We start from the raw sequence: 103,224 nt of genomic DNA, 5'->3' as shown, positions 1-103,224 counted from the left end.
AAAACCCACTGTTTGTGTTGCCTGAGGGGATTCTGTGGCCCTGTTATGCTGTGATGGGCATTTTGTTGGCTTGGCTGGGTTCACTGCAAACACTAAGCAATACCAAGCTGTTTTCAGTTTAAATGTCATGAATGATAAAATGTTTCTATACTAATGAATGTCTCCAATGACACTGTCCCCTTCCATAGGTCTTGAATGGGCCCTAATTGGTTTGGAACCTAAATCTAATCCTGGAATCCAGTGGGAGATTTACGCAGTAAAAATGACCTGATTTAAGTAAAAACACCCTAAAGGTCTCCAGCGGAAATCGTCTTTGCTCGTGTTGTGTAACTTGACAGTGGACAGTAAGCTGCTCTCTCGTATTTCGTCGGGAGGTATGGAACAACTCAAAGACACCAGTGTGGGAAACAAGAATAAGCAACAACAAATGTCACTCACCCGTCAGTGGTAGGCTTGGACCGAACCAGATGGAGGAAGTTTCACAGGAATGCCTTTAGTCCGGTTCTCGGTGACCCGGTCCGTTCACACTTGTTTTGATCGAGCGGACGGTGTTTCGGATATAAAAGGAGAGCAGGAGGGCGGCGACATTAAACAGACGCACAGGCTTTGAGATAGTACGCTTTAATATAATCCACACTTTTATTTTACTCAGAGGGATAAGCAGTGTGTTGTCTTTTTTATCGGTCGGGTGTTTGCAGAGTCTCACTGCTTTGCTTCACTGGAAGAAGAAACTTACATATGCGCCACATTGTTTATTAAAACAACTGCACCTTGGTGTTATATTTGATCAACAAAGTTCTCCCATACCAGAGAATAACCACCGTTATTAAAGACAACATGTTTGCATCCAATTTATATTCCAAGTAAGTTGGAAGGTTGTTGCACCTTTGTCTCTTTTTCGTCGTAATTCGGACCCAGGCAAGCAGACTGCTCCCATACAACACTGCTTCACAGCCTTCTGGTGTTGAACGTGCTTAAAATGGAGAAGGAACTCTCTCTGTAGTCGCCCTCTGTCCATTTCTAACTCCGTACTGGTTTAAATGAGCAATGGAAGACGAGGCTCACCTCATTCCGGGTCATATTGGACTTTATCGAGATGACCTGGGTGATCCTAACATTAGGAAACACCATAGCGATGACCAGCCGCAGCAGGCCATTGGTCACATCTTCCAGCAGATATGGCTATTAAAGATGAGAGTCTGGATGAAGCCCAGACCAGGTATTAACAGAGGTACAAAGGGTCTAAACAGGGGGAATTCAGGATACCTTAAGATGGCATAGTTTTCATCCCTCTCTCCCTCATTACACTCTATGAGGACTGCACGCAGGTCAGACCAGCACCCAGATTCTTCTACTACGAAGATAAGCTGTTGTAATAGATGCAATATGTAGTTTAACATTGTCTTGCTGAAATATACAAGGCCTTCCCTGAGAAAAGATATAGGCCCTCATTTATCAAGCCGTCGTAGAAAGCATTGTTGATATGAGCGGAGAACTCGTCGTACGCAGAGGCTCAAGTGAGATTTACAGAACATGCGTACCACACCAATCCCATCGTAAGACCGAGCGGCTGTTGATAAATCTGGCGGCTGAAATCCATCGTAATGATCCTAACCACGCCTTCTACAAAAGGCCGCACCTCTAGAATTTGCGACAGGATAGACGAAAGGCGGCAGAGAAACGCTGTCAGCTGTCAACAGCGTTGGCGATGTAAATCGCAGACCGGACGAGTTATGTATTTTCCCCTACTGTGATGGTCAATAAAATGTGATAAACTCCAGATTAAATGAAATCTAAAATTGAACGATGTTTTACTTTTTCTCCAATAAGATCAGGAAGAAGTGGTCCGATATACAGCTCTCTGACGCAGCATGTCACAAACGTTGGGGGGGGGGGGGGGCTCCGATCCAGGTTTGGATTTGAGTGCCTTGGAGGAGAGGGTGGCTGGCCTGATCGGAGCTACGTCTTTGCGTATGCGCAGTGTTAAAGCGCCTCTCCTGTACGGCTCATAAGCCACTCATCATTTACCCGAAAGAAATCCTGCTGGTCCCGGAACACTCTCTCTCGAGCCTGATGCGCGCGTTCAGGTCCTCTAACAAAGCCAGATCTGCCATCGTTTCGCCATTACCGCGCCGCTAGAATCACCTCTTAAATAGGCGGTTGAATAATGAGCCATCACTCTTCCAATTACGGAGTTGTACTTGTTTAATTTTTTTATTTATTTAATTTGCGTTTATGTTTATATTTATGTTGAAGTCAAAACATGGGCCTTCTTTGAAGTGATAAGTCTGTAATTTTAACCTAGGGATTTGTTGCGACTCATGAGGCACGCACTAGTGACGCTGCTGTTTATGTATGGTATTGCAGTCACTGCAAGTCAAAATGGAAAAGTGCGTACACGCCCTCAGACCTGTCGTGGCGATTTCATCTTTCCTGCGCTCACGATGGATTTGATAAATGCCAACCTTTGCGCAGAAAAGAACGTACACACGACCTACGCATGTTTTTCGTCTTACGCAAGTTTGATAAATGAGGGCCATTGTCTGGATGGGAACATATGTTGCTGTAAAACCTCTATATACCTTTCAGGTTTACATATCGATGGGCTCTAACACACTCCCATACCATCAGAGATGTAGACCTTTGAGCTGAGTTCTGATAACAAGCCTTTTGCCTCTGTATGATAATTTACAATATATTTTTACAAACAATTTTTACTATTTTCGAATAATCTGACCACAGGACAGTCTTCCACTTATCCTCAATCCATTTTAAAGCATGATAAAGGGAATTCGATATATATTTTTATCTTCAGTGTCCTGTGTGAGATCAAAGAAAAAACAGGTAAGATGTCCACGTGTCACTTACTTTTATATCAGTCAGTGAAGCAAAGGGTTGCAGCCTTACAAGGTTACACATTTGAACTCTTTCAGAGCCTTCATAATCTTTAGCCCCACAGTCTGCATGCATTATTTTGGCATTTTTGTATCTTAGAGCACTTTCATGACATTACGTCAACATGGGTAAGGAATTTAATGTTTTAAGAATCCTAATCATGTAATTTACTGGTTTTTTTTGTATGTTTATCGGTGACCCACATGATGGCACATCTGTGACAGAGACTGAGAGAGAGATTGGAGACACAAAAACAGATTGTATTGTTGTTTAAATTATTATTTTTTTTAAATTTTAATTTAATTTAATTTTATTATTATTTAATTAAATTTTTTTCTTTTATTTATTTGTTTATGAAATCATTTATTATTATCATTAGTTAGTAGTAGTATTTTTACTAGAATTGGTATTATTATTGTTGTTGTTAATATACAATCATTGTAAATATTTATAATTTTTTTGAGCTACTTGTATTAACCCTCTATGGCATGGTGTTGCCCTCAGGCAACGAACCACATAACTGGACCTCAAAGTGTCCCTTTAATTGTTTTGGAGGGAAAATATTTTTTAAATACCACCAGATATGCCTGTGTCCAATAATAAGCGACTTTGAAGTGCATGTGAGCTTGTCTCTGAGAGAGAGGGGGGGGGGGGGGCAGGCATTTTAGGAAGCAGAGCCACGACCTGCACTTTGCCACTTTTTAACATGTTTAAATTACCATTATCTTACAATAAAAAATATATTCATGTGTATGAACATGTAAAGGAGTATTTTTGATTATTTTAAAACTTATTTTAGCTTTATTTGTATTCTAAAACTGTTTTTTTGTTCGTTGCCTCAGGGCAACACTGTGCAGTTAGGCCACTTTTGTTCAGGCAATATCATTATACAGTGTGGATATGTTCTTAGTTGCAAAATAATGATCAGAATCATGTTTTTAACTTAATCATCCCTTGATAATTACAGGAGATGGATGCAAGAATGTTTTATGGGCAGAAGGAGAATGTTCTGGGAGTAAGCAGTGAGGACAGTGAGCTTGAGAGTGACAGTGATTGGTATACCATCACTGTGGTAATGGTATTGGTATACCATCACTGTGGTATTGGTATTGGTATACCATCACTGTGGTATTGGTATTACCATCAGTGTGGTAACCAGCCATTATGAGCAGAAGGGGAGATGTAAAGTCTCTAAATGCACCGATACACCAAAGTCAAGTGCCAGAAGTGTAATGTCCATCTCTGCTTCACATAAACAAGCAACCGCTTCTTGAGATTCCAAACAGAATGAGACTGCAATGACAACATCCCGACTTGCACTACCAACACCAGCACCCAACCACATATGCACAGGCTTTAATACACACATAAACATGCACACACCCATACACTCACATACACACTTATAGAGACATGCACACACACACAAAGAAAGAAAGAAATTACTATAGATAGAAGATAAATGGAAATACATTTTCCAGGTTAAAAGTATGAATTTCTGAATGTTTGTTCTTCTCACATATTTGTGACTTCAAAATGTCATGTAGCTCACACACACACACACACACACACACCACACACACACACACACACACACACACACACACACACACACACACACACACACACACACACACACACACACACACACACGCTCTCACTCTCTAACACTCTTATACACATACACACGCACACAATGTTGAAAATAAAGTTGTTTTCTAATGAATATATTGTTTTTTTTACTTGTATAACATTTCTCATAATCACACAAAAACCTTGGAGTTTTAGGACCCTTATAGCACAGGGTTGCCCTGAGGCAACAAACCCAAATCTGATTCGAGGGGGGGGGGGTCAGATTTTATAATGGATTAGTTATCAGGGACCTCCAAGCTCCCAAAAAATGGGGTAAAATATTTTTTTTCTAAAAAAATCTAAACTCATGCCATAGAGGGCTAATTTAAATTTCCCCCATTGGGGGATGAATAAATAATTTTTCTATTCTATTCTATTCTATTCTATTCTATTCTATTCTATTCTATTCTATTCTATGTTATTAATGCACTGTCTCCCTTTCTCCCTCTCTTGCTCTTGTGCTCGGTGTGTCGTACTCAAGTGCCCTCAGTTTGAGGTTGGATTTTTCTAAAACTGATCCTCTGCTGATTATTGGTGAGGCTCCCCTCCAAATGCTCAGATGGTGAAAAGGCTAGAAGCACCACTGCAGGAGGAGCGTTGTAACAACAGACTGAGAAATTCATGGGAGCAACAGGATCTTCTAATCTTGGTGATTAACAGCAGGATTATGTGCCAGTAGTTAAGATGATGCAATGTTGAATTAGTTCCAATTGTTTGTGGTCCACGTGATTGAACAGAAGCAGGATCTGTATACAGAAATGTTGGCCCTAAATGTTACATTAGATCCTTCCTTCCTTTTTTCACCTCTCCCCACCTTATTAACACACAGCAGTGATATTCTGTTTAAACTAAAGGGCCAAACTTTCTATTTTACTGAGTAAAAAATCGTCCGTCCTTCACTTTTGAGCTCTAAGCATCTTCAACACAAAGTAGAACGAGGTCACACTGAAAACCTTATTATTACCTAATTTCATTCACACTTGTAAACCAGAGGAGGGATTTAGAGGTTTCAAGACAACTAGAAGTCTTCCCTACTCACTTAACAGCCTGAATTTACAATATCAACAGTAAGGGGAAAAGAGAAAGGTGGTAAAGGAAGATGTAAAATATGTTAAGCTGTAAATAGTTTTCAGAAAGAAATGGGGAAAAATGCAAAGGTGAAGGAACCACCAGATGACTCTTTGACACTCATCTTTTCTTAGGTGGAGCCATCTTGGATTTATCTGCCTGCTCAGCTCATTGCTGTGGCTTAAAGGGGTCAACATAGGTTCTATGAATTTCAGTCGGTGTTTATTGACATTATGACCACTGGAACATGGATTAGAGTCATGGTGGCTACATTCATCCTTCATATACACTCTGCATGTGTGACACGTGCTTCAGTTTGTTAAGATGATAATTGTAATGATATAACCAAAAGGCTGGCAACTGAAGGTATCTACTGAGGTAAAATCTACAAATAGGGCCAAACCAGTACTACCATGCCACATTGATGGGGTATCTGGTGCTGACAATATAGCAGAGCAGTGGAGGCAGCACTATGCAGCTCTGTTTAACTGCATCAAAAGTGAACCCTATTGTGTAGGCAAGCTAAATGAGGAAGTGAATCCCTTCACACCCAATGAGGTTTTCCATGCTATAGAGCAACTAGCCGATAACAAATCTAGTGGCAATGATAATATCACAGCAGAACATCTTAAGTTAGCTAGCTCTAGAATTGCAGCATTGTTGTCTATTTGCCTCACTGGTCTGATGACACATGGGGTGCTACCTGACACTATGCTCACAGTTACATTAGTGCCTGTCATTAAGGACAAGGCAGGTAAAATAGGGAGTATGGATAACTACAGACCCATTGCTTTAGCCAGCATTCTTTCTAAGGTATTAGAGAAGATGCTGCTAGATAGACTGGGTGAGATAATTTATACCACTGAAAATCAATTTGGTTTTAAGCCTATGCACAGCACAGATCTATGTATATATGCCTTGAAAGAAACTGTTGAATCCTAGAGAAAGCATGGCTCTACAATAGTTCTGGGGTTTATTGATGCTTCTAAGGCGTTTGATAGAGTGAATCACCACAAGCTCTTCACTAAACTCATGCTTAGGGGTGTACCTGGAAGCATCATACGTATGTTGGTTTACTGGTATGCTAATCAACATATGCAGGTGAAAATGGGGAAACAGTCTATCTACTCATTTCTGTGTAAGCAATGGAGTTAGACAAGGGGGACTTCTATCTCCAGCCCTCTTCAACCTATACATGGACAACCTCCCCAAACAATTGGGGAGGTGTAAGACAGGATGTCTGATAGGGAACACTGTTTTAAACCATTTGATGTATGCAGACGACCTGGCTATTATGTCCCCCAGCACTGTTGGGTTTCAGCAGCTCCTGAATGTGTGCTCTGAGTATGGGGTTGAGTTTGATGTACAGTACGATGCAAAAAAGAGTGTTGTGTTGATATGTAAAGCCAAGGAGGATCATAAAGTGCTCTTCCCAACGTTTTACCTGTCAGGGCAATCACTATGTGTATCAAGCAGTACAAAATATCTTGGGCACATTATCACTGACAAGTTGGAAGATGATGCTGACATGTTTAGGCAGAGACGAATGCTGTATGTCCAAGCAAACATGTTAGTAAGAAAATTTCATTTCTGTTCTGATGATGTGAAAGTAAGCTTGTTTCATGCCTACTGTACTCCTATGTATGCAGCCCCATCATGGGTCAGCTACAAAAAAGAGACCCTGCGTAAACTCCAAGTAGCAAATAATGACTGCCTGAGGATATTGCTGAAAAAGCCTAGGAGTTGCAGTGCTAGTAAACTATTTTGTGACTCAGGACTAAGTACTTTACAGTACTCTAAGTACTCTTAAGGAACCTAATGTTTAAGTTCATGTGTCGTCTGGATAATGCAGCTCTGTCAGATATCAATCCTATATGTGGAAGCATTGGTATGGCTGCCTTTTAAGACTGTCATGACTGATAGTATGTTTGTACTTACATCATTGCTTGTCTTTTTTCCCCTCTTCTCTCTTCTTTTACTGCCTATTTTTTATGTATATGTTGTAGGTCCTCCTATTGGGCCTAGAGCCTGTAATAAAGTTTATAATATCTTGTCTTTTCTTTCTGACTTCCACCTCACACTACTAGTTTAGAACTAGACAGATTATCAGACATTTTGAATTAGGACCCTTGCAGGGTGTTCCCCACTTCTTGCCTGCTGACAGCTGGGATAGGCTCCAGTCCCCCACCGTCACCCTGAATTGGATTAAGCGGGTATAGAAAATGGATGGATGGAAAAATTCTATAAACAGGTAAAGGAAGAGGTTAGAATCATACCTGAGAAGAGAAATGTTAGTGGAGCAGTAGCAAAAACCTGGTTCTTTGCCACATGTAATATTTCCTTCATACTCACATTCATGTAGTTACAGCTTACGTACTGTGTGTATTTGCAGACCAACCGCTGATTTGCTGATTTTGACGAAGTACATCAAACTGATTCCCAACTTTTTTATCTGATACACTTTTCATCACTGTGTTTCAATGTTTATAGGCTGTCAGTCAGTCTTGTTATCGGTTATAAATGGGAGACAGTCCCTTGAACTACCTTGTGATTGTCACTTGATTTGCATAATTGCAAATCAGCGGCCTCTTGAATGAGCCCTCGAGTCTTTAGTCACTCTTTAAGGAGCGCTATTAAAAGCTGTGTGCGTGCAGAGTGTGTTGAGTATGTGTGTCTTGTTCGTGTGTTTTTCTTTTGGACTGCATACCAAGGAAAGATGGCCTCACTACCACGGCAACAGCCACAGTTTTTTTTAAACATGAACCTTCCTTGGGCTGGTTTCACATGACTCAGCTTTCTTTGCAGACTTGAGTTAAGTTCACTTTTCTGTCTCCAGCAAATACAGGCATGCAAAGAAAAGAAAAAAAAAAAGTTTAAGAAGTTTAAGAACTGCTGACTCTACCTGCACTGTTGAACTAAGTTTGTCCTGTATGTTTGATTGCAATAAAGAGTCATATGGCTTGGTCATAGAAGATAAAATTTTTTTGATATTTCTTGAGTTTACAACAGGTAATGGCTTTTTATGCCATTGTGCCTGGACTTTGGAACATTTTTGAAAAACTTGAATACAGTGTGAAAATACTTTCTGTGCGTGATGATGGATCTGGCGCCCTCTGTTGGTTACTTTGAGAACTTGAGTTACTGTATTCTCAAAAAGAAAAACGCCATCAGATCTCTCAGTTACAGCGATTGAACAAAACACACAAACTGTGCTGTAGTGCATTGTGAAAAAGCCAAATGTTCTTTTAGTGTGAGCGTAGGTCGTTTTTTGTCTTATTTTGTCTGGCAACCTGATGGACTGGCAACCTGTCCAGGGTGTACTGTCGCCCAATGACAGCTGGGATAGGTTCCAGCCCCTCCGCAACCCTGAGTTGGATTAAGCGGGTATATAAATCACTCATTTGTATTCATGTTTCACACATGCAACACTATGCTGAAAAAGCTTCTAATCTGCAGTAGTTACATGAAGCTTCTTGACTTTGAATGTTAGGGGGGTTGTGTGTAAATGCAGTGCACCCAGTTTTTTTTAGTTCTACGGAGCATAGCCAGCAGTTTGATTGAAAAGTGTGACATAAGCAGGATACACAGTGTTGTTCAGCTCCCTTTTTTCAACCAAATTAACAGATAAAACCAAAGCTGCTAGACTAAATCTTTCTTTCTTTTTTACAAAATGAGATATAATCTGATTACATGTAGGCATGACAGTCTCTGTACCTCTCCACAGTTCTCAATATACAAGGTTCTCATCAAGAGGATCCTTCAGACCCTGCTGCTCCAGACATGCTGTCAGCAGAGGGGGTTGCAGGTCCAGAGAAGGGGGAGCTTCAGCGGCAGCAGTTGGTGCGACAGCTGGAAGGTTGCCTGACCACAGAAATACAGAATTTGACGACTACAGAGACAAGCAGATACGACAGATTTACCACGCAGAGCTGGAGAAATATGAACAGGTGTGTTATTGAAGCAAAACACATATTTAACAATAGAGAGGTAAGAGACATTACATTCCCCTTTGCCTCTCATCTCATACAGGCATGCAGTGAATTTACCTGCCATGTGATGAACCTGCTGAGGGAGCAGTCACGTACACGACCCATCTCACCCAAAGAGATTGAGCGAATGGGGTCAATCATCCACCACAAGTTCAGCGCCATCCACATGCAGTAAAAGCAGAGCACATGCGAAGCTGTCATGATTCTACGTTCCAGGTTCCTTGATGCCAGGTTGGGTCTCTCATGTTTATTTCCCATTCTCCTCTCACTGATAATCTTCCAGTGAGTGTCTGTATAATTAAAACTTCTTAAAGAGGTTTAACTTGTGCAATTGTCCCTGTTCTGTCAGACGGAAATGCAGAAACTTCAGCAAACAGGCAACACAGAATTTGAATGAATATTTTTATTCTCATCTGGCAAACCCATATCCTAATGAGGAGACTAAAGAGGAGCTGGCCAACAAGTGCTTCATTACTGCTGCTCAGGTCAGAATGTCAATTGAGAAAAAAATGATTGCGAAACACAAAAGAAAAAAAAAAACCTGATCTATAACGTAAAAATAACTATATTTAGTGGCAGAGGTCAGCTTAATTTTTCCCCCTCTTTAATCCTCTCAGGTGGCCAACTGGTTTGGAAACAAAAGGATTCGGTACAATAAGAACATTGCAAAGTTCCAGGGAGAAGCAAATTTGTATGCCATCAAGACAGCTTCAGACGCAAGTGATTTCTCAGTTGTCAGCCAAGCCAGCTCCCCAGTTACACCAAACTCAGGTATCCAAAGGAATAGTATACAATACTGACAAATCTAATGGTCAAGTTGCAGACAGCAACTCTCTCCAGTACCATCAACTTCCTGTGGCCAGATCCTGTGACAGTAACACATAACCAGATGTATAAAAACAAGCCCAAAAGAAGTGAAGCAGCTGGGTTTAAAAATATAGAATCCCAAAACTATGTGGCATTACCCGGCACTAACTGAGAGGGACAGGCAATCACATGGAGCGGTCAGCGTTTTCCTTTTAAAGTAGCAACCCTGCAGTGTAAAAATACTTTGTTACCTGAAAGTAAAATATGCATGATGTGCATGTGAAAGTTACAGTTCTACACAAAACATGCTGGACACATTTTGGACACAAAGTCTTCAGAACAGAAGGTGTCACGTTCGGTTATGTCAGTGTAACAAAATGCATTGGCCAGAGGTCATTCCTGGGAACACCACTGTTCATTTGATATTTTACCGATTTCGATTGAAGGGCCTTCAATGCCAATTTTATTTGAACTGTTGATGATACAGTGATGAACTCCCCTGCAACCACAACTAACCACTCCCTCCATCGGCCTCAACAACCTTTCAACCAAACTCATGATGCTCTCAAATACAAAAACAAAACCTCAGATTCTTCCATCTATTGCTACTTTCCAAGATTTTGAGATCGCCTTTGTGTCGTAAAGCAAATACCTAAGTTGGCATTGTGTTTTTTTCTGCAGAATCAAGTCTTTCCTTTCAGGCCACGAAGAGATTTGTCGCTACCACTTTTCTGCTGGAATATGGAGACGTTATTTAAAAGCAAGCATATTTGCATAAATGTTATGCTTTAGATACAGTCTACCATGGAGCACAGAGGTTCATCACAAACCATAAAACTCTCACTCATCATGGTATGCTGTATGCTCAGGTTGGATGATCCGAAGGTCCCCTTGTAGACTTCAACAATTTTATAATTCTGTGTACAAAGCTATTGGTGGTCCTCTTCCACCTAGTCTCCCGAGCTACATTTTTCAAAACAGTGAAAAACATTGAAAGTTATTGTCTTCATTCTCAAGACTTCTAATCCCTTCTAGCCATCCCTAAAAGCCATTCTGAATTGTGAAAAAGGGGCTTTAAAGTGTAACCGCCTCCCTCTGCTTGGAATCAGTTCCAGAAACAACTGACACGGAGGGACATTGAGGAAATTCAAAGAAATTATTCACAGTTTGGAGGCATAAACATTTAGCTGCAAATGTAATGGTTGACTGTAATTGCCCTACTTTAACAGTTTGATAACTGTTGATGACCTCTTTTGCTATTCATAAGTCCTTTAGTGTTGATATTCATGTTTGTTGTTGTAGAATGAATTTGTTTGATGTAAATCATGTGTGTACTGTTGTGTGATAGATGCTGATAGAGCTGCTGACAGTCTTGACTTGGACAATCTAGCAAGAGAGATTTTGAATATCCAGAGTCTGATTTTCCTGGTTAAATAAAGTTTGAATAAAGTTTTCTGTCATATAGAAAAAACAGGCCTGCCTGGAAGACTGATATGATGGTTAACTTATCTCTGTCATCTCTTCCCTAACAGGAGGATATCCAGCTCCCTGTTACACACCTGATCAGAGGTTATGAGGAACCACCTGGAGGAAATATCCTACCTGCTTGTCTCCACGTGAGTCGCCACTTTTACACCTTGTTACTGTAGCGACAAACTCTGCAATTTAGTAGTCATGTTAAAGCAGCAGATAAGTCACGTGGAAAGCCTTTTTTACTGGGTTAAGAAGCTGTACACTGAATATACAACACTGTGAACCATCTGCAGAATAAAGGGAGAAATTCAGATCAAACCACCTATAAGACAGTAAACAGTAGACTTCCATCATAAGTTGCATTCGGACAGAGTAGTTCTAAGAACGGTCCACCTCAAATTTTGTTCTGATAACTGTCCTTTCCCAGCAGAATTGTTTCAGTCTGCATTCGCACATGAGTCGGGACCAGGTCGGGACTGATGCGACGCAACCGTCTGTGTCAGTGACGTGTTACGTTAGCCGTTTAGCGCCACATTCAACAACAAAACAAAACAAAACAAAACCCGGTAAAAGTAAGGAGAGAAGAAAAAACACCACAAAGAAGCTAATATGGAGAGCGGGGAGGCCATCGTGTTCATGCTCTGCATGATGGTGATATTAATCATGGACGATCACATCGGGCGTCTAAGAAGGCGATACTTCTTCGTTTCATGAAGGAAGGAAAGCAGAGCGCCGCAGACAAAGGAGACAACGTGTAAGTTTAACTTATTAAACACGCGCCGGTTGGGTTTGTGTCGTATGAGTAAACATTTCAGCCGTGACTATAGAACCCTGAAAAGACCCGACCTCGGAGAAGGAGCTGAAAGGGTTATAGGAACTGAGGGCCGTGGTCCCGAGTTCCTATATGTCCGAATGCAGGAAAAAACGGCCCCGTTCCTTAAAAGGTTATAGGAATTGCCAAAGGTTCCTACATGCGGCTATAGAGGCAATGTGTTCATAGTATACAGTTGAATAAATTAATGTAAGTGCATAGACAATCAGGTAATCACTTGTATTCCTTGGAGGTCTACATGTGATAAACTGAATAAAGTTTCCTTTTACATTTCAGAAATGATTGGGATTAATTCAATTATCAAAGCAAACGCAATACATTTGTATGCAGCAAACTCACATACAATGCTACATTCTCCCCCTATTGATAATATTCTGTCCCTCTCTGATTTTCTTTTCTTTACGTTGATGGAGGCTGGCAATACAGTGTGAATCCTATTCATCCTCACCCAGAACACGAGTCATCGTGGGCATCTGATGCTCTAGCATTCTCTCTTTTCGTTTTCTGACTGGTTTCCAGCTGAGTCACAAACAGGCTGTGCAGTACCTTAAAACACAGCGTTTTTCAAATGTTCCTTTATGTGTTTGCCTCTGAAAAGAGCTTAAAAAGAAGAAACTACAGAAGGGTTAAGAGCCTGTTTGTGTTTTGAACTATCACCCCAAATGTTGATTCATTATTTTATTTCAATATTAAAAAGATGCATGTTATGTTATGCATGGAAATTTGTATTTTTCTTTTTTCTTAAAGTTTTCTTTTTGGAAAAGTAATGTCACAATCCCCACATAACCAAAAAGAAATAAACACTTTTTTGTAAATCGCCGGACATGAACTGGATTGTTCTTTCAGTATTGATCATGTGTTTTTTTTCATCTGTGTCCTCTTGTGTTGAGTAATGTCACTGCATCCTCTTTACCTTCTTTTTCTGTCGGCCTCTTTATCTTATCACTTCTTTTTTTGTAGTTAATCTTTAGTGACGTATGTCAGCCAGTCGGACATCATAAACGGACGTATGTATGACTGTCTTATTCACATTAGAAGATTTTGACATTCACAGGTCAAAGATTTTTTACAAGTCTGGATTTGTTGGTTTTTAAGACACACTTGTCCACGCCTTTGTCTCCTCCAGGCTGGACTACTGCAACACACTCCTCATCGGGATCCCCAGCAAGAACCTCCAGCAGCTGCAGTATATTCAGAACTGTGCTGCCAGGATCCTGATGGGGGGGCGGAAGTACCACGACATCACACCCATCCTCAAATCCCTCCATTGGCTTCCTGTCCAGTACAGGATCGAATTCAAGATTTCCCGTCTGTCCCACCAGTGCCTCCATGGCACTGCCCCCCCCCCTACATCAAAGAACTCATCGCCCCCCATTCCTCCTCACGTCATCTCCGCTCTGGACAGGCCAATCTCCTCCAGCTCCAAAGGACAAGGCTCAGGTCTATGGGCGACCGGGCCTTCAGCTCAGCTGCACCCAGTCTGTGGAATGCTCTCCCCGACCATCTAAGGGCACCACAGACTGTGGATTCTTTTAAAAAAAGGCCTGAAAACTCACCTTTTTAGAAAAGCCTTTAGTTTGCCTGAATTATCTTAATAATATTTTACTGGGGTTTTTTTTTTTTTTTTTTTGCTAGTTTTAAAATGTAGCACTCTGAGGACATTAAATTGATGTAAAGTGCTTTATAAATAAAATACATTATTATTATTATTATTATTAGAAGTTTGGGATTATTGTCAGCTAGCTGGATCAAGACCAAGATGTTTGATCCTGAACATAAATCATTCTAATAAAACAAAAATGTGTCTTTGTAAATCTTCAGGAACAAAGTAATTGTTAAATGAGTAAGATTTTAGAGTAGAACATGCAGGTTGTAATAGCATTGGGCTCTGGGGGTTTTAAATTAGGTCATTTTAAACAACTAATTGTGAAATTCTTTTATCTTTTCTGAAAACAATGCAATCTAGGCTGCTTTTAGGCATAATGGTGGTTTTAGGTGGTTTTAAGATGGTTTTAAAAGCAAGCCTATGATTACTCTGTAGGGTGTTTTTTACTTCCCTTGTATAGAACCTGTGCGCCATAGAACCACTCCTGGGCCCTGCAAAGCTTTTGGTTTCTTTCGTAATTGCTATCACTGAGCACTAAAATAATGGAAATAATTTAACTCACAAGAGACTTTCAAATTACTCTGTATTCTATACATACTGCATATCTTATTTTATATCTATAACAGGATCAGAATTCAGCAAATTGGTTGAATGCTGCTTTTGGCTGATCTTTCTTTATTTCAAAATTGATTCAAATTGACTTAATTCAGGATAAAAAATGTTTTTTTTAATTGAATGAACCAAAATAAAGCAGGAATATTGTACCCTTGTAGTACAGTGATGCTTAATTTTGTTTGAACATTTGAAAATTTGGCTGGAGAGTGATCACTTTCTGGATCACAGAATATATCTGGGAAGACTAAAGAGATAAAATCTGTTTTTCTGTTGCCTGACACACTGACAGATCAGTCAAAAAACACAAACCAACTCAAAAGTCCTCAGATAACTTTTGGCACATAGAAATGAGACAATAATTAGCTAAAAAATCTAATAGTCTGTGCTTCATACGTGACGAGCTTCCAGGCTGTATTTGAATTGGGGAAAAGGACAGTCGAAGGGTTAAAGGTTGAAAATGATAAGAGACGGACAAAGACAGAGAGGTTGTACACAGTAGGGACAGTAGGGCTGTTCTGTGCTCATCATGGACTTATCTCCCGTGATTCTGATCCTGTGCTCTCTACTATGTTCAGGTAATGAATATGATTTAATTTAAACAACAAATAAGAGTTTGTTCTCATGCTGCTTGTTTCGTCCCTCTGAAAGCTTCTCAGTTAGTTTATAGTCTGTTATATATACATTGAAGGATGTCAAAGGGTCAGTTAAAACAAAATTGTTTTAGAAAAAGATTAAAGCTGACCTAGAATCTCAATCTGCACTCTGTATATATAATCTACTCTGTTTTTTTCTCCCTTTTTATGAGCACAACAAATGTTTTTCATTAAGTGATTAAGTTGAACCAGTCCACTAAAATAGAAAAAAGTGTCTTTAAGTCTTTCATTCTGATAAATCTCCTTTTTTAAACATTTTTTTCACACTTGTTTTTTGACCGTGTCACACTACAGATCCATGTGGGAGTTTGTTCTGGTTGTCTGCTGTGGGGTGGTGTTTGTTTACATTGTATCTTACCCAGAGCTATCTAAAAGTTCACAGATTGATTATACATGTGTGCATTCTTGCACTTGTGTTTGATGACTGTTTTTCTGTGCAGTGGCTGGTCAGGCTCCAGTGGTCTCGGTGGAGCCCCGGTCTGCTACCGTGCGCCAGGGAGAGTCTATCAGCTTTCGGTGCCAAGTGAAGAGCACAGTACAACCGGTCCAAGTTGAGTGGAGTAAACCCAATAACCAGGCATTACCAGGTCAGGACCAAGCACATTACCACAAAATCACCGTTCACATAAAATCACCTACAGTCATCATGTGAAAGGACAGCACAGCTTCTTTCAATGGGTTGTGCACATCAGGATATGACAAAAAAATCATCTGGTTCTTACCAGGTCTTAAAATGCAACCTCAGATGAACAACATGTTACACCTTCTCATTAATTATTCAACAGAAAACTAAATTAAACTAAATCAAATTAAAAACTAACTAAATTCAGAGTGTTTAAAAAAACAAGTACACTCAGTAATTTGATTTCTTGTAGAAGCACATATTGCTGCTATATAGTGAGGAAGAATATTTGCCCAATCTTCTTTACAATGTTGCTTCAACTCGTTCAGGCTGCCAGGCATTTGTTTAGATGTCTGGACTTTGACTGGACCATTGCAACACCTGGATTCTTTTCTTTTTCAGATGTTCTGCTGTAGATTTGCTGCTGTGTTTGGGGTCATTGTCCTGTTGCGTGAGTCAATTTGAGCGAAGTTTCAGTGGTCAGAAAGATGGCCTCATATTTGACTGTAGAAAACTTTGGTATACAGAGGAGTTCATGGTTGACTTCATGATTGCAAGGTGTCCGGGTCCTGTGGCTGTAAAACAAGCCTAAATCATTAATCTTCCACAACTGTGCTTGACAGTTGGTATGAGGTGTTTCATATACAGTACTGTCTTGGTTTTCTCCAAATGTGGCACTGTGCAAGATGACCAAATATCTCCACTTTGTCTAGTGGTTTGTTCTTACTTTTCAAACCCGAGCTGTGCTGCCATGACAGATTTAGAGATAAAAGACTTTCTCCTGCAAGCCTTCTGAACAAGCCATATTTATTTATTCATCTAAAAGTCTTTTTCATCGTGAACTTTAACAAGTAACATACAAACTGAGGCTGTAGAGTCTGAGAAGTAGCTTTAGATTTCTTACAGTTTCCTGAGCATTGCACGGTCTGGGGTAAACTTGTTCATTGTCTTGTATGTTTTGCACTTGTGAATCATCTTTCTCACTGTGAAAATATGGACTCCAAATAGTTTGGAAATGGAACCATTCTCAGATTGATGGGAAGCACCAATTGCTTCTACAAGGTCTTTGCTGATGTCTTTTTTTCCTAAGCATTGTGACAACACATACCTGACTTCTACTAGATTTGCTCCCGTTTGCTTATAAATCCACTGCAGCTGATTAGCAGCACGTAGCTGCTATTTACCATCTTAATTTCAATGGAAGCAGTAAGGGTGGACTTTCACACACCGCTTCTTCGTGTTGGTTTAGCTTTTGTTCATGACATCCATCCATCCATCTATTTTCTATACCCGCTGAATCCGTCGGTCAGGTCGCGGGGGGGCTGGAGCCTATCCCAGCAGTCATCGGGCGAGAGGCGGGGTACACCCTGGACAGGTCACCAGTCCATCACAGGGCCTGTTCATGACATGTGATATGTAATTTGTTGTTCATTTGAGATTGTATTAAACTATTTCTAACATCTGGTAAAGAACTGATGGTTTTCTTTAAATCCATAATGTTCTGATATATAAAAACCTTAGAATTGAAAGCAGGTATACTCCCTTTTTTTTCTTCTATACAACTGTTTATCTGTGAGGTCTAACTGAACTCTCTTGTTTTCATCTAGACAATGTAAAAATTGGTCCTGACGGGTCCGTGTTGACAATTGCTAATGCTCGACCTGGAAACCATGGCCAATACCGCTGTGTGGCTGTCAGCTCTGCCGGCCGCAGCTCTGCCAATGCTATGCTGAACGTCAAACGTGAGCTTTGTGTTCACCACTAACTTTTTCCTCACGTTGGTGTGTGCAGTGAACAAACTGTCAAATCTAGGCTACCTCAGAGAAAATATAATGCATAACCCATTTTATTGGGGTGTTATTTGTTGCCACCACAGGTAGTTATTGGAAAAAAGATGCTATAATCAATTGTATTTGACATACAGAGCACCAAAAAGCAAATAAACATGGTTAACATAGGGGTTGTGAGCTTAACTTAGAAAGTTCAAGATCACAAGAAAGCTCCAGAGCCAGGTGTGTTCCAGAGTAAGAAGAGGGTGAAATGATACCTTCCATTTGCCAAATATCCTGTAACCTGCTCCAAACTAATTGTTGGATGTTTAACACTTGTTTTTTGTGTTCTTTTATTCTAGGAACACATCCCCTATTGTTTTATGACTGATTTGATTGGTACCAACCAGTGTTTCAAAGCTTCCAGTGTAGTCAGTGGATATCCCATGAGGCAAAATACATTTTTGGGCCATGACAGCAAAATAAACGCAGATAAATTAAACAGGCTGAGGCTGTCTTCTCAAAAAAAGATACCAATGGGTAATTTCTTCATGCAAGCAACAACAACCTACAATTCCCTTAAAAAAACATGTTACTTCCAGTGGTCGTGAAAGCAACTGCATGTGTAGTGCAAAGAAAAATTAGGACATAATTGTGACGGTGGTAGTAGAAGGTTTTAGTTCTAACCCTGATGTTTGTTTTAATCCTAACCAAGTAGTTTGGAATACAAAAAAAAATGTTATTAGCCATACAAACAACTTATTAGTTGTTTTGATTGGAGGACTTGATGGACTGGACTCAATTGCATTCAAATTCTGCTCAAACTTGCTAGGTTGATACGAGTCAGACTATAAATGAAAGCATTACCATCTTTCTCTCAGATTCTCCTAAAGTACGCCTGACACCAGCAGGGCCCCTGCGGGCCAGGGTGGGTGACTCTTTGTCAGTGGAATGTCGCGCCACAGGCAGGCCACGCCCCACATTGGCCTGGAAACGCCAAGGCTCCACCTTCCAACTGGTTACCACAGAGACAAATGATGTCAAAACTATAAAGGTGAAACACTAACTCAAGCACAGGTTGTTCTTGAATCAATTTCCACATTGAGAAAAATGCCTAAAACATGATATTTGACTGTTTTCTCAGTGGAATGCCCTACGTCCAGAGGACTCAGGAGTGTATATTTGCCAGGCTGAGAACAATGAGGGTATTTCAGAAGTCAAAATTCAGGTCCATGTTGATGGCCCACCAGGAGCACCTGTGGCTTCGGTGAACACTGCAGAAATGACGGTGGTGGAAGGGCAAATAGTCACAATGGAGTGCCAGGCCAGTGGTAAGATGTCTGTGTGGTTGTGTTATGAGTATCTTTTATTTCTGCTCCCATTTCTCAAATTTCATTTCCTTTCAGGTTCCCCTCCTCCTGTCATCAGCTGGTCCAAGCTACGAGCACCATTGCCATGGAAACACACAATGGCTAATGGAGTTCTGACAATCACCAGCGTGGGGCGCCAAGACTCGGGGGAGTACATCTGTAATGCAACCAACATAAATGGCTACAGTGAGGCGTACACGCAGATAGAGGTTGAGTGTGAGTGGACACACATGTCAAACACCCACAGATTCTCTGTCTCTCCTCAAGTTGAGATTAATGGTGTTTTTTCTTCACGCAGCCCCTCCGTACGCCACCTGCCTGCCTGACCAGGTGAGGCTCCGGCCCGGAGACGCCCTGCTGGTGCAGTGCCTTGCCCACGGCTCTCATCCCATGCAGTTCACGTGGAGCCGGGTGGGCAGGGGCAACTTATCTGCTGGAGCAGAGACCACAAAAGATGGAAAGCTGCTGATAGCCCATGTTAAACTGAGCGACAGCGGAACATACAAATGTGTGGCCAGCAATCACATTGGTTCCAGTGAGGCATTGGCAAAAGTCATTATCAAAGGTGAGAGGCTGTTTAGGATTGGTTATTTAAAGTGCATTAAAGTGAATGTTCTATTTTGTGTTTCTTTCACTGTCTAATCTTGTTTCTTTTGTCTGTTTTATCTTTACAGCTTAAAACAACCTGGTCGGACAAAAATAGAAATCATGCAAGGAAAATCATATTTAATGAATTAATCTGTTTCGATGTATGCCATGCTGCTGCTCCTTGAACTCTTGGAATTATGGCGCACAGGTTAATTATGTACTTTTAAAGGGGAATTGATACTCTGGAACTCTGTCACTAACATCTAACATTAAACTTGTGGGAGTTTTTATTCTTTGCGTGAATTACATTAATTATTTATTATTTCCTTCTTTAATTTCCTTTGCTACACCGTAGTTCAATAGTAAAAACAAAAAAAAAATGTAGAGGAAAACAAACAAGAATCTAATCTTGAATAAAACTCTTTGAGATCATGACATCAACATGAAAAGCTCTAATCTTTGAAAACAGAATAAAAAAGATAGCGTGGTGTAACATGAAAATTTATGTCGTTCTCATGTTTTCCTGACCTGAGCTTAGCTGCCGACTACTGGTCATAAAAGGTGTATTTCATTATGTGCAAAATACAGCAGTTCTTTTCCATACGTTTTTTTCCATGACAGTTTCTAATGTGTGATGTTCTTTGCTCCCTTGAGACAAAGCACACATAACAGTCATCATCCATTTCTTTGGGGGATGGTGGGTGAAAGAGTAATGGGTCTAAATTGGATAAGCAGCAGGGAGCCAGGAACAATGTTGTTTTGTTCCCAAACTGCCTGTGTTACAGTGCATGGCCAGTTCATCCAAATAATGTCTAGTTTAAAGTCCGCTGTGACGTTTGTGGAGATGTAAGGACTTCATTGTTGTGAGCAGAAATTCCAAGATTAAGCACCACAAAATCAACATACTATCTAATCTCATTTTGTAATGTTGATTTTCATTTTTTTTAATGTTTAGATTTTTTTTTATAAACAACCAAACAAAAACAACAACAGAAACAACAATAGAAGCAAAACAAGTACATAAAGAGTAGTGGTGAAACGGGGAGCATCTGGACCTGTACCAGCAAGTTTTTAGGTACAGTTTCTACATGCAAGCCTTCCGGCTACTGAACTGCTGATTACCGAACACTTTGCTCACCCACCAGAAGTGCTCATCACACCCTTCTGCAACACAGACTGTTTTCACGAATTAAAAATTGTATTTATATTTGACTTCTACAGTATCATACTTCTATATGTTATCTTTTTTTTTTTTTTTAGTTTTAAGCGTAACATTTGCTTTTAGTATTTGTTCTGAATGTGTAATATTTGAGGGGGCTCAAAGTCCAAGAATATCATTATTAGTAATGACATTTCACTATTTCCTGCAAACGACAATAAAACTTGAAACAGCTCATAAACAGAAGAACCTCTTCTCATGCCCCCAGTGTCCCAGTACGAACATCTCAAGACAACATTGACAGAATGGAAATGGAATACAAAATGACCAAGAGCTAAATTAAACAAATGAAAGGGATAACAGGAGTTTAACTGATGTTAAACCAGAGCATCAATCCACAGTCATTTCTTTTACCACATGGTGGCAATATATTGCTTTGAGACACACATATATTTCCCCTCAGGCCAAATAAGCAATCTGAGCTGCCACACTCTTAACAAATGGAGGGACAGATGCAGAGCACAGTCAAGGTTTTTTTTCCAGACGACCACATGCCACCCTCATGTTTATAAATGGCGGAAACCTTTGGCTGATCACAGCGCCCCCAGTGCATGGGACCGTCACCATGCACTGAACAAAGTCCTGTTTGGCCAAACAAATGTGTTGCAACAAGTGTGCCCCAATAGTTGAGCTTTTACACAACATCTGAAGCAGCTCTGCCTATATTAGGTGCTATGTCCCCTATAAAGGTTTGTGGTCACAGCATAGGGTTGAACAGTGAGCTGCCATTTCCGAAGCTGCTGCCAGAACAAATCCTCTATCTGTATGTGTCTGTGGCCTCCCTCGCAAAGCCTCCATGGAGAACTTAGTTTTACCCTTTCCACTAGTCTTTACTCCATCTTTACAGGCACTTCAAAGCTAGTGAGGAAACATCTGCCCCCTGTCACCTCAATCCACCCCCTCACTTCTCAGACAGCTGAAGGAAAGAGGAAAATACAAGCGGGAGATCCACATTCATTGTTAAATTAGAATTATAAAAAGCCTTTGAGTTGGAACAGGGAAGATTAATGTATCAATGGAGAGGAAACACTAATTCATGAAATCTGATCCAGCTCTCTCTGTGTGTATCACTTTGTATACATATTAACTCGACATGGATTATGGTCTCTTACGGAGCCTCGTATAAACAGAAAGACTCCAGATGACGTCCCAGAAAAGGGATGTGCGCACACACTCACACAGACAGTTTGTCACAATTTCAGAAACATTACAATAATTTAGATAGCAGTAAGACTAGGCAGTAGCTCTATATTGGCACTGGATAACATGTTTATGTTAGGCTTAAGAGGTAAGGAGAAGGGAAAAACAAACACATAGCCTGTATCAGCACACAAGGGCAGTTAAATACTCCTTCCTCATCACTGAAACATTTAGTTTTTGATGAGGACCAGAGCAATGTCCCAGCAGTAATAACACAGTCAAACCTGATCATTCAGGAAGTAACCACTGAGGTGAGAGTTTCCCCAGGAAGCGATAAGTTGAAGGGGGGGCACCTACCAACTCTGTTGCTGTGGGTTTCCACCTGGTGAAGTCGGATAAGCTGTGGCGGGGCACTATATAGAAACAACAGTTTACTCAGGACATAGGAAGGGAGGCTGATGGGGGTGATATTGTTTCCAGTTCCTGTGCTGTGTTGGCTGCTGAACTGAGATGAATACCAGAATGCAAATTATCACAACTCTGTCTGATCTCACAATGTGTCAGTAAAACGTTCCAGTTCCTAACTTTTCAGTAATAATATGCCCCATTTGCTAATCTCTATAATCATTTCAAATACAGTACTTCTAAAAAGTCTTGATTTACCCCCTCATTCTTTATATTTTGCTTCCAAAAAGCGAGACTTTCTTGTCACCATTTAAAGTGGTCTTGAGCAATAGTTACGCAATAGTTTCAGAGAAATGTTTTTGTTTGTATGTCAAGCTACTTAACACTGACCTGGGATTTATTCAAGCATTAAAAAGCCACCTAACCTGAGAGATTAACCAGTTTTGTGCGTACAGACAACTTACGAAAGAACCACATTTTCCTGGCAATATCTGAAGGAAAGAGGGTGGTGCAAAACTTTCTCTGCACTGTAAGTGAACTGAAATACTGTCAGAAGAAGAGTCAGTGTTTGGTTACGAAAGGGCTGTTATTAGCCAGGGCTATGAAAAAAAGATAGTTGGCAGATGGCAACAAGAAGGGTCCAACCACCACCAACGCTGCAAGCTCTTAGCATGTAAAACATGGAGTGAGAGAAATGAACAAAAAGCACTTTACAACTTTTGACCAACGATTTAAAGCACACTGGAGATCAACAGCTAGCAAAAGGCCTCCTGCTGGTGTTGCAAAAAGTTTCAAAATATATCAAAACATTTTTCCTAATTTGGACTGACTTTACAAAGGAGAAGAACAATAACAAAACAATCTGAAGCTAACTTCATAGCTTCAAAAGGTGAAGTTATCTTTCTTTTTTCTGGCACATTAATGAGGACATACTAACTCCAAATACAGTCTGCCAGCTGTGCTAGTAACACACACACGTTGATTATGAAATCAAGAAATCTAGCACTCTGCCTCAAACAAGTCAGCCGGAAGCTTATCTGGATGTTAGCTTATTGATTTACCAAAGGTAAAACCCTCACCTAATATTAATATAGCAAGTTACATCACTGACAGGGGATTGCAAACGTAACAGCAACGATCCAAAAGGGGCACTACTGGAAGAAACCTACACCGAAGTGATTTAGAAAAGTAGCTATACTTGTGTTACAGATCAACTACAGGAGCTGAGGGGAAGAGGCTTTAGGTAATGGAACTCAACATCAGAGAAGAGCTAAGAGCATGTCAATGATACCATCTTTATTTTACACTATGCAGGCCATGACATGATTGGCTGATGGTCTCAGTGACTAACAGGAACCCTGATAACAATATTCTGATACAATCGGTTTTTACCAGTTTGTACCAAAGCTTGAGTGCGTGTTGTGAGCTTCAACACTCTGCTGCTTTAGCTTTTTCAATTTTTAGTAGCGGTGATCTAAGTGTTTTACTTCACACCTTTAATGACACTGATGCAAAACAAGCTTCAGCTTGTTATATAGCCTTCGCTATTTGGTAAGTGTGAATGTTTTGCTGTTTCCGGCACCAGCAAGACACACAGTCAGCAAGGTGACATAGCACTGAAAAAAAATCTATGCAAATTCCACCACAACAGGACCTTTAAGATGCTTGTAAACATGTTTGTCTCAGCAAAATCATGAGAATTTAGCTTCTTAAAACCAGGCCAAGACAACCAGAATCACTCCTGCATGTATACTCTCAACTAGATACAAATGAGCATTGGCGCTCTGTACATGCTCTAAAGTTGAATCTTCCATCCATCCATCCATTTTCTATACCCGCTTAATCCGTCGGTCGGGTCGCTGGAGCCTATCCCAGCAGTCATTGGGCGAGAGGCGGGGTACACCCTGGACAGGTCGCCAGTCCATCACAGGGCCACACAGAGACAAACGAGACAAACAACCACACACACACACGCTCACACTCACTCCTAAGGACAATTTTAGAGACACCAATTAACCTAACATGCATGTTTTTGGACAGTGGGAGGAAGCCGGAGTACCCCGGAGAGAACCCACACATACATGGGGAGAACATTAAAGTTGAATCTTTTATATATTTTTGTAAAAACAGTAAAGTGTAAATGTATATCAATACAGTTGGATTTCAAGTCAGTTGACTATGGGCAAGAGAAAATCAGCCCATTAAGATCACGTGTCAACTTGTGGTCTCTGTGGTCAGACAGTCATATCGATTTTTTTTGACTGCAGTGTCATCTGACAAAAGCACCATTCACCACCCAAATAACTTAAAGACAATGTCTGTGCAGATAATTCAGCTGTGTTTACAATGATCTCCCACAAAACAAACAAACACAAAATAAAAACAACCTTCATCCATCTGGGAGGAGATCCCGCAAATTCAGGGCATACTCAGAACATGCTGGCTGGAGGGATTATACATCCCTTCTGGCCTGGCAACACCCTGGGATCTCCCAGGATAAGCTGCAGAGTGCAGCTGGGATCAGGGATGTCTGGCTTTCCCTTCCGGACCTGTTGCCTTCACAACCTGACCTCAGATAAGCGGAAGATAATAAATGTATGGATGGACTGATGACGGGATGATCTCCCTTAGGGAAAGTCAGAAGAAGCAGAATGTCTTGAACATTTACACACACAGTCTACAGAATAGCAGCGAATCCCCCTTCTGCGCCTTTTTACTGGTACAAGGACAGTGGTCCAGTTAAATAATTAAGTCTCAAGCTGTAACTATAGCTCGTCTCAACTCGCTCGCATGGCAACGTGTTGGAGTGTTCAGTCCCTAGCTAATCAGGTTTTGAGAAGCTATATTTCATACTATTTTTGTCAGACTAACATGTTTACATGCATTTCAAAAGTATGTTTTTTTTTTTATTAATACAATAATTTGTAATGTTTGATGTAAAGCTACTTTGGATGTTAGGACTCCCTGGTAGAAGAGACTCTTAGTCTCAATGGGACAATCCTGGCTAAATAAAGGAAAATAAAAAAAATGTGTACCTGTCTGAGACCTGTTTCAGTAACAGTGGAGCAAATGGCAATAATGGTTTAACTAGGATTTGTAGGACCCTAAACAATTGTTCACCTGTTGTTGATAACAGTTACGTATGTTCTTGAATAAGAAAACTGAGATTCATTTGGAAGCTGTGCTTATTGTAATGACTGGGGGTGGAGTTAATATGAGCAAATGGAGGAAAGTCCCCAGTGCAGGCAGGACAGAGAAAAGGAAAGAAAAAGGAAAAAGCACACTTAACGTGATAATAAGCATGTCAAAGAAGAAGAATTTTAGTGTCTACCTCTTTTATCTAATCAATTTTGATCAAATAAAAAGAGTGAGCAGGGTCATTTCCTTTGCTCAGTCATCACAGATCTCCAGCTCACACAGGAACACATGTTTACATTAAATACAATGGTTACAGGTGACAGCTCATAATGGCCCTCCTCTTCTTCAGTATCACCCAGCAGTGGCTGATGTATTGTTGAAAGAGAAAAAAGTGAAGAACAGTTTCTGCTTTTTGCAAGGCACCATATGTACAAACCAGTGTCAGGATGTCCTGTGATCACGGTACTCACTTCTTCATTCCGAACTAACCACATTAAAGGCTATCTTCAGTGCTCACAGTGTACAGATGCTTTCATTACCTCTCAGTTTTTCCTGTGCTGCATGATATCCATACATCTAAAACTGATGCACGCTTAGCATTATTTAACGTTTGAGCTATCTTAGCCACAGCTGTGTGTATCTGTGTTTATATCTTGGTGGATGTGGTATCACCATGAAACCGCTTAAGTTGCACTTCTGGTAAAAATACAGGGTACAAAAGCAGAATTAAGAGGGAGTTGCGCAGACTGATCAACACAGTTTAGCACAACATGTCCACTGCATCACGGTCTTCTACTTGTTAAAGACATAAACAGGTCTATGTTGTTTATTTTGTGTACATTAAAAACTTAAACGACCACTTTTTGTGTTACATAGTACTTACAGAATGAAAAAGTATTGAAATAATGTTTTTGAAAACTAAAGTGTAAGTCAACGCCATAATGATCATTATTTTCTTTTCGGTTATTACAGTTATAAATCAGTAAACTAGTGGTTTTGCTGTTCCCTTCCCTATGATATATCGACACATTAAAAAAGGATTTATCATTTTCCCACAACAGGTCACTGACAGCATATAAACTGGATAAAATAAATTAAATATCAGAAGGGTCAGAGTCAAATAAGTAGCATCTTTGTATCCTCTAGTTTTATTAGGGAGTGTTTTGTTTTAATCAGGATATAGATAACAAACAGAAGGTAAATGGAAAAAACACGAGACAGGGTTTAAAATAAAGACAGAAAGGTGATAGTAGAAGTAAAGCGGACATGAGATGAAGAGAACTGAGTGTGGTAGCTGAGTGGGGGTTGACAGTTTCAGTCTCAGTTGCTCTCACAGGCTGGTGGAAAATAAAATAGCATGCTTGGGAGTGTATTTCAGGAAGTCAAAAGCAACTGCAGCAGTGGTATTACAATCCATTCACTCTGTCTCCATCTGGAAATTCTGGCTTTTAGGAGTGTGTGCGCCAGCAGATCTGGGCACTGACGTTTCAACAGCTGTTTGTATTATAGCTTTAGATTTTTCCACCATACTGCTGTGATGTAATAGAGAGGTAATTTCTTCATATACTGTGCCACAGCACTGAATCCTGCTTTAAACTTGGAGAAAAGCTTACAAAATAATAGATAAATAAAAAAAAAAGGATTGTTGAATTCTTCTTTCAAAGTACATGTACTTCTGAGGCATTGACAGATTAGGCGTGTTTCCTTGGAACTGCTTCCAAAATCTCATGACCCACGGGTTGGCCTTCAACTCTAACTTTCAACAACAATGATTTACAGTAGTGTCCATTCTTTGATTGTACCCAGACTATTGGTGTATCTTTCAAACTTCTTTAGGAAATAAGCCAGGTTTGCCTGTGAAAGCAAACATGTTCTGGAGCAGAGCTTCTAAATCTAACAACTGAGAATAAAAAAACAGCAAGCATCGGGTTTTATCAGTTATACAAGATCTGATGCTCTGGTGCTGACTTTACCTCATACTTCCCTTTTGGCTCACATAGGAAAACCATAAATGCTGGGTTTGCATAGTTGTCATGGAAACTTGTTTTACTGTGAGGCAAATATTTGATATGATCGTAGGCAATGCCCCTTTTGGACATGATTTAGCTATGAGCCCATGATATCTTTGAGAACTAAAAAGATAACATAAATACATCAGTCTATAGCCTCAGTGCTGCAAAACAATAAAGATATGAATCATTTTGCATGAATGCAACTGGTTTATATGTTTTGAAAATCAATGTTGGCCTTAATTATCGATATGTTAAAGGGATAATTCAGTTGTTCAATATTGCATCTTTAGCTCGATGTTCCGTTTAGAGCTAACAGGGCTCTACATATCTGTTCACAGGCTGAACTGAAATCCAATGTTCCTTTGTTTTAGTAAAGTGAGAACCTGAGCAGAGTGAGACTTTATTTAATGTGTTTAAACACTTTCACAAGCCTTACTATACACCACTTACCAATATTATATCTGAAAGGCTTCCTTTATATTCAAGTTAAAGTATATGTTTGGGCATTTCTGAGACTTTAGAAGAAAATGGGACAAGTACTGTTCTGTTTAGTTTCATTCAGCATGGTTACATGCACAGCTGAATCCAGCTACAGTTAGAGCTCGATGTGGACATGCACAGGAGTGGACGGGAGCTAAAGACCAAAGTGTGTCCGATGCTGTGACGGCCCACAGTGATTGATCCACAACCGCATTATCTGAGACGTTCGATATTACATGACTTTTGCAAATATGTTTACATGCGTTTTAAAAGTTCAGTTTTGCACAGGCAAAAACAATCATTAGTTTATTTCTATCCACCCAACCCTCTCAATCGCGTTCACGGTCGCGGAGGACTGAAGCCTATTTTAGCTGCCATTGGGTGAAAGGCAGGGTACACCCTGGACAAATTGCCAGGCCTCGTAGAGACAAATCACTCATTCCCAGAATCACCAATTGATCTAACAAGGAAGTTTTCGGACTGTGTAAAGAACTAGGAGTACCCATACATGCACAAGTTGAACATGCAAACTCCGCAGAAAAGCCTTGATTTGCACTGGGCATGTTCTTGCTACGAATCAACAATGTTATCTACCACACTGTGTGTAACACTTGCCTGTTGTGTTGTCAGCAATGTGGTATTTTTCAACTTTTTCATACATTAGATATAAAACATACTGGCTTGATCAGTCAGTCAACAGTAGGTTTTCAGAAGATAAGCTGTATCATCACACAAAACTTTATGACACAAGTCCTTCTAGAGTAAGAGTTTTAGTATCGCCACAAAAATTCATTCTCATTCATTTTTTAATCTTTTGAATTCTGTAGAAAATCATGACAGACGATAGTTTAGACTGTGCTGTTATTAGTTTAATAACAGATCACTGGATCATATGTCATATGTATTTGTCTGTCCCTTAATGTGCTTGCACACATGTAAAAGGGGCTTGAATTTGTTGCTGTTTCATAAACTTTAGAGATTTTGAAGTATTGTTATGTTTTGTTAAATGTTGTGTTTGAGTGTTTAATCTTGAGGAACGTGCATTTTAAGCCAATGTTCTGATTCCTGTTTCGTTGTGTTTGGTTAGGGCTGCATGGTGGTGCGATGGTTAGCACCGTCACCTCACAGCCAGAAGATTCTTTTTTCAAATCCATGCTGGGACCTTTCTGTGTAAAGTTTGTATGTTCTCCCTGTGTATGCGTGGGTTTTCACCAGGTACTCCACCTTCTTCCCACTGTCTAAAAACATGCATGTTAATTGACCCTGGGAGTGAGTGTGAGCGTGGTTGTTTGTGTCTATGTGGCCCTATGATGGACTGGCGATCTGTCCAGGGTATATCATGCCTCTCGCCCAGTGACAGCTGGGATAGGCTCCGGCCCCCATGTGACCCTGAATTGAATTAAGCAGGTACAGAAAATGGATGGATGTGGTTTTGTGAGATCTGTTCTGTTGTGCTCCTCTTTCATTGTAGCGTTAAAAGAAATTGTATTGTATCTTTCTTTTTGTGTTGGGTTAGGGTAACCCTGAATTATTGTTGTGTTAAATTAAATTATGATTTTTCTTTTGGTGTTCTTAGAAATACTACTGAGTTTCCTGTTTTGCTTTGGTCTGTTTTTTTAGGTCACACCACATTTCAGAGCAACATGTAGTGGTGCTGCGGGACGTTGTCGGCACATGAATACATTTAGGTTAGCTCAATGGTCAGCAGTTTTTTATTCACATTCATACTGTTCAATTTTGGGATGGCGGTGAGACAATTCCTGCTATTTTGATCAAATGACAGTTTGTCACACACTCTAACACAAATAACAACTAGAAAATACCCTGAAAGCCAACCACACATCTTCCTCAAAACTGTCTAAACTGCCACTTGAATGAATAACATTCTTCCTCTGACAGATCACATTTTTCCCACACTGCTTTTAGATGACTGATGGTCACAACGGACAGACGTCAACAAAATGCATGTGGGATTAACACACACTGGCAGACAACACAAGTGCATGCACACACACACAACACACATAAGCTTGTGCAGCTTTTATTTTGGGTCATAACTTCAACTTTCATTGTGCACAGCCTAGCTATAACATTAACGGAATATCAATAAGCCTCGCCCTTACCCTGACCCCAAAAATGACGTTCTGCCTCCTGTGGACCAGACATTGGCCCTTAAAAGGACTACTGTTCCCCACACAGTCAGGAGTTATACCAGACAAGGTCCCAGTAGAGTAAGAAAAACAAAAACACTCACACTGTCTAGATCTTTCCCTGTGGAATCATAGAAAGTCAGTCAAAGCGCATTTGCAGAAAACGTTTCAGGTGGTTTTCCCAACCTGACAACCATTTCAGCAAACAAATTGACCAGTTTGTGTCAATGCAGTCCACCTCCACACACATACACATGCAAACACATGCAATGTGTCTGCTTTCATTTAGCCTTTTGTTTACTGAAGATGCTGAAGACACATAAACTCGTCCTCTTCCTGCCTTCATGTGTGAATGATTTGTGTGTCTCCATGTGTCTGTTCATTTGTCTCAGTATGTCTGGCCCTCTGTCTGAGTTAATATGATGATAAACGATGTCAGAGAGTCAATATGTTGCTTTAGAGAGCCAAGTCACAGAGAGATGACGTGAGACCAAAGGAAAGGAAACAAGGTCACAATTCTCTCAGAGCTGAAAGTACACAAGCAGCTTGCTGTAGGTTGTGTGCCAACACAGCATGCAACAATAAAAAATAACTTCAAACCTACACCTGTCACACACTTAAGAATATTAATTTTGTGTTTTTGTACACAGTACAATAACCAGTTTGTTTCCATGCATGGAAGTATAAAATGGAATCTGCTGCTTATAACAATGTCATGATCTTGGCCAACTCCCCATGCTCACTTTCAGCTAATTATTATATTTTCCTACACATATTTCTAAAGATCTTTGTGCTTTTTCTTACACTTGTGCATCTTACAGCCGCCTTTCCTTCCTCTTTTATGAAATTAGAAGTTCCAGCAGATACCCATCAATAACCCACGTCAATCCTCTGCTGAGCAGAAGTATGGTTACCTGGCTTGAAATTCATCCACATTCTGAGTTGTACAATTAGCAATAATCCAAATGTACAGATTATGGAGTGTAATGGCTTCTTTTGAGCCTTTTAGAAAGCAAAAATGCAAAACCTACAGTTCAAGGAAGTGGTTAAACAGGCACAAAGCTGGTGGTCAGATCTCTAATCTGTTACAGAAATCAGCAAAAATAACATTGTTCCGCTTCAGTCTGATGTCAGTTTGGCCTTCAGTTTGTCTTGTCACTAACTGGTTACCAAATACCAGTATGTCTGGAAAAATTTCAGGTAATTCAAAGGAAAGAAAGTTGTGTTGTAGATGCCATTTTGGACCCAAAAAATGTAACTCTATTACAAAAATCCAATCATGCCACAGCTATCTATGCTAACCTCTTGTTACGTTACACCAGCACTGTTCCACTCCTCTTGATTTGCAAACTCAAAATGTTAAACTATGTTAAAACTTTAAAATAACGAAAAAAAAATTAAATGAACATTTAGCCATAAAAAGACAATTACCTGATCACAAAGTACATTTTGGCAAGAAATATTGTACTATGAAGAAGTGTAATCACTGGGCTAAACTTTATGGTTGGATTTACACATAAACCATAAAAAGTAAGTAAATATGTCTACGGAGCTCATGTCTTATCAGATGCAGTGCATTAAGGTGAAAGGCTGGGCCTTGTGTAAACTATTATGTAACACAAATGTGAGAACAAAGTAACTGTAATGTGTGAACAAGATGACAAAACATGCAGACAAACGTACAGAGTGTCATAGCAAACAAGCTGATTCAATACTTAGACCTTTACTATTAAATCCTGCTGTAATACATGCAGAATGTGGTATGGCATTGTCTTGCTGAAATAAACAAGGCTTACAGTATATGCTGCACCAAAAAATCTGCATTTATAACTTTGCACTGAAAGTGAAAAGTTTAAAATTTTTTGACTGACCATAAGTTTCAAGATCTGATACACTGTTTTTGCTCTGTTTTCTATTTCCGTGCCTCCATTTTATTGAGTCATTACTTAATAACTTTTATACCCTGCTGTTTTCTCTGGAACCACACTGCTGTGATCTTGAAGAGGTCATCCTGTACATCCGTCTCCAGTCTGTTTTCTTGCTGTCTGGGGGGTTGAGAAAATGCAGAGGGTTTTCCACTGAAGGTTTGAATGTTGCAGAGGGAAAGGAGGGAAAGGGGGAGGAGTTGCAAAAAGGGAGTACGGGGAGAATTGGAGCGGATATAGGATTACTTACTGGCAAAACTCAAGTAAAGCAGCAGCTGCTTGGACTGAGTGTTAGTCATCGCCCTCTCTTCAGTTACTCCCCCCCCCCCTTTTTTTTTTTTCGGTCTCCCATGAGAGTGTTGTGAATAGCTCCTGAAATAGAGGCCACTGGAGCATAGAGGGAAATGTGAAAGATGGCGTAGACAGAGCGGGGGTTTGTGTCTGTAAGCAACGTGATACGGTGCCAGTGTGAGAAACATGCTCACTATGAAAGATTTGTTGTGAAAGAAAAGAGCAAGAAAGAGCGGCTTGAGTGACAAAAGCCCACAAAGAATAGTGAAAGGGAGGAGAGACAGACACAGAGCAGAAAGGGGTGGAGAATCTTAGGGAGAGCAAGGCGTGCTCACAGTTAGAGTCTGAATCAGAGAGAGGAAGAAAGCTGGTGAAGGTTCACTGTTCTTTTTCCTGCCTTCTACCTAAATATCCTCTTCTAAAAGGTCACATCTTTTTTAAGGATCACTTTTTGTTATTCTTCTATAATATTCTGTGGATTTCTGTGGACTTTGGATTACAAATACACCAAAAAATTTGCTTTTCTTCAACCTTTGTGAGAGGATCTAATTTAAAAAAAAAATTCAAGTACAATTAATCAGTAGTTCTTATCTTTATGAATATATCTTCTCTGTGGGACTACTGTTGGCCATCAATATGCGGTGTGGGAATACACTGCTTATACTTGGTAAGTCTATCAATGAGAGCACAGTGTATGTGTTACTTAGTGGGTGTGTGAAGGCAAGAAAAAGAAAGAAAAGGAAGCAAAAAGTATGGGGAAATTTAGAAATGCTCCAGCACTTCAGTTGATGTACTTCTTCATTTTGTCGAACACATGAATATTCTTTTTAGAGGGAAACTGTGGAAGCAATTTCGAATTATAGTAATCATAGTGGAATATCAGACACTTTTTAAAATTCTTCAACACTGTGAATTACAATAATATGAATTTAAAAGTAGAAAGGGCAACTTTTAAAAGTGTTTACACCAACTCACACGTGTAACCCCACTATTGTTCATTCTGCCACACTACTGCCCAACAGCTGTGTTTTCTGTAGTAGTTATAGATGGTGGACTGATCTTAAAGAGTCAATGGAAACAAGTTTCCTGTGACGGGATTGCAAATATTTGTTTATGTTGCTTTGTGTCTGCTTGATGTGTGAATTGACAAATGCTTGCTGACCGTTTGGTAATGACAACTTCATGTCATGACATACAGCATATGTCCATGTTGCATTTACAGCATATCACACTGCATGCTGTAACGCAGTAATTAAACCACGGATGCAGGTTTACAGTATGACTTTAATGACTTGCGATATAGCTTGTGTTATTTTCTCCTTGTGTGTGTATGTGTGTCTGGTGACTCCTATTTCTGTGGAAACTACTCTGTGTTTGGGTTTATCTGCGGACAGATTTTGTCAACGCTCTAAAATCTTTCATAGGATTTCACTGTAACTCAGTCAGTGCTTCAAAGTAGGTATCTTTATCCGAGTAAATTTTGAACCACATGTCCCAATTTTCACATCTTCAGTGCTTTTGGATTCCTCAGATAAAGATGAGTTCAAAGTCCCAATGACTCAGTCTCAGTTATTGGATTTTTGGCTATATTGGATTTTCACAGGCACCACCAGCATCAGATGATCTTTACAATAAGCCTTACAAAAGTGGTCAGAATTGGCCGTCACAGCCAATTGAAACCAGCACCAAAACTGCCAAACAGGAAAAGAGATCTTATCTCAGCATTCTGCATATCTTATCAAACCGCAAGTATTACTTATTAGGATTATTCAGTGTTTTACCTCTAGATGAGACTGCGTGCGATAAGAAAACTTTTTTTCTTTTGTGATGGTTGTTGACAAGTTAGCGTAAGTGTTGTTGAAGAGGTTGTGTTCACATATTTCTGTGAAAGGTTAGTCTGGTCATACTGAGGGAGGGAGAGGGCATTAGGTGGAAGTCTACTATCTCTCAGTGTCCTTCTAGATTAGAAATGATACTGCAAAATGTTACAAATAGTTGAGAACTATTAAATAGTGTCACTTGAGTGTCTCTGATAAAACAAAATTACAGGCACAAATTATGTTATTTTCTCCCAATCACAAATATAAATTAAATTATATCTGTTAATTGTATAATTGCTAGATACCATTTTATGATTTATCAAACTAGTCTAGAGTGATTGTTCTTATGCCATAGCAAAACTGAAATGTGTGTTTTACACTGTAGTTGCACATAGATGACAGATATAAGGCAGCATGGAAAAGGTGAAAACACTGTGCCAAAGAAGATTCCTCCCTTCCACTGATAAAAACATATTGACAATTTTTTGACAATTATTCGAATAAAGTTAAATAGATCAATTGCAACAAGATTCAACTCAAACAAGACAAGAACACATGGATAGAAGAACAAAAAAAACCCTTCTCATCAAGATGCAATGAAAAAAAAAAATCAAATTTTTTGAAAATCTTTACGTATCAAATCTTCATATTTCTTGAATGAAGATAGTCTTTTCACACTGGAGTGATGGGAGTAGGTTGACTAGCGGCATGGTCTTCTACGTTTGACTAGAATTGATTAGAGTCTGACTAAATGGAAAATGCATGTCCATTGAGTGCCGTGTGGACATGAATAGCTTGAGAAAATGTGAAAGGGTTTTGCAAATCATGAGTTAAATGAACAATTTTACACTCTAAATATATATTGCTGACATCCTAATATCCAATTAGAACGTATTTTAACTGAGCATTAAGTTATAAGTACCAGAAGAATAAACTATAGACCATCTACTGAAGCGATGACAACAGCTGAGATGTCCCTCAGCATGTTGACTCTCTGACCTCTGAGCACTCAGTATTGAACGTTGCATTGATACCTGAATACTGGTGGGTACCCATGATAATTATAAAATTTGTGCTTTATTTTGATCTAAAACTGCCCACCTGGAAAGTTTCGAGCCTGCCTCGTTCACGTTTATGACGCTACATGTTGATAAAATCTGTCTGGATATCTTCAGACAGACACAACACCCACGAATGTAGTCAAAGTCAACTTTATGGTGAATGCTGCTTCAGCACCACAGTATGTAGAGATGACAAACACACACACACGCTGGCAAGATGAAAGCAGTCCCAGTCATATCAAAACTTTCTCATAAGAACAGAACTATTCTTTTGAGTATGACCTTTTCTAAGGTTAGTAGTCTCAAAAATTCCCTACATTTCTTAATGACTCTTTAACAAGCTGCTGAACTGCATGCATTAGTGGGCTTGATGTTTCTAGGCAAATGAAACAAGCTCCTGTGTTTGCACAAGGATAACAGTTCACTGAGAGAGAGGATTTATCTGGAATCAGCACTGACATAATGCAACAAGAAGAGAGACAGAGAGAAAATGCAACACACAGCTTACAAAGAAATGTGATGCAGAAGCGACACACAGCGAAGGCAGTGTATTCTCCTTTATGGTGAATGAAGCCTATGAACTGAGTGCAAAGTTACTCGCTGGATATATTCAGGCCTTGTTTCCATCCACAGATATTTCATCATATAATTAGACACAGTCACACTGTTTCTCACACTCACTGCCACTGTCAAACCCTGTCTGGTTTGCCTAAGGCGTTAATGTGGGACTCCAGCCTCATCACAAAAACAACAGAAGGCTCATTGTGATCGAAGTAAGAAAACACAGCGGACGGCTCTGGGAATGTTAAAGACCACGTGGACAGGGCGCTGTTTTCTACGATTTCACTAACTCCTTAGTCATAGGAATGTAACTGACAAGTTTCTGTTTTGATGCCAGGCTCATTTCTTGCATGCTGAGGGTGTCATGGCTGGAGCAGGGGGAAATGCGCAAAATCGTCACTATTTATTGTGTTCACAGGCTTAGCTGAGTGTGTAAACATGCCATCAATGACTTACAAGCAAGATTTGTACATGTCTGGACTGCAAGAGAAGGGCATAAATCAGAGTGGGTGACAAGTGAAATGGGTGTAAGTGGAAACTATCCAAGTCGGACAGAACCGCATAAGATTTTGAAAGACAATGTACCATTAAGGTTGGTGGTTATGTGGAAAAAATGCAGTAAAAACGCGTGAGCATGAAATGAGGATTTACTGTACATTTTGGCAGATTTTGCCCTCATTTGAAAATGTAGTTACAGCTTCAGAGTGTCAGAAAGCACCAAAATGATTTTGATAAAATGCTCACTCATAGTTTGAAAGATACTGATCAGTGTAGAGGTGTGTCTAAAAAGCCACTTGTCCTTAACCTGACCTATAAAAGCTGTCACATAAACAACTTGTTACATGCTGACTGAGTGAGTCTCCAAAGCATCATTTTTGAACATGCACTTTCAAGAGTTACATTAGTAACAGTTCTGTCGTGGTAACGTGGAAAATGTGGGTAAAGCTTCATGCAATTCAATGTATTTCATTGTTCATCTCAACAACTAAAGTGGACGTTTTCCTAACCATAACCAAGTACTTTCAATGCCTAACAAAAATGGTACACTAAAGTAGTAGAATAAAATCAGTAGAAAATAACGACTGCTATTTATTCATTTTCCATGCCTGTTCACGGTTGCAGGGGGGTTGAAGCTTATCCCAGCTTCCATCTAGTGAAAGGCAGGGAACATCCTGGATTAAAATTAAAAAAAAAAAGACAGGGAAAAACAGCAGCGGACTCAAACACAGGTCACATGGGTCTATCCCCCTTTTCCTCTCTAAACTCTTAATGTGGTTAGTTGTTCATAATCCATTATAATAGAATGATGTTTTCCTGTCACTGTTTACAACTGGAGCAGACAGTTCATCATTTCATGCCAGATGTTTACAGGAAAAATGAAGCTGTAGAATAGTTGAAAACTGACACAAGAAGCTTCTCAACCAAGCTGTGTTAGACAAGATGGGAAAGAGCATGGGTTGAAATGGGAGCAGTTGTATATACTAAAGTAAAATTGTAAACTGCTTGACATTTGGAATGCTCGTACACAAGTACTTAGAAGAACTAAAGAAAAAAAGATGAATGTAGTCATAGGCTCTTCCCATGAGTATGTACGTTTTTCTAGAAATCATCACCACTCAAATATTTCCCTTAAATCAGTAGTCAGTTGATAAGCTTAAAAGGATGAGATTAAGTCTCGGTTTGGGCACATTTTCAGTTACAAACTGTGAGTGGGTGTGAGTTAAAGTAGGTGTGAGCTGATATCTTCAAGGGTTCAGATAGACGCTTTTATACCTAGTGGTAAACTTTGTAAATACTTAAAGACTGTGAAGAAGAAAATAAATCACAATCCCATTCCTGACACACAGACTCAAGTTTGTGTTTTCAAAAATGAATAATTTTGAGTCCAGTATGTAACATTCAGGTTGATCTATCGGACAAAATTTAATTGAATATTTGGAGATATGTTTTCTTTGGTATGGAATCCAAGAAAGGCCATTCGGTTTGTTTATTTGAAGACTTAAAGTAATTCATTATTACAGACAGGACCAGTTTGAGCGACAGGTGAGTTGTCCAGTGGATGTACATAGTTTCCTTGGGTCCTTGCACAGATCCACACTTTGCATGAGAGTTAAAAAAAAAGGCAGCGTATGAACCAATGGCTGATATCACCGTGGCTGTGTTCATCTTTTATGCACAGTCTACTGTTTCCTTGCTAATCTTTAACTCCAGAGAACCAGCATTTTTATACAAGGATGTAGGGTCTCATTAAAAAGACCCAGGGTCTCCATATGAGGGCATATTTTTCTCTCAAAAACTACTTCGTCTTCAAAATCAAAGTCTTGGGTTTTTCTATTAATTTGGTTGTACACATCCCAAATAGCCATGGGAAATAAAAATGCATACAAAATGAAATATCAGATCTGAAGAGGATGTAGGAGAACTCTCATTTGGCATGCAAATATGAACAGGTCCATAAAACTAATACAGTCCAACACTACAATCCTGCACTCCTTTCTGAACATATGATGTATATACTGTTCAGCTCTAGAGGTTTTTAGGGATATTTTAGGTGTAACTTAATTAGTGCAACAAAACCACAAACTGCAGCTTCAAAATCATTGTGTCGTTGAAGAACATCCCTTAAAACATTTTCAAATACATATAATTTTGTTTTATAGGTACAATAAATAGGAGGATTGTGGCTTTACACTATATTAATTTAGAGTAATCGTTCCAGTTGTTTACAACCACTTTACTGAATTTCAAGAACAGGTTCTTTTTTTGTTAGATTTTTTTTATAATTGTGAGCTTTAAGTAAACCGATCTATCTCTCTTTCTCCACAGGTTTTGCAAGTGTGATGTGGAAATCTGTCTTCGGGTGTAGCGAAGGGCTTGAAAATAATGGTTCACACTGTATAGGTAAATCTTCAATGATCTATTGTTTTATGTATCCCTCAACAGCAAACCTACAAAAACCAGAAAGTGTAGCATCTACCTCAGTGTTTTATCGACTCTGGTCCTTGCGGGCCAGATGTTTTCTCTATTTCCCTGCTACAACACCCTTGATCCAAATGAAATGGCTTTCTGCTCAGGCCTGTTAATGACCCATTAGTTTGAGCCATGTCTGTTGAAGCAAGGGAACATCTAAAACATGCAGGGCAGTGGCCCCTGAGCACCAGGAAAACTGGAGCAGACACTCTGGTTTCTGTGCACCAATGCTCAAATCAAGAGTGTTGCCATCATGTAAAGTACTGATTAGTGGAGTTTATCTTATAATTTTTTGCATTTGAATCAAAACCAGTTACAGTGAATGAACAATTAAAAGCAATTTAAATATCCACAGAAATACTCAGAACAGTTCCCCAATGTGGATCTTAAGTCACACATTAAATATTGACTTGAATTGCATATTGATTCATTTTTTTCTTTAAACAACAGATGTGAATGAGTGTGAAAATCCCAGTGTCGTATGTGGGGACCACACAAAATGCTTCAACACATGGGGCAGCTTCACCTGTCAGTGCCTCCATGGGTACAGGCATACACAAGGGAAGCCTAATTTCACAGCGTTCGACAATGGACAGTGCAGTGGTAAGTGTTTGTGTTTGAGTGTGTGAATGTGCGAGGACATTGACAAAGACTCCAGAGTCCCTCCTAACTTTGCCTTTTACTTTTTGGTTTGTCAGATATCAATGAGTGCACAGATGATAAAGAAATATGTGGTCCTTTTGCGACATGCCAAAATATAATTGGGAGCTACAATTGTACTTGCAAGTTTGGGTACGTCAAGATTAACAGCAGCAATGCTGGACACTGTACAGGTGAGTGTTAATAAATTCATTTTTTAATACAATTTTTTCGTGTTTAAGTCTTTTTTTTCAGTTCAAGCTATGAGGTACTATTTCTGGGAAAGTTAATTGGCTTGGCTTTAGTTGGCTTTTGTCATTTTTTGTGATTGTGCAAAACTGAAATGCACTGAAAGACAAAGAGAAGCATACACAAACAGGTTGCAGTCAGGAAGTGAAAATAAAAGTTTACTTAAATATCTCCTCTTCACCTGATGAAGATCCGGTACCTTCTGCCACATACTGTCTGTACTCAGTTTTAACAGATTCTTCATATTCATAACCATAAACATTCATAACCTGGACAAACGTAGAGCCTAAGACGTACCCAGACATCACGTCATACGGTTTATTCAACCAAGATCTTTGTGATAAATGCTGAAACGTGGCGTAACAATAACACAAGCAGGGAATATTTATGAAAATATTCAAGCGCTGTAATCTCTGTCAAAGAGACGAAACACTCAAAAAAGCTGCTGGTATTCCAGACTACACCAAATAAGGCTTCAGGAAGAAAACCCCAGAGGGCTGTGCAATTTATTGCTAATTATTTTAGAGAAGGGAGGAAGAGAAAAAATTTAGTGATTATTAAAGAACTAGATTTACCCAGTGCATAATGGGGAAGAAAAGGAATACATTTGGTCAATATACAGAGAAAATTTACATTTTTAACATCAGAATAAATCATATAGATTGAGTTTACCTGATTAACTTTTCCTCAAATAAAATCTACCTGATCTGAGGGGATTTTCTTTATGTTTTACCACAATTACATCACTGCATACTCTGACTTCATCTCCAAAGTCATCTCCTTCCTCCAGCTTGTTCTAATTGCAGCTTTTAACTGTCTTTAAATGGAAAGACAACATCTCACAACATACTAGAAGCATTCAGAGCTGATTTTTTTTTTTTAGATCATTTTGCCACCATATAGGACTCACACATACTCAAACTACTGTGTAGCTCATGAAATAACAGACACACATTTACCAATATAAGTTTGACTGATAGCTTCTTGGATCATAGTTTTATCCACCTGCCTTATCAAAGTTGTTGGTCTTCAAGAATGTCAGTCATCAACTGTGCCTTTGCTCCTGTGTCCTTACACAGACATAGATGAATGCGAACACGAACACATCTGTGGACAGGAAGGCAATTGCATGAATACTAATGGGAGTTATTGGTGCAAGTGTCGAAAAGGATACACCAATTATGGCAATGAAAGGACCCTGTGTTCAGGTAAGTGTACACCTTTACTTATCATATAGAATGTGCGCTTCATTGCTTTTCTGTCTTTGCATCTTAACACCCCTGTTGCTTGCCCTTCTGAAAATGATAGACAGCCCTCCTCATTTGCATAATAAAGCAGAGAGACATACAGGAAAGAAAAAGAAAAATACTGAAATTAAACATGAAAAGAAACGGGATTAGACAAATAATTAGTGAGGAAATGTGAAGGGAATATGATAGAGAAATAAGATATCTATAAATGAAAGAGATTGACAATATTAGTGTTAGAAAATACATAAAATATGGAAAATAGATAAGTTTTGATAAATGAATAAATAAATAAAGGGGGAATGTGAAGAAAATATGGATAGAAACTTAGGGATAAAGAATGAATATATAGATAAATGAATGAGACCAATAGAATACATTGAAAATGAAGTGGCAAGGTAAATAATTGGGGGAATTCACAGAAAGATACATGAACATGTTAGTGATTATGATGATGATTATGATATACTATATATATATATATACTACTATATATAGTAGTATATATATATATGATTATGAATTGTAATACTTAATTGTTAGATCTATCTGAAATTAGTTTTGCATCACAGCAGCTGCGTTTGAAAAATCACAGACACAGACAGACAAAAAGTACAGTTGGAAATTAAAACAGAAATCTCGATCTATTTCAAATTCTAATATTGCGTAAATAAATATTTTTTTAGTCTTTGCTGTGTATGCTCTGCGCTACCTTTCCTCTAGTTTCTGTGCTGACTAATCTAATTCTAGGGACTTGTGGTGTCTCACATGATAATGCTCATAACCCTTTCTTCACAGCTTTGTTTCAATGACTCTCTCACCCTTCTTTGTTTCAAATGAATGTTGCAGTCGAGTGTGAGGATAATGTAAATATTTGGCTCTGTTTCATCTAGAGCTCAACTGTGAAAGATTCAGTGCTGACAGTAGGCCTGCACAGGTGAGTTTGAACCCAATATTGTCAGCATAATTCAAATACTGGAGCAGTCACAATTACAGACTGATTAATTAGCGCACATAGAGAATATAAAGGGTGGGGCTAATGTTAATCAAAATATTCAAGGTCCAATTTCCTGTAAGAACATTTCTGCTGGTTTTCTGAAATTCACTTCCCAGAGCAATGGCCCATTCAAGTCTAGTATGCATGAACTTTAGTCTATAGGAAGTAGCATAGTCTCCTTATTTTCTCTGTCTGTTTCCCAGTCACTCGGAGGTCTGGCAGACATATTGTCCATGATGAAAAACAGCTGCTTGGCTCTGTCCAACTCCAGCACTTCTGGTGAAGGAAAGGCTGAAGGAGAGGCTCTGTTAGAGGTCAGGAAAAGATACAAAGCACACACACTCTGACACCACATGCAAATAATCTGTCACCTCAACCAAAAGTTTCCACTATAAAGTATTGATTTATATATGTATATATTTTTATTTCTTCTGGTGAAAGGGGAATCTATGTGACAGATAATTCCCAAATACTAAAGTTAATAGGGAATTTTATGCTTGTCAGCTTGATTTTGGGGTAAAACACAGATTTTGGGTTATATTAGTCTGAGAACAGAGTATGTCTATATTTGATAAACATGCTAAATTTCAGATGAAACCATCTGTGGTCTTCAAAAGTTTATTATTGAGCAGGGAAATACATGTTAGCTGAATACATTTATTACTTTTTGAGTAGTAGATTTTCAAAGTTTCTCAAAAGAAATTAACTTGCATGTTTTAACATGATCCATTTTTGAGTATGTATCTGAGAAAAAAACAGATCCAATCTGTCAAAATAAGCAGAGTCCTCCAGATTACAAATTTTTGCCAATTTTTAAAAATCTAACCCTGGAATAAATGCTGGAACTGGATGAATATTACCCGTTGGTCTCTAGTACTTATGATTTCTTCATCACAGACGAATCCGTGCGTACAAAAACAAAAAACTAAAGCAAAAATGAAAACAACTGAAGAGAGATCATTTTAAATAATTGGTATTAAAGGGAAATATCATGCATAGAATTCACAGCCCTCCTCCTGTGTTCTGCATCTCAAATAGAAACTTCTCACAGCGACAGATTCGATTCTGTCCCCTGGACCTCTGGACAACAGTGAAGGTGTGAGCGGGCTGCTCAGTACTGTGGAGAACTCTATTTTACTGATTGGTCCTCAGCTCAAAGGCAACAGAACCAAGATAGAGTCCGCAGAGACAGGTAACAAGTTTGAATCTATAAGCTCAGCTCTGATTGCTACATCTGAAAAAGGTTACAAGCTTTTTCTTGCCTTCCTGATGATGGTGAACTTTTAAGGAACTAAGATTATTGCGCACGTTTGCTTAAAAAGATGCACAGATTGCTGTTCAAAGAGGAAAAACCCGACCAACTGGACCAATCTATTTGACAAATGAAAATGCTGGTCTCAGCACTGACTGGAAAACAGCAGCTGGGACGGGAACATACCCAGGTAAACTCTTCTTCTGTTTTGATAAGTAAGTAACACTTTACATTTGGCATATTCTTACTTCCAGTGTCTTTTACAGGTTTTGCTCTGGCTGCATTGTTGAGCTACAAGAATCTTGAGGGATCTGTGAACAGATCTTTTGAGGAGCTCAAAGAAGATGAAAACGATGACGTGTCCTTTCAGATCTTCTCCAAAGTTGTATCTGTTGTGGTTTCCAACCCATCCACTCAGAACCTGAGCCACAATGTCACCATCACCCTCAGACATCTACAGGTAGCCCCACCTGCGATAACTCAGGTCACATACTTTGAATAGTGTGCTTCTTATTTTGAGCATTAAAATCAAAAGACATCCAAATAAAACATGAAGATGACAACATAGCCCTCACAGACCTACAATACAAAGGAATCTCCTGGTTCTAATTGCAGCTTATAAGACTTTTTGCTGGGAAAGTTTTAAACTGTCCTTAAGATTACATAAAGCTCTAATGAAAGCATAAAGTCTGTTTTGGTTTTGATTTGTGTATTAGGAAATAAAGGAGTCCCCAGAGCTGAGCTACATCTGTGCATACTGGAAAGAGAAAGGAGCCTGGTCCACAGATGGTTGCCATCAGCAGCACTCTAATACCACACACACTGTGTGTACATGCAAGCATCTCAGCAGCTTTGCTGTGCTCATGGCCCTTTACCCCATGGAGGTAAGTAACATATGCACAAAGCTAAACAGAAACCTAATTAAAAGGTCCAGTTAACTGGGGCATTTAGTCTTAAAACATGACAGTTGAAGCTTCAGCAAAAATGTCTTTGTTCTATTTTGGCCCTGAGGAAGATCAAAGATCTGCTTCACATCACATCACTTACAGAGCTTTTGCAGACCTTTAAAGCTTTTAGGCTGATATTTTATGCTTCACAGCCTGTAATGATATGTCTGGAATGGTTCTCACTAACACTATTTACTTTTGAAGTAGAAAGCTATTTCTAAAAAAACTAATTCCCGTGATGAAAATATTTTATACTCTCTGCCAGTCAGCGATTTGTTGATGATCGTAGCATGTAACATTACAATCAATAGATATTTTCAAAACCCCTTGGTTTTTATGAGAGAAACGTCATTGGGACCTGACATGTCTTCTCTTACAGCCCGACTTTGGACTGCTGGTGGTGACCAAGATTGGACTGGTTATCTCCCTTCTTTGTCTAATACTGAGCATTCTGACATTTAAGTTCTGCCGCTCTATACAAGGGACCCGCAACACCATCCACCTGCACCTCTGCATCTGCCTCTTCCTGGCTGACTTAATCTTCCTGGTTGGAATTTCTCAAACCACACCTGAGGTATGTTAAGCAAAAACAAATTGTGACTCAAGTGGATCACTTGACTGATCTCTCATTAGAATGTGGCTTTATGAGTAAGACAGGTGAACCTGTGCTACTCATTGTGATGTTACATCCCCTAATTGCTAAGAATGCTACAGAAAAAAAGGGTGAACTTGTATGTAATTTTTAGACATTTGTTTTGTAACTGATGGCACATTCAGAGTAAAATAGCATATGAACTCACCACAAAGACCACGCTGACTTCTCATCTAGGATGTAAAGTGTATGCCTCGGCAAGGGGACATAATTTTGCAGTGCAGAAGATAAGCAGTCTATAAATATGGCAAATATGTGTACTTATAGGCATGTTGAAAGGGGAAACCGGAACTAAATAAGACAAAAATAGTATTAACTAAACAATGTTTGTATAAAGTCAGGTCATTGTTAGCTCAGACGTTAGTTTCCAGCACATTTCAAGCTTGAGTGGGCTTGTTTCAGTGTGTTTGTACAACAAAAAAAACCTCAATCTAAACTAACACATGAGATGTGCCATCAAACAGTTATGCTTTTATTAAGCTTTACACATAAAAAGCAACACATTTAACATCTCAGAAACAGACCAGCTGCAGCTCTTCAGTGGTGAAAAGTTTTTGTTATGTCTATTTTAGCTTTTTATTATTTATGCTTTTTTTTCCACTCAGGGAGGGCTGCAGTTTGCCTGGTTGTGATGTCACTCTGCTTACATATCTATTCATTGTAGTCAATTTTATGTTACAATCAAAATGGGCATGGAAACTTCAGTATTTCACTTAATTCTTTCACATGTTTTACACATTGAAACATCATGTTGTGGGTTCGCTCAAGAGCATACTATTTCTGTTATCTGTGGCCCTTAAAGTTTGCCTGCTGCTTTGATAGTTACAACTTGGAATTTGTACTGCTAGATGTCAATAGTTGTTACACATTTGATGTTTAACATGTTAATGTTAATACAAGATTTTCTACTCATAATACAAAGTCAGAGTCTTCTTCACATCAACATCAGAAGATTTCTGCAGGATTACAAGCGCGTTAGCAAATCCTAAAATCATGCTTGTGACAGGTTGTGGTCCAATAACCCCTCTGGGTTTCCTGAGCATCCTGAAACACAGCATCGTATTGTCTCTCAAAAACTACCTCCCATTCAAAGCTAAGCCAATGCTTATCAGGTTCTGCACATCTCAGATGGTCAGGAGGAGTAAAAAGAAAAAAAATCGTACACAATTCAAGCTTGTTTCTTCAGAGGTTAGGCAAAAAAACAAATCATAAAAGAAAAGTTAGTTCATACTTGGTGCGTTGTACGTTAGTTTGGCAAAAAGCCTGAAATTAACTGAAACTGTCAAAATCTCTGTGACCTAAAAACAGTGGTAAATGTTTAGGGAAGTTGGGCGTTCCTGTATGATGCCACTTACTGCAGTTCTGACATTGCAAAACAGGGTTTTGTTTTTTTCTTTAATTCAGTGAAGTAAAATCAGTTCCATTTTGACTTTCCATACAATTGAATGGATTCTCAAAACTTACAATTTCTGACAACAGTAACTGATTCCAAATATTATACCTTTACATGTAAAGGTATTCTTACTTTTAGTCAAGCAAAATGATCCGTCTGCTACTTCCACCAGTGGTTTATATTTGTACTATAGTGTTATGGAGATTAGAATAATCAATAAGATCTACTTTTGTGAGTAGCTCCAACTCAAAGTACTGCCTTCATCAGCTTGCTGAGGTGACAGAGCGCTCCTCCATCCTCCCTGAGCTCTTTAATCTCCACATTTACTTTGATATTACAGGGTGGCTGCAAGTTCGTGGCAGCGATGCTCCATTTCTTCTTCCTGGGCGTGTTCACCTGGATGCTGTTAGAAGGGGTGCAGCTGTACCGCATGGTTGTCCTGGTCTTCAATGCTACCATTCGGCCCCTCTACCTGTATGTCACCGGTTATGGAGCACCTCTTGTTATCGTCATTATTTCTGCCATCATCAGACCAAATGGATACGGCACTGACCGCCAGTAAGTGTGTGAAGAAAGGGAAAATTACATGAAAATGGCTTCTTTTTTTGTTGTGTGGAAGAGTGTAAAAAAAGTGTATCTTTGTGTAAGCGTGTCTACATTCTTATTGTGTCATAGTAATGATGTCAGTGGATTACACAAACATCAATCTCTGATGTAAACATTTAGTTGTAAACGTATGTTTCCTCCCTCCCAAACGTAGCTGCTGGCTGTCATCTGGCCTCATCTGGAGCTTCTTCGGCCCTGTGTGCGTCATTATCATCCTCAATGTCTTTTTCTTCATCATCACCGTCTGGAAACTGGCCCAGAAGTTCACCAGCCTCAACCCAGACCTTTCCAAGCTGCACAAAATTAAGTCAGTCAGCATGTTCATGAATGTGTGCATGTGTAATAATGTGGGCTTACTGTTGTAATCTGTTAAGTAACACCTTCTCCACTACGCAAACCAGTAAAAAAAAAAAAAAAGATTTATATTTAGTGCAACAGTTTGGTGATGGGGAAATGCTTTCATGGAAAGAATTCTCTGGAAAAATATGATGGGGATGTTTTTTCAAAACTGGCTCTGGTCTCTAATGAGCAACTATTGAAGGACGTTTCTCCCCAATTCTGTCCACTCATTTTTCTATTCAATGATCGACACTAGATAAATATGAACAGCTGCAAAATACATCTGAGTTAAAAAGTATCCATCCTGGGATGCACTGGCTCATCAATCAGCGAAATGTGGAAAGTAAACTTCTCATTCAAAAGGCAAAAAAGCGTGAAATTTCTTCAGTTGAAGAAAAACTCATTAAGCAGTAAACCGTACCCACAAGGTTTCTGTGGGTATAAAAGGCCTGCATTTTAGTAAGTTAAGTTAAGTTGTTGAATCTCTCAGAAACCGCTTCCTGATTCAGAGAAAGTGAATTCAAAAACCTCAAACAATTCTGCAAAAGGTTCAAGCAGTGCATGCGTTTAATGCTGGTGATGTTATAAAATAGCATGACCTCTTTATTCTAATCTTATATTTTTATTGTTTGCCTTTAGCTTGTTAGCTACCACTAGCTTATAGCAGAAGGTAAAGTCTATTCTTTGACTGTTGTGAGATTTTCTTCTTCTGCATGCAACCATCTGAGACCTCCATGTGTAATCTCATACAGTAATGCTTTTCCCCATGTCCCATCCGGCTTTTTCCCCTGCAGAGCTTTCACAGTGACTGCCATAGCCCAGATGTGTGTGCTGGGTCTGATGTGGGTGTTTGGAGCCTTCCTGTTTCAACAGGGCTTAACTCCAGTGGAATATATTTTCACGATTCTCAACAGCCTGCAGGGTGCTCTGGTCTTCATCATGCACTGCCTGCTGTCTAAACAGGTAGGACATGGTGGCAATGTGAAGCTTGGTGTGGACATTTGGCAAGTTTAACATTAATGCAAAACGTCAATTATTTCATTTAGAATATTTTCAAAAAGGAGAGAGAAAGTAATAACAAATAAGATAGGTTGCATAAGTATGATTGGTTCGGCGAAGCATAAAATCTGATTATTTGGCTGATGTTCTGCTGCCCTCTGCAGGTGAGAGAGGAGTACATTAATATCCTCTGCACACCACAGATGAAGAAACGCTCAGACTTCAGCAGCACCAATCCCTCCAGCAGTCAGTCACAAGTAAGTATAGATTTTCTGTCTTTGTTACAAGCACACATGTGGAAAGTAAGTGAATTTACTTATCCAAGCCCTTTGGTACACTTATTTAACATCGTAGTTAACGATACTTACATGATATATGTATGTACCAGATACAATAAGATCAGATAATATATTATAATCATTAGAAGTCAGTTAACCTGAAATTTCCCCCCAGTACTGTGGAGAAGGAAGCATCATTTTCCAAATTAAAATGAGACAAAGGAAACGTACTTCATGGCAAGTAAAAGAACATATATTAGAACATATATCAAAGGGTCATGAGCTGATCAATGGGAGAGGAAAGAGAAAAAAACTCCAAAGCCTTACACCTCCAACCTTCATATTTCCCTTTGAAAAATGGTAGAGTTTAGTTTTGGGGAACATCTCATGTGGAAATGGTGGGAAAGCCCAAAGTGGCCACACATTAAGAGAGAACTGACACCACAGCTTGGAGACTAAAACTGCAGTCTCATAAAAACTGAGCAAATGCCACTTGTCTACAAAGTTTTGAAATCTTTTTTTTTCGTGTTGTTAATCATTACTAATGTAAAACATTAAAAAAAATCCACTTTATTTGTCTGATTCATTGCTTCATTATTGCAACTGTGGTACCTCTCCTGATTTACTACCCAGCTCCTTCATTTAGAGCCACACCCTCAGTCTCTCCCACCATAAAGCCGAAAGCTGTTTTGCTTTATTTTTAACGGCTCTCCAGCTGAATATTGGTATTGGCCAGTGCTGCCAGGTTTAAAGCGCCATTAATTATTTCTTTCAGTCACAAACAACTTCATAAATGATAATGCTGCTATGGAAAAATTGAAAACTGACAGTGCACAGCCAGACGGAAATATCCACAAATCTATTGTAATCTAATTTATTCTCCAGCTGCAGAGAGCCATGCTGGTGATTAATGAGGAGACGTTGGAGTGATTGTGAGAACAAAACAGTGAATGGAGGAACAATAGGTAATTTTCAGTATTTGCACTTAGTTTTGCTCTAAAGTAAAAGTGACCACATCTTAACACAAGGATGTGCAGGAAGGTGCCACTTATTCAGATTTATCATCATGCCTCTGTGTGTGATATAGATTGCATGCCAGCATATGTGCTGAATATCAGACATTTTTGACACTTTGAGACTGTTTGCTTAGAAACATTTCACTGCCTAACCATATCCTACATTTTCATCTTGTTTATGGTTCAGCATACGTAATACGAATGAGCATACGAAAAACAAGCTGAAATAAAAAACAGCTTATGCATTAAGGACACATTCCAAATGAAAAGGTGTCTTTGTGCAGTGCAGTGAAGTCTTTAATTTCATTGTAAGCTGTAATGATGACAAGGCAGCAGAATATATTTTTTCCTATTGAACAGTCTGCCCTATAACAGCCACAAAATGAACACACCTCACCTCGCTGTTTTTGTACAGAAATCGTTCTCAGTGTGATAACAGTGTGATAATTGCTTTCAGTAATGTCAGACCAATATTAGATCTTCTGATCAGTTATAGCTGACCACTGTATGTAAACTTTCCAAATTAAGAGCTGTCGTTACTTTTGAAATGAGTCACAGTTTAACCACAGCTTCACGTTTCTTTAGTTCACTCTGGTACTTCAACAAATAGAAATCTAAAAATGTTTGATACATTGTGAAATCTGTTCAAAGCGTTTAATAGATTTAATAAGTCCACTTTAATACAAGTTTACAACAAGCACAGTAAATAATTGTATTGTGATGAAATTTGCATGGGGAAATGTGAAAATGACTGGTGGATCTTTTTGAGAAAGTGTCACGATAACCCTGCTAGGGACTATGTAGGTGTGGTGATTCAGGGCTTTTATTTACTGGTTTTGCTACTTTTGCTTAAATGATGAATATGTTTCTCATGATGTGGTTTGTCTCCCTTTAGGGTTCTCGGAGTGGGCAACACACAGGAGAATCCCAAATATGAAGAGTCCCATCTATTTCCCTCCCTCAAAGACAGACTATCAGACTTTTAAAAGCCTGTTTGGCCTGAAGGCTGGATTCTCTTCAAATGAAATTTAAGTAATTTATTTTGTCACCCACATGTTAGTTTAAACATGTTAGCTTCTCGTGTATCGGTAAATCTGTGATTTTTCAACTTGCTATTTTGCACCCAGACAACGGTGGCCAAATGAACCTCTTGGTTTTCTGCATAATTTATCAATGAGGAAAGAGCATAGATGGACTCATAAAAGGTGCATGTTGTTTTGTAGAAAATTTAAGCCAATGGTGTCATGACTTAAATTTGCATTCTATCTAATGGCCAACAGAGGGCGACTCCTGTTCTTGCAGAAAGTCATTTTGTATAGAAATCTATGGAAAAATTATTATTTTCTTCTCAACTGATTTGTAGCCTCAGTAACCATTTGTAAATGAGTTTAAAGTCTTAATTGCTAGCTTCAGTTGAATTAAGAATGATGCCCAATATAGATCAAATTCCTGAATAATGCATCAGACGGGGTATGCATTATATAGTGCAACAGTGTGACTCATTGGGAGTGTGTGGTTTCCAAGTCTCTCTGTTAGATCGCTGATTACTCTGTGCTTGAATATTTTGGAATGGGAAAGTTTTACCTCTAAAGCTAAAGAAAGTTAAACTTTCTTCTAACTTTGTGGTATTGAGAACCTGCAAGACGGCATCATTTGTCTTTGAATAGTAACACACGAGAGAGGTTGCAATAAAAAGAATGAAGTTATTCCATGTAGTTAAACCTTAGGCTTTTCTCATCTTCATTAAGTTAATGGGACCAAATTTTGTTTTTTCGTTATTTACAACTGAAAAACCATAAACCTAAATCCAGTACAGTTGTTTTTCTGCCAGTAAGGTGTATTACAGGTCATAAAGTTGAAAATGTATCTCAATATTTGGATGATTTTCAGGGAGTTTCTATAGAACTCCCTGTAATTCAAGATAAATAAAAAATTATCAAAATGATTTAGATAATTCAGGTTGCAAGAACAAGCCATGTGTTGGAAGTGTTTATTCAGGAGTTCTTTGAGTGAAAAGCTACATGATTAGCTCATCAGTTCTTCTACAACATATCACAATCATGATGTAAGCTGTATTCCCTTCAGATTGGTGATATATTTATTTCAAAGAGCAGACAATAGCTGTCTACATGCATATGAGCACGAGCAAATAGTTTGCACTGTGTTTTCTATTAATGTCAGATTTAAAAATAAGGGTGGGTATGCTTTTTGCTTATGGAAACGTTTGAAAATAGTATTTGTTTACATGTACTGTACTTTACAGCATGTTGTAATAGGTAAGAAACAAGTGAGTGATGATGAAAATTACCTATGAAGTGCCTCTGAGTTTCTTCAAGTTTCCACGTGGGCTCCTGCTGTTCCTTTGATTTCAAACAAAATGAGTGATTTTTTCTAATCACTTGTGGCTTACTTTAAAGGATCCGTCTATTCGTTATTTTCTGACTCATGTTTGTTTATTATTCCTGAAATCGTAAACCAAACAAACAAAATGGGGACAAAATGACTGTTTAAGCAATCACCAAAAGCAGACCCACCCTTCTGATAAGCCTGCAGCTTCCTGCTATCAAACTGTGTTTTTCGAATAAATATCTATTTTGGTACTGTGTTTTTAGCTACATCAGAGCTGTTTGCCTGTGCCTCTACACAGTGTTAGTTACTGTAAGGTAGGAGTTGCATTTCCTGAAATGAGCTTTTATCAGTAAGGGGATCTGTCCAAACCTGAGTTCCTGACCATCTGAGTTTTTTTTTATTGCACTTTTCCGTTGTAAAGATGATGATCAGCACATTCACTCACACAGTGTAATAATCAAAAACACTTGAGAGGCAGCCTCACCACCTGAGTGGTTTACCTTTTTTTTACATTTCTAGATTTACAGAAGTTGTTAAAACCTGTCAAACATGTGTTATGGGGTTGCCAAGCAGTTTTTATTTAGTATTATTATCATTATCATTTTTTTGTTTAGATTTAAATTCCAGATTAAGGCCAACCATAAGTTGGTTTTAACAGGTAAACTGTTCTTTGGTTCATAAATGGGACTGACGTTATTTTTTTATTTTACGATCATCAAAACCTCTTATTCATTTATTGCAAAATCTGTTTTATGTGAAAAAGCAAAATGCATTTTGCTGCTTTTTGTGAATGTAAGAATCCTTGTTGTTAGAATATACTATAGTTATATTTACTTATTTTTTTACTTTGTCTTGTTGTATACTATTTGGTACTGTTTTCTTCAAAGAATATTTGCCACAGATTTTATTAAAGCTTCTACTTCATCTGAAAAATTGTCTCTATGGATGCGTTTATTGAGATAAATGAATATATACATTCGAGATCTTTATGTGGAGAGGTATTTCTCATCTAACAGTCTGTATCCATCAGCTTAAGTTTATAAAAGGTCTCAACCACTAACTTTTTGCATTAGATATCAGTGATTAAAGACTCTTAAACGTTCTGTGGAACGCAGCTTAGATTGCATAACTTTTGAATAACACACACAAATAATTTTTTTTGTTGTTGGTTTTTTTCAACCCTGTCCTGCCCAGCATCACGGCAAGCAGAATTATGGTCTGAATCCTGTGCCAAAAACATTTGCTTTGCCAAGGGAAGCTTTATGGATATAAAACTGCACTTAATGCTTCATCCCTAAACATTTATTTATTTATTCTTGTTGAAATGATTAATTAATTCTCAACCTGACAGGGGAAACAAAGAAAAGAGAAAAGGTTAAGAGAAAGGAGACAAAGATACAAAGGAAGAAAACACCACCAACCAGCTGCTACATCTGTAGAGAATTGATTGAAAACTCTCCATGACCTCTGTCAGAAAAGCAGGGGAAGAACCATCAGGAGCACCTGCAGGAAGACAATATGAGAAAAACACAAACAGCAACAACAATACCAGCAGCAAGAGTAGAAAAACATAGCTGTAGATACTGATGATTTGAACCATAGGACGACAGAGCGACTGTAGAATAAGCATGTGCGTAAGTTGATGAGTGTGTGTGCACAAAAACTATTTGGCACAGGTCTTACATGAACTGTTTTTGAATAGTGGATGTATAGGACTACCACCGCATCTCCCCTCAGGAATCAGAAGCGGGCAATGAGGGCCCCAAGACCCAGGCAACCAGCAGCCCCACAGAGCACCGAACCCAGGCAGCCCACCGCAGTGACAACCACGCTCCCATCCAGGAGACAGCAAAGGGAGACCCTAGACAGAACCCCCCCGACCATGGAGCAGAAGTCCCTGGAACCAGGGCCGACAGCCTACTAGCCCCACCAAGCGCCGGGTACCCAAGCATGAGTCGAGTGTGGGACCCAGGGTCCCGCGAGTCAGAGAACCATCCAAACCCCCGGCAGTGGCCCCAACCAACACCAGAGAGGACCAGGCCACTCCAGACAACCAAGGAAAGTGGGCCAGTACCCACCCTGATGCTCCCGACAAATCACCATGGGAACCAAAGTGCGTCCACAGGTGGGTGTAGCAGCGAGCAGCTGGGAGGAGCAAAGGATATATTGTAATATGTGGTAAATGCTATGGCATTTACATGATGAGTAAATGATCAGTAAATGAGCTATGACATATCCATTACACAGAATTAAAATCTTAAAGTCTTTTAGAGTTGCCTCAGTTAACTCAAACCAGATTCTAGAAATGCTATAATGTATAATGAATTGAGTAAGCCTATACTTTCACTAAACTTCTTTTACTTGAAGATTAAGGAATAAATATATTTTATTTTCTTTTAATACAGTTTTGTAGTAGATCTGTTCTTTTACATTTAATTCCCTTTTGATTGTTTTTGTTTGTTGTCACCTGGAGGCTTCTTTGCCATCTAGTCATATGACAACAGTTAAAGTCAGCTGTTTTGCAAAGATTGCCAAACTTAATTCTGTGATTTTGTTTACAGGATCATTTACTACAGTTCCTGAGCAGTTTCATTGTTGAAGTTCGCTTCACTCTGTTTTTAAAATCCTGCTTGTATTTCAAGTAAACAGTGAAGATTATCTTCTCGTGAAGTAGGCGCCATTTCCTAGTATTTTTATATTTTAGGATATATTTCCATGATTATTCCTGGCCTGAATGGAGATATTTCAGTTTGATTATGGGGTATACTTTTTGCTAGTTTTACTTTACAACTCTTACTTCATTCCCCCATAAAATTTACAACTTACAAATCAGATGTTACATTTTGCCTCCGAGGGTAATGAATCACACTCACTATGCTGTGACGCAGGCGCTATAAGTTGTAACCTGCGCTGCTCTCTCTGGAAAGCTGCTTATCAGGCATTTAACCTCTGACAGCTGCTCTGTAAACATCTGCCCCGGTTTGCTTCTGCTGCTGCTGACACTGTGGCTTCACAGAGAGATCTTTAGGACTAACTGCTGCTCTTCCATGTTTCTTTTCTTAGTGGAGCATTACTAAAATTTGTCGACAGGTAAGCATTTGCTCTCTTTAAATCTGTTCATTCTGACCCCTTTTTGTACACGATGTCACTGTTTGCTCTTCCACAGATAATGAATCTGATGAGTTGTGTCATTTTGAGCCTCATTGTTTTGGGGGCTGTGTTGTTGCTCTCCCTTCCCTGGTTCTGCAAACTGTTGGTAGTGCTGGGGTTCTTCATGGCCTGGATGGGATCCTGGAAGAAAGTTCTTATTGTTCTGCACACCATCAAAAGAGACTTAATGTATGGAAGTTTGCATAACTATATGAGCATATTTCTCCAAATGTCTCCCATTTGAAATCTATATTAATCTTACATGTTACCTACTTAATTTCAACCATCCTTCATTCCTCCCCGACCACTTCTTTCTGTCTAATAGATTACTGGCTATTATTATGCGATTGAAGTTTTCCATGCATCGCAATCTGCGAAATAGGAGCACTATCCCTGCCTTGTTTGCCCAAACTGTGAAGATGCATCCAGATAAAGCTGCCTTGATCTATGAGGCCACAGGAGAGGTGAGAGAATTACAAATAAAAACCTCAATTAAGGCGCTGGTCCCTTCACTAAGCTAGACATTTTTAAAAAGAAGCTCACAGCATTTCTATATTTATTTCCCTCAGGTTTGGACTTTTAGGGAGCTGCAGGAGCGATGCCATGCTGTGGCACATTGGGCTCTGGCACAAGGCTGGACTGAGGGTGATGTTGTAGCTTTGTACATGGAAAACCAGCCTTTAGTGGTAGCTCTGTGGTTGGGACTGGCTATGATAGGTGTAGAGGCTGCATTCATCAATCACAATCTTCGACAAGAATCTCTGCTGCACTGCATCAGCATGTGTCGTGCTGAGGCGATGGTCTTTGGAACTGAAATGACTAAAGGTTTGAACGTATCCTGTGACTGTAAATATTCACTTACAATATAACAAGCTGATAAAATATTTAAAAATCTCATCAGTACAACCCAGTTAACAGAAAGATGTGTTGTCTTCCATGCTCATCTACTCATCTACAATGTTGATCAACCCCCAGCGGTATCAGAAGTGACTCGCTTTTTGCAGCCCGGCATGGTTTTGTTCAGTATTGGTGAGGTGGAGGAGGAAGAGGACGAGGAGGAGAAGCTCTGCAGCTCCAAGGTTCAGAGTTTGAATGGCCTTCTGACTCGTTCTCCCACACACCCACCACAGTACAAACTAAAGAAAGGATTCAATGGTAAAGTTCTGTATTGCTTGTCCATGAGATGGGGTATGCACGTATTCCCTTTTCATTCTTATGTTCCATTTTACAAAGATGCAACACCGATTGCAACATAATCTTCTTAACAAGTCTTTGCCTGACACAGAAATGTGCTTGGTGCCAGATTTTACCCTGTTTGCTGTTAATTTAACAGCACATGCACCAACACACACTAAACCCTGGGCTCATTTAAAGAAATGCTTTGAGAAGAAACTTCTTTTTGAAAAGATTAAGTGTATAACCTTATAAATGTTACTAAAAAAATCTGTTTGGTTCACATGGTACACTTGAGGATTAGTTACTTTAATTAATTTTGTTGCACATCTCTATTGGTTTTTACCTTCGTTATTACACTACATTCCTATGTTGATACTTTTCAAGTCTTTGCTTGCTCACCTGTCACAAAAAAGAAAAAAAGCATGTGAGGGAGTGATGAAGGAGTCTTGGTGCATACCAGACAAATGAAACACTGTCAAACACAAAACAGACAATGAAAGGCTGAAGAATTTCTAACATCCATCCAAAACTTTTCTTCTCTGTTTCAATGCAGACAGACTTTTCTACATTTACACCTCAGGTACAACAGGAATGCCAAAGGCAGCTATAATAATTCACAGCCGGTGAGTTCATCTGTGACCTGAACTGATGAGTCAGTTTATGAAAGAAAACAAATGCACAACAATGAAAAGCTATTTATAACTCCTTTTCCAACAGCTTCTCACAGCAGTTAAACAGTTAGTCATGATAAGTCATGATGATGTAGTTTGAGACAACAAATCATGCAACACTTTCATTTTCAATGGAGTATTTATAAATGTCTATATCTGTACTTTTACTTAAAGGCGGGGTAGGGGATCTTTTTCTGGAACATTTTTTTACATATTGCTTGAAATACTCTTCACACCCTCATTGCAACCAATTAATTAAAAGTTTTGACACAAATATTAAAAGTTTTAGTGGCCTCTAGAACGTACAATCTAGGAAAAACAGTATCCAATCATTGTGAACGGACCGTTCACAATGATTGGATTCTGATGCCGTCTATCAAACTGCAATCTGCTCCTCCCTCCCCCTCCCCCTCCCCCTCCTTCCCCCTGTGCGCGTACCCTGCTCCGTGAACGAAGCTTGGCAGGAAGCTAAACTAGAGCCAGCTTGGCTAGCACCTAGCATTATTAAACGTATAGTTAGCATAAACTAAATACTAAATACTAAATACGGCAACGATCGATGCTTGCTGTCAGAACAGCGCTCGTGCACCTTCGTGCTCGTGCGCGTTCATGTACTCTAGAGGCGTGCCTTCGGGGCGAAAGTGAAGAAAAGGGTTGGGACTTTTTACCTGTGTATTTTCAAAATGCAGCTTCGCTGGACTCAAAATCCTGGATCTCCTACCCTACCTTTAAGTCTAGTATTAAAACTTTTTTTCCCTGCTTTGTCAGTTTGACAGAGAGTGTCTCAACAATTCGTTCAACGTTGTGAACTGTTTGTGCCAGCTGGGTTGACTTTTAGACCCAACAGTGTTTGATTCACCATCTAGACTGTCAGTATGTACAAACTATCACTCAGTTAATTTATTCTCATTTGTCAGGTATTTCCGTATCGCTACCTCCATTTTTCATGCTTTTGGCGTGTGTCGTGATGACATTGTCTATACCTGCCTTCCCCTCTATCACTCTGCAGGTAGGTCTAACTCTGTTTGACATATACTCCATAATTAATTTATTGTATGATTATAACCCTTTTAGAGTATGGCTGATTCGCAATAACCCAGTATTATTGAGTCAGTAAAGTCTTTTGTTACTACTGGCTTGGACTCGACGGCTGTTATCACAGTCTTTTTTTTGGCATGCTGCATGTGTTGATGTGTATGGTTACAGGTGCCATCATGGGTGTGGGACAGTGTTTGCTCTTTGGTGTGACTGTTGTAATCAAGAGGAAGTTCTCAGCCAGACGCTTTTGGGACGACTGTGTTAAATACAAATGCACTGTGAGTTCACACTGCTTCAATAAGTGTGTATGCCGCAGGCAAGAAGTCCTTTTAATGTTCTTCTGTAGACAAGTCCCTCCAATTTTGTGTGTAATTGCCCATGTGTGTGTGCATATCCAGGTAATCCAGTACATAGGTGAGATCTGTCGTTATCTGTTGGCCCAGCCTATCGGTCCATCTGAGGCTCATCACCGGGTCCGAGTTGCCATCGGTAATGGCCTCCGTCCTTCTGTGTGGGAGGAGTTTGTCCAGAGATTCAGAATACAAAGAATTGGGGAATTTTATGGAGCAACTGAATGCAATTGCAGTCTAATCAACATAGATGGAAAAGTATGCTTTTATGCAACTTGTTTCAAATCTTAATAAGCCGAAGGATTGAAAAAAAAGTGACTTGTATCTTGTGTTTACACATCCAGGTGGGATCATGTGGCTTCATTAGCTGCATCGTGCCCAGCTTTTACCCCATCAGACTTGTCAGGGTAAAGCAGGATCACAAAGAGCTGCTCAGGGATTCACAAGGACTCTGTATACCCTGTCTGCCTGGTAACATCACACACACAGAGATGAAGCCATAACAGGATGAAAACATGTTGCAGATAATAACACAGGTCTGTCTCTGCAGGGGAGCCAGGAATGTTAGTGGGATACATCAATGACACTGATCCACTCAGGAGATTTGACGGTTATGCTGATCAGGACTCAACAAATCAGAAAATAGCTCACAATATATTCAAGATGGGAGACTCTGCTTATATCTCAGGCATGTTTTACTCTGTCTCTTTATAAATCGGAATTGTAATGATATGATGTCTGGGTTTTGATTTACAGCTTTGCTGTCTTTATACAAAGACATCCAGTATAGGACGGCTGGATTACAAATTGCCCTAACTTGTGCTGTTCAACATGTGTTTACCACTTTCTCTCAGTTCATGATCAGATATGCTTCCCTATGAGTTGCAAAAACAGCAAATGATGATTGTTATTAGAGACTTTAAAGCTATTTAAAGCTAAGAGAACTTGACCACTGCTCTATATCACAGAACAGTAACACACTGCACAGTTTGGATACAGGGGACATGAGTTGAATGAATGAATATTTCAGGCTCATAACTGCCATATTTACAAAACAGTTTGGACTGTTATGTCACTATTAGAAATTATAGGGAGTGGACATTTTTGGATGGCAAATTCAACACTGTATCATCATAAGACGATCTTTACAGAGCACAATTTAAGGTTCAAGACTAGCAGCTTGTTGCAGTTGCTCTGGTTATATTGTGTCATTCTTTCTATTTTTTGTTTTTTTTTCTGTATAAAAATGTGTTGACTATTTTTTTTGAATGCTGAATGCTTAACTGCCAGAGGGATTTCTTCTGGCACTTTTTGGTATCTATTATGATGCAATACTTTGCCAAATGATAGTCGTATGTGTGTGGGAGCAGCTGATTGAGGTGGAAGTAATGCGTGAAATAAGACCCCGAAAAGAGTAAGGTCAAAGAGGAGACACCAGAATGCAGAGCAGGAGCCACATATAGAGAAATGATGAGGATGTCTTTGCAATTTCTTTGCTTGGTCATCATGGGGAATGCAAGGTCACTTACAGAGAAAATGGATGAGCTTGGAGCACGGATAAATACACAAAAAGAATATTTGAAATGCAAAAGGGTTTGTTTTACCGAGACAAGGTTCCAGCAAGATAAAACAGAGTTCAATATCTCTCTACCCAGCTTTTAGACTATTTGGGCTACTGCAGACATGCCAGTAAGAGTAAAGAAGGTAGCTATTGCAGTGCTAACTAACAACAGATCAGGAGGAAGGAGTGTCTCTGCATCCCGAAGTATGACTTTTGAATTTGAGTTTACATCCATGTTGTCCACTGAGATAGTTCACCTACATTACCTGCTCAGTCGTTGTGAAGCTACAAAGACAAACACCCAAATGCAATCACATGGATCTCTGGAGATTTCAACTTCTCCTCTTTTACCGCTATTCTTCAACTTTTCAAGAGTCCGTCAAGTAACCAGTATTTATTTTTTAGGTACATTTTGTTATTTATTCAGCCAGTTATTTTTCCTCTGTAATTTAAACTGCAACAAAGTAATTTGTCTTAAGAAATTAAGAAAGTGTCACACAATTGAATTAATCTTATTACTGCAATCGCCTCAGGGATGATTGTAATTGATATTTTTTCCTTCTCTCTCATTAGGTGATGTGCTGGTGATGGATGAATATGGCTACATATATTTCAAGGACCGCATCGGTGACACATTTCGTTGGCGAGGAGAAAATGTTTCCACCACAGAAGTGGAGGGAGTCCTCAGTCGCCTGATGGGACACACTGATGTAGCTGTCTATGGGGTGTCAGTACCAGGTACAGAGGAGATGAGACAGTTAGGAAGAAATAAACATACAAATCCAAAGATTCAAGTCCAAAACAAAAAGCATTACTCTGTCATAAAGCATTAATTGTCTCAGCTGACTGTCTATCACTGTTTGCCGCTGTGTGTGTAGGTGTAGAAGGAAAGGCCGGTATGGCTGCAATAGCTTATGCAGGGGAGCATTTTGACCTTAATGCATTCTGGATCGCTGTACAGAAAGCTCTTCCTTCCTATGCACGGCCTGTCTTTCTGCGACTCCTGTCCTCTGTTGACACTACCGGTGAGACAACAATGCAAAGACAAAAACATGTTTCTAACAACTACAACAAAAAAGAAATAAGAAATGAGGATGCAAACTTTTTTTCTGCTTTTATTCTCAGGCACTTTCAAAATTTCAAAAATGCGTCTGCAGAGGGAAGGATACAAGCCACAAGACACAAGTGAAAAGATCTGTTTTCTGAACAGTCGTGCCGGGTGTTATGAGGCTGTTACTGATGAACTATATAACGCCATTAAAGAGGGCAAAGTGTCACTTTGAGACAAGAGGAGGCCTACGAGGTACAGCCCAATATACAAAAACATTGCGCAGTATCTAGGCTTGTAACCCTAATAGTAAAAGCATAACAGACTGAAGTGAAACATATAATGTAATCTGTGATGTTAGTATGCTGTATTGTCTGTGGTTGTGTGTTGTGTTGCACTTGTGTTGTTTTTTGTATTCTGATTCGTAATCAGATATTCGTATTGTGTATTCTGTATAAGCTACTGGATCCTTAAATTTCCCTCGGGAGTAATAAAGTATCTATCTATCTATCTATCTATCTATCTATCTATCTATCTATCTATCTATCTATCTATCTATCTATCTATCTATCTATCTATCTATCTATCTATCTATCTATCTATCTGTCTATCTATCTATCTATCTATCTATCTATCTATCTATCATGTCCTTTTTTTACAAGCTGACACACTTTTCTGAAATACTAATGTAACTCAAATGACATGCTTTTGTCAAAATAAAACAGAGAGTCATTACAACTCTTCCTTTTAAAACTATGACTTAGCAGCTGTTTTCCTTGGAACTTGCTTTCGGACGTGGAGTGAGCAACTCAACTCCACACATCAACCCTCTTCTCTGTTGAGTGTGTCTTGATTGAGATATGTCCTCTAATTTGAGCTTACATTCAAATATAAATTGGATATTAGCCTCTGAGAAAGCATTTGGTGCCTTGCCTTAAAACTTTTAGGATAACAAACAGCAAACCAAGCTCACACTTTCACTCAACATAGTCACTGAAACTTTTGACATTTTTTGTGATGCTAATATTTGCGAAATAAGCAATATATACAAAGTACAATTCAGACTATTTCCATGAATTTATCAAAAAACTAAGCTTATGTTAAGACCTGATGGTCCAAAACTGTCACAGGAATGTATTTTGTTAAAGTCATGTTAGAATTAATCAGGCGAAAAGTAACTGAACACATGAGTAAAATTATGAGGTACTGCTTTACTTGAGTATCTGCATTTTATGCCAGTTTATACATCTATTCCTCTTCATTCTAGAGGGAAAAAAGTTCTTTCCAGTCCTCCACACTTACATGACAACCACATTTACTAGTTACCTTTCAGATGAAAATATTACTCAAATTGTGAATTTGACAATACAAGACATTAAAGATCGTTGTAATGGTTTCTTACTTTATTAGCTACCGATGGCTTATAGAAAGTAGTCCTTTATATTACAATTTTTGTTTAGGGTTATTTCTAGTAATGACATTTGAATTGCTGTATTGGTAGTAATACTTAAGTAAAGGATCTGAATATTTCTTTTACTACTAAATTTCACCAAAAAGCTCTAACACAAACCTCATTGTATCGCTAGAGAAAATGATAAAGTAAATTATATTCATAATGTGGTGCACAGACAGACGGAGCAACATTGCTAACCCTGGAGCTGCACTCTGAGGCTAAAAAATAACAGAAATGCTTGTAAAGCTCTTGAAGTTTGAATATTTTATCATAATTCAATGTGTCTGCATATGTTAATTATTACTAAGAAAATAGGTCTGATTAGCAACATTTATCAAGCTTTATCTGTAGTTGTCATATCCATTGTTGATGTATTTAGCATCCTGTTTAGTGAAACATGATAGGTCACATTGAACTTGGGTTTCCTGGTCTGTTTTTTGACAGCAGCTGTGTTGTTCAATGTATTTTCCTTTTCACAAAATTTTGCTGTATTCTCCTTTCTCACAGAACTAATTGCTTTCGCTTTCTTGTCTTCAATCCAATGTTCAATGTCCGTTTCGCTGTTGCTGTTTGAGTCAGTAATAATATCTTTCTTTGTGGAAGATTGGGCTTTCATTTCCTGATCCTTGCCAAGGATAACCGTGTCGTCCAGAGAGACACAATCTGACCCCATGCTGATGTCCACTCTTTGTGCCAACACAGCAAGACTAGCCCCAACAGATATACTCTGAAAATATGGGTACACGATTTCTGCAAAGCAATGTCTGAAGGTAAAAAGAAGTGTATCAGTGTCAGCATTCATGAATTCTAGTATCCCTCCATCACAGTCCAGCTTCACAAAGACCCTGTTGAGCAGGTGTGAGCTGTCAAGGTTGAGGATCTGAGAGGGAGTTGTGAGAGCTCGGTACTCTCCATCTCGCAGGCTGATACACCAGAGTCCTGCCTCTGGACATACCTCAAACTCTCCCTTTCTGGACACTGACTGAGCAGCTACACCAAGTGTCCAGTTGTTATTGCCACCAACCTGATGTAAAGAACAAAGAAAATGATTCACCTTAAAATTTCAGAGACAATTTGTTCAGGAAAGCAGGGTGAATGACAGCAGACACTGATGGATTTCTTTAGACCATACCAATATCTCCATTTCATAATCTCAAATTAAAAAAAATGTTGGACCACTGAGTAAAATGTAAATAATCGAATAAAAACAGTGAAATTATTTGCAAATGTCATAAAAAAAATATTGTATTCAAAACAGAATATAGAATCATAAGTGGAAAGTTAAAAATGTTACTTAAAATTTGATGGCAGCCAAACATATCAAAAAGTTAAGAGTTGTGAACAAAAGGCTGAAAAAGTCAGCAGAAACATGTTGCAGCTAAATAGGTTAATTGGCAACAGGTCAGAATAAAAATGAACAACTTCAAGAGGCAGATTCTCTCAGAAGTAAAGACAGGCAAAGGTTCAGCAAACTGTAAAAAACAAAACAAGAAAAGCCTCTACAAATCTCAGGAATATGTTTCTCAGTGTAAAATTATACATTGAAAAACATAATCCAGAAATCATTGTCTGCAAACACAGTTAACTGTGTCATCCACAAATGCACATTAAAGCTCCATCATGCAAAGAAGAAGCCACATTTGCATAGACACCAGAAAGACCACCAAAGCTCTGTTTAAATAGATTAAGGCAATGTAGAAAACTGTTCTGTTGTCAAACAAATTAAAATTTTAAGTAAATCTAAATTTTAGGAAATCGTAGAGAGTGCGCCCCCTGGACTAAAGAGGAGAAAGACCATCTGGCTTCTTATCAGTGCTCAGTTCAAAAGCCTCCATCTTTGATGACATGGGGGTTCATCAATGCCTATCAAATTGGCAACCTGCAAATCTGGAAATGCTCCATCAATACTGACAAAAATACCTACAGGGTTTAGAGCAACATATGCTCTGCAGTCCAGACCTTTCACCAACTGAAAACACCTGGAGCATCATGAAATACAACAATGAAGACCCAGGACTGTATAGCAGCTACAATCTTATCAGAGAAGAATGGGACCACATTCCTCTCCCAAAGGTCGTGGTCTTCATAGTTTGAAGATGTCAAAGGGATAGTTTGCCTCTTTTTGACATGAAGCTGTATGACATCCCAAATTAACAATATCATTTATGAACATTGACTTACCCCCTGCTGCGTCCTGTGAGCCGAGTTCCAGCTGAGTTTTGGCGTATTTCTCTCTCCCTTCGTATCACTACGGGCTGTGTAAACTGTGCAGACCGAAGTGCAGACCGAGCACTCCCCTGCTTCCGAGCAGTAAACACCGTAATAGGCACAGCTGTTGGCAGGTAGCTGTACGCATTGATATGAAGGAAAAGAAAATAGCGCCAAGCGATTGTGTGGTCTGACTTTTTTTGGTGAACGATTTTGTGATGCAAATGTATTACTCTTTTGAACGCACATTGTTTTGAGAAGTGCTTTATTTTTCTAGCCCCAGCCAACTAGCCGGACTACTTTCGTCAACGCCAAAACGAGGCTGGAACTCGGCTCACAGGACGCAGCGGGGGGTAAGTCAAATTTAATAAATGATATTGCTAATATGGGATGTCATACAGCTTCATGTCAAAAGAGGCGAACTATCCCTTTAACAGACTGTTGTTAAAATAAGAGGGGGTGATACATACTGGTAGACATTTTTGATACGTGTTGCTTCCATCAAATTCAAGAGGTGCTACTATTTTTCATGAAATAAGTCTCATTTTCAACACTAAATATGTTTTCTAAGTCATCTGTTGTGAATGAAATTTGTAAATCATTTTTTATTTACCATTTAAACAGTGTCCAAAGTTTTTTGGAATTTAGGTTATAAGTTTGCACAGTCAAAGCCAGTATTTACTAAAATTTTGAGATAATAAATATTCATGGACACACGCTATGTAAATACCTCAATTTCCCAACAGTGTACTCCTGTGTTAAAGCCCTCTCTTGCCAAAACACAGGAATAAGGATGGAAACGTTCAGGGTTGGCTGGGAGAGGCACATCCTCACCCATTTCCTGCTCAGACCCCTGAGAGGGTCCAGGCATGATCCGCATACTGTTGAGCCCAGGAGACAGCCTCACAGACTGGCCGGTTGTTCTAGAGTCCAGGGTGACTGGAGCTGGAAGACAAAGAGGACCTCAGAGAAACTGAAGTGGGGAGCAGAGAAGACAATGCATTCACACATGTGGAGACACTAACTGAAGGGTGCGATGTGTTTAATCTTCTCCCACACAGCATACTGGAGGTTACCCAAGTGTGTTGCCACATCAATTAGAGGTCTGCAAAGCTTTTGAGGCACCATTTGACTAATCCATGCGCTGAAAGTTAGAAATATGAACAGACAAACACTCAGATACTTGTACTTTTTATTCATGTTGAGCTGTTGGAAATCAGTAAAGTCACATACCTGTTCATTGTGCCTTGGTAGTGCTGTGAATAAGAGTTTGAGTGGTTTAAGATAAATACCTAGTCCAATTCTTTGACTGTGTATCATTTGATTGATGTCACCTGTAAAAAGTCAGCTCCGTCTCCTCCTGCATCGAGCTCCCCTTCAATAAGTTGGATCTTCTGCTCCAGAGATTTTATCACCCGATTCATTCTGTCAATCCTTTCATCAGTTTTGCTCATCTTCTCTTCCTTTTCCTTCTTCAGTGCAAGCAGCCTGGCTGCTTCCTCCTGTCTCAAAAACGTGTGAAGTTTTGCAAATTCTTTCATCATGAGCTCCTCTGTCAGTTTGGCCTCAGCCTCAAAAAGAAAAAAGGAAAAAGAGTTCTAACTTGTGCAAAGATGTGAAGAAATGAAGAAGCTCATTATTGATTGAGTTTGGAAGATATACCTGGCTATACTTGGAAGAATGTTGACAGGTCTGTTGGACCTGCTTGAAGTGTTCCATCTTCATGTTCAGCCCACTCAGCAATGTTTTGAGCTCCTCCTAGTGTCCAATAGAAAATTACCTTAAAAATACACTGCAACTGTTACTTCAGTCAACGTCTTTGCAAATGTTTAAGATTAGAGAGTCATCCTGCACTAAACTGATATGTAACTAAATCCTAGGGTGTAGAAATGAGCACTACTTATGTGCACAATTACAAGATATTTGTAATTAATTTGTAAACTGCACTTATTTGACAATATGTTTAATCTATGAAGTGCTTGCCCAAAGATATACATCATTGTAAACCAAAAGTCAGGTCTTTCCCATACAGTGCTGCTTGAAAGTTTGTGTATTCTTTATAATTTTCTTTATTTCTGCATGAATATGACATAAAACTTTGTGATAATTTCACAAATGTCTTGAAAGTAAAGTCTTCCAGTTAATCTATGCGTGTAGGTAAAATATCCAAAATATCTGCCAAAGGTAAAGGTATCTAAACTTCTAGGATCAGTTTGAAGTTTGAATTAGAGTCAGGTGTTCTGATCACTCAGGTTTACAGAATTATAGAGAAGGATTTAAGACAGATTGGAGCGTATTCAAGACAATTTTATGAATTTATAAATCACCATTTATTAAATAAAAAAAACGTTTCCACACTAAAGTTGGTTATTAAATAATTTACCATAGATATGTAGGCTACCCAGACAGACCAGTAGAGCTGACTTATATCTTATAATAACGAATGTACAATAATAAAGATTTCAGCTGCTCAGGTAGCCTGGCCTAAACGACTGCAGGGGGGGCTAAACGACTGCGGCCTAAACGCCAATGGCCTAAACGACCTGTATCCTAAACGTTTACATAAGTAGACAGAGAAGTATTGTTTTTAAATGTTTTTACACCTATTACTCAACTATGCATAATAATTAGAAATAGAATAACTAACTACTGTGCCACTCTTACATGAATAGCATTTAAATATTGTACCCTATAAACAAGGTGGTGATTTCCTTTATCATGTCCTGTTTTTCTTCTAGCACTTTCACTAAATTTCTTATATATTTGATAAAGAGTACCCAGTCAAATAAATGTTACACATATAATTAGTAATTTATATTGCTAATTTTAGCCCATTCCTATGTATATAAACGCCAATGGCCTAAACGACCTGTATCCAACGTTTATACAAAGAACTTACATTTGTCGCTGAGGATTTTTAGAATGAGAGATTGACATTTGTACCTAAATCTGGGCATGTCATTTGCAATTGGTCTCGGTGTACAGGCATGTGATTCCCTCTAGCATATTTCCCAGCCCTTTTAACTGACAGCAGTCCTATGCCAACAGCTCTTCAAATTATCCTTGGTATTTTAGGGTGTGTGTTTGTTGCTCAAATTTCATATCTTGTGAGATTCAACCACCCACATGCGACACAATGATGGAAACAGTTATTATCAGCTCAGTTGGATGGTGCTTCATAACTTGCTCTAAATTAAGCTTGGATCAGCAAATGCTGCATTAAAATAAGGCAGCATTTGTTTGGGTCGGAAATACAGGAGGTTTTAAAAAAGCCTGACTGCTTCCTTGTTCAAATATCTGCCTGCTGTGGTTGCAGGAAGCCTCTAATTCAAAAAGCCTAAAAGAATCATGAGAAGGCTCCCTTAGTCTTGGCAAAAAATAGGGTTCAGAGCGAGAGCTTCGAAGACTTTGTGCTTTTGAGATCTCTGTCATTTCTCGGCTTTGTGGGACTGTTTGGTTTGGCTTTGTAGCTTCAAAGCTAGAATACCAGCATTCAGGCAATATGGTTAGCAATCATCAACCCCGCTGGTGTCCTCAAAGGAAACAATACATTCCGGCCAGCTGCTCTGTATCTGTTCTTTCAGGATGTACTTTGTTCCTTTCCACAGAAGAAGAAAGCCTGTTTCAGATCATTTACTTTTAAGCCACTGTCAAAGTACCAGCAAGTAAAATGTGGAAAAAAGTTTATTTATTTAGTGTTTTCATCGAATAATTTTATCCTCCTCCAAAAATTTGGATGGTTTTAGTTGTTGGGTCCTCTAAACATAACTTGGTTAAGCTTTGCTTTAAAGGAATCCAAGATAAGAAGACTAAACTTGCGACGTTTAGTACAGCAGAATCACTTAGTAACTGAGGGAAAAATACTTTAATTTATGTGTTCAATGCAGTTAAAATGTTTGGTAGCTGCAGCAATAAGAGCCAGATTCCTACCTTGCAGTCACTTGCTGCCTCAGTTAAGGGATAAACCCTGTGCCCAGTGTGGCTGTCAGCAGCACACTGTTTACATAAGGGCTCCAAGTCATCCAAACAGAACATAGACAGGTACTCCTCATGTTCTCCACACAATTCTATAGAGTCTAGGGGTGAGGGAGGCACAATGTCTGCCTCAGATCCAGGAAGGGTTGCAGGGAGAGAGGCTTGGTTGTTCATGGTTGTTCCTATAGATATGAAGATAGTTTGGCTCGTCAATATGAAGCAGCAAGGACAAGTGGAAACTGGAGAACAGCAAGGGGGAGGTGCACTTGTGCGTTTTGGTGTCAGTGTTGCATTGCAGTTGCCATACATCACTCTGGAAGGGACCTGTATCTGTGTCCAGTCCAAAACGAACTGAAGCTGCACGAAAGGTCTGTTTATGGTCTCTTCAAACTTGATACTTCCCTGACTCTGTGATTTATGTTACATTGTTGTATCCCAAGGCCAAATTCGTTCTTGTCCTTTGCTTGTAATTTCCCCACCATACAGGTGTGACTGTGTAAGAGTTTTTAAATTTGGATGGCAATTTGTGCACAGTGGCAATTCAGGATATTAAAAATTCCCATTTTACACCTTATGCAGGTTTTGAATAATTATTCTATTAATATAATTAAATTAATATCATCTGGTCATGAAGTGCATCTGTTTGACACGCAACTCTTCTGCATGGATCCAGTTTCATTGCCCTTCAACTCTCTGAGCTGTTAAGATCTTGAAAGCACGTGGAAGACATCAGTTTTCAGACGCGATTCATGTTTCATTGAAGCACATTTTAATTTGCAAAGTTGATGTTGCGGTTACGTTTATTGCATTTCCATCCATCTGTTCTACTTGCTTTATTCTGTTCAGGGTCAAGGGGGCCGCTGTAGCTTATCAAAGCTGCCATGGGGCAAAAGGTGGGGTGCACACAGAACAGGTCGTCAATCTATCTCAAGCCTGACACAGAAACAGACATCTCTGCACGCTCAACTCATACCGTAGGTTAATTTAGAATCACCAATTATTCAACTGGGCCCTGATTTACTGTCAAGGCTCAGTTGAAACATATCACCCACATAAACAGTGTCTCAGCATGTGCCTGTGCATGTGCTTTTTACAATTGTTTTTCAGAGAATTTAGGGTGATGTGTTTCAGTGTCGGTTATTTTTTCTCAGCAGCTGACTGTTAGCTCTACACACTTACAGTCATTTGAAAAAGAAAGTACACCCTCCTTCACTTCTAAAGATTTACTTCTCAGAACGTAATAAAAGTAATCATCTCCTCATTTCCAGATCAAAAAAGTTGGTTTTATACAATTTAGATGATGTTAAACTGTGTCAATTTTTATTTAACAAAAACTAAGCAAAATGCAGAAGCAGTGTCAAAAACTAGTACACCACGTGGTTCGATAGCTTATACCTTTGGAATCAATAACCTGTAACTAATTGTTCTATGTTATCGCTCTCTGTTTCAGTTTATTGAAATTTGCATGCTTTTTTTTCCAAGCACAGTTCTCACCACAGTAGCCTTATGGAGCATGGTGGCCAGTTTTTTGGGGGGTGGGGTGGGGTGTCAGGATTGTATCAAAACGGTGGTGCTGTTGCCATGCAGACACCTCTGACTGTAGAGACTGTATAGACATCCTTATGAGGCAGCCTATATACCAACAGAACTGCCCTCTCTGTCGTCACATGATCCTCAACACGATGGATGTGTATCTATGAGGGATCAGCAGAAATGGATCCATGGACATTGACAGCAAAGAGTCATTTAGAGTAATTTACCACAACATAAATGAGTTAAATGACAAGTCTGGTGATATTTGGTACCTCATTTGACGACAGCATAATCTCATAATTATCCCAAACACTGCTGTTCCTTGACTTTTTCACGCAGCTTCAAACATATTCATTCCACTTGTAAAAGTATGTTTGTATTTTTAAAATTGAAACGAATAGTTCTGAACCAGGACAAGCAGCTGGACTCCGAGCACACACAGGCGACACCAGATAAGATGTGAGCTTACTGCTCCTTCTGGATTGATTGAGTTTTCTAGAATGTCGCCAGACTTATTCTACTAAATTTGGTCTCAAATGTTTGCACTCTTTGAGAGCTGCAGAGGAAAACTAAAAGTATGTGCTGGGACCCAACTCTGTGCAGAATACTAACTGTATATAGACATTTTTGTAGTTGGTACACACTAAATCGTCATACTTCTCTGATTTAGGTAAATGCTACTTCTGAATGTATTTTGAGGCAGATGTCTTGTTTTTTTTGTTTTGTTTTGTTTTGTTGTTTTTTTTTTCAAATTGGGCTTATTTCGGGAGTGATCAGACCAAGAAGTAAATATACATTAAAGCTAGCCTCCCTCCGCCTTAGGGTGGGGGGACGGGTCCTGACTGTTGTTTGTGCTTATGCACCGAACGGCAGTTCAGAGTACCCACCCTTTTTGGAGTCCCTGGAGGAGGCACTAGAGAGTGCTCCTCTGGGAGACTCCCTCGTCCTGCTGGGGGACTTCAATGCTCACGTGGGCAATGACAGTGAGACCTGGAGGGGCGTGATTGGGAGGAACGGCCCCCCCGATCTGAATCAGAGTGGTGTTTTGTTGTTGGACTTCTGTGCTCGTCACGGATTGTCCATAACGAACACCATGTTCAGGCATAAGGGTGTCCATATGTGCACTTGGCACCAGGACACCCTAGGCCGCAGCTCGATGATCGACTTTGTAGTCGTATCATCGGACTTGCGGCCGTATGTCCTGGACACTCGGGTGAAGAGAGGGGCGGAGCTGTCAACTGATCACCACCTGGTGGTGAGTTGGCTCCGCTGGTGGGGGAGGAAGCCGGTCAGACCTGGCAGGCCCAAACGTATTGTGAGGGTCTGCTGGGAACGGCTGGCGGAATCCCCTGTAAGGAGGAGTTTCAACTCCCACCTCCGGCAGAGCTTCAACCATGTCCCGGGGGAGGTGGGGGACATTGAGCCCGAATGGGCCATGTTCCGTGCCTCCATTGTTGAGGCGGCCGACCGGAGCTGTGGCCGCAAGGTGGTCGGTGCCTGTCGTGGCGGCAATCCCCGAACCCGCTGGTGGACCCCAGTGGTGAGGGAGGCCGTCAAGCTGAAGAAGGAGTCCTATCGGGCCTTTTTGGCCAGTGGGACTCTGGAAGCAGCTGATGGGTACCGACAGGCCAAGCGGAACACAGCCTCGGCGGTTGCTGAGGCAAAAACTCGGGCTTGGGAGGAGTTCGGGGAGGCCATGGAGAACGATTTCCGGACGGCCTCGAGGAGATTCTGGTCCACCATCCGGCGGCTCAGGGGGGGGAAGCGGTGCACCGTCAACACCGTGTATGGTGAGGGCGGGGCTCTGCTGACTTCAACTAGGGACGTCGTGAGTCGGTGGGGGGAGTACTTCGAGGGCCTCCTCAATCCTACCGACACGCCTTCCGATGAGGAAGCAGAGTTGGGGAGCTCGGACGTGGGACCTCCCATTTCTGGGGCTGAGGTTGCCGAGGTGGTCAAAAAACTCCTCGGTGGCAAGGCCCCGGGGGTGGATGAGGTCCGTCCTGAGTTCCTCAAGGCTCTGGATGTTGTGGGGCTGTCTTGGTTGACACGCCTCTGCAGCATCGCGTGGACATCGGGGGCAGTGCCTCTGGACTGGCAGATCGGGGTGGTGGTCCCCCTCTTTAAAAAGGGGGACCGGAGGGTGTGTTCCAACTATAGGGGGATCACACTCCTCAGCCTCCCTGGTAAGGTCTTTTCGGGGGTACTGGAGAGGAGGATCCGCCGGATAGTCGAATCTCGGATTCAGGAGGTGCAGTGTGGTTTTCGTCCTGGCCGTGGAACAGTGGACCAGCTCTTCACCCTCCGCAGGATCCTGGAGGGAGCATGGGAGTTCGCCCAACCTGTCTACATGTGTTTTGTGGACTTGGAGAAGGCGTTCGACCGTGTCCCTCGGGGACTCTTGTGGGGGGTGCTCCGGGAGTATGGAGTGCCGGACTCCTTGATATGGGCTGTTCGGTCCCTGTATGACCGGTGTCAGAGTCTGGTCCGCATTGCCGGCAGTAAGTCGGACATGTTTCCTGTGAGGGTTGGACTCCGTCAGGGCTGCCCTTTGTCACCGATTCTGTTCATAATTTTTATGGACAGAATTTCTAGGCGCAGCCAGGGCGTCGAGGGGGTCCGGTTTGGCGACCTCAGAATCGGGTCTCTGCTTTTTGCGGACGATTTGGTTCTGTTGGCGTCGTCAGGCCGTGACCTTCAGCTCTCACTGGAGCGGTTCGCAGCCGAGTGTGAAGCAGCTGGGATGACCATCAGCACCTCCAAATCTGAGACCATGGTCTTCGGCCGGAAAAGGGTGGAATGCTCTCTTCGGGTCGGGAATGAGATCCTTCCCCAAGTGGAGGAGTTCAAGTATCTCGGGGTCTTGTTCACGAGTGAGGGACGAATGGAACAGGAGATTGACAGACGGATTGGTGCGGCGTCTGCAGTGATGCGGGCTCTGCACCGGCCCGTCGTGGTGAAGAAGGAGCTGAGCCAGAAGGCGAAGCTCTCGATTTACCGGTCAATCTATGTTCCTACCCTCACCTATGGTCACGAGCTGTGGGTAGTGACCGAAAGAACGAGATCGCGAATACAAGCGGCCGAAATGAGTTTCCTCCGCAGGGTGTCTGGGCTCTCCCTTAGAGATAGGGTGAGAAGCTCGGTCATCCGGGAGGGGCTCGGAGTAGAACCGCTGCTCCTCCGCATCGAGAGGAGTCAGATGAGGTGGCTCGGGCATCTGGTGAGAATGCCTCCTGGACGCCTCCCCGGTGAGGTGTTCCGGGCCCGTCCCACTGGGAGGAGACCCCGGGGAAGACCCAGGACACGTTGGAGAGACTATGTCTCTCGGCTGGCCTGGGAACGCCTCGGGGTCCCCCCAGAAGAGCTGGAGGAAGTGGCCGGGGACAGGGACGTCTGGGTCTCTTTGCTCAAGCTGCTGCCCCCGCGACCCGATCCCCGGACCAGCGGAAGATGATGGATGGATGGATGGATGGAGTTTTTTTTTTTTTTTTTTTTTTTTTTAATTTTAAATTTTTTTGTCTTGAGATAACGAAGCAATGTGGATGTAATGATATCGGTGCATTCTAATTCACGGCGTGCACATGTCATGCAAGATTGAAACAATAGCATTTATTGTCTTCACGGTAAAAGGGGTGGTGTATAAAGTGTAACTGTAACATATTGTGTTAAAAAAAATAGAAAGTTCTCACCACAGCATTTCAATCAAGTTGAGGTCTGCCAACAGCTTGATTATTTTCTTTTATAGATATTTTGTTGTGGATTTGCTGCTGTGTTTGAGATCATTGTCCTGTTGCGTGGCTGAAAAACAAGCCCAAATTATTCACATAGAAATTATTCATTTAGAGTTTTCGTTCATTATTTCTGCATTTTGGCTTAGTTTTTGTGAGATAAGTAATGACTTGAGTGTAATATTTAATGCGTTGTTGTTCATCTGAGGTTATATATAATTTAAAGATCTGATAAGAACTAGATGATTTTTAAGATGATGTTACAAATTAAAGAACTTACTTTTTCATATAACAGTAATACATTTCAAGAACTGTGAATCTTGCATTCAGTAAAGTGAAATGCTCCAATACTCTGGCCCCGAACATACGACTACTCATCATAGGATGTGCAACTTGCATTTGTCACACACTTTACAGATAATTGCTTATGTGACTGGGCTCCAAGTTTGTGAGATGGTGATGTTCCTGAATTTCTGTGTATCCTTGTTAACCATGCCTCCATTTCACTCACCCTGTATGGTCTATTCATGCTTCAGATGTGCAAAACATAATGGTAGCTGTAGAACCACCCTCATACCCTCATTTAGTGAGATTCTGTGAGACCTCTGAATACTGTACATTATATGTCAGTGGAGAGTTTGCATGAAGTGAGGACAGAAAGGGAAAATGACAAACTTTAAGATGAACGGAGGCTTGAAATGAACATTTTATCAATCAGAAATGAATTTTCATGGAACTTATTTCAGAAACTGAATGTAGCATATATGTATTTATTGCTAGAAAAAATAAAATAAAAGATAATCAATGTCATTGAAATATCCTTATATTTCTTTCACTTTTTAACCCATATTCTGTAACTCGTGCACCATTGCAAAGAATAATGGTATCTAAAAAAACACTGACCCCTGAGGTAACTTCTGCTTGTAGACTATTACTGAGGTAACACAGATTAAAGGAACGTTGCAACTAAAACACAGTGGACTGCAAATGTCTGGGCACTTATGATCACAGCTAACATTTCTTTAATAGTGAATGCAAGACCACTCTTTTATTTCTACATTTTCAGTTACAGTTTCAAACAATTAATAAATGAAACATTTTAGTAACATCCCCACTAACATAAGAATCATATCTTGTAAATATTGTCTGTAACAAGCAAAGAGTCTTTCATTTTTGGTTTGTGTAATTTTTGTTCTTGCTTCTTTTAAATGTTTCTAGTTCAATAGCACTATCGGGCCATCTTACATGGACTTCTCTTCTGAGACGCAATGACCCCTTTTCCCAGCAGTTTTTTTTATAGTTCAAGGTTTATATTGACCAACATAATTCCAGTTACTTATTTCTTAATCACATTATGCACTGTAATGCTTGGCCAGTCAACTGCTTACATGACTGCTGACTGTTACAAGAAGATTTGCGAGGTCAGTGTATTAATAAAGCTCTTGAATATCATCTGTCCTTTTGTAGCAAAGTTTATGAACAAGCCATATCCCACATTAGTAAAGTTGATCTGAGGGCTCAGACAGCTTGTAGGGCATATTCTTTCACTTTTTCACTCTAAAATTGTTTAAAAAAAACAACAACACAACAATCTTTATCAAAATTTTGATAAGAAGGCTTCATCTTTCATTGTGGAGATCAGATGTTCTTCATCTCAGTCGAATCTCAGACTTCCAGTCTTACATGGCCAAATACAGTAACATAAATTTTGACTACAGGCTCTTAAACATGTGCATGTCACAGCAATGCATCTTTAAATTAGAGTGCAGTGTCTAAGAACTCTTATTTATCATTTATTTATTCTAAAATGTAACAATCTGTGGCCCCACTCACTGAACAGAGCACATTGTTCTGGCATTGTTCTGGAGGGTGTATAGATGGGATCTACACACATTGCCACCTGCAGGTCATCAGCAGTTTTGCAGTAGAAAGTTGCAATGCCAGCGAGGTTAGAACAGAATTCATTTGCACTCTGACCTACATCTGGTTCTTCCACTTCAGCCTGATAAAGCTGCCATGTGTGTACCAGTGTGTATTTGAGTGTCCCAGGTGTTTGAAGGTGGTTGGGGGTGTAGGAAAAGAGTGTGTCCTCTCTGGCTGTAGAATGTGCACCTCCATACTTGAGCACAGTGAGTTAGTGGATGGCATGTGCCAACACATCACAGGTATGCTTTTACACCACAGCTGCTTCTCATTTGTCGAAATAGAGGAATTAAATGTGAACATTTGTTCTGTGCACGCGCCTCAGGTACATCAGGTGATAAATTGGCTTGTTGGGACTGTCCTACAGCGTTCCCTATTTTCTTGCAGCCCTTACAGTGCCGCTGTGTGTCTGGCCACTGCAACATATTAGGCACAGACGCAGTGGCTGAACATACTACAAGTTGCAACACAACATCAGAGCTCAGGTAGTTCTCTAATCTTTTCTTACAAATACGAGCCAGACAAATAACCCACAGGTCCTTAAGCTTTTTTTTTTTTTAATCTGTTATTCTACCTTCTACCCCCTTAATTATGGTTTGTGCTGTCCTTTCAGCGCTCTGGTGTGAAGACTCACTAGACTCCAGAGCCTTCTTGGGTACTGTGTCTTCCCTGAAAAAGCGCAAAGGGAAGATTCAAACTGCAGTACTTTCTTCCAGTAAGCATTTAGGAAAAGGTGAACTATCAATAGACAAGGTACTGTCCTATAAGCATTTCAGCCCTCAGTAAAATCCTCCTATTTTATGTCAGTTTTGCAGCAGGACGCTTTTATATTAGCCATAATGTTTAACTTTAGCTTAATTTTACCCTTTCCTTCTTGTGATTTAAAACATTAAAAAGAGTGCACCTGAGCTCAGCAGGCCACCTTCTTTATTTTTTCATTTGTACTTTTCAGAGTATAACAGGCCCGCAGTAGCCTGCTCACTGTATGGACACACTTACATGGTGTTCCAACTGTTTCCTATGAATATGTCGTCCACTCTTCTTAAAGGGAAGGACAGCTTTTCCGCGGAGGGACCACATAACATGTGTACGCTGTTATTTGTTTAAGGGAAACCTTATTCTAATCAAACATGGCAGGACATTACTTGTATGGTTAATAATCACCATATAACCGTCACACACAGGGGCTAACGTGGCAGCATTATCCGACAACAGTAGGTACCCCTTGAAGGCTGTAGACCTCCCCTTTAATCCAAACATCCACTCTTCTCCGCCATGTACCCAGTGTCGGCATAACACAACAGCGGGACCCTCGGCGTCTGCATCTTCCTTCTCCTCTAGTCTGCCGCGTCACACGAGTTTCTCTCCCCCTGCCATGCCCCGGATCACCTCGCTGCTGCCTGCCCTGCTTTTGGTTCTACTGCCGGGCCCGAACCGGGGATATTTTACAGAGGAGCGCTGGAGCCCCGAGTCTCCGCTCCTCGCTCCCCGGGTTGTCATCGCGCTGGTGTGCCGCAACTCTGCGCACTCTCTGCCGCTGTTCCTGGGAGCCATCGAGCGCCTTAACTACCCAAAGGACCGCATTGCGCTGTGGTGAGTGTCATCGTTTGATAAACAAGAAAAGGAGTAATTATCACTGAATGCCATGGAAAATTATGCCCAAACTTTGGGTGGTATTTTAGAAGAAATCGGAGAGTCTAAATGTGAGTCACTGTCAACTCCAAAAGGCTTAGTGGAAATATTTGAGAGGAAACCCTGCATGAGTTTGCACTTGTGTACATGATATTTGCACTTGATGTCTGAAATTCAAATCAGAGGAGAGAATGGAAGGTACGGCAGCATGGTTCCACACTCATGGGGGTACTGCGTGGACCTGTGCACCCCGAGAACGGTGCTCAGATGGCGGACTCCGCCCGCAGAGACGCGACCATGAAAAGTTCCATTCAGTTACAGATCTCCTCTCATCGCCCCTTCGCCCCCTCCAACCACTTCCTTCTTTTTTTCTTCCCCCTCCCTCTCCCCTTCAACATCTTCGTCCTCAAGGCTCGACTGGAAACAGAACTTGTACTGTAAAATAAGTTTTAAAATCATCACCTGAGATTCAAACTGAAGCTCAATTCAATCGTAATGAATTGATTTTAAGGCCTGAAACTGTTTTTCTCTCACCCTTCCCCCCAGACTTCCAGATTATTCTTGTCTCATTCCTGTCTCACTTCCTCTTCTCACATTGTTCTTTTGCCAGCAGATCTATTTAATGATTGGGTTAATATTTTTATTAGCACTTACACCAGTCAGGTTAGATCTTTCTTTTTTTTTATGGTGCAGAGGCAAAGGAAAATGGAGCCAGAAACCTCTTGCAGAGTTGTGTTTAATGTGACAGCGTGGGATCTCAGTCACAACTTCACTGTTTGATCAGAGAGGATGGTGAGCTTCTTTTCAATCAGCCGGAGTTTGAGTGAGGGATTCAGTTGTCCATGTGTCTCTTTAGTTTAAACAAACCAGCTGGTATATTGAGCTTTTTACTCACATCTGGTGCTCAGCTCATACTGTAGCCACGTGACCAACAGTTTTCTACTTCCTCGCTTTGATATGCAAGATGTATCACCCTTTGGTGGGGGAATTTATGGAAAAAGTTTTGGAATACATCTTAAAAGACAACCGTGCCACCTGCAGATACACTGCAGTCATTAGTGTGACAGGCTGAAGATGGAATACCTGGCAGGCAGCAGCACATGCATACCGCTTCCTAATGGTGAGTGTGTGTGCGCTCTGCAGTGACATGCAGAATGGATGTTATCAATTCATAAATCATTTTCCGCCCTCTCTCCCCTACTCTGCTCTCTCCTATGTACTCCCCGTAGCCCATTTTAATTCAGTACTTCTGTCCATTCAGAACCTCCCGGCGGGCAAATATCTCTAACAGGGTGGGAATGGGTGGACAGATGCAGAGAGAGCGTGGGAGAGGAAGATAGATTGGCAAGGTGGTCACGTGTAGGTGTTGAGGCAGCACTGCTGTGTTAAATCGCCACAGACAGTTGGGAAACTAACACCAGCAGCACGCTGACTGCCACTCACTACATGACAGGGTTGGAAGTAAATCCATTTCTGTCATATTTACACATTCTTTCGCTGGCTGGCTCTGTCTGTGTGGCTGCCCATCCTTGACACACTGGGATTTGTTATGATAACACAGACAGCAGATGAATGCTGATCCTCCCCTCCTCAGCCCCTATTGCCTGCCTGTTCTTCTTTGCCCGCACCAGATTTTTTTTTTTTGTTGGAGTGGAGCTCTTTGTTATAAGGATAAGGACCCTAAAATAAAGAAAATAACATTTATGGCATAATTCCAACATGTCTGTTTACAATAGAGCCTTCGTTCTTTTTTTGCTGTGTATTTGCGCTACCTTAAAATGCTTTCAAATGTTTTTTTTTTCCCACAGTCTTTGAAGCTGTGTTGGAGAGGGAACCACCATTAGATTGTGTTGAGATACCAAAGCTGCTTTCACTTTTTCACGATGTTCACATAGTTTTAATAAAGATTCCAATGTTAGTTACATCGTAATAGGAGACATTGCCCATTTCTTTTACAGCATGTAAATGATCAGACAAACAACCTCTCTGATAACGTGCTGGATGATCTCTGCCTGTGATACCAGCTTGCCAAGATCTTCAGCGACTGTTGCTTTCACCCAGTATGTTTACATGCTCATTTAAGTTGAGCTGAGGTTATATTCCGACTCTGTGACTAAATTGGACTGTTTCCCTTGTTCCAGTGCACAAGCATGGGCAGGAAAGCAATTCATTGAGGGAAGTGTAGGGATAGGAATTGAGAACTGGTTCCAAATTTTCCAAAGTATCGGAATCGTACGCCTCTGAGCTTACCAACTCCTCCATCGATTCTGGCTGGTGCTGATCCAAGCGCACCGATAATCAACGTCATACTCCCAGAGCTCTCAAATCTGAACTGAACGTGAGATTCACAAATCACACTTTTCCCACTCAACACATGGTGTTGCAGCATAGATAGAGAAAACTGACTTTGCCAGCTTGACTCTACACCCGCTAGAGTGAGATCTTCTGCCCTACAACAGCAACAACTCTCTCTGCCTCTGCCCTGCTGCTTTGTGAAAAGTAGCTGTGCCTATGAGCACTGTTGTGCTCGTAATGCGTTATAGGAGACTGTGAACTGTGTGAGAAAACATTGGAAACATTCCGTCACATGTGCTTTTCAGATGGCAAAGTGCTTATATTATATGGATTTTGTCAGTGCCGAAAAGCGGTCTATAATTGTTCTTGGAATCACCACGAGTTGATATTGAATCTTAATGTGCTGCTTTTCATTAACAGTTTCAGAGGAAACAGAGAAATACCTGAATGAGAGCCGCTTCATTCGAGATTTGGCTCCGATAAATCTGAGCGAAGAAGACATGTGGAGGGCTGGGCAAAGCAGAATGCGGGTGCCACGATGATGCTCTATGAAAATACAAATAGGTTTGTTTATGTTAGGAAAATGAACAAGAATACTCAGGAATACTGTCTGAAATTCAAAAGCATAGGACATTTAATCAACAGGGCACATCTACATACAGTGGCGACCTCTGAGTGCAGCTGTTTTTCTCATGCATAGTTGCAGTATTTTCAGTCTACCTTAATGCGGCACAAAGCAATTTAATAAAAACAAAACCTGCTATACTGCTCTAAGCAGACCCCAACATTATTTAGAATATTTGACATACTATTATTTAATGACCATGTAATACATTAAATACATGGATTTATTTGCAAAACCAAACACTACAGCAATGCTGTGGGGAAAACAAAGAAGGGACAGAGCTAAAATGGAGGATGCAATCAGGGCATGTATGAATGGAAGAGCAATTAGATTTAACGTGGAAGACTAATGATGTCTGATGAATATGCAGAGTCGGGGATATTGCTCAGGTGTGCTTCGAAACATAATATGCCATTAGGCATGGCGACTAGTCGCTTCATGATTTAGTCATGGAGTTGTCAGGGATTATCTTTCAAATTTAGTCAGAATAAATTTAGCTGCCTAAACTAAAGATTTCAGCTGAAAGTATTTGAACCAACTATTGTTCGTCAATTAATCTTGAGCCCGAGCAGTGAATGTTCTTTTGAGTATCTTAAAGAAAAAAACTTGTATCAATATGATATTGATTTTGTAAAAGAATCTGATTATGTGACTCCAGTTGTTTCGGCCATTGCGGGTGTTTTGAGCGATCAAGACGAGAAGTAAGAGAGGAATTGACCTATTATCTGTTGAAGACAAGGAGGGTAAACAGCATTTTACCAGATGAGCAGGAAATGGATCTAACTGTTAGGATTTAGATTTTTTTAATTAGATTATGTACAGAAGCAGGAGTTCAACCAGAGAATGATACATTGGTGGAGAGGATAAGGAGGTGGAATCCTTTTTCTTTACCTTGGAAATAAAGAATTGTAGAGTTCCCGGGACTTATAATTATATTTGCATAATATTTAACTTTGGCTGAAGAAGGAGCACATTTGAGGTCAGGTTTGTTATCATTGTGCACAGACAGCAAGACTACTTTAAGTGTTAAGATGTTCCATTGTGGCCGTACTCTTGTATAATGAAGCTTTAAACCATGGGACAGAGTGAGCAAGGGCAGTGAGCAAGGGCCATCAGCAGTTTTTAGAGGATTAAGTGGGTCTAAAAGGCCAAACTGCACATTTGTAATGGAGGACCACTTTATCTGGGATAAAGTGGTCCTCTAAATTAGTTGGGGATGCTTCTAATTTATTTGAAACACTATATGCATTGAAATTCCTAATGTTATGGAATGAGATGGGATGATGAAGGATTGTTCTGAATAATCTTGAAATTGAAAGACACGCATTTTTACGATCTTGACATTGATTGACAGTAATTTGTGATCAGATGTAAACAATTTAAAGGCAGTGCAGTTGAACGGAGTTACACCACAGCGACAGATCAGGTTAAGAACATGACCTTTTGATATGAGAAGATAAATCAATGCTGTAAACCAAAGGTGCGATTATCAGTGTCTACATCTTAACCATCCAGCAGAATTCAATTAGAGGTCATAGCACAAAAGAAGGTCAAAAATAGAGAGAGTTCATTTTGATTGTCTAAGAGGTTGTCAGATTCCAGTGTTTTACTGGCTGCACGCCAGCATTTGTGTCTGTGGTGCTGGTTGTCTGGTTGACATCTGTTGTGATATTCTATCTCAGAGGCTAAAACATTTACTTAGCATAATTTTCAGGTTTGCTAGCCTCACAGCTTGAAGTGGCCTTTGTTTCTCTTTTTTCAGAATATGTCAGAAGATTGGTTACTATTTGTTGTTATTTAAGAAAGAGCATTATATCAGGACACATTCTATGAGTGTTCAACTCGTCTTGAAACTGGCAGCATCGAGACCAACACTGCTCCTGCATCCCTGATATACTTGCTGTTTGAATATCAAGCCAAAGTAGACACTAATCGCTAAGATGAATCTCCTTCGGTACTGCAGGATGCACTCTTTAATCATGCCTCCTCTTTTGTTTTTCTTCCTCCCACAGGGTGGCGACAGATCACAACATAGATAACACCACAGCCATTCTACGAGACTGGCTCATCAAGGTGCAGAATTACTATCACTATGTGGAGTGGAGACCTGAAGATGAATCCAGGTACTGAGTTTGAATGTACAAATGTGGGCTTTTATATCTGTGATGAGCACATCACTTAATGAGTCCGTCTTTGCGTGTCTCAGTGCCTTTGAGGACGAGGTGGGTCCAAAACACTGGAACAGTCTCCGTTATGAACATGTAATGAAGCTCCGTCAGGCAGCACTGGACACTGCCCGGGAGATCTGGGCCGACTACCTCCTGGTATGTTGTCATGTATTCAGATGTTTCATACGCCCCTTTTAATGATCTAATCTCAGATCTGTGAGTTAGGACATATCTTTATGTATGTGATCTGAATTTATAGTATGATATACAACATGCTCTCATTTAAGTTTAAGTTTCCTCAAACGGATCTCCGGAGAAAGCCGGGGAGCTGGGAATTGAGACGCATTTCATACCAATCCAAAGATATGAAAAATATTAAACAAACGTGTAAGATATATTCTTTTTAAAGCTTTTGGGTTTTTTATTGATATTTAAGAGTTATGAATTATAATAAGTTAGTCATAATGATATAAAACATAATTGTATCCTATTCAAACTTTTTGGGAAATTTTACTACGTTTAGTGTATGAACTCTTGACTTTTGTGAAGTCAGAGACTTTGGCCTTTGATCACCAAATTCTAATTGTTGTTATTAAATTTTTTATTTCTATGGGAGAAATTTCCTTTAGGGGTTCCCTTGATGTTGCATTCATGAGAGCGGCTTGGATAGGCATCCCATATATGAGACGCCACTATACTGTTCAACCCACCTGGTAGATAGATGGTAGATCGCAAAATAATTTCCTTTTAAAGGAAGGATTAAAATCTCTAGTTCAAGTATATTAATTATTATTAAGTATTAGTATAAATATACATGGCTCTGTTTTTACATTGCTTCAGGTGTGCTTCTGACATATCAGTGCAAATTCTGACTTATTGGTAAACATATCGTTTAGACTTATTAAAAACAATACAAAATTTACAGCTGAAAGAAATGGAGGAGTACAGCTGTTGCTCTTAGTTGAAGACATAACGGCAAAATAACAGTTTTGGCATTCAGTTTTCTTCACCAGAGAGTCTCTCAACATGGAAAAGCACTTACTGAAAACATAGACATGGGGATGACCTGATGGCCAAATGGTTGGGCTGCATTTTATTGCATGGGCTAAAATGTCCTTAGCAGCTGGCTGCACCTTTACTGCTTGTCATTCCTTCGGTCTCCATCTGCCTACAATTCCTGATTCCACTGTGCACTATAAAGTGTAGGAAAAAAAATAGTGACTGACAGTGTAGAGTAGAAAAAAATAAAAATAAACAAACAAATCACACACTGCGAGATGAGGTCTTTGGAGCATCTTTTTCCACTTATAGTGATATATATAGTTATATCTCTGATCTGTCATTTAGTGACAGTGAAGGACATTTTCTGTGTGCTTGCATGTGTATGTTTCTGAGTAATTGTCAGTATGTAACCCTTCTCTTGCATCTCCAGGTGGCTGACTGCGACAACCTACTCACCAGTCAGGATGTGTTGTGGAAGCTGATCAAGGAGAACAAGACCATTGTAGCTCCCATGCTGGAGTCCAGAGCTGCTTATTCCAACTTCTGGTGCGGCATGACTTCACAGGTACTAGAGAGGGATTTTGAGCTGTTCGCCCCTGCATATCTGGCACAGATCATTCACAGCTTTTTCACTACATGTACAGTTTGGATATAGTGTAGCTCATATGGTATGGTTGTTGTATAAATGCTCTGCTGGCAGTTTAGATGTTTGACTGCCAGCTGGCAAGCAAAGGTAAGAATGAATTACTACGATAATGTTTGAAGTGTCATTCTTAGCTAAATTATTACTTATAACAAAAATCCAACCAAGATTTAAGACTACCATTAAAAAATGATGTATCGACTTAAAATGATGCGAAAGAAAATCCATCTCTTGGATATTTGTATTTATAAAAAGTAGAGAAAGAGGTCTTTATCAGCATCCTGATTTTCTTCCAACAGCACACAAAGAGTGTGTCTGCCGACAGATTGGAAAGATTATGTATCTCAGTGTGTCGTAAAGTTACTCCAGAAGACAGAGTTATGTCTGATTTTCTTGAACTTTAAAATCTTTAAAGGAGTAGGAGGAGAACATGTCGGCAGATGAGATGGTGGAGTGTAACCGCCACTCCAGATGTTTTCATTTTGTGGTTTTTCTAAGCTATCGCGCCTTGTTCAGACTGCCTGCCCAGGTTTGTTTTTTTGGGCATTTTCCAGATTGCATCCAGATTAATTTTAGGATATATAGTTTAAAAAACTACAGAAGTGGCAAAAGTCGAAGTCATTACAGTTTTTGAAAAATCAGATCCCAACCGCATTCCGAGTGAGTTTTGAATGCTAATCTGATCATTTCTGTAGAGCCAAAGCTCTGAAGTGTGAATCTGAATCGGATATTTACTTATTCAATGTAAATACCTTCAAATTCAAGATGAATCTGATCTGAACCTTTGACTCTACAGCTGTGGATGTTTTTAGAGAATTTAGTCAGATATCTGTGATTAATGTATTCAGAATAGTGAAACATGGAAGATAACACATGTTCAAAGATTGAATACTGGATAAACATGAGGAACAAAACTGTAATTTCTCATTGCTATGCATTTTTAGTTTTTATATTGTAATATTTCACATTTAGTTTAGTTTTAAATGTTATTTATGTGATCAATGTTTTATCAATTAGTTGTCAGTTTCTTTCATATTGTTGTCTTTCTTTGTCGATCAGCCATTTTATAAATGAAAGGTTTTAAAGTTAATCAAAGTGCTTGATAGATATTAGATCCGTAAACCTTCTGATATGCAGTTAATTAAAAAACTCCCTCTTTTTTATGCCTCTATAAAAAGCTATTTTTACTGTCTGGATGAATAATGGATGAACCATCATTAGGTTAGAGTAAAATATCAATTTACATGCGTTTCTGCTGAATGAATTTCCTGTCATTTTCATAACACAGATAAATATCCAGGAAGCACATTTATTTTGATTATATTTTTCATTTGCGAGGAAATGACATTTGTGTAATTGGTCACTCGCAACAGCAAATGAATCAATTTGAAATGGAGGGAGAGAAGGTTTGTTATTTCTGTCGGTGTACATTTTGATTACTCTGTAGTCGCTCCATGCGCTGGTAAATTAACTTGTAATTAAAGTAAGTGGTTTGTTTTGTCTCACAGATGAACTAAAACATTGTTGATCTAATAAAAACTTCAGCTCTGAAAAAGCTTCATCAATGTACCTGTAGATTATATGGCGGCTTTACAGAAAGACCACATGGTCATTATGTTTAGCTTAGTCTGCTTTCTCTGCTTGTTTACGCTGGTTTCATCGAATACTGGTGCCGTTTGTCCTCATTAAAATGCATTATTTCAGAAATACCTCTCCACTGTCATTTGGCTGTGTGCATGTAAGATACATTTTATTGTATATACTTCATCTTGGCTCCTTAAACCTGCTACCCTAATGAGTTACCAAAGCTGTGTTTGATCACTTTCTAACCTTTTAAGTTCTTGTGTTTGCTTCTTAGCAGACATACGGAAAGTCACATATTAGCTGAAGCAGTCAGAGTCCTCAGCTACTTTGGATTTTTATTTCCGAGCAAACCGAAAACTTCAGAAAAATGCATTTTACCAAACAATGTTTGTGTGCTTCACGTTCAGGGTTACTACAAACGAACGGCTGCCTACATGCCCATCCGCCGCCGGGAGCGTCTTGGTTGTTTCGCTGTGCCGATGGTCCACTCTACCTTCCTGGTGGATCTAAGGAAAGAGGCCTCCCAAGAGCTGGCCTTTTACCCGCCACACCCAGAATACAACTGGGCCCTGGATGATGTCATTGTCTTTGCCTACGCAGCCCGCATGGCAGGTGAGCAGAATGCAAGAAACTCGTCATTTTTCTGGCTCATTAAGCTGGTTAAGTGTGTAAGACGCTCCTCTCCTCTCCTCAGATGTGCAGATGTATGTATGCAACAAGGAAATCTACGGGTACTTCCCAGTTCCAATGCGATCCCATGCCACCTTGCAGGATGAGGCCGAGAGCTTTTTGCACACTCACCTTGAGATCATGGGTGAGTGAAATGCATAGAGACGCTGAAGTGATATCTGTGTGTTTAAAAGTTTTAGGAAACGGAGTTGCCTATATTTACTCATTTTCATTAAAGTTGATATGGTAGTTTAAAATTAATTGATCCAGAGTTTCCCTGGTAGATCGCTGGCCAGAGTGTACCAGCTTTCAGATTGACAGTTATGAGCAATAATCACCGTAATGCTCTCAGATATATGAGCTGGTCAAATTTACATTTTGAAGCCACAGGATTTTTCTCGTTATGTCAGTCTCACAGTTTTTGCTGGCATTTAAGTGAATTAAGCATTACATAGGTGTACTTAGAGGGAGCTTGCACAACATACCAGCCTTTGTCTCCATGTACCCTACATCTGCCTCCAGATATTTAGATTCTAGCCTCTCCTTGATTGATAAGTTATGATCAATGTTTTTTTAAACATAAATTTTGCCTCTTTTTAATAGCAGTAAGGCAGACAATGAGCTACAGCTCAATCAGAATTAGTCACCCTATAAGCTAAACAAGTAACTCTTTTCCCTTCTGTACTGTCCTTTTAATGTTGGGATATAGTGCAGGAGCTTTCCATATTGAGCCACGTTTGACTGGGATTGCGGGAAGTTTATTGTGTTTTATCACAAACATACAAATAGATTTTTACAAAAAGATTGATGTGCCGCAACGATCGCTTCTCTAAGAACATTACTGATTTCTTTCCTGTGTGGCGTTGTATTAACACACACCTGGATGCTCCAGACCAGCAAACTGACAAAAAATGCTCACATTTGTTGATGATCAGCTCATCAAATGCATTTGATTTGCATCACCTGGCTGCTACTTATGTTCTTAATTCCTATAGAAGGAGAAAGAAAACACACTTCTTCTGCCATTTGATTTAGCTTTTGTTTGATAAATAATAATGATCTCACATGTTCGTCTCAGGTCATATTTACAGGGTAATTTTTCCTTTATTATGTCCTGATTACAGTTGAAAGAGGGTGTACTTTCTTTTTCACATGATTATATGCCTACTGTATTCCTACAATGACAGATAAGGAGTGACTGCAGTCGTATATTCAGGGACTAAAAAATATTCAGATATTCCCCGAATACAAGCAATGTTATCAGAATTTAGGTGCAGTCCTCTTAAATTTCCCTGTTAAACGATCAATATTTACTTATCTTGCTAAATTTTAGCTCATAAAAGAAAAAAAGTTAAACGATGGTACATTTCACGAGCTCCCAGTGGACCCACCAGGGGACCTACAATTCAGGGAACTGCAGGGGTTCTCTCCTGCAGAACCCCTGCAGTTCCCTGGACCACATTTTAGGAACCCCCTTCAGACACATTAGTCAGTCTCTTTGTAACATTCCCTCCGTTTGCTTCAACAGTGAAAAGTCCTCCGCTGGAGCCCTCCAGCCTCCTGTCTCTTCCTGCCAAGCAGCCCAACAAGATGGGCTTTGATGAGGTACACGCACGCACTCACTCACATACGCACGAGCACAAACCAAAACCTGGGCGTGTGTGTGAGGTTTTGCATTTGTGTGCACTTAGGTTTTTATGATAAATCTGGTGCGGAGAACTGACCGTCGTGAGCGAATGCTAAGAACTCTCTTTGAGCAGGAGCTCAGCTGTAAGGTTGTTGCTGCTGTGGATGGCAAGTACGTCTCCCATCTTCTTCCTCCCCCACTGCCTGTGTTTTCCAAATGTGCGACTCTGCAACATGTGCAGATTAATGTAGGAAAGCCGGCCTGAGACAAACAACTTGGTGAAAAGTGCTAGTTGCATGTTATTTTTTAAAAAGAAGTTCCCGAAAACACTTACTTTTAGCTAATTTGATGTCCGGATAGGTACCATTTCCCCAGGAATTATGATGTCATGTTCTGGGTATTTTGGTTTCTTCCTCCTGCTACCTGAATTTAAAATTGCCTTAATACCTGCACGGTTTACGTTTTATTTATTTGCAGCCCTTCCGATTTGCACAGACGTATCACAGCCATGAAACTTATCGATTCCCTTTCTAATCTCTTTGTTTATTCCATCTCTTTCTCCCAGAGCTCTGAATAAGTCTGACTTAGAGTCTATGGGGATTAAGATGCTTCCAGGATACAAAGACCCTTATCATGGTCGACCTCTCACCAAGGGTGAACTTGGTTGTTTCCTCTCTCATTATAACATCTGGAAGGAGGTGAGTCACTTGAACAGGCCTCAGGCCTCTACAACCACCTGCACATGTAAGATAACATTAATTCTTAAACTATAAATCGGTTTCTATTCGTAAAGGTAGCCTCGTAAGACAAATTAACTTGTCTTATACTGTATCTTTAAGGTACATGCACCTCTTAATGTGAGTTATGTTTTTCTGTAGCCTGCTGTTTATATGTTTCTTGTTCACAATTTCCATCAATATCCTCTCAGAAATAAAATATTTTCACAGGGAAGGCTTTTCTTTTACATTTATTCTAAAATGTTTAAAATGTTTTATTTGGACAGAACAGTAGATACATGTGGTATACTCCCTAACTACGCAGTAATCAGGTCATCACATAAGAACCTGGATCTGATTTGAATTATTTTACTAATTATTATTTGCTGATACCTTTCTTAGAAATAGTCTGTGCAGCTATAAATGCTCCTTGAAAGTCTGGTCCTGACCTCTTGCAGGTCTGCTTTTCTTCTTGACCTTGGACAGTAAGCAAACTGATTCTACACACATGTTGACTTGGGTCAGTTGCTTTGAACCAGAGTCCAAACAGCATTCTCAAAATGGAAGAAACATTGTTAATGTAACTGTGTAACAAATACTCATACAAGGTTAGAGATAGTAACAATTTTATGTGCCATCCAGACAGTATCTTGCCACAGATTGCATCTGTATTTGTAGGCTGAATTATCTGGCGGGGAAAAATCAAGCATTTTTAGCATCACTCCGAAATGCTTCATCTGAGATTTTGGTCTAAGAGAAGCCACGGCAATGTTTTTTCTCGCTTTCTCCCTGGCCTATCCCAAATTTGCTTCACCTTTTCATGTTTTTGCTTCTTTGATGAGGTTGAGTCATGCACTGTTGCCTTGTTTTGCGTTACGTAACAAGTATAATCCTCTGCTTCTCAAATGTGAGCCCTGAGTCATCTCACAAAACAGCATCCCCAAACAACCCCTGATTCCTCCACTGGTCCTCTCAACGGTATTCCTCCTCGATGTGCCTTTTATGGCAGTAATAAGCCATTCTCCAATGTTAAATGGATAAAAATAGTTCATTCTAAGAAAATAAGTAAAATACTAATTTGATAATATAATATATCTATTTCTCATAGATTTTTGTTCTTGTTACATGTTCTAACTTTATGTGAAGAACACAGTTTCTTTGATAATAATGGGAATGTGCACCGTGTCGGGCTGCTAAGCCCAGCTTCCACTACAACGTCCTGAAACATCTGTGGGAGAGCAGTCGCTGCAATCGATCTGAAATGTGTCACATCCCATTATGCAAATGCGAGTCAACAAACACTTGAACACAATCAATCACCAACACAACTGTCACTTACCGCCTGCCCTGTTTTCCACATTTGGCTCTTTTACTTAATGATTGTCAAGATGCCATTTTTGTAAACAGTTGGCAAAATAGATGCATTTAAATAGTCACTGACACCAGTAAAGAATTTATTAAACTAATTGCAACACTTGAGCACACTTTAGATTGTGAGGTGGCTCACCAGTGTCTCAGCGCCACTGTGATGCTGCTATAAATGTGTGTGTGTGTGTTTAGATAGTAGAGCGTGGTCTGCAAACTTCCCTGGTCCTCGAGGACGACCTCCGTTTTGAGGTGTTCTTCAAACGCCGTCTCCAGGCTCTCCTGCAGGAGGTGACGACACACAAGCTGGACTGGGATCTCATGTGAGTGAAGCATCAATGAACAGAGGAAAAAAACAGTTTAGTAAACAAAGAGGATTATCATCATCCCCTACAGTGGCATCCATCCATCCATCACATGTGATGGTTCAACTACCACCGATCAGATGCTGAAAATACTTGACTGTGAGGAAAAATGCATTTTATTGTCCTGGGGCTTCTTTTTGTTTTAGAAAATGTTTTATATGTATATATATATATATATGTACACTTCTTGATATTTCGTGTGAAATTAAGCTATTTTTACCTGCTGAAATTGTTTCTTGTTTTCTTTTTTCATAAATCAGAGTCTGATGTGTAAATATATATCTTGTTCAGTTATATCGGACGGAAGCGGATGCAGGTGGACCACCAAGAAAAGTCTGTACCAAATGTCCACAATCTTGTTGAGGCAGACTACTCCTACTGGACACTTGGCTACATGCTGTCACTGAAAGGAGCCCGAAAGCTCCTCCGGGCCGAGCCTCTGACGAAGATGCTTCCAGTGGATGAGTTCCTTCCTGTGATGTACAACAAACATCCACTGTGAGTATAACCTATCATCTCTCTGGTCCTCTTGACTTCTTTCCTGTGGCGCTCTCCTTGATCTGATTACATCCCTGTTTCTGTCGCTCATCAGTTCAGAGTACATGGACCACTTTGAGCGTCGGGACCTGCATACATTTTCTGCTGAGCCGCTGCTGGTGTATCCAACCCATTACACAGGAGACTCTGGCTACATAAGTGACACAGAAACCTCAGTGGTCTGGGACAACGAGACAGTCAAAACTGACTGGGACCGAGCCAAGTCCAGGAAAACTCAAGAGCAAGGGGAGCTGAGCTTCAAGGCCCAGAACTCTGACGTCCTGCAGTCTGAACTGGAGAACTGGAGTGCACGGGACGAGCTGTGATGAAGAAGCAAAGACATGAAGAGAATTTAGAGATCAAGAATTCTGGCAGAAAGAAAAGGGAGATAGAACTAAGCTGGGATAGAGGGCAAAATGGGAAAACATGGTGGGAACATGCCAGAAAGTGGGGGGATAAAAAAAGAAAGGGACTGCTTATGGACACTGAGTAGACGAGGAAAAAATGCTTTTCCTTATACGTTTCTCACTCCACTATTTGATCTTTCCCTGGAGAGATTACATGTGGGGTTAACTCTTGAAGAGTCAGCTAACAGCTTTAGTTTTATTTATTGCATCCAACACACATGTTTTGTCCATGTTCTGATGCCTTTATCTTTTTAAAACTCAACGCTTGTGTGTGTCTTTAAAGAATTGGAAGACTGGTTAATAGCTGCACATATGAAATGTTTTTTTTTTTTAGACAATCAGCATTTTAACTGTCCAGTTTCACATCATCAACACTTTCCATTATTATATATTAAAGTTGCTGTATGTTTTGTATTAAAATTGTAGCATTTATGATATAATGATGTTGTATTGTACATTTCTTTTTGTACTGACTGGATTCCTCTCTTGGAAGAAACTATACTCCCCGAAACACTTCCTTTGATTTTGTTTTTCCACAGCCCTCTGCGGCTCCTCTGCTGTTTGGCTTCTGACGTGTGGTTAGTTCTACCAAAGAGAGTTTACTTTTTTAGAGAAAATCCAAAATTTGAAAGCAAAGAAAAAGGATGAAATTTTCACAGGAAGAAATATGTCAATATGTTCCTGCATGCTTGTCAAATCATCTTCTAACACTCGTATTTTTCTTGTCATCCCTTGTGGAGGGTCCTGAAACCCTGGTGTTTTTTTAGTGTCTCTTATCTCCTCTAGTGTTGCTCCATTTAGCCGTTGAGTTTTTAAAATACATTTTATTTTTTATTCATTCTTGTTTGAACGTGTCCGTCTTTTCTTTCTGTTGTTACCAGAACTCTCAACACTACAGTTGGACAGCAGAAGAACAGATTTAGAGTCGTGTGTTGCCGCTTTTGTTGCATGTTTGTTAGAACAAATGAATATATATTTTTAGAAACCTTCACTGTTTTGTTTCTCCCGTGTCTTTTCGAGTCTTTTCATGTTTTATTTTTACCAAAGGACCATAAAAGCCTTTTTTTTTTTTTAAATAAAAGCCTTTTTTTAGCTGACCTTGTTCTCCACTGAACCTAGCTGAGGCTAAAAAGGGTGAACTCCTCAGCTAAAAGTATAAGGTTGCACTCACTAATTGGCGGTTCATTCCTGGCCATAGCAGCTATGTTGACAAATTAAATTGTCTGTACTGACTCCTTTTTTTTTTCTGGCACACAACTGTTTTATTTCAGCTCAAATCTGACCATCCCACAATGCAGCTGAGACTTCTTTTAATTTTTGCCGGCTGGTGTTTTCCTGCTCTGTAATAACACAATGGTCAGTTTGGACTTTGGCAGGCCACCATTACTCCTCCTCACTCACTGTTTTCATAATCATCCTTTAATCATTGTGGAGCAGTAAAGCATGCCCCTACCAGAATGACTGCTTCACAGTTCCATAATGTTTGAATATGAGTTTTTTATTGAATTATAGAGAAAAAAAATAGAACAACAAAATAAAGTCTTTGTGCATTTAAAAGAAATGTGTACACCACGGTGCATGGTCACATTATTGACTCAAAACTGCTTCATCTTATAGTGATTGCTTTACTTCTCAGCTGAACAGAAGACTATTTTCTTCTTACACAGGCTCCCAGAGTCGTACAGCAGTGTTACACAAACACTATTCTTTGCTGGAGGGTTGTGTTGCTCCACCTTTTTTCTTTAAAACAAACCAAAGGCATTCTGTTGAATTGAAGTCAAGTGACATACTTGGTCAGGTCATAGTTTTCACTTTTTTAGCAGCTCTTTTGGGATTTTTGACAGTGTTCTTCGAATCAAATATTCCTGTTCTGTCAAGAGTCATCCTGTCAACAACTACTTTGTATGTCCTCCAGCATTCATGGTGATGATTTATAAATGTCATCTCCACAACACCTTTTGCTCTCTTTCAGCCTCATTCTGTATCAGCACGCATCAGTCCCTGTTCTGCTCCTTGTCGGGTTCAAGGCAAACAAGTTTAATAATAAAGTTTGCTTCTTGAGGGTAAAAGCAACGTTTTCTTTTTTTTCTCGTTTATACGTGTATAAAGGTTGACTTTATACACCATTTTCACATTGTGTGAGCTGACACTGCCAGAGCTGCTGGTATTGGATCCAAATACAAACAGAGAAGCCAAGGAGAAGATTCAATGATTTTTTAAAAAACGCTCATAAATTGTGTATGAGGTGAACAGAAGAGCGGCTGGCAGTCAGTTAAGTGAGCTGCAGAAGACTGGCGTGAGTGGAACGGAATAAGTAAACACGAGTGCAAAAATAAATAGATACTAGAAAGCAATGAGAAGTCTAGTGACAATGATCTAGTGATGAGTGATGACCAGGGAAGTTACACTGCAGCTGGGGAGGAGACGGACCGCAGGCGTGGAGGATAACCACGGAAGGAACACCCATTGCACACTCTCAGACAAGAAAACCACAGGCCACAACAGTCCCAGTAAGTCATATTTCTCATGATGGTATTAGTGCCAAGTTTGAAGCACTTCCCTGTTTGTTTCTGAGAACCAGTTGTGCAAACAGGGTGTCATCCATTGTGGTTTTTTTTTTTAGGTAAACGGCCAGTACTGCGCTGATCAGCCATAGCATTACGACCTCCTGATTAGTATTGCATAGGCCTTCCTCGTGATGCCGAAAGAAGTGGACAATTTAGAGGGAGAGCCAGCATCAAGAACAGATTGTTGTGTTCCTCAAACTATTTTTGAACACTTCTTGAAGAGAGGCAGGATGCATTATGCTACTGAAAGAAGCCACTGTCATTTCGGAATATGTTTCTATGCAGGGTTGTACTTAGTCGGCAGCAATGTTTAGATGTGATGTACGCCTCAAAGTAACAGACATAAATTTCAGGACCCAAGGCATCACACCGCCGCCATCAGCTTAGCAGAATACATGCTAGTCCCTTTGCTGCATGTCTCCCCTCTCTCTCTGCCCCTTGCATTCCTGTCTCTCTCCAACTGTCCTATCATTAAAGGCATAAAAAGTCCCCAAAAAAAAAAAAAAAAAAAAAAAAAAATTGATGCCAAAGTTGCTCAAATCCTTACACTTGCCCATTTCCAGAACATCAACTTCAAGAACAGAATGTTCCCCTGCTGCCTAATAGGTGTATCTCACCCACTGCCCGGTGTTATAGTAATGTAAAAATCTTTTTTCCTTATTTGTTTCACCTCTTAGTGATCTCCCATGTTATAGCTGGAACGGTGTATTTACAGTGATAAAAAAAAAATACCAGAGGTTTCCAAACTTTCCCATTTGGCATGCTAATCAAACAAAGCAGTATAGTAAAAAGTTAACAGTTCTCCCGATAAGATTTATTATGAAAGTTAATTAAATGCCATATGTTGACGTGGTAACAGATGGACTTACATTGGCACCCGCACAGTAAAGTTTTGCCTCAAAGGTGGCTAAAAAGCTTTGGCAAGTGTTGTGTGTGCTCATATGTCAGTGTTCAAAGTGTGTTTGTGTGTATCATACTGTGGGGGTGTAAGTACAGTTTGAACATTCATGTGCAGTGACGTTTGTCTAAGTGACTCAGACTAATCCTATTAGATCTCTCGCCTTCCCTCCTCTATATTTACCTCACTGCTCTCTGTGAGATTAGCCTGGGTATTTTCTACATTTGCCTTTGCAGATCAGTAAGCACTTTTCCAGTGAACGACCCAAGATTCACCAAAAAAAGGCCCAAACTGTAGACTTTCTTAGGCAATTTCCTTGACATGCTCTCATATCCCTGCTGTCAAATCACATTAACAGATGCAAGATTCAGTATTATGGTTTGGAGGGTAAATGAGTGATATCAAACTTCAACTACTACCCTTGGGCGTGATGGGAAGGTTGAAACAGACCACTGGCTTCACTTGACGCTTGATCCATCTTCTCTTTGCATTTTCTGTCAGTCCTTCTTTCCACCATTCACCTACAGTGTAAGTTTGTCCTCTCTTTTCAATCCAATTTGTCCACTTTCTTCATCCTTCCTTTCCTCCCTCCCTTCTGCTCTTCAAGTAATAAGATTTCTTCTGCTGAGCCGGAGTTTTAGTGGCTACAGTGCATACACACAGATGCCAGTATGCACACATACACACACACACACACACACACACACACACACACATGCACAAGTAACCTCTACCCCTCAATTACAGCACTGCCACACCTCCAGCTATCTGTAATCTTCCTCAGTAGACCACAGAGTGCAAGGTGAACAAATTACAGAGAGGAGTGAAGAGGCAGTGAAAGGTGTCACTAGAATAACACATTTCAGAGGATTTAAAAGGAAGAAAGAAAATAAATCAAACAAAAGCACAATGGCTTGAAAAAGGACAAACACTGTGGATATTCGTCCTGTGGGAGTCGAGGAGTTTGAAGGTGAGCTAAATTACTTGTGTAAATTCAGTTGCCAGAGCATGTACAAAGATTGATGGGCTATTTAATTAGCAACTAACAAAGCATGGCAGCATTTCTGATGTAGATCAGGCGTCATCGATCGGCTTCAAAAAGTTAACCAGATTATTGTGAAATAACTTCTTTAAATGAAGTATTTAAGCTCTGACCTTATAATAAATCCTGATTCCCCAGGTACGGTCTGATGCTGCTCAATTTCAAACATAATTCTCCCACGTCGATCTTGAAGGTTTCATTCCAGAATTGTAGTCTCAGGTGGATCTGGCAGAGCTCAGTGCCAGAGAGCCAAATCTAATTTGTTAGGTTATCGCCGCCAATTCACAGCATGCTGCGGCTGCTGGGACAAAAATACAGGCTGGCTGAGACAGATAAAGCCCATTTCTCGGCTCTTAGGCCTGAACTTTATTTCTATCTATGATTTATTTCTCATGCGATTTTTTTTGAGTGTGTGTAAGCGTATTTTTTTCTGTTCGGTTTTTTCTGTTCCTTGCAACAGCAGCCCATGAAGGCCTAATTCATCCAGGCTAACTGATTCAAGCTGGGCTGTTGTGATGTTTTTGAATTATTAATACTTTTGTGTTCAGAAACAGTTGTAGCCTGCAGACTGGGAGTCCTTTTTGTACAGGCTTGAATTAGCCTGTCTGAGCAGCATTCCTTTAGAAGGAGGAATTATATATTCACGTTTTTTTTTTGCTAAAGATTCAGTAACTTAAACAGAAGGATAAAATGAGGATTTAAATACAAATATTATAAACAGTAAATTAAAGTGTGTTCATTAAACTAAATGAAGACAGTCAAGTTTTTGGTTTAGTTTTTAAGGCTGTTTATCAGTTTGTTCCTTAATTAGCCTGTGATGCTGCTTTCAGATATTGGCCTCATATTAACCATCTCAGTCTATGTGTACATCTGCACGGGCTGTGAAACTGCTGCTTTAACTCCTTTTATCAGGCAAAATATCAGGCAACCATGACTCAGTAATTTCAATGTTATAATACATGTTTTGTTGTCAGAGAATATTAGGCCTGAGTGGGGACCTTGCATGATCAGCACAAAACACTGTGAAGTTTGAGCTGCTGTTTTCTTGCAACCTTGAAACTCTATGACCACAATGTGATGTAGGGAGTCCTTTTGGATTTTATTGGTCAAAAGGAAAAAGAACACAATTCTATGGCTGTTTTTGTTCTTCTTATACAAGCTACTGTGGCTTAATCCAAACATTTGATACCAATTTGCTCTGCGTTGTTTACATTTTTTACTCTGAGTTCAGGAATGCGGCCTCTGCTGGAATTCTGATTGGCCCTTGAAGTACCCATGTCCAGTCACAAGTCATTTTAGTAAAAGTGTGGTACTTTAAATGCATTTCTTATGACAATAGTGATGCTCTGTTTTTATCTTGTGGAAAATAAGGCAAATAAAAATGGTTGATAAAAGTATATTTATAAGTAAGAAACTTGTATTTCTGATGGGACATAAATCAATCAGTTACAGTGAACGAGAAGTCAGCAAGATGGTGCTCTCCATCAGATCTTGAACGTTGAAAATTCCAAATTTCCAGTTGGAAAAGTAGATTTTTTAATTTTAAAGAAAATAAAATGCTTTAAAAAAAAGAACAATGTAGAATTAAATTTGAATGAAGATTGTTGTTTAAAGCTCAAACTGTTGCCAGCGGCAAACAGCAAATGGCTATATAATACATCTTACTGAAAAAAGAATTGTGTATGAATGTTGGTACTTGGCCCCAAATGTTTTAAATGATCTTGCAGCCCCTGACTTGGTAAAGCCGCTGTAAAACTTGATTTAATTAAAGATCAGCTTCATACAACAATGTAGAGGTGTCATGCCAGGAATGATGCAAGCAATGAACCGTACTAGTCATGATAAAGATAAAAAATTGGGCAGTATATAGGATGGCATGTCTCTAACATTGTGCAACCATCTTTGCTCTACAGAGGGCTTTTCCCATTCCTGTCTTCCATCATGGGGGATCTCTTCCTAAACCACGTTCTGGTGGAGAACAACACGGATCAGGATGAACTCAACACAGAGCGTGAGATCATTGGGATCCTCGAAAATCGCATCTTGTTGCTGCTCTTTGCTTCTGCTGAGTGTGAGAAGTGCCAGAAGTTTGTGCCTGTTCTCAATGACTTTTTTAAGCGACTGAAAGATCCAATATACATCGAATATCCAAAACTGCTTGCACTCATCTACATCAGGTCTCTTTCTCAGCTTCTTCTTATATCTTCTGTGAACTCATGCAGTTCTATGAACACAAGTGCACTGTTTTATCCGTTTTAAGATCTCCATCTTCTCTTTCCAGCTTGGACCAATCAGAGAAACAGCAGCAGAGATTCCTGAAGGAACTGCACAAAAAGACTTTATTTCTGGCCTTTGAAGACCCATACAGAAAGTAGGTAGATGACATGACAAAAAGTATATACATTTTGCTGTACAAAATTGGCCATTTCTCATCGTTTCTCACTTCTGCAACATAATCTTTAAGGTATTTTACTATTTGTCAATAAGTTATGTGTGTTTCTGTTGTTTAGGGAACTGCAGACCATGTTTAAGGTGAAGGACGTACCAACAATAGTAGTCCTTCGTCCTGACAGCTCTGTCCTCTCCTCAAATGCTGTGCAGGACATCGCTCGTCTCGGCACTCAATGTTTTCGCAACTGGCAGGAATCAGCCGAGATTGTTGAGAGGACCTTTATGCTCAATGAGGAGTTTGATGACCTAAATATGCGTAGTGCGACTGACCCTGTGAGAAGGCTCAAGTACAAGACAGAGGATGACAAGAGAAAAAAGACATGGTGGAAGTTATGGGAGAAGGGAAAGGGTAGAAATGATGATGAGCAGGAGAGAGATGAAACGTGGGATATGAAGAAAAAGGTGGGAGAAAAAGGAACATGGAGAAGAAGATGAGGAGAAAGTGGTAAAGAGGAAAGCCTATGTAGAATGAAATATAAACCTTTCATCCAGCAACTGTATGTACTATACTATGTATACTATAATATAATAATCTAATTTGATTAATATTTTACAGTTTTATTTTAATATTCATAAGATGTTTATTGCAATTATTTCCAATGTCTGGAAGACGATCCAGCTGTTTGTTTGTTTGTTTGTTTGTTAACAAAAATAATGTATTGCTTTTACACACAAAAACAAATAAAGTTATGGTAAAAAGAAATGATGCCTTCTTTAATTCCTAAGATTTTATGAAATCTGGATATAATAAAATATCGTCTTTACTAGGTTCTTAAATAAGGTAAATAAAGCAAAAAGAAAAGTGCACAAGCAGTGTTTGAAACAACTTCGTACATGCTTAATGCATCCATAGAAATTAAGAAGGTAGTAGCAGTCAGGTGCTGCTATTCAAATAATTTAATTTACTAATCATCAGCTAATGTGATAAACTAAATAAGTCATTCACAGCCCCCAGGGAGCATGGGGGTATGGTGCCTTGCTCAAGGCAAGGAGGTGGACTGCAATTTAATTTTATATTTGATTTAAAATAGCAGAAAGACAATATATAATGTTTCCTTTGTTCCTCATAAACTTGTATTAATGAGAGAGAAATATGTGTGCACACCTCACACGTTACTCAGACCATGCACATACAAGCTTTTAGAGCAATTTGAGCTCAGGTGTAGGTGTAACACCTCATAACAGTTTAGCATTTTAAGCAGGCCCGCCGATAGGGGGGGACAAACGGGTATTTTGTCCCGGGCCCAGGAATGTGGGGGGGGGGGGGGGCAACGTGTGAAATTGCCATTTAGATAGAGTTGAATGTAACGAATGGGTTATAAACGTGACGTTTTGGGGTAGCCTGTAACTTTCGTTTAGACTGATTTAACTTGACACTCGCCAGATGAATGGGCTCCGCCTTGTTCCCCGAACATTCTCAGAAAGTTCAGCGGACATACACGCGGGTCTGGCGATAAATAAAAGTACCCTTAACATGATTCCGTTGGTCAAGTGAAAAATGGTTGATGAAATGTGCAGTTTATGAGCTCTAAATTAATAAAATAGCGTGAGTTTTATTGTGGTAGGATTTTGAAAGCCATAACTCCACTCAGTCCATATCCATATCCAGGCAAAGTAGTAAATAATCCTTTTGGTTTATCCGCAATAAATGAGAGACTGGGAAAGAAGAGGTGGGTGTGGGTGGGTTGCAACGGGGGGTGGGTGGGGGCATTCAGAGAATTTTGTCCCGGGCCCAGCCAAACCTGTCAGCGGCTCTGATTTTAAAAATGCAAAGAATTTGAAGATGTCATCATCTATGCTACACACTATAGCCGCTTTCGGACAGACCGTTCTAAGAAAGTAGTTATCAGAACTACCCTCCTCGAATTTCGTTCTGATAACTATCCTTCCCCAGCGGAACTGTTTCAGTCTGCATTCGCACATGAGTCGGGACCTGATAGGGACTGATGCGCCGCGCGCAGCCGTCTGCTTCAGTGACGTGTTAGCCGTTAGCCGTTTAGCGCTACATTCAAACACAAAACAAAACGGTAAAAGTAAGGAGAGTAGAAAAAACACCACCAAGAAGCTAATATGGAGAGCAGGGAGGCCACTGTGTTTATGATCTGCATGATGGTGATATTAATCATGGACAATCACATCAGGCGTCTAATTTCGAGGCTGGAAAAGCTCACAGAGAGAGTCAGGAGACGATACTTTTTTATTTCATGAAGGAAGAAAGGAGAGCAGAGCGCTGCAGACAAATGAGACCAGTGTAAGTTTAACTTATTAAACACCCGCCGGTTGTGTCTGTGTCATATGAGGAAACATTTCAGCCGTGATAGCATGACATGGGGCGTAGCTACTGACCACCACACACCTCCGTTAGATTCGTTCTATAAGAACTATGAAAAGACCCGACCTCGGAGAAGGAGCTAAATAGTTATAGGAACTAAGGGAGAAAGCCCCGAGTTCCTGTATGTCCGAACACGGGAGAAAACGGCCCCGCGGATTAAAAGGTTATTAGAACTGCCAAAGGTTCCTACAGTCCGAAAGCGGCTGACACATTATTAAAAGATTTGGAGAATCCAGCACATCCTACACGAGGGACAAGTTTGAAAACCTAAATTGATTGGCTGTAATCTTCAGGCCCTCAGGTGGCACTGCTTTAAAAACAAACATGATTCTCCAGTGAAAATTACTGGATGGGCTCAGAACAGTTCTGAAAACTCATTGCACAGTTAGTGCATCTACAAATGTAAAATAAGATGGACTGAGGTAAACTGATCTGTGTTCTTATTCATCAGAATATGAAATCATGGATGTCACATTCTACAGGGTAAAGAGGAGGGAGATAATCTAGCCTGTCAACAACAAACACTTCAGAAGCGAGCATCCACGGATGCATTAGCACACATAACTTACAAATGCTGTCTCACACCAGAATGTGTTAGAGCTATGTTGTTATGTGTTGGCCCACAATGCAAAGTGTAGCAGAGTCACAATAAATGCTCAAAAATGCTCACTGCTTCTCACCTTTTCCACTTTCCTGTCAGACACTCTTTTTTGAGAGATTGAGCTGAACTTGCGCATTGATGAAAGCACAATTGTTCCTATATATATTCAGGTTTGGGAGCAATATATGTTTCCAACCAGATTACATCTTTTTTTGGGGAAGGCTTTGCTTAAGACAATGAGACAAAGCCAAATCATATTCTGCTCAGATTGCAACAGCATGGCTCAGACATAAAATAGTCCGAATGATAAATTGATCTACCTGTTCTACAGACCTGTCATCCATACAAGAACATTTGGTGCATTAGTGAATTAAAAAAATTTCCACAGAGCTGTGAAGCAGCTATTATTCTACATCGAGAATGAATTTAAAAAAAACATCTTACTTTTTAGATCACAGCACAATTAAAACATGATAGGTCACTGAATACTTGAGTATATATTGTACTTATCTTCATTTCTCTATTACTTTACAAAAACTATGTCACTGTGTCACCGCTGTGGTTTCATGGCCATTAAGCTCTGTTCCCAGAAGAGGACTCAAAAAATCATTATCCAGACAATCCCAGTGGTTCTGCTCCTTCATTAGTAACTGAACAATAAAAGTCTCACTGTGCCTCACATCACTTCTTTTTAAAAATTATTTTAAGCACGTCTCTCCCTCTGTAATTTCTCTTTTTTTTCAGATGGATGTGGTTGTTAAATCAGTGCTTTGACACACACACAAAGGCGCCTCATGTTCCTTGTGCCTCTGTCACCTTGTCTTTCACTCCCTCCCTCCCTGACAGAGGAGGGGTGGTGGAGTGCAGAGACTGAATTGAAGTGGGAGTGAGCAGCTACTGCCATCAAGGTGAGGGAGACAGAGTCAATGACTAAATGTGACACTTACTGACAGACTGGGAACCGATTCAAGTGAGATCAAGGAAGGGTTGAAAAGAAAAACAAAACTGAATTTAAAGGCTATTCTCTTTTTGATGTCCTACCACGAGTGGAGATAATATAGGTAAGCAACTGTGAGGATTATCTGATTTAACAGCAAGCAAGATTATACGATTAATAGATGTGTGCAAGTGGGACTGAGTGGAAGTAGACAATGGCATATAAAGAAAAGCCATCTTTGTAGAGGTACATTTTTGGTGTCTTTAGAAACATTTGTGGTTGTTTGTTTGTTACCTGGTGTTTGACACATCTAATATTAAAACTGTGTTGTTTGGGATGGCCAACATGAAATTCCAAACTCTTGAAACTCATCTACATTGTTTCTGTGTAATAGAGTTACAGTTGCCTGTAAAGGCTGTCCGGTTTTATATGCAAACTGTGATATATTTCACTCTTTTCTTACTGTGTAATTGTCCGAGGCCAAGCGACCTATTCAGCATTGAAGTTACTCAAACACACTAGATATTTTTTGGATCAAAAGCCAAAAAGATGACACCATTGTAAAATCCAGAAAAAGTAGAACTGACGAACTGTTGACAATTTTATAGATTTCACAAGTCGAAAAATACTCAAATATATGTTAATGATGTTTCTCCAAAGTTAGATAGTTAGCCAGTCAGATCTGCTATCTTAGGAATTTCTATTACATCTCCATCTCATAGATAGTTTTAAAGATGCTGTTGTTCATCCGCTGCTAAAGAAACCCAATGTGGACTCCTTTTCTTTAAGTAACCACTGAGCAATCTCTAAACTGTCCATTTTATCAAAGGTTCTAGATAAAGTTGCCTTTGATACTGTCGATCACAACATCCTCCTGCATTGTTTAGAGTCAA

The 103,224-nt window shown here is 39.8% G+C and overlaps 6 protein-coding genes and 1 pseudogene across 8 annotated transcripts; 6 read left to right on the top strand and 1 right to left on the bottom strand.

Annotated features, from left to right (window-relative positions):
• Positions 1–1,047: 1,047 nt before the first annotated feature.
• On the top strand, positions 1,048–14,204 carry LOC142379145 (pre-B-cell leukemia transcription factor 1-like; annotated as a pseudogene).
• Positions 14,205–15,606: 1,402 nt separating this feature from the next.
• sid4 (secreted immunoglobulin domain 4) lies at positions 15,607–20,119 on the top strand. The gene is made up of 8 exons (XM_075464281.1): positions 15,607–15,616; positions 16,011–16,157; positions 17,800–17,934; positions 18,843–19,015; positions 19,106–19,292; positions 19,368–19,547; positions 19,630–19,896; positions 20,006–20,119. The coding sequence occupies exons 1-8, from the start codon at positions 15,607–15,609 to the stop codon at positions 20,008–20,010; spliced, it is 1,104 nt and encodes a 367-aa protein (XP_075320396.1). The 3' UTR covers positions 20,011–20,119.
• Positions 20,120–32,842: 12,723 nt separating this feature from the next.
• adgre5b.1 (adhesion G protein-coupled receptor E5b, duplicate 1) lies at positions 32,843–52,978 on the top strand. 2 transcript variants are annotated; one of them, XM_075463803.1, is made up of 18 exons: positions 32,843–33,346; positions 38,948–39,022; positions 39,542–39,694; positions 39,790–39,924; positions 41,059–41,187; positions 42,120–42,163; positions 42,427–42,537; positions 43,262–43,415; positions 43,546–43,665; positions 43,742–43,935; positions 44,192–44,359; positions 44,802–44,996; positions 46,808–47,025; positions 47,228–47,380; positions 48,207–48,375; positions 48,576–48,668; positions 49,575–49,654; positions 50,601–52,978. In XM_075463803.1, the coding sequence occupies exons 1-17, from the start codon at positions 33,316–33,318 to the stop codon at positions 49,617–49,619; spliced, it is 2,187 nt and encodes a 728-aa protein (XP_075319918.1). In that variant the 5' UTR covers positions 32,843–33,315; the 3' UTR covers positions 49,620–49,654; positions 50,601–52,978. The 2 variants fall into 2 exon arrangements, with proteins under 2 accessions (XP_075319918.1, XP_075319919.1); XM_075463804.1 differs by lacking the exon at positions 49,575–49,654.
• Positions 52,979–55,007: 2,029 nt separating this feature from the next.
• On the top strand, positions 55,008–61,558 carry LOC142378861 (long-chain fatty acid transport protein 1-like). Of its 2 annotated transcripts, XM_075463802.1 has the most exons (14): positions 55,008–55,144; positions 55,221–55,393; positions 55,530–55,668; positions 55,774–56,029; positions 56,180–56,359; positions 56,934–57,003; positions 57,969–58,060; positions 58,258–58,367; positions 58,488–58,697; positions 58,784–58,910; positions 58,990–59,127; positions 60,574–60,738; positions 60,879–61,025; positions 61,126–61,558. In XM_075463802.1, exons 2-14 carry the CDS (start codon positions 55,224–55,226, stop codon positions 61,281–61,283), a joined length of 1,962 nt encoding a protein of 653 aa, XP_075319917.1. In that variant the 5' UTR covers positions 55,008–55,144; positions 55,221–55,223; the 3' UTR covers positions 61,284–61,558. The 2 variants fall into 2 exon arrangements, with proteins under 2 accessions (XP_075319917.1, XP_075319915.1); XM_075463800.1 differs by lacking the exon at positions 55,008–55,144 and having other exon boundaries at positions 55,159–55,393.
• Positions 61,117–68,858, bottom strand: LOC142379143 (nuclear factor 7, brain-like). The gene is made up of 7 exons (XM_075464279.1): positions 68,640–68,858; positions 66,372–66,467; positions 66,044–66,280; positions 65,943–65,965; positions 65,735–65,853; positions 65,440–65,654; positions 61,117–63,525 (listed from the first exon to the last, which is right to left on the bottom strand). Exons 1-7 carry the CDS (start codon positions 68,856–68,858, stop codon positions 62,836–62,838), a joined length of 1,599 nt encoding a protein of 532 aa, XP_075320394.1. The 3' UTR covers positions 61,117–62,835.
• An 8,296-nt stretch (positions 68,859–77,154) lies between these two features.
• On the top strand, positions 77,155–93,572 carry LOC142378860 (procollagen galactosyltransferase 1-like). The gene is made up of 12 exons (XM_075463799.1): positions 77,155–77,461; positions 82,433–82,543; positions 82,627–82,744; positions 84,021–84,155; positions 86,225–86,429; positions 86,512–86,631; positions 88,015–88,091; positions 88,178–88,284; positions 88,679–88,811; positions 90,390–90,517; positions 90,851–91,057; positions 91,152–93,572. The coding sequence occupies exons 1-12, from the start codon at positions 77,244–77,246 to the stop codon at positions 91,420–91,422; spliced, it is 1,830 nt and encodes a 609-aa protein (XP_075319914.1). The 5' UTR covers positions 77,155–77,243; the 3' UTR covers positions 91,423–93,572.
• Positions 93,573–97,951: 4,379 nt separating this feature from the next.
• LOC142379379 (nucleoredoxin-like protein 1) lies at positions 97,952–98,896 on the top strand. The gene is made up of 3 exons (XM_075464526.1): positions 97,952–98,187; positions 98,292–98,381; positions 98,521–98,896. The coding sequence occupies exons 1-3, from the start codon at positions 97,952–97,954 to the stop codon at positions 98,894–98,896; spliced, it is 702 nt and encodes a 233-aa protein (XP_075320641.1).
• The last annotated feature ends 4,328 nt before the right edge of the window (positions 98,897–103,224 follow it).

Source organism: Odontesthes bonariensis, chromosome 4, assembly GCF_027942865.1.
Source record: "Odontesthes bonariensis isolate fOdoBon6 chromosome 4, fOdoBon6.hap1, whole genome shotgun sequence".
Taxonomy (NCBI): Eukaryota; Metazoa; Chordata; class Actinopteri; order Atheriniformes; family Atherinopsidae; genus Odontesthes; species Odontesthes bonariensis.
This window is presented reverse-complemented; position numbering and strand designations above follow the sequence as displayed.

Excerpts from the sequence above, each read along its gene's own strand:
- sid4 (XM_075464281.1), top strand. Across the intron at positions 19,016-19,105 it reads ATGATGTCAAAACTATAAAG|TGGAATGCCCTACGTCCAGA; the intron begins GTGAAACACTAA and ends CTGTTTTCTCAG. Across the intron at positions 19,548-19,629 it reads CACGCAGATAGAGGTTGAGT|CCCCTCCGTACGCCACCTGC; the intron begins GTGAGTGGACAC and ends TTCTTCACGCAG.
- adgre5b.1 (XM_075463803.1), top strand. The coding sequence starts at position 33,316 with ATGCGGTGTGGGAATACACTGCTTATACTTG. Across the intron at positions 42,538-43,261 it reads AAGGAGAGGCTCTGTTAGAG|AAACTTCTCACAGCGACAGA; the intron begins GTCAGGAAAAGA and ends CATCTCAAATAG. Across the intron at positions 47,381-48,206 it reads TCCAAGCTGCACAAAATTAA|AGCTTTCACAGTGACTGCCA; the intron begins GTCAGTCAGCAT and ends TTTCCCCTGCAG.
- LOC142378861 (XM_075463800.1), top strand. The coding sequence starts at position 55,197 with ATGTCACTGTTTGCTCTTCCACAGATAATGAATCTGATGAGTTGTGTC. Across the intron at positions 57,004-57,968 it reads GCTATAATAATTCACAGCCG|GTATTTCCGTATCGCTACCT; the intron begins GTGAGTTCATCT and ends CTCATTTGTCAG. Across the intron at positions 58,698-58,783 it reads TAATCAACATAGATGGAAAA|GTGGGATCATGTGGCTTCAT; the intron begins GTATGCTTTTAT and ends TTACACATCCAG.
- LOC142379143 (XM_075464279.1), bottom strand. The coding sequence starts at position 68,858 with ATGAACAACCAAGCCTCTCTCCCTGCAACCCTTCCTGGATCTGAGGCA. Across the intron at positions 66,281-66,371 it reads ATTCTTCCAAGTATAGCCAG|GCTGAGGCCAAACTGACAGA; the intron begins GTATATCTTCCA and ends TTTCTTTTTGAG. Across the intron at positions 63,526-65,439 it reads TACACTGTTGGGAAATTGAG|GTTGGTGGCAATAACAACTG; the intron begins GTATTTACATAG and ends TCTTTACATCAG.
- LOC142378860 (XM_075463799.1), top strand. The coding sequence starts at position 77,244 with ATGCCCCGGATCACCTCGCTGCTGCCTGCCCTGCTTTTGGTTCTACTG. Across the intron at positions 82,544-82,626 it reads AGACCTGAAGATGAATCCAG|TGCCTTTGAGGACGAGGTGG; the intron begins GTACTGAGTTTG and ends TGCGTGTCTCAG. Across the intron at positions 82,745-84,020 it reads TCTGGGCCGACTACCTCCTG|GTGGCTGACTGCGACAACCT; the intron begins GTATGTTGTCAT and ends TTGCATCTCCAG.
- LOC142379379 (XM_075464526.1), top strand. The coding sequence starts at position 97,952 with ATGGGGGATCTCTTCCTAAACCACGTTCTGGTGGAGAACAACACGGAT. Across the intron at positions 98,188-98,291 it reads CTTGCACTCATCTACATCAG|CTTGGACCAATCAGAGAAAC; the intron begins GTCTCTTTCTCA and ends TTCTCTTTCCAG. Across the intron at positions 98,382-98,520 it reads TTTGAAGACCCATACAGAAA|GGAACTGCAGACCATGTTTA; the intron begins GTAGGTAGATGA and ends TCTGTTGTTTAG.